The sequence below is a fragment of the Schistocerca cancellata genome, chromosome 10 (assembly GCF_023864275.1).
Source record: "Schistocerca cancellata isolate TAMUIC-IGC-003103 chromosome 10, iqSchCanc2.1, whole genome shotgun sequence".
Taxonomy (NCBI): domain Eukaryota; kingdom Metazoa; phylum Arthropoda; class Insecta; order Orthoptera; family Acrididae; genus Schistocerca; species Schistocerca cancellata.
In genome coordinates, this window is record NC_064635.1 from 85,960,860 (window position 1) to 86,062,989 (window position 102,130).

A 102,130-nucleotide genomic window follows, 5' to 3' on the forward strand; every position below is an offset into this window, starting at 1 on the left:
GCTGAACTCGTTGTCATTTTAGATCTGTAGCTCGCTTGTAACGAACTGAGGAGCACAGTCATGGAATGGGCCAGTATATGAAAATTAATGTAATAAAAATTAATAATAGATAAATTAAAATTCACTCGAATAATGTCAAGCTGCTGGGTATGTGATAGCATAATTAACAATACAACAGATGTGCCTCGTTAATTTTTCCCGGTAATTCTCCGACAGAATAGAATGAGTGAGCCATTGGAGACATAAGGAAGTCTTCAGTTTAGACTTGGAAATGATAGGAGTAGTGCTAAGATTTTTTAAATTTTAGGGTATCTTACTGAAAACGCGTGTAGCAGAATACTGCATACTTTTCTGTAAAAGAGTCTTAGAGGTGCGATGCAAATGCAGACTGTGAAACATCCCCTTAGAAAAAATTATAAATGACAGTGCTTGAAAACCTCTAGGTTATTTGATTTTCAAACAGCTGAGCATAACTGAACGTACTCAGACATTTCTCTCTTTACTTATTCTGATCAATAGTAAACTGACACACAATACTTTTTTTTTACCACAACGCAATCTTACTTTCAATAATCCCCTACAAAAGAATGGCTCTGACTAACAATAACCTATACCCTTCATGAATCACTTACGTCACAAAAATCTTCGTTACTCAAACTACTGCAATACAGCGAGTGCCTATACTGCCAGCTAAATAAAAGATTCTAACTACTGCAGGCACTAACTACTGATAGGCATAGTTAGCAAATGAAAGATTTTGATGGAGAACAAACAATGTACTTACCTTAACAGTGTTCAAAAGTCATAATATATATATCAGTTCTTGACACCCAGTCTTACAAATTTCATTTTTCTGACAGAGACAGACGTCCAGATCGTCCACTCTCAAAACTCTAGCATCTCTCTCCATACATCCACCACTGCTGGCGGCTCACCTCGAACTGCGCAACGTTATGCACTGTTCACACCCAACTGCCCAGCACTACAATAGCCAACCAGCCACAAACTACACACAGTACAGTCAGTAATTTTCATACAGAGCACTACGTGGCGTTACCAACATAAAAACCTAAACAGCCTACTTACAACTGGATTTCTGCCTACTATTAACTGAATCAAAACTGCTTATTCTTGGAAATAAGCTCGTATTGTTAACAACAAACACCATTAAAGAAAACATGTATTGTGAGGCCAATGTCGGAGTTCCCAGACTCCTGAACAAGGGTCGACATATTGAAAGGGTCCAGTAGCCACCTTTCATTAGTCCGGTAGCCCAATTTCACAAGTATTTGTCTTTCTTTTCCTTGTTTCTCTTTTCTCTTTACTCTCATAGTGGCGTGATTGAATGAATGTGGTTGTGTGTGACGTTGCTAGACGGTGGCGTAGTCTGCTGCAGAAAGTCTGCGATAGTCGTAGAGATTCAGCAGCACTGGTACAGAATAGCCAACTCTCGTAGTGGTCAAGTAGGCAAAGAGGTTTGCACTACTTGTGAGAAATCCACCTGCGTTAGGTTGGTGGCGGAAATGGCATCTTTGGGCTTTCCGGTCCACGCGGAGCGTGGAGGAGGCTGGAGAGGAAAAAGGGGGCAGTCTGCCGCCGGTACGGGAAGCGTCCACAGCTGTGCTCCAGTCGAAGAAGGGTGAGTTAGACTGACCGCGTGGCGCGTTGTTACTTGGCGAGGGGAGAGCTGTTAGCTTTTGGTCTCGCTTTTTAAAATCTGGAAGATTGCTTTGCCTTGTCGCAGCAAGGAATGCAAAACTTTGGCAGATTTTTCTTTTAGCAAATTTCTGTAGCAGACTTGGATCCGCCGGAAGAGCGCCACACAAAGGTGTCGATAAGAAGTGAGCACTCGCTTCTGTACGAATGTTTGTTTGCCTTCAGCTACGCCTGCATAAGCTTTCACCTTTCTAAATATTTAGAGCTTTGCCTTATCGTAAATTTTTCTTACTTTATGTGTCTTTCGTCCGTGGGAAGCCAACCACGTGGTAGAACTTTATAGTTGTTGGGCTACCGGCATCACTAACTGTCCGATAGCATGTTTGTTTTAGATAATGTTAACATGATTGTGTGATGTGATATTGTTGGAATTTGGCACTATACCTAGAAATTGTGTCTCCACAAACCATGTGTTATCAGGAATCGTGTACATGCCTCACATCCTTATCTTAGGAATAAATGATCTTATCTACAATTTTCTCTTGTGTTCCGAGATTAAGTTTTTGCACCTAAGCCACTCACCTCGTAGCTTTCCCGTTAGCACATCCAATGCGTTTCCTTATGCACAGGTCCAGTGATTAGTCTCCTCTTGTATTTTATAACAAATGCTTTAGATTAAGTCATATTTTCAGGTGTGTTGCTGGGAGCTGATCTTATGCAGTGTTCATGCATTTTCTATTTTACTTTAAATGTTTGATTGTCGTGAACAGTGCACAGGCAATACTATTAATTACATCGTATCCGCTGTGAGCGACCTCACAACGTATGCTTTTTTGTGAGTCTTTGGTCTGTGATCAAATTAATTTATTTTCCGACTCGACCAAACCTTCGATTAGTTTTATGGTTAGAGTCGGTGGCGACCCTAATCTTCTCAAGTTAACTTCACAAGCAATAAGCATTTACATTCCCAATAATAACGTAATAACCTGTAGTAACCGGTTAGTTACAATATTACTCCAACTGCCCGTTAGTGGGCCAAAAATGCCCTTTGTTCATGTCGTATGTGGTAATTAATTGAAAATAAGCACACTAAACTAATTTTCGAGTTGAGCTCTGAATTATTGCACATACTCTTCTAATGGTAAATACAGCAGAATTCAGTTTTTTTGAACATATTCGTGAATATGGGTTTTCAATAACAAGCTATCTGAATAGCTAGGAATTTACATTTATGAGACTAATCACATGGCCCATCTGTGTAATCAGTAGGGAAGTTTTAGTTGAATTGCGCTTTTGAGACTGTAAAAACTTTGTCTCAGTGTGATTTACCATCAATTTATTTTCTACAGGCTGTCATCGTAAGTCCTGAACTGCACTATTTGCCTATGTTGCACTCCACATTCTTGTTGTTCCATCAACAACATTAGAATCATCTATTATATGAGCGTTACCCAGAAAGTAATGAGCTGCATTTTTCTTCAACAATTCTTTATTGAACATAATGAGATTTACACACACAAAAGAATGATGTTCTATCTACACACCCCGTCTTCCCACGTAATCTCATCCTGTTCTATGGCCTTCCTCCAGCGCGAAACAAGTGACTGTGCCTTGTCGGTACCAATCCTTATCCTGTTGGCGGAGCCAGTGCTTCACTGTGTGAATCAACTCAGTCTTCCACGAATGCGTCTATCATCTCGAATGATATCAGTTCGCTGCAACATGTCAGGTATGACAGCCGTGGATGGTCTCCCCGACCGCTGCAAATCGTGGAGCTCCGGCGAACCGCCTTCTGATGACCTCACCCCCCGTGCCCAGCGACTGACTACGTCTGTCGACAGTTGATGCTCCATAGACTTTCCACAAGCGTTTGTGAATATTCCCTACAATTTCTTTCTCTGCGGTGGGAAGTTCAATGACGGCACATTGCTTGTAACGTACATCACCTACAGGCGCCATTTTGAAACGGTTCTGCAGCTACGCTATCTGTCGGAAGTCGGAAGTGAACTTGGTCTGCTCACTCAGAAACCTTCAAATAATACATACGTAACGTTTCGCATTCTTAGCAATGTTTTTGGCTGAGAAAAAAAAATAAATCTGGTGCATTACTTTCCGGGCAACACTCGTATTTGAAAGCATACACTGAGGTCACAAAAATCATGGGATGTCTCCTGATATCGTGTCGGATTTCCTTTTGCCCCGTGTAGCAGTGCAACAGCTCAACAAGTCGTTGGAAGTCCCCTGCGGAAATACTGAGCCAGGCCGTCCATAATAGCGAAGGTGTTGCCGGTGGAGCAGTTTGTACACGAACTGCATCCATTTCTGCAGATCTTGGTGGCCAGACCATTCCCTCGGATTACCCAGAATGTTCTGCAAACCAAATACGAACAGCTGTGTCCTGGTGACATGATGTCGTTGTTTGGGACCATGAAGTCCATGAAGAGCAGCAAGTGGTCACTAAGTAGCCGAACACAACCATTTCCAGTCAATGATTGATTCAGCTGGACTAGAGGACCCAGACAACCCACACCATTGTGGAGTCTTCTTGATAAGCTAGATCCATAGCTTCGTGGGGTCTGCGCCACAATCGAACCTACAATTAGCTCTTACCAGCTCAGATCAGGGCTCATCTGACCAGGTTTTCCAGCCGATACGGTTACGATCCCAGGAGAGGCGCTGCAGGCAGTGTCGTGCTGTTAAGCCGTCGGCACACGGACCGTGCATCCGAACGTTGAGAGTTGAGCGTGCCGAGTTTCTGACGTCATAGCGTGGAATAGCGCGTTCGGGAGTATTTCCGATCGTGCAGAGCAATATCGAGCATGTCAGATATTCTGAGCGTGCGTCTGAGCGTTGACCAATGAGATGGCACAACGCTATCTACGTCACACGCACGCCATCGCCCTTCAGCACAAAGTTGTGAGGCGCCATATTGGCATTCATTTCAAGCTTACACGTATATACGCCGTTTCTGAGCACCAGCAAACTGAGAATCACTGGAAAACCCTTTGTTAACTGTGTCATCCGTTGCAATAAAATAATGAGAAACATCATATTCGTGGCAAAAGAATTATTTTAACTTGCGTATTATGAGAGTATGCTATTTGAAGGCAGCAATACACTGAGGATGCACTCAAAACGCTTTGTTCTTAGTACAATTTGTTGTAATTAAATTTCAGTTAGTAACATAGTTACGATTAAAGCTTTCAGCAAGTGCTAAGATTGGTAAGATCCTAGGAATGGGAATTATTAGTGAATGTACGCAGATTTTTTTTCCTAACATTTGCGTTTTTATTAGGTTCTCTTACTTTATTATTATTAATTTAGACTCATATTAGTATATACGATAATTTTTGATGTTATGTAAATATAAGTTCACCTTTCTTTGGGTGTTCGATTGGCTTGATCCACAGGACACCTTGCGCTACTTGTGTAAAGCTATTTTCCTCCTTTTTCTTTTACGCTTCGTAATTCACGTGTTGCAAAGATTCTGTTACTGGGTAGGAACAGTGATCAAGTGAGACTAACCTTAGAGTTTTACTAAAATGTGGGGATGATGAAATAATGTTTATCTTATGTGAAGAAGTATTGCAAATTTGTATCGCACTGTTTGTAATGGAACTTTTATAAGCTTGTGTCCTTCTTTATTGGACATGGTACTTTCCTTTTCATGGACGATGGAGGAAATGTGCGTTTTAATAGAGCTAATGTGGGAATTTTACGCGGGCCCGTTTAGTAAACAGTGTGATTTACGAACTAGAAACTTACCGCAACTGCCGCCGGAGTGCGTTGCGATCGCGTGTACCACGTTGGGGCCCACGTACCTTATGCACAAGTCGCATAGTTTCTGAGCGTTCAGCAGCACGTTGAACTTAGCACGCTCAACGTTAACGTTCGACAGCACGGTCCATGAGCCGACGGCTTTAGCAAAGGCACTCACGTCGGTCGTCCGAGGGGCGTTTGAAAAGTCCGTGCAAAGTCCGAGACATGGCATCACCGACGCGTATCGAGGTCATGTTTAGTTAGTAGCATCTTTGGAAAGAACGCACACCAATTTTCAGCCATATTGGTCTATTTGTTTGTGTTTGACATTCGTGTGAAGCAAGGAAGTCTTGTGATTGTCAAAAAATGGACGTAAAAGAATTTCGTGTTGCGATTAAGCATTACTTTATGAAAGGCAAAACGCCACAGGAGGCTAAAGAGAAAATTGATAAACATTGCGGTGACTCTGAACCAGTTTATAAATGACTTCAAAATTTTCGGTGTGGCCATATGGGCAAAAGTGGTACTGAACGTTCTGGACGCTCTGTGGAGGTTACGACTCCAGAAATCATTGATAAAATCCATGATATGGTGATGGATGACAGAAGAGTTAAGGCGCATGAGATTGTTAGTGCTGTGAGCATCTCGAATGAATGGGTACATAATATTTTGCATAAACATTTGGACGTGAGGAAGCTATCCGCAAGATGGGTTCCGCGATTGCTCACGCTTGACCAAAAACGGAATCGTGTGAAGTGTTGCAAGGATGGTTTGCAGCTGTTCAGGAAAAATCCGCAGGACTTGAAGCATCGTTTCATGACTGTGGATGAAACATGGATACATTACTATACTCCTGACACCAAACAGCAATCTGAACAATGGGTTACCAAGGGAGAACTTGCACCAAAAAAGGCGAAGATCATTCCTTCGGCCTGAAAGGTTATGGCGACCGTCTTTTGGGATTCGCAAGGGATAATCTTCATCACTATCTGGAAAAGGGTAAAACTATTACGAGTGAATATTATTCGTCCTTATTGGACCGTTTGAAAACCCAGCTGCAAGAAAAACCCCGGCGATTGGACCGCAAAAAAGTCCTTTTGCATCACGACAATGCACCAGCACACACAATTAATGGAAATAGGATTCAAACTCTATTATTACTTGAAAACAGTCTTGGCTGCAATTTTAGTTTTTTTTATTTATCAACTACGCGTTTTACCTTATTTAGGCATCTTCAGGCTGATCTTAATCTGGTATTTCTTCGGACGATCCTTTAGACAGTGTAGCTTAAAGGCATCGTCGAGTACATCAGGCCAACATCGCCTTCGTTAACCTAAGTAAATACGTTCTAGATGGACATGAGTGACTCCAAGACCTGCATAACGCGTACACGTTCACAGGATTTATGCCACAGATGGAATGGAAGATTCCAACTCGTTTCACATCCCTCCTATTCTCCAGACATGGCTCCCTCGGACTACTATTTGTTCTCCAATTTGAAGAAACTGCTGGTGGGACAAAGATTTTATTCAAACAAGGAGGTGATTGCAGCAACTAATAGCTATTTTGCAAACTTGGACAATTCCTATTATTCGGAAGGGATGAACAAATTAGAACAACGTTGGACGAAATGTATAAGTCTAAAAGAAGACTATGTCGAAAAATAAAAAAAAGGTCTACCCCAAAACACGTAAGAAGTTTTTAGTTTTGCACGGGCTTTTCAAACGCCCCTCGTATGTCGCTACAACCCATTAACGCCAAATTTCGCTTCACTCCCCTAACGGATACGTTCGTCGTACGTCCCACATTGATTTCTGCTGTTACTTCAAGCGGTGATGCTTGTCTGACGACTCTACGCAAACGGCTCTGCCCGCGGTCGTGAAGTGAAGGCCACCGGTCACTGTCCATGGTGAGAAGTAATGCCAAAAATTAGGTATTCTTGGCACAATTTTCATGATTTTGAGTGCACCCCGCTTTCCGACAGCGCTCGGTAGACCCAGACGGTGAGCCATCCAAGGGCTAGACAACCCCGACAGAACTCAACTTCGGTGAGTTGACGGGAACCAGTGCCACCGCTACGGCGTCCATAATGAAAGTTTCAGTTTGAAAACGATGTAGAAAGAGACCCACTGCTTATAATGGCATCGAACTTGAATAGCATGTCGTTGGTGCTGATGGATACGTCATGGAAGAAAATACGTTTAACGAAATTTTTACCAGTGCATGGTGTTGTAATCGTCTAAACTTAAATGGGTTCCTCTACAAACGACAGGTGAATTGCTATACGACGGCTATGGTTTGAACTGCACGTTACACCATCCAGACTGTTCCATGTGCGTAACCGCACAAGTTTGGAGGTCAACAGTTATGGTACTGTTAGTTAGGGAAGCCCATCCACCACGGCACGGCCGTACCACATTGCATGGGAAAATTGGGTTTTTGTATGTACTGAGGCCAAAAGCCGCATAACAAGCAAAATTGTGATTTTCCGTCGCGAAAGTGGCGCAAGACATGTTCAATATGTAGTTCAAATGGCTCTGAGCAGTATGGGACTTAACATCTGAGGTCATCAGTCCCCTAGAACTTAGAACTACGTAAACCTAAATAACCTAAGAACACCACACACATCCATGCCTGAGGCAGGATTCGAACCTGCGACCGTAGACTGAAGCGCCTAGAACCGCTTGGCCACACCGGCTGGCCAATTTGTGTGAAACGTCCACTTCGAAAAATTTATGAATGATTGTGCTTAAACTGACACATAACATTTTTAGCGCAACGCAATCTGACTTTCAATAATCCCTACAAAAGAATGGACCTGACTAACATTAACCTATACGTTTCACAAATCACTTACCTCACAAAAATCTTCGTTACTCGAACTATTGCAATACAGCGAGCGCCACTACTGCCAGCTAAATAAAAGATTCAAACTACTGAAGGTACTAAATACTGATAGGAATAGTTAGCAAATGAAAGATTTTGATTGAGAACAAACAACGTATTTACCTTAATAGTGTTCAAAAGTCATAATATATATAGCAGTTCATGACATCCAGTCTTACAAATGTACTGTCTCTGATGGACACACGTGCAGATCGTCCGCTCTCAAAACTCCGCCATTTCTCTCCCCACATCCACCACTGCTGGCGGTTCACCTCCAACTGCGCAACGCTATGCGCTGGAAACAGCCAACTGCCCAACACTACAATAGCAAATTCCAAGAATGCCACTCAGCCACAGACTGCACACTACACAGCCAGTGATTTTCATACAGAGCGCTACGTGGCGGTGGCGTTACCAATTTAAAAACCTAAACAGCCTTTACATGTGGTCCAACGTTTTGTGCCACAAGCTGAAATCCAGAAGCAGCATGTTCCGCAATAGATGTGTGTCTCGGGTGTCACGTTCAGAGTGCGTTGCACACTGATTGCCTTCAATTCAGCAGTGATCGTAACTGGAGCACTGGACACAACATCTTTCAGATAATCTCACTGCGGGAAGTCACACGCATTGAAATAAGGCGATCTGGGCGGCCAGGCTGTAGGGAAATGACGGCAGGTAATTCCGGCATTTCCGAAATGTCTCTGCAGCGGCCGCTTCCCTGGCTGTGCCGTGTGCACAGGACCGCCAGATTGCACGAAAATGTTCCTACCTACACATCCACGCTTTTGAGCGGTTGGAATGACGTCGGTGCACAGAATACTCTCTCATAGTGTTTGCCAGAAACGGAACAGATGACAGGATCCGCAGAACCCATTCCCTCGAGTGAATACGGTCGTGCCATAAACAATACCGTCTACCGGTGCTGCACAGTCACCTTTGCAGAAGGACATGATGCTGGTCGATGTGGCTGCAGATTTTCCGTTGCCCATAGGGCCCTTGTCCACGACAAGAATATCCGCCGGCTGCCATTCCGGCAGATTCGCCGGGTTCGCAGTGACACGTCGTTTCTGATGAGGGTTTGTCCACGGGACGACACGATGGCCGGCCCAGCTGACGGCTGCACCTCCGGTTGCCCAATGCAAAGCCGGCAGCCGGACGGTGCAGCCGGGTTCTCAGTTGGACACGTTGGAACACGTCTGCGTGTCCACGAGCTGGCAACTCGCCGGCTGCCGGGAGTGTTTAGTCGCGCCTGGAGCCGTCATACGTGCTACCTCTTCAGTTTCAAGATGAATGCTGAACTGAATATTGATTGTGAAGTTTTGATTGAGCTGGTGGAGATGTGACGCTACAACGTAGTCCTTGCTATGAATTTTTTCGCTTACTTAACACATGAAACTGTTTGTTGTTGTTGTTGTGGTCTTCAGTCCTGAGACTGGTTTGATGCAACTCTCCATGCTGCTCTATCCTGTGCAAGCTTCTTCATCTCCCAGTACCTACTGCAACCTACATCCTTCTGAATCTGTTTAGTGTATTCATCTCTTGGTCTCCCTCTACGATTTTTACCCTCCACGCTGCCCTCCAATACTAAATTGGTGATCCATTGATGCCTCAGAACATGTCCTACCAGTCGATCCCTTCTTCTGGTCAAGTTGTGCCACAAACTTCTCTTCTCCCCAATTCTATTCAACACCTCCTCATTAGTTATATGATCTACCGATCGAATCTTCAGCATTCTTCTGTAGCACCACATTTCGAAAGCTTCTCTTCTTGTCCAAACTATTTATCGTCCATGTTTCACTTCCATACATGGCTACGCTCCATACAAATTCTTTCAGAAACGACTTCCTGACACTTAATCTGTACTCGATGTTAACAAATTTCTCTTCTTCAGAAACGCTTTCCTTGCCATTGCCAGTCCACATTTTATATCCTCTCCGACCATCATCAGTTATTTTGCTCCCCAAATAGCAAAACTCCTTTACTACTTTAAGTGTCTCGTTTCCTAATCTAATTCCATCCGCATCACCCGACTTAATTCGACTACATTCCATTATCCTCGTTTTGCTTTTGTTGATGTTCATCTTATATCCTCCTTTCAAGACACTGTCCATTCCGTTCAACTGCTCTTCCAAGTCCCTTGTTGTGTCTGACAGAATTACAATGTCATCGGCGAACCTCAAAGTTTTTATTTCTTTTCCATGGATTTTATACCTACTCCAAATTTTTCTTTTGTTTCCTTCACTGCTTGCTCAATATACAGATTGAATAAGATCGGAGAGAGGCTACAACCCTGTCTCACTCCCTTCCCAATCACTGCTTCCCTTTCGTGTCCCTCGACTCTTATAACTGCCATCTGGTTTCTGTACAAATTGTAAATAGCCTATCGCTCCCTGTATTTGACCCCTGCCCCCTTCAGAATTTGAAAGAGAGTATTCCAGTCAACATTGTCAAAAGCTTTCTCTAAGTCTACAAATGCTAGAAACGTAGATTTGCCTTTCCTTAATCTAGCTTCTAAGATAAGTCGTAGGGTCAGTATTGCCTCACGTGTTGCAATATTTCTACGGGATCCAAACTATTGTAAATACTATGTTTAAATTATGTAATATTTAACACTGGCAAGTCAGGGCATATTTAGTTAACGTTGAAGTCAGAGAGATTGTTTTGTCGCGCCTCTGGGCGCGGGAGCGCGCCAGCGGGCAGTAGTAGCAGTGACGCCGTGCTCGGAGTAAGACGAACAGTCGAGTGCTGCTAGTCCTAGCTGTGTTACATATAACGGCTAGTGTTTGGATCTAACTACGACGGGAAAGTAATGGTCGGCATATTGGAAGCATGGCCGGGCAAGTTATTATGGATCAATGGGCACAGTGCTGAAGAAACGAGGACGTAAATGTGAAGCGCACTGTGGGCCCAAGTCGCAACAGTAAAAGCCCGCTGCCACATTGTGTCGCTGCCGTGGACTTCCGTCGATCCACCGACAACGAGGGAAGTAAGATCTACGTAATTTTCGTAGGATAAAATTGTAGAAGGCTTGCCAGTGACTGTGCTTTTCTCTGAAGTTGAACAATTAATAACAAGCACCTTATAATCGAAGTGTTGCACTTACATTCCACCCGACAATAACACCAAATAGGTTCCTTCCAATCCTTACCTTATTGAACCGAGTGTGTCACGCCATTATGAAGAGAAAATATGTTAATTATCAAATTATTTGCATAGACGGTGAAGAGTAAATTTCAGACTGGTTATCGTAGTTAATTGTTGCACTTAATAAGCTTACGCCAACCGTAGTAACTTAATAATCGACTGAAGTAATAAATTTGATTATTAATATTTATTTCAGTGCATATTCAGCTGAAGTTAGTTGAGGAATATTTCATGAAACTATAAAGCTTATTCCACCGGACAATTCCCCAATTAATGAATTATTATCATTTAAAACGTAGTTAATCAGTTATTGGCAATATATTTCATAATCAGTAGATTAAACTGTGCAGGGACCGACGACCGTAGCAGTCTGGTCCCTTTAATCCCACAAACTAACCAACAACCAACAAACTGAGCAAAGTACCTAATTGTAAAGATAGAATGATAGTCCATTATTCAAAATCTCGATAGATAATTACCTGTGTTGTCAGCATTGCACTAAGCTGACAGATTATGAACAAAATAAGTGTAGTTACATTGTTATTACATTGTTTTATATGACTACTGAGCCTGACACAGCACTTACGTAAAAGTTCCCGTTCCACCTGCTGCGCTACAAACAGGTAAACTTTATTTTTGACAAAATTATTCACGTACTTAACAGTACTGTCGCTCAACAGCTGAGCTGGCGACCGATTTTTTAATTGCTTTTACAACTTAATCATTTCTTTCGGCAAAATTTCCACTGGCAAAATTTATTTCCAAATTATTTCCATTATTTCATTTACCGATCGTTATTGAATGAAATTACTCATTCAATAACGATCAAGTTATAACGTCTCCTGTTTCCCGCGGAATAATCATTATTTACTTCGGATTCGGATGCCTTATCCCGGGTCAAAATTCATAATTCACGATCATTGTCAACTTGTAATTTCGCAAATCCCGGGAAGCAAGGGGGTGTTATAGAGGAACGACCAGTCCTGTGGGATAACACAACCGAAGAATATAAGGATAGACGGCTAACTTTGGAAGCGTTGAAGGATGTGTGTACACAACTTAAAGAAGATTTTAAAACGCTTGACGCCGGCCAGGGTGGCCGAGCGGTTCTAGGCGCTACAGTCTGGAACCGCGCAACCGCTACGGTCGCAGGTTCGAATCCTGCCTCTGGCATGGATGTGTTTGATGTCCTTAGGTTAGTTGGGTTTAAGTAGTTCTAAGTTCTAGGGACTGATGACCTTAGAAGTTCCATAGTGCTCAGAGCCATTTGAACCATTTTTTAAACGCTTGGAGAAGGAAAGAAATGATACAGGTATGTAGTTTAACTTCATCTCAATTTTTTTTTTCGTTTTCATTACACACCACATTCCTTCTCTCTATACTATTGTTTGTTTCACATAAAATATGACTACATTATGCGATCTTATATTGGCGACGAATTTTCCCACTTTCAGAAACAAAGTAATAAGCGAACCGATTTCTGATAGTGTTCGCTGACGCGCCACCCAGTACTGCTTGTGTATGTGGCAGTTCTCACAGGGCAGAGTCCTCATCTATAGTCGTATCAGCACACAGAGTATTAAGACCCTCTTCTTTATGGATGAAATTTTGTAGAACAGTACAAGTCTTCACTATGTCAGTCGCAAAATCAGTGGAGACATTTAAAGGTCGGTGAAAAATGCTCCATTTATCGGCGATTATGCCAAAAGCACACTCTACAAATTGTCTTGCTTTGCTTAAGCGATAGTTAAAAATACGCTTAATGATATCAACATCTCGACCATCATAGGGACGAAGTAAATTATTATGCAATGCAAACGCTTCATCTGCAACGAAAACATAAGGCAGTTACCCCGGAATATTTTGGAATACCCTAGGAGGTGGTAGGTTCAGTTTGTTTGTCTGCAACTTTTTCCATAAAGACATTTCTTTCAGAACACTTGAGTCACAATCTTTACCTTAAGCACCGACATCCACATAAATAAAATTATGATTTGTATCCACTTCCGCCATCAGGACTAACGAATAATAGCCTTTTTAATTGAAAAATATTGATCCACTTTCTTGTGGTTTGATAGCTCTGATATGAAACTTCCTGGCAGATTAAAACTGTGTGCCCGACCGAGACTCGAACTCGGGACCTTTGCCTTTCGCGGGCAAGTGCTCTACCATCTGAGCTACAGAAGCACGACTCACGCCCGGTCTCACAGCTTTACTTCTGCCAGTATCTGGTCTCCTACCTTCCAAATTTTACAGAAGCTCCCCTGCGAACCTTGCAGAACTAGCACTCCTGAAAGAAAGGATACTGCGAGGACATGGCTTAGCCACAGCCTGGGGGAGGTTTCCAGAATGAGATTTTCACTCTGCAGCGAAGTGTGCGCTGATATGAAACTTCCTGGCAGATTAAAACTGTGTGCCCGACCGAGACTCGAACTCGGGACCTTTGCCTTTCGCTGGCAAGTGCTCTACCATCTGAGCTACCGAAGCACGACTCACGCCCCGCCTCACAGCTTTACTTCTGCCAGTATCTCGTCTCCTACCTTCCAAACTTTACAGAAGCTCTCCTGCAAACTCGAGTTCGAGTCTCGGTCGGGCACACAGTTTTAATCTGCCAGGAAGTTTCATATCAGCGCACACTTCGCTGCAGAGTGAAAATCTCATTCTGGAAACTCTGATATGTTTACCATCGATGGCCCCTACACAGTTTGGAAATTTAGCATTATTTTCAAACTGACGCGCTATATTCAGTCAGCCATTTTCCTCCGGAATGGGCGTATATCATACAAACCTCTCGTACAATTCTAGTAATTGTTTTTATTCCCAGTCTGAAACTGCAATGGAGATCGGTGAACGTATTTTCTGTTTGCAAGGTGCCTGAATGAGAAAAACGTATGGGTTTGACTCTATTCCAGCTTCCTTTTCTTTTCAGGAAATATGGTAGTAAGAAATGGGCAAACGTAAGAGATAACTGGATGAAATGCCACAGGAAATTAAACGAAGGAAGTAAGAGCGGTTCTGGAGCAAGCAAAAAGCGGAAATACGTATTTTATGAGCAGCTACGTTTTCTATAAAAATAGCAGACAGACGAGGAACTTTATCAGATATGCCGGAGAATAGTGACGCCGTAAACCCCGCTGACAATCAGTCTGAAAAACATTTTTACCAACTTAAAGAAAAGCCGCAGAAAAACAAAACAGCTGCAAATGAGTTGGACAGAAAAATGATGACTATCATTGACGCCTCTATTGAGCAGGGCCACAATAGAAGTACGTCTTTTTTTAGGGGGATTGCCCCAAGTGTAGATAAATTTAATGATGATGATATCGTAGACTTCCAGTACGAAGTAATGAAACTTATAAAGAGAATTAGGCAGAAACCACAATACAGAAACATGCATCAGCAATCTGCCCTAGATTCCTGGAACTATGTCTCACAGGAATACCAAACTTTTGGTGGTACATCATCGTACCATACACCAAGGCCAAATCAAGATAGCAACTATTCGGCATACACCTCTGCAAAACGCTATCAAGTATCAACTTGTATAAGGCCACCTAATGAAGACATGTCTTTGGAAACGTATGCAAGTCCTGCATCCACCGTATCCAACATTTCCGAGACATTTGATTTTTGAAACTAATTATAAATCGAACATCGTTTCTTTCATCTTAATGGAAATAAGAAAACCCTATTCACTGTCATTCTACTTTGTTTACCAAGAGCGTTTTTAAATTGTTTTTTAAATTTGATACAGCAAATTAATAGTTTCTAATAAGTAAATTTCAATTGTGTACTTACCTCAGTGTCACTGCAAGCATTTCAGTAGGAGATATGCAGTTTCGCACGTTGATGTTTTCATGTTGCAAATGAGTTTGTAAAATTGACAGTAATTTATCAAACGTTTTTGTCATCCTGTAAAAATTAAAGTGATTTGTGTCGTTTAGAAAAAATGGTTCAAATGCCTCTGAGCACTATGGGACTTAACATCTTAGGTCATCAGTCCCCTAGAACTTAGAACTACTTAAACCTAATTAACCTAAGGACATCACACACATCCATGCCCGAGGCACGATTCGAACCTGCGACCGTAGCTGTCCCGCGGGTCCGGACCGCAGCGCCTACAACCGCTCGGCCACCGCGGCCGGCTTGTGTCGTCCTGTCGTAGTTTTTCATGTAGCGTACTGAAGGCACCAAATTTCCGCTACTGGCCATTAAAATTGCTACATCACGAAGATGACGTGCAACAGACGCGAAATTTAACCGATAGGAAGAAGATGCTGTGATATCCAAATAATTAGCTTTTCACACCATTCGCAAAAGGTTGGCACCGCTGGTGACACCTACAACGTGCTGACTTGAGGAAAGTTTCCAACCGATTTGTCATACACAAACAGCAGTTGACCGGCGTTGCCTGGTGGAACGTTGTTCTGATGCCTCGTGTAAGAAGAAGCCACTTCTCGATCCCTGAGTCAACAGATGGTAACGTTTGCAAGACAACAACCATCTGCACGAACAGTTCGACGACGTTTGCAGTAGCATGGACTATCAGCTCGGAGACCATGGCTGCGGTTACCCCTGTCGCTGCATCACAGACAGGAGCGCCTGCGATGGTGTACTCGACGACGAACCTGGGTGCACGAATGGCAAAACGTAATTTTTTCCGATGAATCCAGGTTCTGTTTACAGCACCGTGATGGTCGCATATGTACAGGATGGGGCGTATGGGCAGGCGGTGGGCGTTGTGGAATAATAGGGTAATTTTTAGAGAAAGGCCATTTATTGGACCGAGCGGGGTGGCGCAGTGGTTAGACACTGGACTCGCATTCGGGAGGACGACGGTTCAATCCCGCGTCCGGCCATCCTGATTTAGGTTTTCCGTGATTTCCCTAAATCACTCCAGGCAAATGCCGGGATGGTTCCTCTGAAAGGGCACGGCCGACTTCCTTCCCAATCCTTCCCTAATCCGATGAGACCGATGACCACGCTGTCTGGTCTCCTTCCTCAAACCAACCAACCAACCAACCATTTATTGGCTAAAGCATGATGAAAAGGGGCTACATAGGCATAGGGAGGTGAGGGTGAGCCAGAGCTTATAATTTGGCGAACGTTGTTCGTGAAGCTACCGAAAGTTGTTGTCTGCCAAAACTAAGTCCACAGTGCCGCAGCACCGGGAGAAGCGGGAGATGTTCAATGCTACAGGGCGCGCATCCGACTCGCGGGTGAGCAAGAATACAAGAGGGCGAGCCCGGCGACGGGCGGCCGGGTATATTCGACGCACCACGCGGCTTCCTCCGCCCTGATTGGTCAGGACCGAGCAAACCGTGCGGGCGGCATGGAACTTTCCAGAGCGTTGCCTGCTAAGCGACGCCTGGGACGGCGTCACCTCGTAAGAACACGAGAGAGGCGCGTGATCAAGGTGGCCTTCCTCGGTGCTGACTTCCTGTTACTAGACCGTGGGACGAAAGAATTTACAGGCAGCTAACACTGCCGACCGTGGCTTGGCCGCAATAGAAAAATGAAGTTACGGTTTGGGCGCTCATATAATAAAGTAAAATCCCTTATTGTCTGGCTCATCCTTTACACTCCTCGCCCTTCCGTGGGAGCGGAGAACGTATGTGAATTCGCTCAATGCATTTAAATGTAAACAAATTTAGCTTGCAAAACAAAGTAAACATTGCTTGATTAAGAATGGCCCTCACGGAAGACGGCAGGGGTCGTAACCTACGGGAGGATATAGAGACTCTAAAGACCTCCTAGGGGTCGCAAAGGAACAATATTGTGTGTACACAAGAATCATCATGATACATCAAAACATCATAAAACTTCAAAACATCATAAAACATCAAAACATCATAAAATATCAAAATAAAATTAGAACAAAACATGAAAGTGTGTGTTAGGTAAACATGTCAAGTGTTCTTGTTGCTAAGTTGAAGTAAAAATGTCTTTTTTTTCTTTTGTCAGAATAAGTTGATAATATAAGTTGATACTGCGGGGGCGACTGGCACGAGGCGGCGTGGTGTGTTGTCCTCAGCGGGCAGCGCGCAGGCTGCCGGCGGGAAGGGGGCGTGGCCGTGGCAAGGTCCGTGCACTGCAACTCAGCGCAGGGAAGGGGGGTATGAGGGGAGGTCCACATGTTTCAAAACACAGTTGAAAAGGGAGTTATCACTAAGGGAACACTTCACTACACTACACTAGTTTTTCCACATTAGTTGATATCTCAGTTTCACTCTTGAAACTAAGGGAGGGCACATGCCTGATGTTGTGACTTGGCAACACAGCCAAGCCACTATGACCGGTAGCCGAAAGGCACACGTTTAAGCTCACGCAGGGTGGCGTGAGGTCTGGAACAGTTAAAGGAGTTGAGTCTAGTAAAAATAATACGTAGCTGCTGGAATACTTAACTTTAATCCACAATTGGTGAACATCGGTCTGACGGTACATGCATCACAAGATAAATAGCAAATGATAATGGCGCCTTGCTAGGTCGTAGCAAATGACGTAGCTGAAGGCTATGCTAACTATCGTCTCGGCAAATGAGAGCGTAATTTGTCAGTGAACCATCTCTAGCAAAGTCGGCTGTGCAACTGGGGCGAGTGCTAGGAAGTGTCTCTAGACCTGCCGTGTGGCGGCGCTCGGTCTGCAGTCACCGACAGTGGCGACACGCGGGTCCGTCGTATACTAGCGGACCGCGGCCGATTTAAAGGCTAACACCTAGCAAGTGTGGTGTGTGGCGGTGGTACCACACCTGATAGGTCCTTCTCATTTTTGTTGAGTTTAGTTTGCGCTGTTTGCCATTCATTTAAGTGTGCCGACAGGCGAACGTAAGAAATTTGCCCTTTTTCATGTTTTAGCAAGTCCTCAGTTGACGATAGGAGGTGATCATTTGATTTATTAGATCAAGCAGGGAATCTCGAATAAGCTCCCAGGTATAAAAAACGTAATTAGATGAGTGCGAATATTAAGTGAGTAAGCTGTAGTGGCACAAAGGGTTGTTAGCGCCGGGATAATATCACAATAAGAACGGTTGTGACAAGATAAGGTTAGTGTGTAACGTGTTGGTGGCATTAATAAGGCGGGCGGGCGTGCGGCAGCTGACTGCAAGGCTACGCTGCGCCAGGCCAGCCACGGCAGCTGACTGCAGGGCCGAACCCCGCGCCACGTCAGAAAGGCGCGCGGCAGATAATTTCCAAGGCCAGCGCGGCGTCGGAGCTGCAAGCGGCAGCTGAGAAGCGAAGCAGACGCGGCTACGACTGTCAAATGTCGCACGCAGGTCGCACGCGCGCTGCGCAGGAAGCGCAACGCAACGCTGCACAAAAACTTCTGGATTGGAGTAGAGATTTATGGGATCCAGAATGAGCATTGACGAATATACAGGGTGTTTCAAAAATGACCGGTATATTTGAAACGGCAATAAAAACTAAACGAGCAGCGATAGAAATACACCGTTTGTTGCAATATGCTTGGGACAACAGTACATTTTCAGGCGGACAAACTTTCGAAATTACAGTAGTTACAATTTTCAACAACAGATGGCGCTGCAAGTGATGTGAACGATATAGAAGACAACGCAGTCTGTGGATGCGCCATTCTGTACGTCGTCTTTCTGCTGTAAGCGTGTGCTGTTCACAACGTGCAAGTGTGCCGTGGACAACATGGTTTATTCCTTAGAACAGAGGATTTTTCTGGTGTTGGAATTCCACCGCCTAGAACACAGTGTTGTTGCAACAAGACGAAGTTTTCAACGGAGGTTTAATGTAACCAAAGGACCGAAAAGCGATACAATAAAGGATCTGTTTGAAAAATTTCAACGGACTGGGAACGTGACGGATGAACGTGCTGGAAAGGTAGGGCGACCGCGTACGGCAACCACAGAGGGCAACGCGCAGCTAGTGCAGCAGGTGATCCGACAGCGGCCTCGGGTTTCAGTTCGCCGTGTTGCAGCTGCGGTCCAAATGACGCCAACGTCCACGTATCGTCTCATGCGCCAGAGTTTACACCTCTATCCGTACAAAATTCAAACGCGGCAACCCCTCAGCGCCGCTACCATTGCTGCACGAGAGACATTCGCTAACGATATAGTGCACAGGATTGATGACGGCGATATGCATGTGGGCAGCATTTGGTTTACTGACGAAGCTTATTTTTACCTGGACGGCTTCGTCAAGAAACAGAACTGGCGCATATGGGGAACCGAAAAGCCCCATGTTGCAGTCCCATCGTTCCTGTATCCTCAAAAAGTACTGGTCTGGGCCGCCATTTCTTCCAAAGGAATCATTGGCCCATTTTTCAGATCCGAAACGATTACTGCATCACGCTATCTGGACATTCTTCGTGAATTTGTGGTGGTACAAACTGCCTTAGACGACACTGCGAACACCTCGTGGTTTATGCAAGATGGTGCCCGGCCACATCGCACGGCCGACGTCTTTAATTTCCTGAATGAATATTTCGATGATCGTGTGATTGCTTTGGGCTATCCGAAACATACAGGAGGCGGCGTGGATTGGCCTCCCTATTCGCCAGACATGAACCCCTGTGACTTCTTTCTGTGGGGACACTTGAAAGACCAGGTATACCGCCAGAATCCAGAAACAATTGAACAGCTGAAGCAGTACATCTCATCTGCATGTGTAGCCATTCCGCCAGACACGTTGTCAAAGGTTTCGGGTAATTTCATTCAGAGACTATGCCATATTATTGCTACGCATGGTGGATATGTGGATATGTGGAAAATATCGTACTATAGAGTTTCCCAGACCGCAGCGCCATCTGTTGTTGAAAATTGTAACTACTGTAATTTCGAAAGTTTGTCTGCCTGAAAATGTACTGTTGTCCGAAGCATATTGCAACAAACGGTGTATTTCTATCGCTGCTCGTTTAGTTTTTATTGCCGTTTCAAATATACCGGTCATTTTTGAAACACCCTGTAAGTGTCACAAAAGGATATACATTACTGAATAAAAGAAAATAGAACTGGGACAACGCGTGACGTAAAGCTAAATGAGTTGTTACAATGGGTTCTGCTTAAAATTACATTATGCCACAGTAAATTGGTTCATAAGTGACAGATACGTCACAATCCCATAACAAAGTTCCTATGCAATCCATTTTAGCTCAAACATAATTTTTACATAAACATGAAAATATAAAAATGAAGTACACAAATATCATATTAAATTTACTGCATGTTCCATATCACTAAGCAAAGAAAGTTAGCCTCTTTGGGCTGACCCTCTACGTGTAATAACATTCACATTATGAGAAGTTTCTCATGCATCAATATATTTGCTGAACATATGAAGTGAAATTGACAAAGAAAAGTGACACCAGTTTGGTGCAGGTGCGGCGTAGATTGTGTCGTTGGATGTCAACGCTGTTGTTAACGAGACGAGAGAAACAAAACTCGACGAGAATCTAGAGATTTCCACAGTGAACACAGAAAGCGTAAGGAATTGGATTAGAAAAGACTAAGTTGAGCGTAATTTCTGAAGGACTTTCCCTTTATGAAGATATAGTGCATGGCGCATCGTTGACACGACGTTGTCGCCTACTTAACCGTGTATACGACAGTTCTGCGATTCCAAGATAGCTGCTACATACTTCTTCGTCAAACTCGACTTCTCTGACATAAAAAAATCATTACTGTGCGACAAAATTCGCCGTCTTTATCCTCTCAACATTCTGCGACCATGCTCGCCGTCTCTATAACTCCATGGTGCTGGCCTCATTGGGCCCAGCTGGTTGCTTAAAACACCCGTCTATCATTGGTTATCTCGCAGTGTCTTGGGACACGTCATACAGTTAAATGCTACTACTTCAATAGTCGGTATTCCATCGGAAAATACAACGGAAAAACAGTGTCAAAGAAGGCTCAAGGTTTTGAACAGAGATTTCCGCTTACTGGCGGTTTAGCTGCAGCCTAGATGCGGTTCGTGTCTGATGGTGCCTGATCAGCTGTCGTCAGAGAGAACACTGTTCTCATGAACTCTTCTTCGACATCGAAGATCGAAGTCTGGGCTGAATAGTTCTGTGTCTGTAACTCTTCAGGCTTTCCCGACGATCTAATGACATTTTGGGTTGTCGGGTGTTCTGCCGGATATCAGCGTCGTACTTGCACGATATTTCGGTCACGTAGCTCGAGACCTTCATCAGGTGCGACCTGAGACTGCTCCTCGAGTGGACCTGGTCCAGTATTTATGCCTATGGCCTTCCCCCTCCACCAACGGCTGCAGGCGCTTCCTCTGTGGTCCGCGCCCTTTCCCTGCGACCTGCTGGAGCGTTGCTGCTCCGTTTTCCGTCCGCTGCGGTTCTAGGTGTTCCCTCTGCGGGTACCCCAGACCGTAGATGAAACCCCCAGGAGCGGGTTTGGTGGGCGCGGACCGCAGAGGGAACACCTAGAACCGCAGCGGACGGAAAACGGAGCAGCAACGCTCCAGCAGGTCGCAGGGAATGGGCGCGGACCACAGAGGAAGCGCCTGCAGCCGTTGGTGGAGGGGGAAGGCCATAGGCATAAATACTGGACCAGGTCCACTCGAGGAGCAGTCTCAGGTCACACCTGATGAAGGTCACGAGCTACGTGATCGAAATATCGTGCAAGTACGACGCTGATATCCGGCAGAACACCCGACAACCCAAGATGTCAGTTCTGTGTCTGTTGAAAGATGACAGATGAAAGTGGGTAGGATGAACTATGTCGCGAAACGGAAAAGTGAATAAACGACACAGACAGCTAAGGGGTCCGCGCGGGTGCCAACCGCGTCACGTAAGGTACGTGCCCTCGCGGGTGTGGTTCTCTTGTTCATCTAACAGACTAAGTATATAGCGCCCGCATCTCGTGGTCGTGCGGTAGCGTTCTCGCTTCCCACGCCCGGGTTCCCGGGTTCGATTCCCGGCGGGGTCAGGGATTTTCTCTGCCTCGTGATGGCTGGGTGTTGTGTGCTGTCCTTAGGTTAGTTAGGTTTAAGTAGTTCTAAGTTCTAGGGGACTGATGACCATAGATGTTAAGTCCCATAGTGCTCAGAGCCATTTGAACCATAAGTATATAGCCAAAACTTGCTCGTGCTGGGGGTGTGATTCACTCTGTTTATGTTATCTATCACGGGGGTAGGCATGTGGTATGTCCCTCCAAATAAACATTCAAACACAAATGAAAATAAAGCATGGTTACATCCTAAATTACCCTTCCAAAACAATTTATTACCTAAGACATCATTATTATTAAACAAATAATTGGCAGTACTCGGGAACCTATCCTAGAATACTTGAAAACCATACAAAATGATTATCGTCGTCAATCTAGTAACACAGTGACACATGGAAACACTAGGCTGATACAAATACTAAATTACTGGTGCTGGCAAACTCTAGCTGAAACTGTCTAAACATTTGATAATAGCATAAATAAGACATGGACAAAATGAACAATAGTAAAAATAATTCATAGACATAAGTAATTAGACATAATCAATTGGACATAAGTAATTGGCAACTCGTCATAGTGATATAAGCGGTGGCAAAACCGCAACAAAAGCAAAAGTTTAAAATATTATTTCCTTCAAACAAAACTTCCTTATCCTCCAGTTACATTTCGTAGCAAAATGAATGTATGTATCCCTTTGTATTCCTTTATGCCCTCGTTTGTATTTCCATACCAACTAATAGTCTTTGGTACTTCTACCTACAAGAAAACTGTCTTTAAGTAATGGCAATGTTGTGTGTAATGCTGTGGAATAGTGTAATGTCACGTTAATACTTCCTTTTACAAGATTTTGATGAAAAATGATTTTATGTCTCCTTCAGTGAACAGACTAATAATTATTAAACGTGTGATAAACCGTTTCCTGTGTTGGTTTGTATTTGCAAATATTGATGATCATCCGTCACCCAACCAATCGTTCCGGTGTGTATTTGTTGTTCCTTTTGTTCATTCTCTCACCTACCTGCTTCCATATAATCATTATTGGCGGCTCGACGAAGCTAGTTGCATCTCGAAGACGTCGATATGACTTACCTGTCGGTGCTTTTGTTTATAATAAAATTAGAGTTCAATTGTCATATAAAAGGTGTGTAGGGAGCAAAGTAAGTTCCTTACTATTGAAAATGTGCATAGTTATTCAAAGGGTTCGTTATATAATGGTTAAGTATTCCTGTGTTGAGATTCAGTGCAGCTTGAGGTGCTAAGGTGCGACACGCGACAGCACAGCTGACAGTACGGCTGCGTCCGGTTTCACTGGCTCGGCGGCATAACTGGCGTTCACGCTGGGTCCGTCCTCTTGCTACGCATGGAGTTCAGTCTCTCGGTACTGTCACAAAACTTCCTTCCAGAGTTATCTTATGTTGTTCACGACAGTTATGCATGGAGGACGTTCTTTTCTAAGGGACTCTAATAACTTCAATCGCTAGAGGTCACAAAACTATCGGTTTCCAATTATTTTACTTAAACACTCTGTTCTTCTAAAATTTAGGTAACTGCAGGTGTCAGGCTTCTAGGTAAACTGTATTTTGCGATGGCATTCCAAACCCAACTCCTTGGCTAACGCGTTTCCCACACAGCGGTCGTTTACAGGACAAAAAATGGTTCACATGGCTCTGAGCACTATGGGACTCAACTGCTGTGGTCATAAGTCCCCTAAAACTTAGAACTACTTAAACCTAACTAACCTAAGGACATCACACACATCCATGCCCGAGGCAGGATTCGAACCTGCGACCGTAGCGGTCGTGCGGTTCCAGACTGCAGCGCCTTTAACCGCTCGGCCACTTCGGCCGGCGATTACAGGACAGATATAGCGGCCATATACACTCCTGGAAATTGAAATAAGAACACCGTGAATTCATTGTCCCAGGAAGGGGAAACTTTATTGACACATTCCTGGGGTCAGATACATCACATGATCACACTGACAGAACCACAGGCACATAGACACAGGCAACAGAGCATGCACAATGTCGGCACTAGTACAGTGTATATCCACCTTTCGCAGCAATGCAGGCTGCTATTCTCCCATGGAGACGATCGTAGAGATGCTGGATGTAGTCCTGTGGAACGGCTTGCCATGCCATTTCCACCTGGCGCCTCAGTTGGACCAGCGTTCGTGCTGGACGTGCAGACCGCGTGAGACGACGCTTCATCCAGGCCCAAACATTCTCAATGGGGGACAGATCCGGAGATCTTGCTGGCCAGGGTAGTTGACTTACACCTTCTAGAGCACGTTGGGTGGCACGGGATACATGCGGACGTGCATTGTCCTGTTGGAACAGCAAGTTCCCTTGCCGGTCTAGGAATGGTAGAACGATGGGTTCGATGACGGTTTGGATGTACCGTGCACTATTCAGTGTCCCCTCGACGATCACCAGTGGTGTACGGCCGGTGTAGGAGATCGCTCCCCACACCATGATGCCGGGTGTTGGCCCTGTGTGCCTCGGTCGTATGCAGTCCTGATTGTGGCGCTCACCTGCACGGCGCCAAACACGCATACGACCATCATTGGCACCAAGGCAGAAGCGACTCTCATCGCTGAAGACGACACGTCTCCATTCGTCCCTCCATTCACGCCTGTCGCGACACCACTGGAGGCGGGCTGCACGATGTTGGGGCGTGAGCGGAAGACGGCCTAACGGTGTGCGGGACCGTAGCCCAGCTTCATGGAGACGGTTGCGAATGGTCCTCGCCGATACCCCAGGAGCAACAGTGTCCCTAATTTGCTGGGAAGTGGCGGTGCGGTCCCCTATGGCACTGCGTAGGATCCTACGGTCTTGGCGTGCATCCGTGCGTCGCTGCGGTCCGGTCCCAGGTCGACAGGCACGTGCACCTTCCGCCGACCACTGGCGACAACATCGATGTACTGTGGAGACCTCACGCCCCACGTGTTGAGCAATTCGGCGGTACGTCCACCCGGCCTCCCGCATGCCCACTATACGCCCTCGCTCAAAGTCCGTCAGCTGCACATACGGTTCACGTCCACGCTGTCGCGGCATGCTACCAGTGTTAAAGACTGCGATAGAGCTCCGTATGCCACGGCAAACTGGCTGACACTGACGGCGGCGGTGCACAAATGCTGCGCAGCTAGCGCCATTCGACGGCCAACACCGCGGTTCCTGGTGTGTCCGCTGTGCCGTGTGTGTGATCATTGCTTGTACAGCCCTCTCGCAGTGTCCGGAGCAAGTATGGTGGGTCTGACACACCGGTGTCAATATGTTCTTTTTTCCATTTCCAGGAGTGTAGATCCGTTTATTAACCGTGTTGGTGATACAACATAGCCGGAGATCGATCTGAAATTCCAACGTTTACTAATCCTGATGGTTTAGACAATGCGTATCAGGAAAAGTTCTCTCTCACGATTTTTGTTCCATACTGAAAATTCAAATAGACAATACACATAGATTCCCGTCTTTAGATAAGACTAATAAAATCTGTAGGGCAATATTAAGCTGGTGATTTTATTTCTATAACCATCCCTTTAGGTTTGCTGTTTAAACTGCAACGTACGAATGTACGAATGCGTAGCGTGACTGAGGCACGTGGCCTGCAGGGCGATGGTAAGGTGGTGAAGAGGAGCGAGGGGAGAGGTGCAGATACTGCACGCACCAATGACAGTGGCGGTGGGGTGGGGAAGGGGGAACTGCAATGGCCGCTCTCTCTCTGCAGGCTGTAGGATGGGGAGGGAAGGAAAGGGAAGAGAAGGGGACCGCATCGCCAGCTGACAGAGAGAGGCGGGGCTCGGCGCACGTGAACAGCTGTAGACAACAGTGGCGGTAGTTACTAGAGATGGGCAAAACTGTTCTTTTCAGAGATTGGATCAGAACTGTTCACTCCCTGAAATGAATTAGCTCTTTTTCATGACTCACCACTCATTTACAATATAAAATAAATGGAAGGCACATTGCCCTTTAAACTTGGTTTATTCCAGTACTATACCTGTATTTTGATCTTATTTGATCCTTTTTTGAAGTAACACAGATAATGAGTAAGAATTTTGTATTGTTTATTGAAATTTCCACGATATGACAAAGTTTTTGATTATTGATTTATTTTGCACTATCGTGGTTTTTTGGGTGATCGGAAAATGTTGTAACTTGAGATTTACATTAACAATATATTTGGCTATAACGTATTAAAATTTCATTAACCTCATACAAATACATCGCAAGCCATATATTTTTAAAGTGAACGTTTCCTTTCGAAGACGCCTAAAATCGCAAAATCCGTACCAGAATAAGAAAAAAAATATAAATTTGACTGTAAAACGAAAGTGCTGCATATAGCGTTACGCAGAATAAAACAAGGAAAATATTGGTGTATCACATTTTGCGATACGTTTATCGGTTCGCTCGTAATTAAAGCGTAAATTCGAGTGTCTATAATAAAAATCCTATAGTAAGAGGAGTCATCAGGAACCTAATCTAATCAGTTTAAACAAATAAAAATAAAATAAAAACAATTGATGTATACATAACATAATAATGTAATATACATAGCGGCATTACTACGAAGAACAATATCCAGTGGGGACGAACTCCGATGCAGAGGCGCTGAGTCGAGCAGGTCGAGCCGCGAGCTGTATTACTGCGTGAGCTGAGACCGCAGAGACCACAGTGACACCTGAGTCGCTTTGCTCGACGCTCTGGCTAGAGTCGAGACGGTGGGGCGAGCGTTGAGCGGGCGAGTTCCGAGGGAGGGGGTAGCGGTGAACTCACCCGCTCCGAGACAAATAGTTCGTTCCCTTGCGAGCGGGTTTTTGCAAGTAGTTCCTATGTTATCCGCTAGGTGGCTCTCTGTCCTGTTGCTCGCATCAACTGCCCAGAGGGCAGGACGTGCGACTGAAACGATCGCCGACAGAGTGCGATGCGAATGGCGCGGCAGACGACGCACAGAGACGCCACGGCATATGTCAAACACAAAATCCAATGGGGCACTGCGCAATGCAGGCAGCCAAGGTAGAAGCAGGGCAGAGGCCGGCGCCGGCTGTGTTGTGTGGCGTGCACTGTGCTGTGACCAGCAGAGGCGCTGCTGATATGCTCCGTCTCTCTCTCTCTCTCTCTCTCTCTCTCTCTCTCTCTCTGCCGTGGGAAACGTTTGGAGCTACCGTTCTTTTTTTCTGAATCACTGATTGTTCACTCCTTTGAAAGATTGAACTCTATGACTTAGTTCAAGAGCGGATCCCCCATCTCTAGTAGTTACGCGACTCCTTCCGTGGCATTTGATAAACAGAAATAAGTGGTACCAAAAAACTTATCTTGTTGTCTGTTCAACATCGCATCATGAAAACAATAAAACAGCACTTGAGGAAGACTCCTTTTACTTTAGAGTAACATACTGGTTGTTTAACTTGGACGTATTTATTCATGTTATTATCGTTGTGTGATCATTTAGCAAAACATACATGTAATAGGGCGTATTTCAGGTAGACGGCAGCATGTAGTCATTGATCTACTGGTAGTCACGAAGGCGTATTACTATCATGTTTTTATGGTCAAGCTTTAATACCTGTGTTCGTGCACTATCCACTAAATTAACATATACAAGAGTAACTGATTCATTCTCTACGTGTTCGTTTGACAAGGACAACTTTCCCCTTAATTCCATGATTAAAGAATGTTTGTGTTTTTAATTCTCGACTGCTACGATAACATTACTGGAGACGTTAAATGACAAGACAAAATGATCACATAACTTCAATCACTTCCATTAACATGTGACGTCGTAAATTCTATTACCAGTTACCAGTGGTTGCCAATTCTTATGTCTACTTATAACTAACATGCACAACTTAATTAAAGGTATAGTAACGACGGTGTTTTCCGTCAATTCATTCTCTTGCTGCATGCAGGACTTTTCCAACTCCTCACGTACCATCTCAGATCTACTTTCTGGAACGCAAATCATAGGGGTTTGACCTTAGAGCATATCTACGTTGCTCTCTAGCCGGTTGTATTACCTTCTTTCTTGCTTTTTTGGGTGGAACTACTGGCGCAAAAGGCCCGGTTTCACTGTTAGGTGGGGGTGGCTCGGGTCCTTTACACAGTTTCAATCTGTCAAAATGAACGATCACTGTGCATTCCGCTAACTGAATTTCCGCATTTACTGGTGAAGTAAGCCGGATGACACGGTACGGTCCTTCATAAGTAGGTGTAAACTTTTTGGTTCTCCCCTTTTTTACTACTGATTTGCTCAACATAACTAGGTCTCCTACCTTGTACTCGGTCATTTTTGCTTTTTGATTACTTCTCTTTAACTGTTGGGCGGTGGCTCGGGCATTGTTCCCTCTTACCTTTTTCCAAATGGCTTTTAGACGTCGAGCTAGACCTTTCACATCTTTGGATTTAATTCCAGGGGGCAGTTTGTCAATTTCAAAAGGCGAATTCATAGGGCGGCCATATACTGCTTCATAAGGTGAGTACCCTGTAGCTTGATGGACACGGCTGTTATATGCTGACGTAGCGTATTGAACATACTTGTCCCAGTCACAGTGATGTTTATTAACATAGTAAGACAGCATGCGCATAACGGTGCGGTGGACTCGCTCCAGGCGACCGTTCGCTTTTGGGTGGAACGGCGTCGTTCGCCACTTTTTAATTCGCTATAACCGACAAACTTCGGTAAACACTGCAAACATGAAATTCGTACCTTGGTCTGTGAGTACAGCTTCTGGGCTTCCGTACAGTAACACCAAATGGGTGACAAAAGCACGCGCTACTGTTTCAGCGGACATGTCTGGTATAGGAATGAGAATCAAGAACCTAGAGAAATGATCTATAAGGGACAGAATATGCCGATTATTTTGGGGGCTCACAGGGAAAGGACCGACAATATCTGCCGCTACTACTGCCCAGGGATAAGTGGCTTCTGGTACCTGCTGTAAAGGCACTTTCGTTCGAGGTGGTAATGACTTCCTAACGCAAGGTAGACAATTTTGTATATACTTTTGCACGTCTTTCCGTCTTCCTGCCCAGAAATAACGGGCGGCTATTCTGCAATTTGTGGCGCGAAGGCCGTTATGACATGCCTGCAGGCTATCGCGACACTGTGCGATAATTTTGGAACGTAATTCTTTCGCGATTACTGCCTGTTTACCCAAGTGGGTCTTTCGATATAAAATTCCATCTTCAACGGAAAATTCAGGCAAAGCCACATATTTCTGACATTCGACGTCTCTTTGCTGTGCCTCCCTTAATTCTCCAATAGAAACGTCATTAGCTACGATCACTCTGACTTTTCGGCTTAATGCGTCGGCGTTCTGATGTAACTTGCCCGGCTTGTGTTTCACCTCGTACTCAAATTCGCTCAGTTTCAAAGCCCAACGAGTTAGCCTACTACTGGGGTCTTTGAAGCTCAACATCCACTGTAACGCGGCGTGATCAGTGATGACAGTGAATTTTCTCCCATACAAATAGCATCGGAAATAAGTTACACCAAACGTGAGTGCTAGAAGTTCCTTCTCAGTTGTGCTGTAATTCGACTCTGCTTTATTAAGCTGTCGAGACGCACAACCAATTGGTCGTTCTTCGCCATCTATCTATTGTGACAGGATGGCTCCTACAGCATAATCTGAGGCGTCCACTGACAGTATGAATGGTTTTTCAAAATCCGGGTACGCTAGTACAGGGGCTCTAGTTAAAACATGTTGAATTTGTTGCATAGCTTTATCACATTCTTTGGTCCAAATAAAACTAACTCCTTTCTTCAATAAATTAGTCAGGGGCTTAGCAAGGGTAGCATGATTATTCACAAAACGTCTGTAGTAGTTTGCAAGGCTTAAAAATGACTGTAGTTCTTTGACATTTGTCGGTGTTGGAAATTCCTTTACTGCGGTGGTCAAACGGGGGTCCGGTTTGACACCTTCTCCAGTTATTATATGACCTAAATATTGTACTTGTGACTGGGCGAAAGCACACTTTTCTAATTTTACACTCAAATGAGCTCCTTTTAACCTTTGCAAAACATCTCTCAGTCTTTCTGCAAGTTCTTTTATCGGTTTAGAAAAAATAATAATGTCATCTAAATACACCAAGCATGTTGTAGGTTTCAACCCACGCAGCAGCAAGACTGCAAATCTTTGAAAAGTGGCGGGGGCGTTTCTCAATCCAAATGGCATCCTTTCAAATTCATACAATCCTGTAGGTACAACAAAAGCAGTTTTATGGCGGTCCTGGGGTGCAACAGGGATTTGATGGTACCCAGAAAGCAGATCAAGGGTGGTAAAATACTTACAGTTGCCCAATCGGTCCAATGTTTCATCAATGCGCGGTAACGGATATGTGTCTGGTGTCGTTACCCGATTTACTGCCCGCATATCGACACATAGGCGATAGGCTTTCTCCCCATTTACTGATTTCTTTGGCACAACGACCACGGGAGACGCCCACGCACTCGAGGAGGGTTGTATGATTCCTGCAGCTAATTGCTGCTGAATCGTATCTTCAACTACAGACTGCAAATGATATGGTATACGGTAAGGTTTTTGTGCGATTGGCCGAGCTTCTCCGGTCGGAATTTCGTGCTGAACCAAATCCGTAGCCGGTAGAAACTGCCTCTCTTCAAACAACCACGAAAATTCCTCTAATACTGGCTGCAACATGCTTTTCTCCTCACTATGGAGAGAAGTCTTCCGAAGTAAGAGTGATTTCAGGTGTGCCGCAGGGGAGTGTCATACGACCGTTGCTATTCACAATATACATAAATGACCTGGTGGATGACATCGGAAGTTCACTGAGGCTTTTTGCAGATGATGCTGTGGAATATCGAGAGGTTGTAACAATGGAAAATTGTACTGAAATGCAGGAGGATCTGCAGCGAATTGACGCATGGTGCAGGGAATGGCAATTGAATCTCAATGTAGACAAGTGTAATGTGCTGAGAATTCACAGAAAGATAGATCCTTTATCATTTAGCTACAAAATAGAAGGTCAGCAACTGGAAGCAGTTAATACCATAAATTATCTGGGAGTACGCATTAGGAGTGATTTAAAATGGAATGATCATATAATGTTGATCGTCGGTAAAGCAGTTGCCAGACTGAGATTCATTGGAAGAATCCTAAGGAAATGCAATCCGAAAACAAAGGAAGTAGGTTACAGTACGCTTGTTCGCCCACTGCTTGAATACTGCTCAGAAGTGTGGGATCCGTACCAGATAGGGTTGATAGGAGAGATAGAGAAGATCCAACGGAGAGCAGCGCGCTTCGTTACAGGATCATTTAGTAATCGCGAAAGCGTTACGGAGATGATAGATAAACTCCAGTGGAAGACTCTGCAGGAGAGACGCTCAGTAGCTCGGTACGGGCTTTTATTAAAGTTTCGAGAACATACCTTCACCGAAGAGTCAAGCAGTATGTTGCTCCCTCCTACGTATATCTCGCGAAGAGACCATGAGGATAAAATCGGAGAGATTAGAGCCCACACAGAGGCATACCGACAATCCTTCTTTCCACGAACAATACGAGACTGGAATAGAAGGGAGAACCGATAGAGGTACTCAAGGTACCCTCCGCCACATACCGTCAGGTGGCTTGCGGAGTATGGATGTAGATGTAGATGTGGAAGTCATTCCCTAGTATGATGTCAAATTCACCCTTCTTTAGCCTTACTACTTCCATCCTCTGACTGTATTTACCCTCGTCTATTTGCAGATTCACTACACACGAACCTGCAGAGACAATTACTTCCTCTCCAAGGCCACTGATATGGTACCGGGGTGGCTGTAACGCCCTTCGATCATTTTTTTCCACAAACAGTACACTAACTTGAGCACCAGTATCAACTAGAATTCTAACTAATTTGTTCCCGAGTACTCCATCTAGACTAACGTGTTCCACCTCTTTACATTTTTCGGTCCTAACCGGGTGTATTATTTTTGTCGGGGGCGCGGGTGGGTGGCGGAACCTGCCCCTCAAGCGTTTCCCTGATTCGACCCCGCGTTGCGGCGGTGGCCACGCATCTGATTAGAGAATGGTGACTTTGTGGGGCAAACATTATTAGCACGACGCGCTGTCTGGCAAGTAGTGCAATACGGCGCGCCACAGCGCATTGCCGTATGGTTGGGCTTCCCACAACGCTGACAGAATACTGCTTTTGCTGGGACCGGTACTGGGTCCGATGGGCGCGGTGCGGCAGCGCAAAAACGCAATACCTCTTCGCGTAACATTGCCAAACGAACAGAGAAGTGGGGGAGGCTGCTATGACTTCTCCTCCGATGCGGGGGTCAATACCGCAAACAAATGCATCAATTGCACACGCTTCCGCTTCTGAGCGCAAAATTCTGTTTTCACTGGCATTTTCGCCTAGCTTATAGGTACGACAAGATACTGCTCGTATGCGATCTGCAAAGGCATCAAAATCCTCATTAGGCTTCTGCCTAAGGGTTGATAATTGATCTCTGTAATATGCGGTACCTCTGGTATCGGAATAACGCGTAGTCAATCCGCGGGCCAATACCTCAAATTCGTTTGTGTCACGCAATTCGTCCACCGTTTCTATAAAAATTCGGGCTTCCCCTGTCAACTTCAGTCTGGCTACATTGACCAATAGATCGTCCGACCAGGCACAGGTGCGACCCACATCACGAATATTTTGTAAGAACATAGCCACATTTTCGTGGGACTTCCCAGAAAACGTGGGGATGAAATCAGCCGCAGGAAAATTGCTTACAGTCGCCATGTTAGCAGAAATTGTGACGTTTGTATTAGAGGCAGAATTAGTGTTAGTTGCGTCTGTTTGAGCATTTGTTACAGGGGTGGAGCTAGCCACAGGTATGGACGTTCGCGCACTAGCTTCCAGAGTCTGTTTCAATACGCGGTTTTGCTCAAGTAGCTCCTGATTTTGTGCGAATAACTGGCGCATTTGTGCATTTATGGCCTTGAGCGGGTTTTTCGAGGCGGGTGCCCCTGCGGGAGTATCCCGTGTGGTGTCACCGCCAGACACCACACTTGCTAGGTGGTAGCCTTTAAATCGGCCGCGGTCCGCTAGTATACATCGGACCCGCGTGTCGCCACTGTCAGTGATTGCAGACCGAGCGCCGCCACACGGCAGGTCTAGAGAGACGTCCTAGCACTCGCCCTAGTTGTACAGCCGACGTTGCGAGCAATGGTTCTCTGACAAATTACGCTCTCATTTGCCGAGACGATAGTTAGCATAGCCTTCAGCTACGTCAATTGCTACGACCTAGCAAGGCGCCATTTATCCTTTGCTATGTATCTTGTGAAGCTATGTACTATTTTTGGCTACTATAATTCCTTGTCATTTTCCAGACCTCACGCCAGCCTGCGTGAGCTAAGCGCGTGCATTTCGGCCTCCTTCAGCAACACGGTGTTGGCTCTTCTGCCAACACAACATCCCGTTCCGTCGCTCGTGTTCCCATCGGCACGTTTACGAATTTATGGGACGCTAGTGACCAAAAAAAAGTAATACTTGTTACAAGAAAAGGACGGCCACAAATATTCCTAATCCAGCGGCGGAAAATCGTCGAAGCTATAGTTGAAAGCAACGCGGCGACTTGCATGGCGATGGAGGCGGTGCGACGCAGTGGTGGCGGCGACGGCGTGGTGCAGTGGCGGCGGCGGGCGGTGGTGGGCGGGCGGCGGCGGCGGCGTCCGGACCCTCGGGCGGCGGCAAATGTGTTGGCGGCGGACGGCGCTGGCTCGGCCGGTCGGCGATGGCGGCAGCCCCTGGCGCGGCGGTGGGCGGCGCGGCGGCGGATGACGGCGGCCCGGCCGGTCGCGCAGCGCAGCGCAGGGCCCTCGAACTCAGGCGGCGGGCAGCGCGGCGGCGTCCGGCTCACGTGGCTGACTAGCGTGGGCTGCCTCGCTGCAGCGCGCGCCCCAAAGACCTTGTAAAAAAGAACTAGACTCACTGATGGCGCTGCAGTCGCGGGATAATTTGAACCTTCGGCTGGACGCCATTATAGTGGTTGTAGTCTGATGTGTTGTGTAGTACTGTTGTTTATGAAGACCCTGATTCAACGTTGTATATTTGTTGGGACGTACAAACAGTATTTGTTACTCGTAATTCTACTGTCTGTACGTTCCAATCAAAAGAAGTACAATGGTGAAGAGTCGTGCAGCGATTAATTGTACAAATAAATTCGAGAAAGGAACGAATATTACATTTCACAGGTAAGTGAATATTTTAAGTTGTTTTGTATGTCAGTGCACTTGCTTAATAAATGTTTTTGTAATACGGTATTAGTATAATGTCTGTGCATCTATTTGCAGGTTTCCTTTCTCAAAACCACAGCTGTTACAAAAATGGTTACACGCTGTCAGGAGGCAACATTTCCGACCGACAGAATACCATTCTATATGTTCTGATCATTTTGAAGGAAGTTGGCTGATCTGTAGTGTTTTCATGGTCTAGGTTAGGTTGAAACTTGATAATTTGGTCGTGAGTTGCCAAAGCACTATGCCATATATAACGCACTTCTCGTCATAAAATCTAAAGCAGAAAATATCTATTAATATAGTGGGCAAATCTTCGAGTATTTTGATGCATTTTGCGTACATCTATCGTAAATGAACTACGAAAAATGCTAGGGGTCCAGTACGTAACTTCTAGCTACGGCAGATTCCATGTAGTACGTAAGATAAATTCATTAACAGTGACTAGTTGCTGTTTGTTCATAAATTAAAAAGTGTATTGTAGTGACGTATTTAAATGAGGCATTATGTTTGTGACCTAACTCAAGGGAAGGCATTTTATAACCAAAAGCGATGTATAAATATTCGAACTCCGCGCGTCAGTTCACCACTCTAATGGCCGCCGGCCAGCTATTCAATTTGTCCGCTCTTCACAGTCGACCACTCGTGCGGTTGTGGAGGCCTGGCGCGCCCTGTGCGTGTTTAGTGGAGCAGCCACGACCCACGTGGATCAACCGTGGCGGACGGTTGGCGCATTCCATGCGCGAAGTGTACGGCGTCTTGCCGGGAAAAATTTAGTGTAGCGACAAAGTCACTACGGGAACGCATCCACACTTCTGACACCAATTGTACAGGATGGGGGCGTATGGGCAGGCGGTGGGCGTTGTGGAATAATAGGGTAATTTTTAGAGAAAGGCCATTTATTGGCTAAAGCATGATGAAAAGGGGCTACATAGGCCTAGGGAGGTGAGGGTGAGCCAGAGCTTACGATTAGGCGAACATTGTTCGCGAAGCTACTGAAAGTTGTTGTCTGCCAAAACTAAGTCCACAGTGCCGCAGCACCGGGAGAAGCGGGAGATGTTCAATGCTACAGGGCGCGCATCCGACTCGCGGGTGAGCAAGAATACAAGAGGGCGAGCCCGGCGAAGGGCGGCCGGGTATATTCGACGCACCACGTGGCTTCCTCCGCCCTGATTGGTCAGGACCGAGCAAACCGTGCGGGCGGCATGGAGCTTTCCAGAGCGTTGCCTGCTAAGCGACGCCTGGGACGGCGTTACCTCGTAAGCACACGAGAGAGGCGCGTGATCAAGGTGCCCTTCCTCGGTGCTGACGTCCTGTTACTAGACCGTGGGACGAAAGAATTTACAGGCAGCTAACACTGCCGGCCGTGGCTTGGCCGCAATAGAAAAATGAAGTTACGGTTTGGGTGCTCATATAATAAAGTAAAATCCCTTATTGTCTGGCTCATCCTTTACACATAAATGTTTGGCGACATCGCAGTGAACGCACATTGGAAGCGTGTATTCGTCATCGCCATCCTGGCCTATCACCCGGCGTGATGGTATGGTGTGCCATTGGTTACATTTCTCGGTCACCTCTTGTTCGCATTGACGGCACTTTGAACAGTGGACGTTACATTTCAGATGTGTTAAGACCCGTGGTTTTACCCTTCATTCGATCCCTCCGAAACCCTACATTTCAGGAGGATAATGCACGACCGCATGTTGCAGTACCTGTACGGGCCTTACTGGATACAGAAAATGCTCGAGTGCTGCCCTGGCCAGCTCATTCTCCAGATCTCTCACCAACTGAAAACGTCTGGTCATTGGTGAGCGAGCAACTGGCTCGTCACAATACGCCAGTCACCACTCTTGATGAACTGTGGTATCGTGTTGAAGCTGCATGGGCAGCTGTACCTGTACACGCCATCCAAGCTCTGCTCTGACTCAATGCCCAGGCGTATCAAGGCCGTCATTACGGCCAGAGGTGGTTGTTCTGGGTACTGATTTCTCAGGATCTATGCACCCAAATTGCGTGAAAATGTAATCACATGTCAGATCTCGTATAGTAGATTTGTCCAATGAATACCCGTTTGTCAACTGCATTTCTTCTTGGTGTAGCAATTTTAATGGCCAGTGGTGTAAATCGATCTTGAAGCACAGGATGCACCCAATACTTCTTTTTGTAAAAATAATATATTGCAACGGGAGTGCAGAGGTCGCTGTTGTCCATCCTACTGCTCCGTTGCACACAACTCGACTGCAGTATTTCCGGCGCCGTGTCCGTGGACATTGGCGTCCGCTTTCCTACCGGCCGGCAGAAACGCCGGTCCGCCGAATATTCTTGTCGTGGACAAGTGGCCATATTCTGCAGTTCTGCGTACTGAAATGTCCTCGGAGATGGAAATGGCTTCATCCGCTCAGGAAATGTTCCAAGACCATTCATTGTCCACTTCTATGCGAACAGGAAAGTCCAGAGCGAAAGTTCCTCTTGCTGGCAATTCAGCAGGAGGCAACTAATGACCATTGATGACCTTGTATGGATGGCAGTGCAGGATGTTTCGTACGATGTTATACACCATGCTCGCAGGCATGACCAACAATCAGAAAATTCTCACTGTCCTGCATGTTTGCACACTACCGCCCGAGTCTTTTCTGCAGTGCTGTGGCCACATCTTCATCAGACATCGAATCAAGTGCTTTCCACCCTCTGTCACGTTGCACTACCAAAAAAACCTGTCTTTTCATCTACATCTACATCTACATCTACATCTACATTTATACTCCGCAAGCCACCCAACGGTGTGTGGCGGAGGGCACTTTACATGCCACTGTCATTACCTCCCTTTCCTGTTCCAGTCGCGTATGGTTCGCGGGAAGAACGACTGTCTGAAAGCCTCTGTGCGCGCTCTGATCTCTCTAATTTTACATTCGTGATCTCCTCGGGAGGTATAAGTAGGGGGAAGCAATACATTCGATACCTCATCCAGAAACGCACCCTCTCGAAACCTGGCGAGCAAGCTACACCGCGAAGCAGAGCGCCTCTCTTGCAGAGTCCGCCACTTGAGTTTGTTAAACATCTCCGTAACGCTATCACGGTTACCAAATAACACTGTGACGAAACGCGCCGCTCTTCTTTGAATCTTCTCTATCTCCTCCGTCAACCCGATCTGGTACGGATCCCACACTGATGAGCAATACTCAAGTATAGGTCGAACGAGTGTTTTGTAAGCCACCTCCTTTGTTGATGGACTACATTTTCTAAGGACTCTCCCAATGAATCTCAACCTGGTACCCGCCTTGCCAACAATTAATTTTATATGATCATTCCACTTCAAATCGTTCCGCACGCATACTCCCAGATATTTTACAGAAGTAACTGCTACCAGTGTTTGTTCCGCTATCATATAATCATACAATAAAGGATCCTTCTTTCTATGTATTCGCAATACATTACATTTGTCTATGTTAAGGGTCAGTTGCCACTCCCTGCACCAAGTGCCTATCCGCTGCAGATCTTCCTGCATTTCGCTACAATTTTCTAATGCTGCAACTTCTCTGTATACTACAGCATCATCCGCGAAAAGCCGCATGGAACTTCCGACACTATCTACTAGGTCATTTATATATATTGTGAAAAGCAATGGTCCCATAACACTCCCCTGTGGCACACCAGAGGTTACTTTAACGTCTGTAGACGTCTCTCCGTTGATAACAACATGCTGTGTTCTGTTTGCTAAAAACTCTTCAATCCAGCCACACAGCTGGTCTGATATTCCGTAGGCTCTTACTTTGTTTATCAGGCGACAGTGCGGAACTGTATCGAACGCCTTCCAGAAGTCAAGAAAAATAGCATCTACCTGGGAGCCTGTATCTAATATTTTCTGGGTCTCATGAACAAATAAAGCGAGTTGGGTCTCACACGATCGCTGTTTCCGGAATCCATGTTGATTCCTACATAGTAGATTCTGAGTTTCCAAAAACGACATGATATTCGAGCAAAAAACATGTTCTAAAATTCTACAACAGATCGACGTCAGAGATATAGGTCTATAGTTTTGCGCATCTGCTCGACGACCCTTCTTGAAGACTGGGACTACCTGTGCTCTTTTCCAATCATTTGGAACCTTCCGTTCCTCTAGAGACTTGCGGTACACGGCTGTTAGAAGGGGGGCAAGTTCTTCGAGTTTTGTAATCATTTTCTCCAGACCTTTAGCAAATGCCGCACCAAAGCCTTTTTTCTCACCCTTGAGTGTCCGGAACATCTACAGGGCTACTGCCGCACAGTCAGCATTCTTGCGAAAGAGCTTTACCGGCAGCTCGCTGTCCTTCACGGACAAACTCATGTTGGGCGTTTCGAAAGCAAATTGAGGAACAGCCGTGCTTATACTGACGCCTAAAGCGCCATCTGTTAGTCAAATTTTCACTGAATTATTGACCCAGCCACCCACGGCCAGGTGGTGGGGGGGCACGCTGCAGGTATAAAGGGACTGGCATCCGCAAAGTCTCAGTAACCTACCTGGGAGCATCACATCCGTGATGTGAAAGAGAGAGCAATTGGACGCCTTCGCACCCTGTATCCGCTGCTAAACCCAGAGGCGTCATTGCCACCGCAACACGGCATTACGCTTTACCTAACATTGGTTCGCCCACTGTTAGAGTATGCGGCTGTGGTCTGATGGAAAGCCACAGATGATCACATTGTGACTGTGCAGCAGATACAGAACTGCGCCCTCAAGACTGCTACGCATCTTCTGAGGCGCTTCTCGACATGCCAACTCCACGAGGACACTGGGATCCTGCCTCTCCGAGACAGGTTCCGCGCCATTGCCAAGAAGTTCTACGACAAAGCGGGACACTCCCACAACCGGCTCATCCGAGGACCAGGCGAACAAACTCATCACAGGCCAACCATGAATTGGCTTGATTTGCTGAGGGATTAAGTTTTACTAATCCCCCATCAGAGTGTGTCTTTCTATTTTGCATTTTACACCAGCAAGGACCAATCAACAGGAGTGGTAATATATTCTTCTCTCTTTTACAGGAACCGCAGGAATGAAAAATTTTTTGTCCAAACTGCTCCACCTCAAGCCAAGTATAGGCTCGTCTTTTCAGCGTCAGCATCAAAGTCTCAGCACCCTGTTAGAGTATGTGGCCGTGGTGTGGGGGAAAGCTGCAGATGCTCACATTGTGACTCTGCAGCGGATACAGAAGCGCGCCATGAAGACTGCTATGCGTCTTCTGAGGCACTACTCGACGCGCCAAATCCATGAGGACACCGGGATCCTGCCTCTCCGAGACAGGTTTCGCGCCATTGCCAAGAAGTTCTTTGACAAAGCAGGCCACTCCCACAACCGGATCATCCGACGACTGGGCCTCACCATAGGCCAACCACGCATTGGCCTGACCTGCTGAGGGATTAAGTTTTACTTATCCCCCATCAGAGTGTGTTTACCTCTTTTACAGGCTCCACAAGCAAGGATAAATCAACAAGAATGGTAATATCTAGTCTCTCCCCCCTAGGAACCGCAGGAACGACAATTTTGTCTAAACTGCACCATCTCGAGCCAAGGACAGGCTCGTCTTTTCAGTGTCAGCGTCAAAGTCTCGGCACTCCGCCAGAAGATGATGAGTATGTAACGCGGCGAAACGTCGCACTTTGAAGAGACCACCCCCCTGCTGGAAGCCCAAGAACTATTCACCAGCTTATAAGCTAGGAAAGTATAGATTATAACAATGCTGTCATATAAATGCAACAATCTGTCAATTGCCTGAACAATGACTTTTGAAGCTCGTATCGCTGGGAGGGGTGCAGGAAGAGAGTGAGGCTGTGGGAGGTACCGACAGGGGTGTGGAACCGTACTGACTTCAGTGCCGTGACCAGCTGCACCAGGTTTCCCTACTCAGGATCCGTGGCGCGAACAGCACAAGTGAGGTAGTCCCACAGATTCTAGAGTGAGATTAAATCTGGGGAGCTTGGCGGCCTTGGCAGTATGATAAACTCATCCTGGTGCTGTTCAGGCCACACATACATACTGCGAGCTGTCTGACACGTTGCATTGTCCTGCTGGTAGAAGCCATTGTGCCGAGGAAAAACACACTGCGTGTAGAGCTCCCTGAGCTTAGATGCATATTTGTGCCGATCCATTGTGACTTACAAAATGAAGAGATCAACTACACTCCTGGAAATGGAAAAAAGAACACATTGACACCGGTGTGTCAGACCCACCATACTTGCTCCGGACACTGCGAGAGGGCTGTACAAGCAATGATCACACGCACGGCACAGCGGACACACCAGGAACCGCGGTGTTGGCCGTCGAATGGCGCTAGCTGCGCAGCATTTGTGCACCGCCGCCGTCAGTGTCAGCCAGTTTGCCGTGGCATACGGAGCTCCATCGCAGTCTTTAACACTGGTAGCATGCCGCGACAGCGTGGACGTGAACCGTACGTGCAGTTGACGGACTTTGAGCGAGGGCGTATAGTGGGCATGCGGGAGGCCGGGTGGACGTACCGCCGAATTGCTCAACACGTGGGGCGTGAGGTCTCCACAGTACATCGATGTTGTCGCCAGTGGTCGGCGGAAGGTGCACGTGCCCGTCGACCTGGGACCGGACCGCAGCGACGCACGGATCCTACGCAGTGCCGTAGGGGACCGCACCGCCACTTCCCAGCAAATTAGGGACACTGTTGCTCCTGGGGTATCGGCGAGGACCATTCGCAACCGTCTCCATGAAGCTGGGCTACGGTCCCGCACACCGTTAGGCCGTCTTCCGCTCACGCCCCAACATCGTGCAGCCCGCCTCCAGTGGTGTCGCGACAGGCGTGAATGGAGGGACGAATGGAGACGTGTCGTCTTCAGCGATGAGAGTCGCTTCTGCCTCGGTGCCAATGATGGTCGTATGCGCGTTTGGCGCCGTGCAGATGAGCGCCACTATCAGGACTGCATACGACCGAGGCACACAGGGCCAACACCCGGCATCATGGTGTGGGGAGCGATCTCCTACACTGGCCGTACACCACTGGTGATCGTCGAGGGGACACTGAATAGTGCACGGTACATCCAAACCGTCATCGAACCCATCGTTCTACCATTCCTAGACCGGCAAGGGAACTTGCTGTTCCAACAGGACAATGCACGTCCACATGTATCCCGTGCCACCCAACGTGCTCTAGAAGGTGTAAGTCAACTACCTTGTCAGCAAGATCTCCGGATCTGTCCCCCATTGAGAATGTTTGGGCCTGGATGAAGCGTCGTCTCACGCGGTCTGCACGTCCAGCACGAACGCTGGTCCAACTGAGGCGCCAGGTGGAAATGGCATGGCAAGCCGTTCCACAGGACTACATCCAGCATCTCTACGATCGTCTCCATGGGAGAATAGCAGACTGCATTGCTGCGAAAGGTGGATACACACTGTAGTAGTGCCGACATTGTGCATGCTCTGTTGCCTGTGTCTATGTGCCTGTGGTTCTGTCAGTGTGATCATGTGATGTATCTGACCCCAGGAATGTGTCAATAAAGTTTCCCCTTCCTGGGACAATGAATTCACGGTGTTCTTATTTCAATTTCCAGGAGTGTATTTCCTGAAATGGTGGACCTTCCAACGATTGTCGCATTGTGTTTACTTTCCGACGTTTCGCGCCATACACACCAACGACCATGGAGCATGGAACATGATTCATCTGAAAAGGCCATCTGTCGCGATGCTGTCGACGTCCAGTTGCGGTATCTGCGTGAAAATTCCAGCCTTCGTCGTCGATAAACAGCAGTCAACGTGGGTGGATGAACAAGGCGCTTCCTGTGGAGGCCCACATGCAGCGACGTTTGCTGAACGGTTGTAGAGGGCGCACTCTTAGCAGCCCCTTGTTTCATCTTGGTGGTCACGTGGTCAACAGTCGCACATCCATTCGTCCGTACACATCTCTGCAGCTGTTGTTCACACCTGTCATCTTTGGCCTGTGGCATACCACCGTTGCCTCGGCGCCGGTTTCGGGTAGCGCCATTTTGTCATGCACGGTATACTGTAACCATGCCAGCACATGAACATTTTACAAACTTACCCGTTTTGGAAAAGCTTCCACTCCTCGTCTGCAAGCTGATGACCACGCCCTTTTGACATCACATAAATCACTTCGTTTTTGCATCATGGTAATGACTTCTCTGTTTTCCCCATCCCCCCGACACGCTTCGTATACCCTCCTCCACTGCTCGTGCTGCAACTGCCCACCATGAGTAGGTACTGCTCTTTGACGTTAAACACAGACGTTATTTGTATTAATGTGAGTGGATTATATGTGTGCCGGACTGAGACTCGGCACACAGTTTTAATCTGCCAGGAACTTTCATATCAGCGCACACTCCACTGCAGAGTGAAAATCTCATTCTGGCAACATCCCCCAGGCTGTGGCTAAGCCATGTCTCCGCAATATCAGTCCAGAGCTTCTGTAAAGTTTGGAAGGTGGAAGACGAGGTACTGGCAGAAGTGAAGCTGTGAGGATGGGGAGTGAGTCGTGCTTGGGTAGCTCAGATGGTAGAGCACTTGCCAGCGAAAGGCAAAGGTCCCGAGTTCGAGGCTCAGTCCAGCACACAGTTTTAATCTGCCAGGAAGTTTAATATCAGTGCACACTCCGCAGCAGAGTGAAAATCTCATTGTGGAGTGGATTATGTATTTACATTGCTTAAATCCTGTCTAAAGAATTATTAATAATTACTATTAAAAACAGTCTTGATCACGATTTATTTAACAAGGTGACCGGTTTCGACCACTACTGTGGTCATCTTCAGACCTACAAGTTGTATACAAAGCTCTAATTAGAGGGCTACATACATTAAAGGAAATACATAAAGTTATAAAGCTATAAAACGTTGAATTACCATTGAGTAGGAACCTCTTTCTGTTGGAGAAACCAGTGCACGTCTTACTATATATAATGCAGGCTTCACCCACTTCTGACTGCATGATGCCATTATTAACCAATGAGTTATAAGTCGAATTACAATTTGAAATTTCTTAGTTAAAAGAACATTGTCAAGAATTAGAAATAAATGTTCTTTTAACTAAGAAATTTTAAATTGTAATTCGACTTATATCTCACAGTAGTGGTCGAAACCGGTCACCTTGTTAAATAAATCGTGATCAAGACTGTTTTTAATAGTAATTATTTATAAGACAATGATCACTGCTGTTCCCGTAATGCATTCAAAAGTAATTCCTGTCTAAAGACATTACTTGTCAATTGTAAAAAGAGTTGCAGTTGACATAAAGCTTGTTTGGTTCATTTACGTAATAAAATGAAGACGTGCAAATTCGACGGGCCGCGTTGTAATGGTACTTGATTAAAATATTTTGCCCTTGCTTACATGTCACTAGCAAGTAGTATACCCATTCCTAACACAGCTAAAGCCATGATATTCCCTTTAGCGAATTTATTTAGAATTAAAATAATTCACTTAGTTTCTCGCGACATAAGTAAATTCAGTCTGATGGTAATACTGAGCTGTGCTGTGGCTCGCATTGGTGCTGTTTGTAGATTTCCGCCCTCTGTTGGAGGCCAGACCGTATCGTTTAGTTGGCATGGTTGCAGTTGTTTCTCTTCTTTGACTGGTACCACTCTGTTTCGCAAGTGTCGCCTGTCCGCTAGTGGCAGCAGCGGCGGTTATCGATATGTAGTAACTGTTGCCCTACCTTTGGGGTGATGTCGTTGTTTTTCTGGGTGGAGTCGGTTGGGGACTGAGGAGGTGCCAGGTTCGCACAGTGCGGGAACACGCTAGAGATGGGGGATCCACTCTTGAACTAATTCATACAGTTGAATCTTTCAAAGGAGTGAACAATGAGTGTTTCAGAAAAAAAGAACGATAGCTCCAAACGTTTCCCACGGCAGAGAGAGAGAGAGAGAGAGAGAGAGAGAGACGGAGCATATCAGCAGCGCCTCTGCTGGTCAGAGCACAGTGCACGCCACACAACACAGCCAGCGCCTGCCTCTGCCCTGCTTCTACCTTGGCTGCCTGCATTGTGCAGTGCCCCATTGGATTTTGTGTTTCACATATGCCGTGCCGTCTCTGTGCATCGTCTGCCGCGTGGAGTGTCTGGCGCACCTTAACTTCGCATCGCACTCTGTCGGCCATCGTTTCAGTCGCACATCCTGCCCTCTGGGCAGTTGATGCGAGCAACAGGACAGAGAGCCACCTAGCGGATAACATAGGAACTACTTGCAACAACCTGCTCGCAAGGGAACGGACGATTTGTCTCGGAGCGGGTGAGTTCACCGCTCCCCCCACCCTCGGAACTCGTCTGCTCAACGCTCACCCCACCGTCTAGCCAGAGCGTCGAGCAAAGCGACTCAGGTGTCACTCTGGTCTCTGCGGTCTTAGCTCACGCAGTAATACAGCTCGCGGCTCGACCTGCTCGACTCAGCGCCTCTGCATCGGAGTTCGTCCCTACTGGATATTGTTCTTCGTAGTAATACCGCTATGTATATTACATTATTATGTTATGTATACATCAATTGTTTTTATTTTATTTTTATTTGTTTAAACTGATCAGATTAGGTTCCTGATGACTCCTCTTACTATAGGATTTTTATTATGGACACTCGAATTTACGCTTTAATTACGAGCGAACCGATAAACGTATCGCAAAATGTGATACACCAATATTTTCCTTGTTTTATTCTGCGTAAGGCTATATGCAGCACTTTCGTTTTACAGTCAAATTTATATTTTTTTTTCTTATTCTGGTACGGATTTTGCGATTTTAGGCGTCTTCAGAAGGAAACGTTCACTTTAAAAATATATGGCTTGCGATGTATTTGTATGAGGTTAATGAAATTTTAATACATTATAGCCAAATATATTGTTAATGTAAATCTCAAGTTACAACATTTTCTGATCACCCAAAAAACCACGATAGTGCAAAATAAATCAATAATCAAAAACTTTGTCATGTTGTGGAAATTTCAATAAACAATACAAAATTCTTACTCATTTTCTGTGTTACTTCAAAATAGGATCAAATAAGATCAAAATACAGGTATAGTACTGGAATAAACCAAGTTTAAAGGGCAATGTGCCTTCCATTTATTTTCTATTGTAAATGAGTGGTGAGTCATGAAAAAGAGCTAATTCATTTCAGGGAGTGAACAGTTCTGATCCAATCTCTGAAAAGAACGGTTTTGCCCATCTCTAGAACATGCCGGGACCGCTGGCGGCGTGCATGGACTGCCGGATGGAAGGGCTGTGGTCACGAGGGTGCACGGCCTCGTCGTAAACCAGATCCCGCAGGCTTTAAGATGAGTGCACTTGAATTCAAGTAGAGAAAACCACCATTGTGATATTTCGTGATTTTCCAGTGACGGGTCATGTTGCTGCTCGTAGTGTCGCGAAGAGCAGCGAGTGGAGTGCTTGGGGAAGGCGCATGTGATTAGCTTTGCTTGACTTCTTATCACTATTTACTGTGGTCAGTTTGTTACAATTTGTTAAGTCCAACCAGCGGTATTTTTCCTGCCTGGTGGCTGCTAAAGCCCCAGTTGCCTGCCCTGGTGGTTGGTGTATGTAATGGCAGTGTACGTTTCCTCGCCTTGCTGCTGCTGTGTAGTTTTGACAGCTTTCTTGATTGTAGGCCGGTTGGTGATTTTTCTACTCTGGTGGTAGTGATTCCTTTCTCGTTCTGGGCGCTCTAAGCACAGTATTCTGGGGCTGCAGTGCAGACTGACGGTTCTGGCTTTCGCATATTGTTGCATCGTCGGATTTGGTTTGTCGGATGTCAGGTAGCTTCACCGAGTTATGATTTGTAATTCGTTGAACTGCCAGTAGTCTGTTACCATCTTGTGAAATGAATGCAACTCCTGGCTGCCTATCTCATCACTCGCGAAAGTGTTTGTTGCCGGACCTTTTCGGAGGTCGATTCATGGAGCACCATCTGTGACTAGTCCTGTTATGACTATATTATTTATTATAATACCTTGTAATGCCTACATTAAAGGTTATGTAAGCCTAGTTAATAGTTCTTGTCGCCTTCTGGAATAAGTCTAACAGTGTAAGGGCTGTCGTACAAGGTTTACCATCATTTTATTTCACCCATTTGGTGATCAGTTGCTTGTTCTTTTTTTTTCTTTTACATTAACCTTTGCTATTGTATTTGCTGTATTACGGCAGGATTCTAATTTTTTTGTGTAATTGCCGTTCCTGACGTGTAAGGCCTTCAGCCGTAATTGTGGTAATTTGCCTTAAAACTCTAATTTGGTATTGGTATTTTTAGGAGTAAGCCTTAAAACCTTATTTATTACCATGTCTGGCGTCTGATGCCTTCTGTTTGGTTTATGGCTACTTACCTGTAATCTTTTAATATTTGTAAGTTGTAAATTGCAGTGAGTTCTTAAACATTCTTAATTTATTGCCATTCTTGGCTTATAAGGTCTTCAACCGTGATCACAGTGGCTTGTTTTTGAAACATTATCTGTTGTATCTGTATTTTATGGTGATTTGCTAAATTGTAACGTACTGAAAACACTATTATTTTACACAGTTGTTCATTCCTTCATTAATAACGTGTGGTTTTTCATTTATTGTTGAGTTTGGAATTACTGGTTTAAAATATATGTGTATAACTGTAAAAGGCAACCAATAGTAACTGACTATGGCCCTGTCCACAATCGTAACCGGATCCTGACTTCCCCTGACTACCAGGTCTGAAATACCGAATTTCATTTTTATTGGAAATGAGTGTTGAACAGACAGACGTCAAATATCGTGTGACCTCCATTCTGGTGCTAAAATCTAAAATTGCATTTATCCAAAGATAAATAAATTGTTTCAAGTTCAGTGATCGTAACTATTTCCATAATTTCTACCTCCGGGACTGCATATCGTGTTTAGAACGCAGAATTATTTTCAGAAGGAAAACTACTCAAGATGAGTTTGCACTGTTTCCTAGTTCATTTTAAATACTGTGTTTTAGTGGGAAATTTAGTTGTCAAAACGATAGTAATATGTGAGAAGAGAAGTCAAATGTCATATGCTGTTTCAAGAGAGAACGACCCCCCTAAATTTGCACTAAATGCTGTGGAATAATTATGATAGCCTTAACAAAATCCAAACAGGTATAAACTGAGTTAACGTCTATATGGGTGCTCAGTTCAAGTAAGACCAGTTCTAAGTGTAAATTCTATTAGTTTTTGACTCTATAGACTGGCGCTACGAAAGCCACTCAAGGTTGTAGCTAGCTCAAGAAGTTTAGCAGGTGCGACTAACTGCTCGTAATAAGAGCCATTGAAAGTACATGACTTTAATAAAAGAGTAAAAGTGCACAGGGTCGTTATAACTTACATATATTTTATTATATTTTTTGTTGTTGTTTTTAGTTAGCTTCACATAATGCTCAACATTTCCGATTATGCACATCTTGCAGGCTAGTTACATAACAATATCACACAAAAAGATAGTTTTATTGTTGGACACCAGATATTGTCTATGAAAGCAAACCAATAACTTACTTAGGGCTTTTATATACTGAGGCGATTGTGGTTGAGATTGACCAGTTTGTCTCCGAAGGATGTGTCTTAAAAGTTTTGAAGATAGAAGAACAGGTAATCCAATACTAGAAGATTGTAATTAACAATTACGAGACAGCCCACAGGGTAGTTTCACGGTATGAGTGAGAAGCTGGCAATTCGTGAAGAAAATGGAAAATGTATTTGGAGATGAAGAGATAGAAAGTGACACTTGCTGAATGTGTTCAGTGGGAGTGAAAGTGTAGGAAGCGTGGGAAGAAGTATTAAGCTAGTGCAAATATGGACACTGAGCAGCTGTCTGACCAACAAAAACATAAGACACTGAAAGATTCAGTCTTTAATATACAAGAGGAGATGTGTGAAAAATAAGGCGTTTTGGTGTAGTGGTTGATGTAGTAATAAGGAATTGAATAGCAGAGTTTTTGATAGAGGTGGGGGGGTCACTGTACTAGTATTTGTAAGTGTGGCAGTAAAGGTAGCGTTCTTTCATAATTGGACAAGGAGTGCATTTAAGTGAAAGAATATTTGTCATTTTGTAGTCGCATTGCTTTTATGTAGTTCCTAACGAATATTTACTCTGTCTTCTGGTCACCTACAGTTTTTTAAATACACAGTGACCGATTTTGTCCAGCCAGTAAGCTCTGAACACTCCAGCGATTGAACGCCAAACCACAGATTATTGGGTCTGAAGTTCTCAGAGGGGTTACGAAATTTTAGTATGTTGGTAGCTATTACCCCATGCAGTTTCTTAATGAAATGATGGTAGGGACACTAAAATATAATGTATGATATGTGGTGAGAGCCAAACAACATTAGGATTATTTGCATGCCTAGTGAGGTCTCTGACTGATGTTCGAGTGAAGGTGTTACTCAAGGAAGGATAAGGGATGGGGAATAGCAGGCACATTACAACCAGCTGTACTGCATTTTTCATAGCGTTAAACTAGTCATAAGCGGAAAGTTATTTATTTATTTCTTAGTTGATCCATCACCAGCTGCGAGGTCAACTTGAAAAATAAAATGTAGGTGAAGATATACATGACGCAGAAGCACTAAATTATTGCATTTCAAAGGAACATGTGTTCATCACCAGAAATATCCTCACATAAGCACTTTTATTGCATGGAATACAATTGAAGTCTCCCACCCACGCAAAGTCATCGTAGTTATGTCAATGGTTGCAGAAAAACAGATTAAGAAACACAAAGCAAAAAAAGAAATTGTGGTCACTTGATTGGTAACCATATCTAAAATGTAACCCATCGACACAGGACCTTCGCCCTTTTTACTGACTTTTATGTTTTTTTATGTACATAACTGCAATGATTTTGCATGGATGGTGATTTCTGGATGAATTACGTTCAAATGTTCAAAAGTGTGTGAAATCTTACAGGACGTAACTGCTAAGGGCATCAGTCCCTAAGCTTGCACACTACTTAACCTAAATTGTCCTAAGGATGAACACACACACCCATGCCCGGGGGAGGACTCGAATCTCCGCTGGGACCAACCGCACAGTCCATGACTGCAGCGCGTTAGGCCGCTCGGCTAATCCCGCGCGGCATGCATTCCGTGCAATGAAGTTTCCTGTGTGTAGATATTATTGATGATGGAGGCATGTTCCATCAGAACACGTTAAATTAGTGCTTCTGCATCGTGTGTGGATGAGCATACAATTCATTTTTCAAACGGAGTTTGTTTTGATCATCAGAATGCTGTAATATTGCTAAGTGCTGTTGGGATTAGTACGATTTTGCTTCTTTCTCACCAGAGAATCAATTCATCCAGGCACTTACAGAGGGGACACCTGCATCTGATAATCATTTAGTATGGCTAACTGAAACAAGGGTCAGTGAGGTCTTCCCCATCAAAATCATGTTCGCTACCGTCCATAAAATCCATATCATCATTTTCCTCTACGACAACCATCATAAGAGCAAAGGTTTCATCGCCGTTGGCCAAGTCCTCAGGTGTACTCTGCCACCTGTCCTGCAATCTACGATCAGCTCCCCTGCGCAGGAGGTACACGGCAGCTGCCTCTCTCCTGTTTATGACCGCCAGATGAAGTGGCGTCCGCTCCCAGTCGTCCCTCGCGTCGACAACGGCACCGTACCGGATCAGCCACCGGACGCTCCGGTCGGCGCCTTCCCTCGCCGCCAGGTGCAGAGGGGTCCTCCCCCAGTTGTCGCTGACTCTGAGGCTAGCCCCTGCAGCCAGCAGGCGACTGCCGCACTCCACGTGCCCGTTCTTGGCCGCCAGGTGGAGGGGAGTCCTGTGCCAGTTGTCGCGGGCGCTGGGGTCGGCGTCCATCTCGAGGAGGCACTTAACCGTCGTCTCGCGGCCCTCCTTGGCCGCCAGGTGCAGGGCCGTCCTGCCCCAGTTGTCTGCGGCGCCAGAGTTCGCCCCCAGGACGAGGAGCCACATGACAGCGATCTCGCGCCCTTCCTTCGCAGCCAGGTGCAGAGGAGTCCTCTCCCAGCTGTCAGTGGCCCGGACGTCTGCTCCTGCCCTGAGCAGGAACCCGAGAGCGCGCTCGTGACCCTCCCTGGCTGCCAGGTGCAGTGGCGTCCTGCCCCTGTTGTCGCGGGGACTGGGGTCAGCACCAGCCCTCAGTAGCTGCGCGACGGCCTCCTCGTGGCCTCTCCCCGCAGCCTTGTGGAGAGCAGTCTGCCCGTACTCGTCTCGGTGGTTCACGTCCACCATCGCATCCAGCAATTCCTGCAGGTCTATCACGTCCCCGCTCTCTGCTGCTTTGTGCAACCACGAACCCATGCTGTTGCTCTGAGCTCTGACACTCGACCCTGAAGAACACAGAAAAATATTGGCATTGTAGTTATCTGTAATCATTCCCCTGAGCTCTAGAGGAATCGTCTTTGATTGGTAATAAAAACGTCCTTAGCCTCGTGTTCTAACGCCGGTCGGAGTGGCCGAGCGGTTCTAGGCGCTACAGTCTGGAACCGCGCGACCGCTATTGTAGCAGGTTCGAATCCTGCCTCGGGCATGGATGTGTGTGATGTCCTTAGGTTAGTTAGGGTTAAGTAGTTCTGTTCTAGGGGACTGATGACCACAGCAGTTAAATCCCATAGTGCTCAGAGCCATTTGAACCATTTCAACCCCAGAAACACGTAAATTTGGTGATTTGGTGGCCAAAGACTTATGTCATAAGAAGCATCTTACCAACAGCCCTGTCAAACGGGACAGAGGGGCGGCCAGGGTGGCCGAGAAGTTCTAGGCGCTACAGACTGGAACCGCGCGACCGCTACGGTCGCAGGTTCGAATCCTGCCTCGGGCATGGATGTGTGTGATGTCCTTAGGTTAGTTAGGTTTAAGTAGTTCTAAGTTCTAGGGGACTGATGACCTCAGAAGTTAAGTCCCATAGTGCTCAGAGCCATTTGAGCCATTTTTTTTGGGACAGAGGTTCGGGGTTCTGTCTTGCCTTTGGAGAGGGGAACTGCTCCTACAGGTGGAAGAATCAGCGATGTTCAACGAAATGATGATACAGTCGAAACAACTGCAGTTAAGACACACATGTGTATCCACAGGGCATCGGGCAGTAACTGAAAAAGTGTCATGATGATCTCTCCATTGACAAAAGATTCCAGAATAGTCCCTCATTCAGATGTCATGTCAGCGGGAGGTTGACCATAAAAAGAAGACTGAATAACTAACCAAAAGATATCGTTCAGAAATTTGAAAGTGGTAGGGAAGATAGAAAATGTGAAAAGGTAAATGAATAGACTCAGCCTAGATATAGTGGAGTTCAGTGAAGTGAAATAGAAAGAAGACAAGGATATCTGGCCAAATGAATGTAGCATAAAATCAACAGCAGCAGGAAATGATATAACAGGAGTAGGATTCGTTATGAATAGGAAGGCAGGGCAGAGAGTGTGTTACCGCAAACAGTTCTGGAATAAGGTTGGTTCAAATGGCTCTGAGCACTATGGGAGTTAACATCTGAGGTCATCATACCCCTAGAACTTAGAACTACTTAAACCTAACTAACCTGAGGTTACCACACACATCCATACCCGAAGCAGGATTCGAACCTGCGACAGTAGCGGTCGCGCGGTTCCAGACTGAAGCGCCTAGAACCGCTCGGCCACAACGGCCGGCCATAGGATTGTTCTCATCAGAATCGACAGCGAACTAACACTGACAACGATACTTCAGCTATACATGCTGACGTCACAAGTAAAAAATGAAGAGATACAGAAAGTATATGAGGACACTGAACAGGTAATTCAGTTCGTAAAGGTAGATGAAAATCTAATATTCATGGCGGACTGGAATGCTGTTGTAGGGGAAGGAGTAGAAGAAAGGATTATGTGAGATCAGTTGATCAGTGAAAGAAGGAAGTACAAAAATGTTTAGGAAATTTCAGGAATACAGAAATATAAGTCACTCAGGACTGAAATAAACAGGAAGTGCAGAGAAGGAAAGGCGAAATGACTGCAGGAAAAATGTGACGAAATCGAAAAAGATGTGATAGTCAGAAGGGCTGACTCAACATACGGAAAAGTCAAGACAACCTTCGGGTGAAATTGAAAGCAAGGGTGGTATGAGTGTAATGGGAATTCCAATGTTAAATGAGAGAAGAAAGTGCATAGGTGGAAATAGTACATTGGCGGCTTCTCTGAGGAGGAAGCCTTGTCTGATGATAGAAGAAAAGACAGGAATCGATGCAGAAGAGAGGGGGTGATCGTGTATTAGAATCATAATTTAAAAGAGTTTTGGAAGAAATGATAATTAAATGGACACCCTAGCTGCAAACAGGCGTTGATGTGCTTCATTGGGGACATGTTGAAAATGTGTGCCCCGACCGGGATCTCCTGCTTACATGGGAGACGCTCTATCCATCTGAGCCACCGTGGGCACAGAGGATATTGCGTCTGCAGGGACTTATCCCTTGCACGCTCCCCGTGAGATCCACATTCCCAACATGTCCACACCACTACATTCGTAGTGCGCCTAATAGATGTTGGCCCATCACACTCATTGCTCATGGCAGATTAATCTACCAAGTCCCGTACGAGTTCGGGCATAGCGTGTGCGTTCCACAAGAAGGTCAATGGCCGGGAAGCCACATTTTAACTATATATGACGGTAGTATCTGTTCCCGAAAGAACAGTTACCATGGATGACCATGCAGCTTTACTAGAAATGAAATGATAATTAAATGGACACCCTAACTGCAAACAGGCGTTGATGTACTTCATTGGGGACATGTTGAAAATGTGCATGCAAGGGATAAGTCCCTGCAGACGCACTATCCTCTGTGTCCACGGTGGCTCAGACGGATAGAGCATCTGCCATGGATGCAGGAGATCCCGGGTTCGAGTCCCAGTCAGGGCACACATTTTCAACATGTCCCCAATGAAGTACATCAACGCCTGTTTGCAGCTAGGGCGTCCATTTAAATATCATTTCATTTCTAGCAAAGCTGCATGGTCATCCACGGTAACTGTTCTTTCGGAAACAGATACTACCGTCATATATAGTTAAAATATGGCTTCCCGGCCATTGACCTTCTTGTGCGAACGCACACGCTATGCCCGAACTCGTACGGGACTTGGTAGATTAATCTGCCACGAGTAATGAGTATGATGGGCAAACATCTGCTAGGCGCGCTACGAATGTAGTGGTGTGGACATGTTGGGAATATGGATCTCACGGGGAGCATGCAAGGGATAAGTCCCTGCAGAGGCACTATCCTCGGTGCCCACGGTGGCTCAGATACACTCCTGGAAATGGAAAAAAGAACACATTGACACCGGTGTGTCAGACCCACCATACTTGCTCCGGACACTGCGAGAGGGCTGTACAAGCAATGATCACACGCACGGCACAGCGGACACACCAGGAACCGCGGTGTTGGCCGTCGAATGGCGCTAGCTGCGCAGCATTTGTGCACCGCCGCCGTCAGTGTCAGCCAGTTTGCCGTGGCATACGGAGCTCCATCGCAGTCTTTAACACTGGTAGCATGCCGCGACAGCGTGGACGTGAACCGTATGTGCAGTTGACGGACTTTGAGCGAGGGCGTATAGTGGGCATGCGGGAGGCCGGGTGGACGTACCGCCGAATTGCTCAACACGTGGGGCGTGAGGTCTCCACAGTACATCGATGTTGTCGCCAGTGGTCGGCGGAAGGTGCACGTGCCCGTCGACCTGGGACCGGACCGCAGCGACGCACGGATCCTACGCAGTGCCGTAGGGGACCGCACCGCCACTTCCCAGCAAATTAGGGACACTGTTGCTCCTGGGGTATCGGCGAGGACCATTCGCAACCGTCTCCATGAAGCTGGGCTACGGTCCCGCACACCGTTAGGCCGTCTTCCGCTCACGCCCCAACATCGTACAGCCCGCCTCCAGTGGTGTCGCGACAGGCGTGAATGGAGGGACGAATGGAGACGTGTCGTCTTCAGCGATGAGAGTCGCTTCTGCCTCGGTGCCAATGATGGTCGTATGCGTGTTTGGCGCCGTGCAGGTGAGCGCCACAATCAGGACTGCATACGACCGAGGCACACAGGGCCAACACCCGGCATCATGGTGTGGGGAGCGATCTCCTACACTGGCCGTACACCACTGGTGATCGTCGAGGGGACACTGAATAGTGCACGGTACATCCAAACCGTCATCGAACCCATCGTTCTACCATTCCTAGACCGGCAAGGGAACTTGCTGTTCCAACAGGACAATGCACGTCCGCATGTATCCCGTGCCACCCAACGTGCTCTAGAAGGTGTAAGTCAGCTACCTTGTCAGCAAGATCTCCGGATCTGTCCCCCATTGAGAATGTTTGGGCCTGGATGAAGCGTCGTCTCACGCGGTCTGCACGTCCAGCATGAACGCTGGTCCAACTGAGGCGCCAGGTGGAAATGGCATGGCAAGCCGTTCCACAGGACTACATCCAGCATCTCTACGATCGTCTCCATGGGAGAATAGCAGCCTGCATTGCTGCGAAAGGTGGATATACACTGTAGTAGTACCGACATTGTGCATGCTCTGTTGCCTGTGTCTATGTGCCTGTGGTTCTGTCAGTGTGATCATGTGATGTATCTGACCCCAGGAATGTGTCAATAAAGTTTCCCCTTCCTGGGACAATGAATTCACGGTGTTCTTATTTCAATTTCCAGGATTGTAGATAGAGCGTCTGCCATGTAAGCATTGAATTATCATTTCATTTCTAGCAAAGCTGCATGGTCATCCACGGTAACTGTTCTTTCGGGAACAGATACTACCGTCATATATATTTTTGGAAGACTTAAGATCGAACAAGGCAGTAAGGATAGATAACATTCCATCAGAATTCCTAAAATCCTTTAGTGAAAGTGGCAACAAGACGATTATTCAGATTGGTGCGTAGAAGGTATGAGACTGGCGATATACCATAAGACTTTCAGAAAAACTTGATCTACACAATTCCTAAGATTGCAAGAGCCGACAAATGTGAGAGCTACAGAACAATCAGCTTTACAGCTCATGCACTGAAGCTGCTGACAAGAATAATATACAGAAGAATTGAACAGAATATAAAGGATGTGTTAAATGACTATCAGTTTGGTTTTAGGAAATGTGAAGACACCAGAGAGGCAGTTATGACGTTGAGAATGGTAATGGAAGCAGGACTGAAGAAAATTCAAGATACGCTCATAGGATTTATCGAACTGGAAAAAGCCTTCGACAGTCACATGGTGCAAGATGTTCGAAATTCTTAGAAAAATATGGGTAGGATACAGGGAAAGGTGGGTTACTATATAATATGTACAAGAGCCAAGTGGTATATTTTCTTTCGCCCCTACTGTTCAGTCTGTACATCGAAGAAGCAATGATGGAAATAAAAGAAAGATGTAAGAATTGACTTAAAAATCAAGATGAAAGGATATGAACGATGAGATTGCTGTCCTCGGTGGAACGTGAGAAGAATTACAATGTATGCTTAAGGGAATGAACAGCCTAATGAGTGCAGAATATGGATGGACAGTAAATCGAAGAAAGGCGAAAGTAATGAGAAGTAGCAGAATGAGAACAGCGAGAAATGTAACATCGGGATTGGTGAACACGAAGTAGATGAAGTAAATGAATTCTGATACCTAGGAAGCAAATTAACCCATGACGGATGGAGCAAGTCTATTAGTATCAAACATAGGCCTTAATTTGAGGAAGAAATTTCTGAGAGTGTAGTTTGAAGCACAAGAATGTGTGGTAGTGAAACATGGACTTTGGGAAAACTGGAAAAGAAGAGAATCAAAGCGTTTGAGATGTAGTGCTACACAAGAATGTTGAGAATTAGCTGACCTGATAAGGTAAGAAATGAGGAGGTTCTTCAGGAAATTGGCAGGGAAAGGAATGTATGGAAAACACTGAGAAGAAGACGGGGCAGGATGCAAGGACACCTGTTAAGACATCAGGGAATAACTTCCAGATTACTGGGGGGAGCTGTAGAGGGTAAAAACTGTAGAGGAAGACAGGGACTGGAATACATACAGCAAATAACTAAGGACATATGTTGCAAGCGCTACTCTAGGTGAAGAGGCTGTCGCAGGAGAGAAATTCGTGACGGACCACATCAGACCAGTCAGAAGACGGATGAAAAAAAAAAGGATATGTGTAGAGAGAGTTTTACAAAGAGAACTGCAGAAAGTAAAGGATGGAGGATTGGTATTTAGTGTACAATCGACAATGAGCACATCTGAGACAGAGAACAAACTCCGATCAAGGAAGGATGGAGAAGGAAATGGGATGTGTCCCTATAAAGAAACCATCCCAGCATTTGTCTTAAGTGACCTAGGGAAATCACGCAAAAGCAGGATGCAGATCTGAACAGTCATCCTCCCGAGTGCGAGGCCAATGTTGTAGAGAATAATAGCTGTAGGGGAAGATGGAGATTGGACTACACCAAACAAATAATTGAGGATTTAGAGTGCAAGTGCTGCTCTAAGATGAAGAGGGTGGCACAAAGAAGAATTCGTGATATGTGGCACTGAAACAGTCAAAATACTGGTGACTACAAAGAGAAGCTGTCTTCTGTTATAACGTCAAGGTACATCAAAGTGAGTCGACAACTGAGTACATAGTGAGACAGGGTTGAAGCGTATCCACTAAACTTAATCAAATTTGTCGTTGAGCAAGAGGATGATATCATTGGGAATAACACAACTGGCATTCTGGAGGTCAGGACATGTAATATTATTTTAGTTTCCTAGATAGGTTGCAGAATATAAAGAGGAATATGCTGACGGAATTGGTAAAGTTCAGTGGCAAGAAGAACAGGACTTCTGGTCAGATCTGTACATCAACGAAAAATCAAATAGGGATAATCCAGGAGTAGGTCTCATAACGAATAACAAATCTGGAGTGTGGATGAACTAGGACGAACAGCACACTGTCGTGTAATCAAGCCTAAAACATAATGTTAAATCTTCAACAGCAGTAAATAAAGCAGAAACTATTTAAAATTTGATCTCTATAGCTGTCATTCTCATTTGTCGGACTCATTGGAAATTTTAGCTCACGTGAGCAGATAAAAATAACATGACGTGGTAGTTGTATTATTATTGCGATCAGTAATCTGGAAAATTAAGTATGCAGAATATATGATGAAGAAACTGTTTTTATTTGATTGATAGAGAAATTTCACACTTTATTGTCCTGGAAAGAGAACGCCTTCTTCATGCAAGTAAAACCTATGGATATTATTATACCCCTGAGAAGAGACAACGACGCCAAAACAAAAGAATCAGCTAAGAACAAATTTAATAGTAAGTACTGGGTGCATGTCTTTTCAACGTCATTCGAAAGTGATAAATATCCGTGATGAGGGTAAGTCATTGTATAAATGCTCCTATTATTAGAAAAGGCGAGTTATGATACTGTACACATTACCGTAGCTAAGAGAGATACAAAAATAATGCCCACCACAGTAGTATAAGTTTATATGCTTGATGAAGAAACTGAATGAGTATGTGGCTAGTTAAAAGTAATTATTCAGATACTTAAGGAAGATGAAAATTTAGTTTGGATTAGAGAATGGAGTTCATAGTAGGGAAAGGAAAAGTACTAAAAATTGTAGGGGGACATATGTTGCTGCAGAGGAATGAAAGGGGAAGCAATCTATCAGAACTTAACGTAATTGCTAACATTAGGTTTAAGTATCGTCAGATAAGTGAAAGGAATACACCAGAATACGATGCGTAGCTTTGGTGTTGAAATGATGAAGGCAGAAGAGCATCAAATAGAAAAAAAGACGAGGTCTAGTAGAAATTATTGGATAACACAAAGATATTGAACTTATTTGACAAAAGAAGGAAGTATAAATACCCTGCAAATGAAGCAAGAAAATGGAAATACAGATGTCTACAAACTGAAATTGACTGAAAGTGCTTAATGGCGAACCAGGAATGGCTAGAGAAGAAACGCAAATTTATAGAAACAACCACAACTGTGGGACAAAGATGTTACTCATAGGAAAATCAAACAGGCTTTTGAAGAAAAGAGAAATATCGTTATGAATATCAGGATTTCTGATGGCAAGCCAGTACTAAGCAAAGGGAAGGCTGAAAGTGGAACGAATGTAGAGAAGGGCTATGCAAAGGAATCGAACATAAAGCTGATATTACAGAAAGGAAAATGGGAATAGATGAGCATGAGATTGTAGAAATGATACTGCGAGGAGAAACTGGCGGAGCAGTTAAAGATGTAAGGCACCTAAAGTTGACGAAGCGGAACTTACGAAACTAATGCACTTGGTGTTCAAAATATATGTGTGTTGGCGTACGCTGTCGCCAGCACACCATGCAGGTTACGAGAGTATCGATAGAGGCCAATGGCAAGACTCGCTGGAAACGCACCGCCAACGCCCTCTCAGCCACCGCTATTTAGGATCGCCGTAGCGCACCGGAGGGCCAGTTTAGCCTGTCTGTTTAGCCAGTTAGTTCGAGCCTATACGCCGTGAAGTTCCAGCGTGTTACCGAGGCGGAGCTGCAGACTTCGCCTCCAGCACAGAGACAAGCAGCACACGGCAACCTAATAGTGAACATAGCGGACTTTTACTTCAACAGCATTGAGGCTACGTGGACTATACAGAAGAGTGCTTGCACCTCAACACACGGAAACTTACAGTTAAGTAGCTCTTTGTTTGTGAATAATGAACCCAGTTATTAATTGTCTGCAATTTGTGTTATAGAACGAGGATAATGGCCACCAACTAACATTCTCCCCTTGCTTCCTGTGGTACAGCTCTACAGAGACAACAAGACGAGATAAAAGTGGGAAAAGAGAATACAGCAATATGCGACAGGGGAAATTCCCCCAGACTTCTACATGAATGTAATAATTCCAATTCCAAGGAAGGTAGGGGCTAAATGGTATGAATGATACCAAAGTACACTTGCTAAATACTGACATGAATAATTTACAGAAGAACAGAGAAACTGTTATAGCCGACATCGGGGAACATCAGTTTTGTTCGAGAGAAATGCAGAAGCCTGCAATGACCCTATAACTCATAAGACAGTCTGAAGAAAGGCAAACCTAGGTTTATTGCATTGTTAGATACAATGAAAGTTGTTGACAGTACTGACTGGAATACACACTGTTTGAAATTCTGAAGATGGCAGGGATAAAATATAGGGAGTGGAAGGATATCTACAATTTGTACACAAAACAGACTGCAAGTGTAGGAGTCGAAGGATATGAAAGGGAATCTGTGGTCGAGAAGGGAGTGAGACAGGATTATAGCCTGGCTTGCATATTATTCAGTCTGTGTGTAAGCAAGTAATAAAGGAATCCAGGGAGAACTTTAGGAAACGACTTAAACATCAGGTAAAGAAGCAAGAACATTAGTTTACCAATGGTGTTGTTATTCTATTATCAGAGGTGGCAAAAGACTTGCAAGAGCAATTGAACAGAAAGAAAAGAACTAGCTATCTCGCAAGAAGTGGTTACCATTAATAGTTTTAGACGAGAAATGGTCACAGAACTGCACCTCAGAAACCACCTGAACGAATTACTAAATGATCAGACACATTTAAGAAATAGGAGATTTTTAGATAATTTCCATCCAATATTATATGCTAGCTGGTAAAGGCATCCCTGTCCCTCCCCTCTTGCCCTCTCACTAACCCGTTAGCAGAGTCACTTTCATACCATATATCTATCTTATGTTAAACAACATACTGTTGTTGCTGTTCATGGGTCTTGAAAATTTGTGTAAGTCATAGAGCACAACTTGTCTTAAGCTGATACATAGCGAAATATACTGAAATACAGTCTTGTAAGATGTAAGAATATGTATACACATAATCTTATATAGACTTGCACAGTTGAGCTATTTCAGAAAATCTTTCATTTATTGAAGACACAGAGTGCGTGACACGTCATATTACAATAGGGTGCATATAATGCATATATTATTCAACTGCCTTAAACTTTAATATGAAAACGAGGGAGCATCACGTGAAGTCTTACACAGTTTTTACACTTACAATACCTGTATTTTAACATGAACGAAGTATTTAGTAAATCTCCACGAATACTGCGTAACCAGTTTTATCAAAGCTAACCAATTAGCCTTTCTAGCCAAATATTCTAAGAGTCATGGAACTGCATGGATACATCAACATCAGGACTTACATTTTCGTAACATATTTCACAGTATTAGATGTTTATAGAAGTAATGATGGGTAATAAGTGGCAAGTACTCCAGAACATACATTTTTCTTGATTCATTGCAATTTATTCTTTAAGTTGTTCTGTTGGTTCGGACTGTAAATGAGCAATGTTGTGAATGTGATTTGTGCATATGTGATGTTAATATGTTACAGCGTATTCAATTATAAAGTGATATTTCAGATCAGATACATCAAGTTATTGATACCATGTTTTTATGACCATCCAAGACACTCTGTCTTTTGGGTAGATAACTTACATACTACGGTGGCACACCACAATAAACAAGTTTCCCATTCCATTCTTAATCAGATGATTGTATTGCTGGATTTTTCAACGTTCTCAGAAATTCTGTAAATGTGTTTTCTCCCCAAATATCTTAGTTCTCATGTTTAGAGTGTACACAAAAAGCGATTTGGTGTGGCCCATGGTAAATTTGTTAACAATGATAACAGTATGTGTAATTTATGCCCTTTAACGATTGTACATAGCCTTGAGCTCATTTGATGTAGACATGTTATTACATTTGAAAGACCTAAAAAATGGATGGGTCGTCATACCACAAATAGAATTATATAAACCAATCACAGCACACGACACCAAATACTTGACAAAATTCGCATCGCTTTCCATGGTCACGACCGCCCACCTAAAAGAACACCGCCTCTCGTTTTTACGAGTACTCACCATTTCAACACGGTTGTCACCACATGTTACTATCCCAAAGCGTGGAAGACTTTCAGAATTATAGTTTTCCCTTTCCTCAAGCCGCACAAACTCCACACTGACATTTCCTCTTACAGTTCCATCAGCCTCACTGAGTTTTTGCTTGCCGGAGTGACCGAGTGGTTCTAGGCGCTACAGTCTGGAACCGTGCCACCGCTTCGGTCGCAGGTTCGAATCCTGCCTTGGTCGCAGGTTCGAATCCTGCCTTGGGCATGGATGTGTGTGATGTCCTTAGGTTAGTTAGGTTTAAGTAGTTCTAAGTTCTAGGGGACTGCTGACTTCAGAAGTTAACTCCCATAGTGCTGACAGCCATTTGAACTAAGTTTTTAGCAATGTGTTTTAATTCATCCTCTCCTGACGCATCCATTAACACCTGCAGCAACAACACTTTCCTCCTGTTCGCCAGTGTGGCTACCCACGATGACCAACTCCTGTACTTCACTCATCTCCTATCCCACCAGATCAGAAAAGAAAGAACTAAAAAAAAAGAAAACCCACTGTATTTTTGGGTCCCTCGACTTGGAGAAATCCTGACCATGTACGGTACTCCAGATTCCAGTCTTTTTCAGACTCTACAATTATGCACTTCACATTAACTAAACCCACCTTACTGCATACGTCCCACTTTCGCGTCCCAGCACAGTTTCCCTACCCCATCTTTTATTTTTTCTTTTGGCTCTGATGTTACCTGCACGATGCAATCAGGACGTTAACGACAATCTGGGTTTAGTTAGCTTGTTTGTCAGCCTTTATAGTACAGATGAGTTATAGCAGGTTAGTAATTTTCATGTATTTGGTAGGACTGATATGCTGAAATAGAATTACCTTTAGTCAGTTCCTTTATTCTTCTAACAGACTGATTTCCTTACTGAGATGTCAGACCAAAAGCTCTTAACAGAACGTCAGGCGCATTCAGCTGCCACTAGACGTGTACTTCCCCTGTCATTCGGTCTGCTAACTTCTGGCCACTTGGCCTAAATCATCAGCACTTTGAAATAATTCACCATCAGTCAAGGTCACTCTCCCTGCAATACACGAGAGAAGTACCAACCAGTAAGCTGTTCTTCATACTGAAATTCCTGTGACTGTTGAGGAGCGACTCTGCACTCTGGCTGCTTGGATTACTTACAGAATTTCTACTCTCTTTTAATCTCTACATCTCTCAGCTTTTATTCCGTTCTGCATTGATTCAGGGAGCACACAGCCCTTTGCAATATCTGTCTGCAGTACGATCTTGGAAGCTTTCCTCGACATTTGATCGTCTTAATGTACTAACTTCCACTAGAAACTCCTCCATTACGTGTTTCTGAAGGTTACCACTGGTGCCTGTGACCTTGATCCTAGTCGCCAAACCGTCAGGAATAGTACTCACAGGCGTGTTTGATCAGCTGATGAAATGCAAACAGCCTTCAGTTGCCTCGGGACTCATTATCACGTCCTCAATAAAATTCTTCTGGGTTTGAGGCCACATTGTGATCTGTAAAATTCCGAAGTTTCATGAGGAAGGCGCCTTCAACAGTGGCCGAAACGTCGGTATTTTACAGATGACAATGTGGCCTCAAACCCAGAAGAATTTTATTGACTGTGACAACGGCCGCGGAAGCCTAAGTTTACATTATCACATCCTGTTTGTCGAATGTCTGCTCCGTGCGCCTGAATATGTATTGTGATTTTTAAACAATGCATTAAAGAAACGCTAACTATAATTGCTTGATAGGTTCCCGGGAATTACGCCGGACAATATCGTAAAAACTGAGATGTCGGGACCAGCAAACTACACCTACTTTCTCCAAGTTTACCCATTATGTGGACTCTGCGGCGGCCAGCAGAATTAAACGACGAGCAACCAGGGCACTGGTGAGAGAAACAATCCGTTATACTAGACGAGTATTAGACCACGTCTCCAGAAGCCTGCTCTCACTTCATCTGAAGATCTCGTCGTGTCTGTCAGCGGATTCCTGGGAGTGGGTGGACGGCTCTACTTGGGCGCTTTCGGACTGGGCGCGGCACCAAATCACAACGCCATACACTCCGGTCATTGCACGAAGAGAAATTTAGCAGACGGACTGTGGCTAATCTCACAGATAAACCACTGAGTGACGCTGCAATGTCAGTGATAGGAAAGGGACTTAATTTTGCGCCTACTCCCAAGACCTTGCCCATCAAGGAGTTCATCCGTGCCGCTGAGCAAGGTGTTTTAAAACTCCCGAATGATGCTGCTGAAGAAATAAGTCAAGAGGCTTGCAGATCAATAACCAGGATACCTGCACCCAAGCATAACATCACCTTTGAAGAAAGAGGAGCGCTCCGTTCTTTAAAAGAAGAAAATGATATAGTAATTTTACCAGCTGACAAGTGTAACGCCACTGTTCTTCTGCCTGCTACATCTTATTTTGGCAAGATGATGGACTTACTACAAGATACAGCGTATCGTCGTCTCCAGAAAGATCCGGCGGAAGACATCCGCTCTCCTCAAATCCAGCCAACTTCCTGACCATCTGAAGAAGAGTTTAAGAGAACGAGCACCACCAGTTCCGCCACGATTTTATGGCCTGCCAAAGATACATAAGGAGAATGTTCCGCTTCGTCCTATCGTCAGTAATATAGGTGCCTCAACATACCACCTAGCTAAACATCTGGCTTCTCTTCTGAGTCCGATGAAACTCAGAAGATTTTATACCGTGACTGAAGAACCTGCGCCTTGAATCTACCGACTTACTAGGGAGTTTCGATGTGATCTCTTTCTTCACACAGGTGCCTCTGATGGTCTCATTACAACTCATAGGAGCTAAGCTGGAAGAGGTCATCTTACACCTTTTAAAACACGTACTTACCTCGACTTAGGTTTTATTTAACGACCAGTATTTTTAGCAGACTGACGGTGTTGCTATGGGTAGCCCTATGTCTCCCATAGTAGATAATTTTTTATGGAAGATTTCGAGGACAAAGCTCTTCAGACGGCGGTTTTGAAACCCAAATGTTTTTGCACATATGTAGATGATACGTTTGTGGTATGGCCGCATGGGACATCAATGCTTCCTTCTTTTCTGGAACATCTGAACTCCCGCCCTCCAAGCATCTGTTTCACCATGCAGGTAGAGAAAGATGGTGAGCTCCCGTTTCTGGATGTTTTGGTTCGTAGCAAAGGAGACGGCTCCTTGGGTCACAGTGTATTCCGGAAGCCTACGCACACAGACTTGTATTTCCAAGCTACGAGCTGTCATCATCCCTCACAGCGCAGCGATGTATTAGGGACGCTAGTGCATAGGGCCAGAACCATCTCAGATCAGGACAGCTTATCGGCAGAGCTTAGCCATCTCCGCTCTGTGTTTGCCCAGAAAGGGTGTTCCGAGAAGCAGATCCGGAATGCATTTCGACCAGCACACTCCAGACCTCAAGAACAGCCTGAAGAAGCAGACAACACCACGGGGTTGGTTTTTCTACCGCAAGTCGGTGGCGTGTCTTTTAAGATGGGCAGAATTTTCAAGAAATATCGGATTAAATGTGTTTTCCGGCCTTTAGCACGAGTGCAATCAATGCTGGGCTCTGTTAAAGACAACCTCGGCCTGAGGAGACCAGGAATATATAACATCCCGTGCCACTGTGGGAAGTCACATATAGGCCAGACGTGTCGTACGGTTAAAGTCAGATGCGACAAACATAAACGTCACACGAGGTTGGGTCAGCCAGAGAAATCTGCGGTTGCTGAACACTGCCTTGACACGGGACACGGTGAAGAAACCAAGATCCTCTCGTATGCTTCCGCATACTGGGACTCCATCATCAAAGAGGTGGTCGAAATACGTATAAGCAGTGATCCAATAAACAGAGACACGGTGTTTCACCTGAGCAGAGCCTGGGAGCCAGCTTCGGTGGCACTAAGGAATCGTCAGTCGCAGATTAGCAGCTGCACCGAGTCAACGCAGATGCTTAAATCGCGCGCGAACGGGGTCCGTCGCTCCCGGCCGCATTTTCCCGCGCCGCGGCGCGCTTCCGCAGACCGCGACCCGTTTCTCCAGCAGAGGGACGCCGTCCACGATTGGTCTTCGATGACGTTATGCCCCGATGGCGCCTGTGCTGTTCTGGAAAGCCAACATATAAATTAGCGAGCTTCTCAGCGACGCGATCTGCCTCACCGCCGTGTTCAGTAAGGTCTTCGAGGCCATCCTCTCTCACCGTATTCACCGCCACCTTAACCAGCACCACCTCCTTCCCCTTACCCAATGTGGCTTCCGGTCTTCCTTCTCCGCTGACGACCAGCTCCTTAACCTTACCAATCTTCTTTCCCTCCAACTTAACTCCCGTCGCTCTGCTGTCTTTGTTTCCCGTGTCTGGCATCCCGGGCTCCTCTTCAAACTCCAGACCTATGCTCTCCCCATCAACTTCGTCCGTCTCGTTGCTTCCTTCCACTCCCATCGTCCCTCCTATGTGACTATCCACAATTCCAACTCCCGTACTTTCTATCCCTCTGCCGGCGTGCCCCAAGGTTCTGTCCTTTCCCCCCTCCTCTATCTCCTGTACACTGCTGCTGTTCATCTTCTCCAATTTGCTGATGACACCGCCTTCCTAGCCCTTTATCCTACCCTTCAACGGTCCCAACGTACACTCCAAACCCACCTTGACCAATTCACCGCTTGGTGCAACCAGTGGTTCCTCCGTATCAATCCTTCCAAGACACAGGCGATCATCATAGGCCGCACCACCCGCTCCTTCTGCCTCCATGATTTCTGCTTCACCATTTATGGCCATCCTATCCACCTACCCTCAAATACCTTGGCCTGACACTCAACCGCCTTCGCACCTGGACCATGTCCTTACCATCCAAAACAAAGCTCACAACCGCCTCAACCTCCTGAAACTTCTGTCCGGCCAGACATGGGGTCTGCATCCTTCCACCATCCTTCACACCTACAAATCCTTGATCCGCCCAATCCTCTGTTATGCCAGCGTAGCTTGGATTTCCGCCCCTCTATAAAGCCTTCCAAATCCTCGAACGCCAAGCACTCCACCTCGCCTTCCGCATCTGCCTTCCTTCCCCCACGTGCATCCTCTACGACCTCATCCCCTTCCCCCACCTTCTCCTTTTCCTTGAAGACATCCGCACACTATATATTGTCCGCCGCCTTGATCCCCCTCACCCCCTGGTGTCTCCCTTCCTCGCCATCCCCAACCAGTGGCCGCGCCTTTACCGTTGTGTCCCACCCTCTCTCCATCTCTGCACCCTCCATCTCCTTTCCCAATGCAACTTCCACCATCTACCTCTCCCAGATGATGAGCTTTGTCCTGACATCTACCCTTCCAACCAACCCCATCTTCCTGCCTCCTCCTCAGGGCTCCCACTCCTCCCCCTCTCTCCTCCTGAGCGGCTTCCCCCTCCTACTCCCCCTCCCTCTCTTGTGCCCCCTTTCAGTGTCTCTGCACTCCCTCCTGCCCTGTCTTCCCTCTTCATCTCCCACCCCACATGTCTCCTGCCTCTCCGTGTACCAGCTGACACCCCTACTCTCTTCATCCCGCCGCTTCCCCTGCTGCCCCTTGCTCTCCCCTCCTTTTCCATCCTCTCTGACCTTTCCCTCAGCAGGTCCCACCTGGCAGTTTTATTCTTCGTCGTGTGTGCTACAAGTTGGTTTTACGTGTGTTGTTCTGGAGTGTTTTTGATACTGTAGCGGACTTTGAACCTGTGCATGTCCATTCAGTGTCTTCTCTGTGTTTTAAGAATCGCCAACTGTGTTTTTTAAATTTCTGGTGACTTTTTCAACTGTCCCCCATGAACGTCTCCCTGCCAGTGCCAGGCTATTTTTACCTCCATTTTCTCCCTTTACTCTGTTTTATGTTCCCCTTTTTTATCGCCTTATGTATGTAACATTTTATTCTTATTTTAGTTGCCATGTCACTCAGCTGAAGAGCGGCGGATTGTGCCACTGACAGCCCTCCGTTGCCCATGTGGGGCAGGGGAATGAAATCACAATAAAGAAAAAAAAAGCGACGCGACAATAGCACCTGAAGATGGCGGGCAGTTGTTCGCTGAAATATTGTGCGGTTTTTACAATATTATCCAGCGGAATTCCCAGGAACCTATCAAGCAGATGCAGTGCCGGGAAAGCCTCAAACAGCACACTAACTGTAATTGTTCATATACTTTTACTTCCGTGATTCTTCCAAAACGATTTGTTTCATTAAATCATTAATTTGTATATTAGCTATAAATCAGTTTATTTTTGATTTGCAACGACTCTCTTATGTTTTCTGCGCCCAAACGTATATGCAAGTAAATTGCACCTACCTCGTGGCGTATGAGGATGATGTGTGACCCTTCAGTCTCTGGTTCTGCTGTGTCCAATGTGGCAATGTCTCCTTCTTAAATATTACGAAATCCACTATTATGATAGCGACTGGTAAATGAACGATGATCACTGTAATTTGGCAGTTTCTGAAAATGAAATGTATGTGGTGTAGTTTATGACAAATGTTAAGTTAGGCTTGTTATGAAATTCGCAGAAACACAATAAATTCGATTGTATACAATTATAGGACAAAATTCTTAAGTTTTATTTACCTAGGAAACTATAAATGAAGATGCAACAAGATTTTCAGAAGTGTTCAGAAGCTACATTTTGTAATCATTTACGGATTTACACCTAACATTGACGATAATCGAATTTAACAAGCATGTGTTTGTGTGCGCGAGGAAAGAAAACTTGTGCTAACTGCCGTGACTTATTCATTGCTTGATATGCTGTGTATGTATTGTTGTTATTTTGAAAGCGTAGTTTTAATGATCCAGACATGTGGAGTAACGACATTTCGGATAGAGCAAAAGATCATCAACATAAAGGATGAACGATGGCGAGACAATACGAAGTGTTGAACATACTGAGCTAGCATACATCAGTGTACACGTTAGGTAACTGCGGAGCCAATCGATCATTGACATTTCGAAGAGAACCTTCTGAGAATCGCAGTCATTTTGCGCGCGTTCTACAGATAAACGTCTTGATAAGCGAGCTGAGTGCTAGTAGCTACGACAATACACGATAAGCTATCAAGTTTTACGAAACATTTTCGAGTGTGTGACATTTTTATGCTTCCGCATGCAGTACCTACGTGAGTAAACATGCAGAAAGGATGGTAATCTAATAACTGAGATAAGATAATACAGAGTTTGTTCACATATACGCGACCTGCACGAAGAACTTTGGACTAACACACGCCAGGGTGTCGAGGAGCGGTACAAAGGGTTTTGTGGAACTAGTAAACTCAGAATGTAAAACGAATGAAAAACTTGGGATAAAATAAAATACAAAACATCCTTCTCTTCGTTCGATGTAACCATAGATCAAGTCCTAAACGAATGATTGGTATGTTAACTTTCACTATTTTGCGGATATTACTTCCAATTGTGGCAGTAGACGTGTCTTGTTCTGCTGTACACTGACGCTCTATATCGTCCCATGTCTTAACAAGCTGTTCGACTGGCGATTGTAAGAGGTCCATCATTAAGGAATTTGTTGCTAGCGCACTCGAGCAGATGTAATTTCGATGGATTGCTCACGCGCTGCCTGCGATGTGTAAGCTGTAAGAGATTCTCAGACCAAAGAGCAGTGTTGACTGCAGTAGGAACTGTGTAGCTGTAGGAGTAAGTTGTTGCTAGCGAGCAGTCGTGTGTATGGAGTTGGCTGGGTCGGCCGTGGTGGAGCGATGGCAGAGCCTGGGCGTTGTAGTATAAGGTAAAAGCAGCCTCGCGCGTATGTAGTATTGTTATATCAAGTCCCATGTAAATGTTTTTAAAAAAATCTCTTAATAATAATCTGTCTCATAAAAAGTAACTTTTGACAATCATTCATTTTAATTTAAAGAATTTACTAATTTCTCCAATCCTTGGTCATCCCGATTATTGGAAAAGAAAAATCAGTTGTTTCCTTTATACATGACAAATCTATCTGCCAGCACTGCAATGAGCTGCGCCAGGAAAATTTCTTATAGGAGCAGATATATACGCGTTATCCGGCGACCTAATTGAGGTAAGATTTTTCAATTTATTCGTAATGAATTTTCAGGGCCATGTCGCAGCACTGCTGACGTCCAACGTTTACCAGTTTAAATTCATAGTCAATTATTGAAGGGTTATTTAAGTGAGTCGCAATTTAATTGAAAGGTTAGTCACATTGTATTATTGGTAGGTTACGGAATTTATCTGTGGGAGGTTACGCTGAATGCTATACAGAATTATATTTTTTACTGTTGGGAGGTTACACTAAATGTGAATATTATTTATATTACACTCCTGGAAATTGAAATAAGAACACCGTGAATTCATTGTCCCAGGAAGGGGAAACTTTATTGACACATTCCTGGGGTCAGATACATCACATGATCCCACTGACAGAACGACAGGCACATAGATACAGGCAACAGAGCATGCACAATGTCGGCACTACTACAGTGTATATCCACCTTTTGCAGCAATGCAGGCTGCTATTCTCCCATGGAGACGATCGTAGAGATGCTGGATGTAGTCCTGTGGAACGGCTTGCCATGCCATTTCCACCTGGCGCCTCAGTTGGACCAGCGTTCGTGCTGGACGTGCAGACCGCGTGAGACGACGCTTCATCCAGTCCCAAACATGCTCAATGGGGGACAGATCCGGAGATCTTGCTGGCCAGAGTAGTTGACTTACACCTTCTAGAGCACGTTGGGTGGCACGGGATACATGCGGACGTGCATTGTCCTGTTGGAACAGCAAGTTCCCTTGCCGGTCTAGGAATGGTAGAACGATGGGTTCGATGACGGTTTGGATGTACCGTGCACTATTCAGTGTCCCCTCGACGATCACCAGTGGTGTACGGCCAGTGTAGGAGATCGCTCCCCACACCATGATGCCGGGTGTTGGCCCTGTGTGCCTCGGTCGTATGCAGTCCTGATTGTGGCGCTCACCTGCACGGCGCCAAACACGCATACGACCATCATTGGCACCAAGGCAGAAGCGACTCTCATCGCTGAAGACGACACGTCTCCATTCGTCCCTCCATTCACGCCTGTCGCGACACCACTGGAGGCGGGCTGCACGATGTTGGGGCGTGAGCGGAAGACGGCCTAACGGTGTGCGGGACCGTAGCCCAGCTTCATGGAGACGGTTGCGAATGGTCTTCGCCGATACCCCAGGAGCAACAGTGTCCCTAATTTGCTGGGAAGTGGCGGTGCGGTCCCCTACGGCACTGCGTAGGATCCTACGGTCTTGGCGTGCATCCGTGCGTCGCTGCGGTCCGGTCCCAGGTCGACGGTCACGTGCACCTTCCGCCGACCACTGGCGACAACATCGATGTACTGTGGAGACCTCATGCCCCACGTGTTGAGCAATTCGGCGGTACGTCCACCCGGCCTCCCGCATGCCCACTATACGCCCTCGCTCAAAGTCCGTCAACTGCACATACGGTTCACGTCCACGCTGTCGCGGCATGCTACCAGTGTTAAAGACTGCGATGGAGCTCCGTATGCCACGGCAAACTGGCTGACATTGACGGCGGCGGTGCACAAATGCTGCGGAGCTAGCGCCATTCGACCGCGAACACCGCGTTTCCTGGTGTGTCCGCTGTGCCGTGCGTGTGATCACTGCTTGTACAGCCCTCTCGCAGTGTCCGGAGCAAGTATGGTGGGTCTGACACACTGGTGTCAAGGTGTTCTTTTTTCCATTTCCAGGAGTGTATTTTACTGTGGGGAGGTTACACGATAGTGGGAGTTCGCACAACGTTCGTTCAGTCTGATTGTTTCTTTCGCGACATGTGTCGTTATTTTAATTCTTTCGAAATGATATATTTTACAAGTCATCTGAACTGGATAAATGTATTGTCAGAAAGAGACGTTTGGCAGATCCAGAGCAACAGTTAAGTAATTTGTCTGAAATGTAATTAGATACAGATGACAACCACATACACTGAGGCTACAAAAGTCATGGGACACCTCATAATGTCGTGTCGGACTACCTTTTGCCCGGCGTAGTGCACCAACTCAACGTGGCATGGACTCAAAAACTCGTTGGAGGTCCCCTGCAGAAACATGGAGCTGTGATACCTCTATAGCCGTCCGTAATTGCGACAGTGTTGCCGGTGCAGGCTGTTGTGTGCGAACTGACCTCTCCATTACGTCTCATAAATGTTCGATGGGATTCATGTCGGGTGATCTGGGTGACCAAATCATTCTTTGCAATTGTCCAGAATGTGCTTCAAACCAATCGCGAACTACTGTGGCCAGGTCACATGGCACATCGTCAACCGTATCAATTCCGTCGTTGTTTGGGAACATGACAGCTATGAATGGCTGAAAATGGTCTCCAGCTAGGCGGACATAACTGATCCCAGTCAACGAATGGTTCAATTGGACCAGAGGACGCAGTCCATTCCATGTAAACACAGCCCACATTATTATGGTGCCACACCTATCCCTTTCAACTTAGATCCATGGCTTCGTGGGGTCTGCGTCATACTCTATGCCTACCATCAGTTCTTACCAACTGAAATCGGGGCTCACCTAACCAGGGCACGATTTCCAGTCGTCTATGGTCCAACCGACACGGTCACGAGTCAAAAATGTTTCAAATGGCTCTGAGCACTATGGGACTTAGCATCTGAGGTCATCAGTCACCTAGACTTAGAACTACTGAAACCTAAATAACCCAAGGATAAGACACACATCCATGCCTGAGGCAGGATTCGAATCTGCGTCCGTCGCAGAAGCGCGGTTCCGGACTGAAGCGCCTCCAACCGCTCGGCCACAGCGGCCGGCCGTCACGAGTCCAGGAGACGCGTTGTCTGCGATGTCGTGCTGTTAGCAAAGGAACTCGTGTCGGTCGTCTGGTGCCATAGCTCATTAACGCCAAACCTCGCCGCACTGTCGTACGTACCATATTGATTTCCACGGTTTTTCTCGCAGTGCTGCTTGTCTGTTAGCACCGACAACTCTGCTCTTCGTCGTCAAGTGAAGGCCGTCGACCACTGCTTTGTCCGTGGTTAGAGGTAATGTCTGAAATTTTAAATTCTTGGATATCCGAATACTGAAGTCAATAAGGATTTCCGAAAGGAATGTCCCATGCGTCTAGCTCCAACTACCCTTCTCCGTTCAAGTCTGTTAATTCCCGTCGTGCGGCCAATACCACGTCGAAAAAGTTTTCATGCTAATCACGCGAGTCCAAGTGGCAGCTCTGCCAACGTACTGCCGTTTTATGCCTTTTGTACCCTATTCTACCACCATGTCTTCATAGCCACATCGCTATTCTATGGTTTTTGTCACCGCAGTGTAGTTAGTTTAAACCTCTGTTTTTCGCCATTGTTGGAAGGACTCAAAAGTGCGGCTGAGTAATGACAAATACTTAAAAATGGGGTCCACTTGGTGATGAGATGAAGAATGTCCAGCATCAGAGTGTGTGATATATCGAGGAAAACTATGACTGGATGAGGAATCTTTCCGGTGCTACTGGACTTCAACCTGTTGACGAGAAGAAACTGGCAGGCAACCACGCATTAAAACATAAGTACCAAGAATCAGATTTATGCAACTTCTGGATTTCAAGAATGAAATTTTCACTCTGCAGCGGAGTGTGCGCTGATATGGGATACTTGATTGTAAGGCGCACCCAGGAGCGGATATAGACTGAGATCACAATTTAGTGGTGATGAAAAGTAAGCTGAGTTTAAGCGACTAGTCACAAAGAATCAAAGAGCAAAGAAGTGGGATACAGAAGCGCTTAGGAATGACGAAATTCTCTTGAAGTTCCCTAAGGCTATAAATACTGCTATAAGAAATAGCTCAGTAGGCAATACAATTGAAGAACAATGGACACTTCTAAAAAGGGCAATCACAGATATTGGAAAGATACATAGGTACAAAGAAGGTAACTGCGAAGAAACCATGGGCAACAGGAGAAATACTTCAGTTGATAGATGAAAGAAGAAGTACAGAAGTGTTTAGGGAAATTCAGGAACACAGAAATACAAGTCGCTTACGAATGAAGTAAATAGGAGGTGCAGGGAAGCTAAGGCGAAATGGAAGCATGAAAAATGTGAAGAAATCGAAAAAGAAATGATCGTCGGAAGGACAGCCTTCAGTATTGTTAAAAACAAGGACGGTAAGACTAAGAGTGCAACGGTAATTCCATTGTCACATAAGAGGAGGGAGTGGATAGGTGGAAAGAATACATTGGAGACGTCTATGAGGGGGAAGCCTTATCTGGCGACGTGATAAAAGAAGAAACAGGAGTCGATATAGAAGAGACAGGGAATCCAGTATTAAAACCAGAATTTAAAAGAACTTCGGAAGACTTAAGATCGGATAAGGCTGTACGGATAGATAACATTCCATCAAATTTCTAAAATCATTTGGTGGAAGTGGTAACAAAACACCTATTCATGTTGGCGTGTAGATTTTATGACTTTTGAAAAAAATGTTATTCACACAATGCTGAAGATTGCAACAGCTGAAAAATGGGAGAATTACCGCACAATCAGCTTAACAGCTGATGCATACATGTTGGCGACAAGAAGAATATGTAGAAGAATGAAAAAGAAAACTGAGAATGTGTTAGATGACGATCATTTTGGCTTTAGAAAATGTAAAGGCAATTGTGACGTTGCGGCTGATAATGGAAGCAAGACTACAGAAAAATGAAGAGACGTTCATAGGATCCGTCGACCCGGGAAAAGTGTTCGACAGTGTCAAATGGTGCAAGATGTTCGAAATCTGAGGCCAACTGGGTTCAGCTATAGGGAGAGACGGGTAATATACAATATGTACAAGGGTCAAGAGGGAATAATAATAAGAGAGGAAGATCAATAAGGAATTTCTCGGATTAAAAAGGCTGTAAGATAGCGGTGTGGACTTTCGCCACTACTGTTGAATCTATACATCGAAGAAGCAATGATGGAAATCGAAGAAAGTTTCAAGAATGGGATTAAAATTCAAGGAGAAACGATCTGAATGAGAAGACTCGCTGATGACATTGTTATCCTCAGTGAAAGTGAAGAAGAATTACAAGATCTGCTGAATGGAATGGGCAGTCCAGTGAGTACACAATATGGATTGAGAGTAAATCGAAGAAGGACGAAAGTAATGAGAACTAACAGAAATTAGAACAGCGAGAAACATAACAATAGGATTGATGGTCACCAAGCAGATGAAGTTCAGGAATTCTGCTAACTAGCAGTAAAATAACACATGACGGATGGAGCAAGGAGGACATCGAAAGCAGACTAGCACTAGCAAAAAGGGGATTCCTGGGCAAGGAAAGAAGAAATTTTTGAGAATGTACGTTTGCAGCACAGCGCTGTATGGTAGTAAAACATGAACTGTGGGAAAACCTGGACAGAAAAGAATCGAAACATTGTAGATGTGGTGCTACAGACGAATGTTGAAAATTAGGTGGACTGATAAGGTGAGGAATGATGAGGTTCTGCGCAGAATTGGAGAGCAAAGGTATATGTGGACAGCACTGTCAGTGAGAAGGGACAGCATGGTACGACAGCTGTTACGACATCAGGGAATGACTTCCAAGGTCCCAGAGGGAGCTGCAGGGGGTAAAAATCTCTAGAGGAAGACAGAGATTGGAATAATTCCAGCAAATAATTGAGGTCGTAGGCTGCAAGTGCTACTCTGAGATGAAGAGGTTGGCACAGGAGAGGAATTCGTGGCGGGCTGCATGAAACGATTTAGAAAACTGATGACTCAAAAAAAAATGGACAATTTAGGGACGCTGGTTGTCTCTCTATAAACGGAAAAGTAGCAGTCGACTCAGTTTCAACTTGAAGCAGAAAACGGTGGACAGCATATTGTACATGTTTTGCGCCAGTCACATGGAAACTAACAATCCGATTTGATTTTCACTGATGCTTTTTATGCGGTTATTAGCCTCAGGACAATTGAAAACCGTTGTGATTGACGCTTTTTATGCGGTTTTTCGCCCCAGGACAATTTAAAACCGATTTTTCCAATCCGATGTGATATGACGTTGCCGTGGTGGATTGGCTTACGTAACTAAGAGTATCACACCTGTACACCCACTGAGTGGTACAGTTTGTTTAACGTCAAGCGTACACCTTCCTTAGGCACTGTTGTATGATTCATTTGTCAGTTGTCGTCGACCACTATTAAATTGTGATACTTACAGCGCCATTTTTTGCTGCATTTTGTAACTATTTCTTTTTCTTCTGCCATACGTTTTCCCCCTTCTCCGATAATATTTCGTTGCAATTTAACGTCATTTCTTTTTCTTCTGCCATACGTTTTCCTCCTTCTCCGATAATATTTCGTTGCAATTTAACGTCATTCTGACCAGTGATGTTATTTCTACAGCGGTTTGAAAGTTTAATTATAATCATCCTGTATTTTGCGCATTGTTACAGGCGAAGCTGTACTGGCTATTTCTCTTTCCTGGGAAAACTGTGACGGATGAGTCTGACCTCTCTACGTTGCAGTTGTCGTTCTTACCACAACTGACTACAGATTCCGAGAATTCCATCTTCTACATCTACATCTACATCTACGTGATTACTCTGCAATTCAAATTTATGTGCTTGGCAGAGTGTTCATGGAAACACCTTCAAGCTTTTTTCTACAGTCCCAATGTGGAGCAGTGTGCAGAAAAAACGAGCTCTTAAATTATTTCGTCCGAGCTCTGGTTTCTCTGATTTCATCGCGATCATCGTTTTTCCTGTGTCGGAGGGCGTCAACAAAGCAATTACGCAGTTGGAGAAGAAAGCTGGCGACTGAAATTGCACGAGAACATCCTGCCGCAACGAAAAGTGCCTTTGTTTTAACAGTTGTCGCCCCGAATCACGTAAAATGTCCGTTGTACTCTGTCCCCTGTCTCGCAACACTAGAAAACGAGTTGCCGTTCTTTGAATATTTCGATGTCCGCCGCCAGTCTCATCTGATGCGGATCCCACCCAGACCGCATAGCAACACTCCGCTCTTTAGTAGATTTGCTGCATTCTTCAAGTGTTTTACCAATAAATCTGAGCCTTTTGTTTGTTTTCCGTAGAACACTATTTATTTATTAGAAAGATGCATCAGAATAGCTGCTGATAATAATTAATCTTTGTTAATGACAAACCGTTTCAGCATTTATTGTCATTCGAAAGTCTAGAATGATATGAGGAATATACACTCCTGGAAATTGAAATACGAACACCGTGAATTCATTGTCCCAGTAAGGGGAAACTTTATTGACACATTCCTGGGGTCAGATACATCACATGATCACACTGACAGAACCACAGGCACATAGACACAGGCAACAGAGCATGCACAATGTCGGCACTAGTACAGTGTATATACACCTTTCGCAGCAATGCAGGCTGCTATTCTCCCATGGAGACGATCGTAGAGATGCTGGATGTAGTCCTGTGGAACGGCTTGCCATGCCATTTGCACCTGGCGCCTCAGTTGGACCAGCGTTCATGCTAGACGTGCAGACCGCGTGAGACGACGCTTCATCCAGTCCCAAACATGCTCAATGGGGGACAGATCCGGAGATCTTGCTGGCCAGGGTAGTTGACTTACACGTTCTAGAGGACGTTGGGTGGCACGGGATACATGCGGACGTGCATTGTCCTGTTGGAACAGCAAGTTCCCTTGCCGATCTAGGAATGGTAGAACGATGGGTTCGATGACGGTTTGGATGTACCGCGCACTATTCAGTGTCCCCTCGACGATCACCAGTGGTGTACGGCCAGTGTAGGAGATCGCTCCCCACACCATGATGCCGGGTGTTGGCCCTGTGTGCCTCGGTCGTATGCAGTCCTGATTGTGGCGCTCACCTGCACGGCGCCAAACACGCATACGACCATCATTGGCACCAAGGCAGAAGCGACTCTCATCGCTGAAGACGACACGTCTCCATTCGTCCCTCCATTCACGCCTGTCGCGACACCACTGGAGGCGGGCTGCACGATGTTGGGGCGTGAGCGGAAGACGGCCTAACGGTGTGCGAGACCGTAGCCCAGCTTCATGGAGACGGTTGCGAATGGTCTTCGCCGATACCCCAGGAGCAACAGTGTCCCTAATTTGCTGGGAAGTGGCGGTGCGGTCTCCTACGGCACTGCGTAGGATCCTACGGTCTTGGCGTGCATCCGTGCGTCGCTGCGGTCCGGTCCCAGGTCGACGGGCACGTGCACCTTCCGCCGACCACTGGCGACAACATCGATGTACTGTGGAGACCTCACGCCCCACGTGTTGAGCAATTCGGCGGTACGTCCACCCGGCCTCCCGCATGCCCACTATACGCCCTCGCTCAAAGTCCGTCAATTGCACATACGGTTCACGTCCACGCTGTCGCGGCATGCTACCAGTGTTAAAGACTGCGATGGAGCTCCGTATGCCACGGCAAACTGGCTGACACTGACGGCGGCGGTGCACAAATGCTGCGCAGCTAGCGCCATTCGACGGCCAACACCGCGGTTCCTGGTGTGTCCGCTGTGCCATGCGTGTGATCATTGCTTGTACAGCCCTCTCGCAGTGTCCGGAGCAAGTATGGTGGGTCTGACACACCGGTGTCAATGTGTTCTTTTTTCCATTTCCAGGAGTGTATTACGTCTCTAGTGATCTGTCTTACAACTGTTGCGCGATGTGGTCGCGCGTTTTGAGGCGCAATGTCACGGGTGGCGCGTCTCCTCCCGTCGGAGGTTTGAGTCCTCCGTCGGACATGAGTGTGTGTGTTGTTCTTAGCATAAGTTAGTTTAAGTAGTGTGTAAGTCTAGGGACCGATGACCCCGGCAGTTTGGTCCCTTAGGAATGCACACACAGTTGAACAGTGATAACTGTCAGCATTTTGATTAGACGGTAACTGACGTAAATATAGTGAAAATAATACGGTAATTATGGTCTGACAGTAGCTTGACAGTTTTACGACGTCACATCAGTCTATATGGTACCTGACATTGGCAATAAACACCAAAACAGTCTGTTTTGAATCGCGGTCTAAGGCGCTGCGGTCATGGGCTGTGGCCGGCCGAAGTGGCCGAGCGGTTCTAGGCGCTACAGTCTTGAACCGCGCACCGCTACGGACGCAGGTTCGAATCCTGCCTCGGGCATGGATGTGTGTGATGTCCTTAGGTTAGTTCGGTTTAAGTAGTTCTAAGTTCTAGGGGACTGATGACCTAAGATGTTAAGTCCCATAGTGCTCAGAGCCATTTGACAATGGACTACAAATATAGAAGTAACGATCGGTAAATAAACCGATAATAATCAGGATGCCAACATGCAAAACAAAAAAGCTATGAACTTATGCACCAACCTAGTATTTACAATTTTTATTCAGAGAGCATGATATACTATATGTTTTATTCAGAAAGCATGATATACTAGATCATGGTTTTTGAATAAAACATGTAAATACTAGGTTGATGCATAAGTTCATAGCTTTTTTGTTTTGCATGTTGGTATCCCGTTCATTGAGGGTTTATTTATCGATCGTTACTTCTATATTTGTAGTTTATTGTTGCTATTTGAGTGTACGTATTACCATTTTGTTATTTGGAGATAGTGAGTGGAACTGTGGACGCTAGAAGATGGATTGGCAAGTGGACAAATCGTAACATTTACGACATACTCTATAATTGTCGGTATTTCTATCGGTATTCTGTTGTTATGAAGCGTGTGTAGACCAAGAGAAAGCAGAGTATTTTCAATTTGTGCTGTGATCTGGTGGTTTTTTTTTTTTTGACACTTCATTTACAAAGCTAGCAGCTATTAGTGAAATATATCAGTTTTCCTTCAAATCAATAATTTTCTTAATTATTCTGATTACGTTCAAGTAATGAAATATTACACCTGAAGCTGGTCAGTTTGATACCAGATTTCTGCATTTCCCACTCTTTGCTTACCTACGAAAATTCGGACCAAAACATTCCCTCAGATCACTAATTAACTTTTTCTTAATTACTTAAGATGGACCCTAATCGTTTTCAGGCAATTAAATCCATTTTTTTTCAAAACTATACCTCACGCCAGTCAATTTCATACCCCATTTGACTATTTCTCACACTTCGTTAGGATACGAAAATTCGGACAAAAAATCGTTGTGTAACTTCTATTGAGTATTTTTCACTCTAGTCAAACATTTGACTGAAAGGGTTGTCATGGCACATTCATTGCGTTCACCAAGTCACAACCAGACTCCACATTCCAACCTTATCTAGACCCCGGACTTCGCTACACACCAGGCACCACAACACCATTTTAAATGACATTGCTCGTGATCTTACTTACCTGTGAGAGGAAAATTAGCATATCAGTTCCCTTGTAAATAAGTGTTATGAATTGTTTTCTGAAATGTTCCACATCTTCTACTGCATATGATCTAGTTTAAAGCGATATGGTACTAACTTTCATTTTAAATCAAGTAACTCCTAGTTCCCGTCATTACAGACACGCCAGTCTGCAATGGCAAAGCAGCAGTCGGATGCTTCTTTTGCATCGGTAGCTTCAACTGAAGGTAACTTATTATTTGCACATGTGTTCGTAAATTACCTCTGTAATCATTTTAGGAGCTACTTTTAGCATATACGATCTTCAAGTTTATATTTTAGGAGCTACATTTAGCATTTACGATCTTAAAGTTTGTACCAGGTGTAGAACTATGAAACCGGAATTTCCCAACAGACGGTGCTAGTCGTCAGTGTAAGGCGGGTGAAACAGCGTCTGCAGTAGAGATGGGCAAACTGAAACACGGAACTGTTTCGAAACAAATAAAACAGTACAATGTAATGTTTTGATACGCTGTTTCGAAGCAGTGAAGCAGTTTCTGTTTTGTAATCTAATAAACCTACACATTTTATCATCTTGAATGTCTACTGTATAAGTATGTCCATATAAACGCAGATGAGGTGCGAGAGCGCTAATCATATCGCAGAAAGTATGAAACTATCTCTTAGGCGTCTTGGCAGTTTCGTATTGCCTGCAGCAAATGTGTTACTTTCGTGTCGTGTGACTTTCATACTTTTCAATTGGCTGAGGACAGCCATAGCTGAAGACAGAAGAACCACCACGTACGGAACTGGAGATGGGAGCAAACTGCAGAAACAACGGATTTGCTACTGGGATTCCCGCATTCCGTTAGTATGGGTAATATACCCATCCTGCTAATTTCCATGCACACAAAGGGAATCATTGTGGATAATAGGCACAGTGACTATAGACTCACAAATAACGCCAAATAATTCGAATAAATAACAAAATATAACAGAAACAATTTTGTCTTTCAACGTGTTTCGAACCGTTACTATAAATTCACCATGCTTCCCAGCCCTTCCCGTATACCATTACACTATAAGTGATATGTCAAGCAGATTGCTTGCAATTACACCTACATCAAATTTATGTATATGTCTAATAACTGTCACTCTACGCCTTTTTATATTCAAAATGTTGTAAGCTTACTTGCGTTTCTTAATAAGATTACTGTACATGAACAGAGAAGGGTATGTTATGAAAAAGTGTGATTTAACTGAATGATTTTCACATATTTATTATTTTGAATGTGAATAGTATGCGTTGTTTTATTGTTTGGTTAGTGTTTATAAAGCATATGTTACGCCATTTCGGAATAGGACAGTCAGCTAGAAACGAAGCTTTATTTTCCGATAACTTAAGCTTCATGCTAATGCTTGTCAAAAAGATTTCGACACTCTTGAAAGTGTTTCATGAAGTGGTATGTTGAGTTTCAGTACCTGTGCCGAGCCCGAATCTCGCCCGACACAGAGCGGAATGGAACATCACTGTTTCGATACAATTAGTCCGTTCCAAGCACAGGTGGACTGAGACAGCCTCATTTTGAAACAACGATACAGTTTCTGTGTCTGGCTCGAGATCGAATCTGGTCCGGCTATCCGAGACAGGGGCGGAATGAAATACCACTGCTTCGAAACAGTGTACCACAGCCGTTCCGAAACACTGAAACAGTTCCACGTATCGATACACTGTATCGAAACATAGAAACAGTGGCCAAGTCTAGTCTGCAGTACCATACGCTTCCTGTAGCGGATGACGACGAATGTCAGCACACAGGAATCCAAGTTCCATCTGTTTCAAACACTTAAACATACCCAGTTTTGTGCCTACGAACTACGGTTTGCGGACAGCATGGATTTCTGTCATCATTTGAAGAAAACTGTTGCACAATCACGTCGAATGCTTGTCGAAGCCTTTGGCCAACATGCTCTTGGGAAAACACAATGTTTCGAGTGGCTTAAAACATTCAAAAGTAGTGATTTTGACGTGAGAAACGACGAGCGCAGGAAACCACCGAAAAAGTTCGAAGACAACGAATTGCAGGCCTTATTGGATGAAGATGATACTCAAACTCTAGAGGAACTCGCGGAACAATTGAATGTAACGCAGGAAGCCGTTTCTCTTCGGTTGAAAGCTGTGGCAAAGGTGCAGAAAGTGGGAAAATGAGTTCCGCAATAACTGAATGACTGGCAGCAAAGCAAAGCGAATGACAACTTGTGAAATTCTGCTCGCCGGATACAAAAGAAAGTCGTTTCTCCATCGAAGAGTGACAGCTCATGAAAAATGGATATATTTTGGGAATCCTAAGCGTGGGAAATCGTGGGTGAACCCAGGAAAACCATCAACATCCACTGCAAGACCAAATCGCTTTGGAAAGAAGACAGTGCTCTGTGTTTGGTGGGATCAGAAAGGTGTCATCCATTATGAGCTGCTAAAAGTTGGTGAAACTGTTAACATTGATCACTAAAAACAGCAAATGATCGATTTACATCGAGCATTATGTGAGAAACGACCGGAATATGGAAAAAGTCAACACAAAGTTGTATTGCTCCATGATAACGCCGCATGACACACAGCTAAACGGGTCTGGGAAACGGTCGAGGCATTCTGTTTGGAAATACTAGGGCATGTGGCTTATTCTCCAGACTTGGTTCCGTCCGATTATCTTCTATTTGCATCACTGGGACTTGTTCTTGCTCAACAACGCTTCAGTTCGTATGAAAATGTACGAAAATGGCTCGCTGACTGGTTCGATTCAAAAGAAGAACTGTTTTCTTTTTTTCTTTTTGTGGATGTTGATGGTTTGCCTGGATTCACCCATGATTTACCACGCTTAGCCTGTGGGAGAGGTGGGAGAAATGTATAAATAGGAATGGAGATTATTTTGAATAAAATATTGCCGGCCGGAGTGGATGAGCGGTTGTAGGTACTTCAGTCTGGAAACGCGCGACCGCTACGGTCGCAGGTTCGAATCCTGCCTCGGGCATGGATGTGTGTGATGTCCTTAGGTTAGTTAGGTTTAAGTAGTTTTAAGTTCCAGGGGACTGATGACCTCATAAGTTAAGTCCCATAGTGCTCAGAGCCATTTGAACCAATAAAATATTGTTTATGAGTTTCAAACAGCAGACGTGTAACTATGCAATCAAATTCCGGTTTCATACTTCTACACCTGGCACACACACACACACACACACACACACACACACACACACACACACACACACGTACGTCAAAAAATTTCCTCTCTATCAAAACATTCTTCTGTAAGTTGTTCTGAACACGATTTGAAATATTTCTATGGCCAGACATTAATTCGTTTCTATTTTTTTTGTACGATATTATTTATCTATGTTACTCCTCAGCGAAACTAAACCACTGATTGTACATAATCGTTTTTCGTCATCAGAGCTACTAGCTGCGTAATTTACTATTGTAACTACTTCAGAGGATTTGGCTCAACTGTGAAATACGGAAAGGTCTTGATCGCAAAGTTCTTTACTAAGCATTACGCTTTTCAGAATTTCATCATGTGACTGTTACTGTGGAATGCAGTGTACAAAGAAATTAACGATACCAAATACTGGGGTCGTTCCGAAAGTAATGCCTCCTATTTTTTGTTCAGTACGTACTGTAAAAAGTTCGGCACTACGGCACTGTGGTGGATAATCCTCTGACAGAAGTGAATGCAGGGCTAAACAACCATTGCTCCCAGAGCTTGCACACGTCCTATATGCTCCACCAGTACTCTCTACACTGTATTCTTGTAAGTGTGTGCTTCACGAGCGAGTTGACGGGTGCTCGTTGCTACGTGGTCGGCCACACTATGCAACACCATCTCCTCAGAGTCTGGTGTTGAGACATGTCTCCGGCGGGAACCTTGGCCGGCTCTCTGCGGCGTGAACGTCCCTCGTATGTTGGTATCCGCAGAGGTAAACTTCTACCAGTTAGGATGACGTCTGTTTGGAAAGCGTTCCCTGTACATTCGTGCTGCTTTACAGGCACTACATCCTCTGGCAGCATACATTAAATGCATGTCTACCAACTCTCGTGAAGGGTAACGTTCCATATTTGACCACACATCATGCACTGTACACAGTAACACTCCTCACCATGGACACATCACAAGCTGTCTGATGCTATGGGCAACTGACACCAGGGATAGCGAGGTGCGTGTGGCATAGGTCAATGCGCCGGAGCGATACATGCGCTGTACGTGCTTGAGATAGTTGTGGACGGTATGTTTGTTTTGTGGTTATCGGTGCACGCTCTTTATCCCCCACAACCTGTTCTAGCGTCCAATAGTCGCCCGAGGTCTATGCGAGAGTGTGGCAGAATTGCATGCGCCGTTGCAATACATCCATTGACAAGAAACTCCGTCAGTGCGAGGTCGCAAAAGGCCAATGATGCTTACGGCATTCGGCGGCCCACATACTCTCTACCACGCGACCACAACATTGGCTGCTAACGGCAAGAGGCGTGACTGGAGGTATCCAGTGGTGAGCGCAGCATGAGGCTAAGGAGCATAGTATCCGGAACAACAGTTGCCGAAGTTGACATTTCGTCAGAAAGGAATGTAGGGAATTTCGCAGAATGAGAAAAAAGTGGCAGATGAAATACACTCCTGGAAATTGAAATAAGAACACCGTGAATTCATTGTCCCAGGAAGGGGAAACTTTATTGACACATTCCTGGGGTCAGATATATCACATGATCACACTGACAGAACCACAGGCACATAGACACAGGCAACAGAGCATCACAATGTCGGCACTAGTACAGTGTATATCCACCTTTCGCAGCAATGCAGGCTGCTATTCTCCCATGGAGACGATCGTAGAGATGCTGGATGTAGTCCTATGGAACGGCTTGCCATGCCATTTCCACCTGGCGCCTCAGTTGGACCAGCGTTCGTGCTGGACGTGCAGACCGCGTGAGACGACGCTTCATCCAGTCCCAAACATGCTCAATGGGGGACAGATCCGGAGATCTTGCTGGCCAGGGTAGTTGACTTACACCTTCTAGAGCACGTTGGGTGGCACGGGATACATGCGGACGTGCATTGTCCTGTTGGAACAGCAAGTTCCCTTGCTGGTCTAGGAATGGTAGAACGATGGGTTCGATGACGGTTTGGATGTACCGTGCACTATTCAGTGTCCCCTCGACGATCACCAGTGGTGTACGGCCAGTGTAGGAGATCGCTCCCCACACCATGATGCCGGGTGTTGGCCCTGTGTGCCTCGGTCGTATGCAGTCCTGATTGTGGCGCTCACCTGCACGGCGCCAAACACGCATACGACCATCATTGGCACCAAGGCAGAAGCGACTCTCATCGCTGAAGACGACACGTCTCCATTCGTCCCTCCATTCACGCCTGTCGCGACACCACTGGAGGCGGGCTGCACGATGTTGGGGCGTGAGCGGAAGACGGCCTAACGCTGTGCGGGACCGTAGCCCAGCTTCATGGAGACGGTTGCGAATGGTCCTCGCCGATACCCCAGGAGCAACAGTGTCCCTAATTTGCTGGGAAGTGGCGGTGCGGTCTCCTACGGCACTGCGTAGGATCCTACGGTCTTGGCGTGCATCCGTGCGTCGCTGCGGTCCGGTCCCAGGTCGACGGGCACGTGCACCTTCCGCCGACCACTGGCGACAACATCGATGTACTGTGGAGACCTCACGCCCCACGTGTTGAGCAATTCGGCGGTACGTCCACCCGGCCTCCGGCATGCCCACTATACGCCCTCGCTCAAAGTCCGTCAACTGCACATACGGTTCACGTCCACGCTGTCGCGGCATGCTACCAGTGTTAAAGACTGCGATGGAGCTCCGTATGCCACGGAAACTGGCTGACACTGACGGCGGCGGTGCACAAATGCTGCGCAGCTAGCGCCATTCGACGGCCAACACCGCGGTTCCTGGTGTGTCCGCTGTGCCGTGCGTGTGATCATTGCTTGTACAGCCCTCTCGCAGTGTCCGGAGCAAGTATGGTGGGTCTGACACACCGGTGTCAATGTGTTCTTTTTTCCATTTCCAGGAGTGTAGTAGCGTTTCTGCAAGATGAGTCAGTGGAATACGCTTGACTGTGCGGACACTGTACACGAGGAGTACGACGATAACGATACATTGTTAACAAGTGGAAGTTATACTGAAACAGGTTTTTAGTCAATTATTTCATGTTGCCTGTCGGAAGGGAGCCACAAATCCCGTCTCCAGTGAAATGCAGTAAAGCACAATCGTTGTCCAAGGAGTGTCTACTAAACATAATAAGAAGATCATCAACAGCGTGGTAAACAATATAATATGAATGTATTTCGGAGAGTCCGCAACAATATGACCGTGTAGTACGTAAGAAAAACTACGGATATTCATCTGAGGACAAGGCGCACTTGTTACAAAAATGGTGTTTGCGCGTTTCAGGGATGCTGGGTACAATTTACAGAATGTGCGTTACTGTGACCTGCTGCGTTATGCACATCAAACTGCTCGCGACGTAGATTACAGTGATTTCAAGGGAAGCAGAGTGTGGTTGCTTAACTTGAGTGCTTCGGAATTGGAAGACGTTAAAATAATGAAATTTCAAACAAAGCATCAACTTGACGCGATGCACACCCGCCTGGGGAATCCACCCGATAATTTGTAGATGAGATAAGCAAACTTATCTGGATATGAAGACGAAATGCATATGAAAGGAAGTCTGAAGATCAGAGATAACGAGAGAGCCGTATCAATGCCGACGAAGATCAAAGCCTTAACGCATTCGTATACAGTTACGCCGACTGTTAATTTAGATGGTACATTGGCTTTAAAGCTATTTATTGTGAATTTGGAAATGCTCTGTCCCTACGATTCCTTCTCTTGTGCGTGATCTAGCAAGGACAGTAGGGAATATTCTTCTGCCAGCAATCAAGAGCGGCAATGAAGAGCTTCAACTATTGTATGAGCAATGGTTTTGGCCAATAGCTGGGCAAAATAACTTGCTTCTGCCTGGTTTTTGGTCTTCATATAAAAATCATAGATCTTTATAAATTCTTCAAATGGCTCTGAGCACTATGGGACTTAACTGCTGAGGTCATCAGTCCCGTAGAACTTAGAACTAATTAAACCTAACTAACCTAAGGACATCACACACATCCATGCCCGAGGCAGGATTCGACCCAGCGATCGTAGCGGTCGCGCGGTTCCAGACTGTTGCGCCTAGAACTGCTCGGCTACTCCGGCCGGCAGACCTTTATAGCAAAGTATCTCTTCTGAAGAGTGTATCACGTTGCAGTTCATAATACCCGGAACCACTGGAAAAATTGAGCCTCTGGATGTTTGTTTTTCCCGTACATACAAAACATATTAGTGCACCATCTGCAGCTACCCCTTAAAAGATACCAGTTTCACTTTAAGCTCCACGAATTAGGTTGCATGCCATCATATTCCATCAGCTCACACCATCCCGTCGCACCAGTATGATTCTATTTCTTTATGAGTGAATACCTAGCTCAACGTACTGCATTGTTTGTTACTGTCAAGGATTTCGCCTCCGGTGTTGACTTTACGAACCAGTGGACGCACCGTTTTTCGTTCGGAGTTCACGGTGTACGTTAATGGCTTGTTTTCAACATGTCTTGAATGTCAATGACGTCCATTTTGTCAAGTGTAATACATACGTCCCGTAGAACGTTGGTCTCTGCACCTCTCAGTCACTCATTTTCTGTTGCCCTCCTGATGCACGTGGTGAATAATTAGTAGCTAATATTTTTCTGGCCGTAGCTGCTAACACAACAGTTTCAGATGAGCCTTATTACGGATTGTACTTGCAACTTCGCACTCAAGGGGTTCCTTGTGAGACTGGCGGTCAACGCTTTGAACAGCTACTATGAGCTACGCTGTTGATATGCGGTGTAAACTATGCATGTCCATGATACAGTAAATATGCATTTCTAACCATTGTATCTGGTTGTGGACCAACTATCACCTGTTTCAATTTGACCCAAAAGGTTTGGGACTCACTGTATAGACGAAACATGAACTCTCATAGGGCATGTGTGAGGCAGGAAATAGGCTGACACCTCTTGGAAGGTAACATCCCAGCATTCAGCTTAAGGGGGTAGGACGTCAAACGGGCCGACTTGGAGCAGGAAAGGGACCACAGGACATTTTAATTTGTACTGTCTATATTTTAACAAATAAAGTCATAGAACTTTGTCAGCATGACCAGGAAGGATTCAGGATTCACACTCATAGCAGTGGAAATTCAAAAATTTAATAACATAATTTTTTTTACATGTGAAATTTCGTCATTTTTTCACTTACTATTGGCTGCATTTGTTGCTATAGGTACTCTTTTCTTCATAGAGATTCTTCGATGAATTTTGCACAGAATACAAACCATACTTAGAGGCGTATGGAACTCTAGAGTTTTCCAAATCTATTCAAGACTGTGGTAAAAATTGAGTTTTTCCTTAACAAGAAGTTTAAAATGTAACAGTTCTTTCATTTTTTCGTAAATTAAATAAATTCTTGAGTTGCATACACCTGTAAGTATGGTTTGTATGCTGTGCAAAATACATCGAAGAATCTCTCTTATTTATGAAGTGTACCTACAGCAACAAATGCAGCCAGTAGTAAGTGAAAACGTGATGAAATTTCAGATGTAAAAAAAAAATTATTTTACTATGTTTTTGGACTTCCATTCTATGAGTGTGAATCCTTAATCCATCCTGGTCATCCTGACAAAGCTTTATGAATTTATTTGCAAAAATATAGAGAGTGCCAATTAAAATGTCCTGTGGTGCCTCTCCTGCTCCAAGTCGGCCCGTTTGACGTCCTACACCACTTAAGTGACTAAGGAAATCCACAGCAAAGCTACTTTAGTATCGTAGAATTCGAATCGAGCCCATCATGTTAAAAGTCTCGCGCCTGAGGTACGAATGTAACCACAGAACCTCGCTTTTTCTCGGCTCTTCTCAAACAAAGCAGCAGCCACTTGATGCTCGCAAACATAAAACGTGAAACATACCTTCTTTCCGACTGAATTAACAGCACGACCTGCAGAGGCACACAGAGAGTCCGCAGCACTTGGCAACTGCTGGTCGCAGAGTAATGTTTCCCGCCAATTCCTATCCCGACGCTGATATGGGCTTTACGTAATCTACCAACGCTACCAATTGAGTAAACACGTTCAGAAGGCGCGGCGTTACGAGTAAGGCGGGCGGATATCATTTGATGCAAGTTGCAGTCCCCTGTCTGTTGGCACATTCCACCGTATTGCTTCCTTCCTGTTGTTGTTGTTGTTGTTGTTGTTGTTGTTGCGGTCTTCAATCCAGAGACTGGTTTGATGCAGCTCTCCATGTTACTCTATCCTGTGCAAGCTTCTTCATCTCCCACTACCTACTGAAGCCTACATCCTTCTGAATCTGCTTAGTGTACTCATCTCTTGATCTCCCTCTACGATTTTTACCCTCCACGCTGCCCTCCAGTACTAAATTGGTGATCCCTTGATGCCTCAGAACATGTCCTACTAACCGATCCCTTCGTCTAGTCAAGTTGTGCCACAAACTCGTCTTCTCCCCTATTCTATTCAATACCACCTCATTAGTTATGTTATCTACCCATCTAATCTTCAGCATTCTTCTGTAGCACCACATTTCGAAAGCTTCTATTCTCTTTTTGTCTAAACTATTTATCGTCCATGTTTCACTTCCATACATGGCTACAATCCATACAAATACTTTCAGAAACGACTTCCTGACACTTAAATCAATACTCGATGTTAACAAATTTATCTTGTTCAGAAACGCTTTCCTTGCCATTGCCAGTCTACAATTTATCTCCTCTCTACTTCGACCATTTTAAGTTATTTTGCTCCACAAATAGCAAAACTCCTTTACTACTTTAAGTGTCTCATTTCCTAATCTAATTCCCTCAGCATCACCCGACTTAATTCCACTACATTCCATTATCCTCGTTTTGCTTTTGTTGATGTTCATCTTATACCCTCCTTTCAAGACACTGTCCATTTCGTTCAACTGCTCTTCCAAGTCCTTTGCTGTGTCTGACAGAATTACAATGTCATCGGCGAACCTCAAAGTTTTTATTTCTTCTCCCTGGATTTTAATACCTACTCCGAACTTTTCTTTTGTTTCCTTTACTGCTTTCTCAATATACAGATTGAATAGCATCGGGGAGAGGCTACAACCCTGTCTCACTGCCTTCCCAACCACTGCTTCCCTTTCATGTCCCTCGACTCTTATAACTGCCATCTGATTTCTGTACAAATTGTAAATAGCCTTTCGCTCCCTGTATTTTACCCCTGCCACATTCAGAATTTGAAAGAGAATATTCCAGCCAACATTGTCAAAAGCTTTCTCTAAGTCTACAAATGCTAGAAACGTAGGTTTGCCTTTCCTTAATCTTTCTTCTAAGATAAGTCGTAGGGTCAGTATTGCATCTAGTGTTCCAACATTTCTATGGAATCCAAACTGATCTTCCCCGAGGTCGGCTTCTACCAGTTTTTCCGTTCGTCTGTAAAGAATTCGCGTTAGTATTTTGCAGATGTGACTTAAGAAACTGATAGTTCGGTAATTTTCACATCTGTCAACACCTGCTTTCTTTGGGATTGGGATTATTATATTCTTCTTGAAGTCTGAGGGTATTTCGCCTGTCTCATACATCTTGCTCACCAGATGGTAGAGTTTTGTCAGGACTGGCTCTTCCAAGGCTATCAGTAGTTCTAATGGAATGTTGTCTACTCCCGGGGCCTTGTTTCGACTTGGGTCTTTCAGTGCTCTGTCAAACTCTTCACGCAGTATCGTATCTCCCATTTCATCTTTATCTACCTCCTCTTCCATTTCCATAATATTGTCCTCAACAACATCGCCCCTGTATAGACCCTCTATATACTCCTTCCACCTTTCTGCTTTCCCTTCTTTGCTTAGAACTGGGTTTCCGTCTGAGCTCTTGATATTCATGCCAGTTTTCTTTCTCCTTTCCTTCCTACAAACAGTTATTAGGGGTATCTGGAGAAAATGTGGAGACTTACTCCTCTGTAGACCATCCACAGTTTTGTGCTTTTCATTTGTAATTGTGAAGTCGATCTACCAAGAAGTGGCAGGAGAATCGGTTAACATGAAAAGAACTCTCTAATATACAGGGGGAAGCCACGACGGCCGAACCACTGATTTACTTCAGACTCTGGATACTTTTAATAGTCCAGTAGGACAAAACAATAGGTGAGTAGTAAGGGGTACTACTTAGGCGATTTCGAGAAAATCGCAAGAGAAATTTTATGCGTCGGAGAAGTGCCGGTACGTTGCGTTCTTGAGCACGAGATGGTTGCTGGTGGCGGTCAAGTGGTCAGTGTCCAGGCTCCGTAAACGGTGGATCGCTGGTGGATTTCCGCTCAGGTTCCTTTTTAATTTTTCATACGTATTACATTTGAAACGTAGTACAATGAAGAGACACGTGTATCTTCACGAACTTTTATCGAGTTTCCTATGTTATTTGGTTGTTTGCTAATTTTTATTTTCACGACAAATATCGTATTTGTAGCTAAACACAAGTAAACAACCAAACGCATAAAATTTTCCTGAAAATGTATGCCTTTCGTGATTTCCGAAATCCCTTATACCTGCAATCGGGTAAGGTACCGAGAACTTATTATATAATTTGGTGGGGGGTGGGGGGGCCGGGGGCAAATGAAAGGGAAGGAAGTATATATGTGTATGTGTGTGTGTGTGTGTTCATCATCTCCTCCTGCACCACTGAACCGATTGCAACCAAACTTCTTGGTACACATACCCCTTACTGTCAGACAACAATCGCTGTCGGGGTAAGAAGCACCAACTTATCATAGTTCAGAGATATGATACCATAAACAATGAGATGCGTGAAAATTGCTGTTTCATACATGACGTTCAAATCTGTTACTTCTGTGCTACTAATTCTATTCGCAATGAATTTAGCAGACAGTATTCACCTATGCCGCGAAATGCACCTACGAAATTATATCATGGAACCACACATAGCTCAGCGGATATGTCATAAACACTGAGATGCATGAAAAACTGCGGTACTGTGCATGACGTTTAAAATTTATTACTTCTTTGTTACCAATTCTGTTCTCAACACATTTTTCACACACTATCCACAAATGCCGCTGAATTTAAGTACAAAACTGTATCATTGTGTAACACATAGATAAAGAGATATGACGTCATAAACACTGAGATTGGTGAAAAACTAACGGATCGTGAATGAAGTTTCAATACATGTATTCTTTATTGCTAAGACACTGTTGTTTATAGACACACGAACCTGCTGTACTTACGGTTATGTCTTCATACGAATATTTCATAATTTCAAAGGCGTTCTTACGAATATATGAATATGAAACGTTTTTGATGGCTCTAGAAAGACAGTTCATTTTTGTTCCATTTCGAATAGAAAACTGGCAGAATGAATACCTGCACTGTGCCGGGATTGTCAACTAGTTTTCTGTCAGAAACGATCACGGAATTTGCATTTAGTCCGCTTATTTTGCTGTGAGGTGCAATGACGTCAATAACCAAATCTAAAGGCCACAAGTTTTAATTCGTACGTATGGAGAATGTGAATAAACGCTTGTTCTAACCAACAGAGCAGAAATTATAAGTGAGGAGCAGAAAAAATGGTTCAAAGGGCTCTGAGCACTATGGGACTTAACATCTGTGGTCATCAGTCCCCTAGAACTTAGAACTACTTAAACCTAACTAACCTAAGGACCTGAAACTTCCTGGCAGATTAACAGCGCACACTCCGCTGCAGAGTGAAAATCTCATTCTGGTAACCTAAGGACATCACACACATCCATGCCCGAGGCAGGATTCGAACCTGCGACCATAGTAGTTACGCTGTTCTGGACTGAGCGCCTGAACCGCTAGACCACCGCGGCCGGCCAAGTGAGGAGCAGGAATACATATGAAAGAAGCATGCAATTGCAAATTTTTAGCTGTCAACCAATTTAGGGATTTATGTTTGTCCATTATTTTTGTCGAGTTGTCTGTATTAATTTTTATCTTTATAACTGGTAAGGCAATGAGCGTAATTTATGATCTTTAAGTAGCGTATGTTATCTACGAGTGTACACCACATTACTTAATAAACATTATCTCAAGAAGTTTAGAGAGTTTAATAAAGGTACAAGAACAAAATCTCCTGTATACACATACACACACATCAGCAATTTGCTCCATATCAAAACATTCTTCTGTAAAGAGTTTTTAAAGGCACATTTGTAGGATGGGCGTTGATATATTGCAAAAACGTAGATATAATTTGAGGTTATAAATAAAGAATTACTTAGGATATTAATTACTACCGATTGTGGCGTGAAAGCGCTGAAACATTAGAAAAATTACGCAGTTCAGTTGTCTTGCCAGGAAGACACCATTTTTGTTCTTGTAGCTGTCCAGATGGGACGCAAATCTGCCAACGCTGCTGATAATTATTTGGCACACCGTCATTATCACTATTTTATTGAGACGCAATATCACTAGGCGTATTTATAGTTACACACAGCAACAGAATTAACATAAGTGTCTATGTAATTTAATGTAGTGTACTATTTTGTGAATAGAGTGATGTTATTTAGTCTTGTGTTTCATTTATGTTGGAAGCTTTTGTTCCAATTAAATGGCATATTGGTATGGCTAAAGATGCAGTGTTACAAATTGTACAAACGGTCCAGCACGAGCCAATGCTTTGGAATTATTCATCTATGAAGTCCGATAACGAAATATCTTCAGAAGAGTCACTCAGGGTCAATCTTAGCAATGAACGAATCATATGGAAAAAGCCATTGTCAAGCGCCATTAGAAATTTATACTCTGATGGCATACTATTATCGTTATCTATTCGGAACGGACAAGTCTATAAATTAAAAGCTCTGAGCACAATTTGAAATATTTTTAGGGACAAAAATTCATTCGTTTTGGTACGATATTATTTATCTATATTAGTCCTTAGCGAAACTAAACTACTGATTGCACATAATCACTTCCGACATGAGAGCTGCTAGCTGCGTAATTTACTATTGTAACTACTTCAAAGGATTTGGCACAACTTTGAAATATGGAGAGGTCTTGATCGCAAAGTTCTTTACTAAACATTATGCGTTTCAGAATTTCAACATGAGACTGGAACTGTGAAATGCTGTGTATAAAGAAATTAACGATAACAAATATGAGGGTCGTTCCGAATGTAATGTTTCCATCTTTTTGCGGTGACTTTGGTAGTCCGCGTCGGATGTCGTTGGTGTAGAGCTAATGCTTGAGTCTTCCTCTTGTATTTTCAGGGGATTCGTTGTTCTGCGGAAGTTGGCGCTAGCAGAGGAGTATTCCAAAGTGGAGTCTGATAAACAGCGATGTGTGATTGAATTCCACACTTCTGAAGAAATTGCGCTTATTGAAATCCATCGACGCTTGCTAAAGGCGTACAGCGACAATACAACAGACGTAACCAATGTGAAGCGATGGGTACGGCATCTTCAAGGTGGTGAAAAGGGTATTCATGACAAATGAAGTGGGTTGCGACGTTATTTAGTTATTATTTGTTTTTACAATTGATATAAGTAATGTCTTTGGAGATATATGGGGAGGGCGGCAGACCGAACAGCTGCTATTGCAACGTTCACCTAGAACACTACCATTTCTCGTTAATGTTTGCGGAAGTTATCACTTTACCTCATTTATTCTTGATACCAGCAGCTCCGGAATCTTATTCTGCAGCCTTCCTCTTACTACATTAATAAATTTCTTATGGCCGTGTTGCTTCGACAAGGCATCGTCTTCGTGACTGAAAACATTTGTAGAAGGATTCTTAATGGAAGTAGGTTTCCTCCCTCCTACTAAATAAAACCCCAATCCAGACTTGTAGTAAACACTGTACTGAATACTTTTCTATCAAGTTTACATTTTTCTCCTTCACACAAAAGACGGAGCGTCTCCATAAAACATCCTACCATGGAGGCGTCCGAAACAAGAGAAGTGATTAATAAAAGAAAAGTGTTAACAAATGAACACTAACAAAATTGAAATTACAAGCTAATATTGATTCTATACCATTTGTGATATAATATTGTTAGGTTTACCTTCCTATAAATCACGAGAAAGAGAGAGACAAGCAGTTAAAAAATGAAAGTCTTTCAGGTGTCCCAGTTTAGGTACACTACAGCTGCCTCCCCCCTCCCCCACCCTACTGTAGACTGGCTTGTCCAGACTTTACTGGACGACAGAATACAGTAGTGGTGCATTTCTCTGGCTGTTTAAGGTTTGTTTATTTGCTGTTCAGAGTAGATGTAAGTTAGAATTTCTGTATTAGGTCCTTGGCCTGGAGGGGTCAATACCCTTTATTATTTTACTAGGCCTAATAAGCTTTTACTTATATATTAGTACTCCTACTTTTGTCAGCTTTTTTTATTTTTTTTACCTGTGATTTAACAATAATTTTACAAAATTCTTTTATGCAATAACATTATTTACAATATTTAGCATACATCTTTTCTTTTTCCTCTTCCCTGCGCCCTCCTTAGCTCATCTGATATTTTCTTACGTATGCCCCTACAGTGGACGTACTGATTGTTTAAGTCCAGTCTCCACTGTGGCCGAGCGGTTCTAGGCGCTTCAGTCCGGAACCGCGCTGCTGCTACGGTTACAGGTTCGAATCCTGCGTCGGGCATGGATGTGTGTGATGTCCTTAGGTTAGTTTGGTTTAAGTAGTTCTAAGTCTAGGAGCCTGATGACCTCAGATGTTAAGTCCCATAGTGCTTAGAGCCATTTGAACCATTTCGGTCTCCACTCTGCATTGTTAGCGCGTAAGCGTCGCGCAGTACTGGAGCCAGCGGGTGCATGGTCACGGCATCGTAATGTCTCTTATTCCTGCCGGAGCCGTAACGAAGGAGCCATATACGTTCCTGTCTACTAAATCATAGACTATGACAAACCCTACATCCCTGCAGAGTCCAAAGAAGTCACTTCGTACAATCGACATTATGACGAATGTCATACTTTTTCCCTTTCGTCACTTTCTTCCTGTAGCCATATCCTGCACTGTTGCTCTGCTACAGGAAGTTTATCCTTGTTTTCTCCTTGCCGTAGGCACACGCTGTATTCGTGGTAGTAAGCCACCCTTATCACTTTACGCACTTCACACGGTTCAGGTACGTCATGCATCACTATCGTCTAATTGTCTTTACATAATATTCGTAAAATATTACATAGAATTGCAAGGTTATATACACGAACCATAGGTTTCATATTAGAAGTTAACTTCATATTCCTTGACATTATTCAACTGACACGTGTCAGTTTTGTTTTAGCTCCAAAGAAACTCGTCTAGGCACGCGTAGTCAGAGATACGTAAACAGCCAGAATACGGCGCTGCGGTCAGCAACGTCTGTATAAGACAAGTGTCTGGCGCAGTTGTTAGATCGGTTACTGTTGGTACAATGGCACATTATAATGATTTAAGTGAGTCTGAACGTGGTGTTATAGTCGGCGCACGAACGGTGTGACACAGCATCTCCGAGGTAGCGAAAAAGTGAAAATTTTCCCTTAAGACCATTTCACGAGTGTAGCGTGATTATCAGCGATCCGGTAAATATCAAATCTTCGACATGACTGCGGCCGGAAAAAGATACTGCAAGAACGGGACCAACGACGACTGAAGAGAATCGTTCAGTTTGACAGAAGTGCAACTCTTCCGCAAATTGCTGCAGATTTCAATGCTGGGTCATCAACAAGTGTCAGCGTGCGAACTATTCAACTAAACATCATCGATATGGGCTTTCGGAAACGAAGGTCCATCCGTGTACCTTTGATGATTGCACGACACGAAGATTTACGCCTTACTTGGGCCTGTCAACTCCGACATTGGACCGTTGTTGACTGGAAACATGTTGCCTCGTCAGACGAGTCTCGTTTCAAAGTATATCGAGCGGATGGACGTTTACCGGTATGGAGACAACCTCATGAGTCCATGGACGCGCATGCCAGCAGGGGACTGTTCAAGCTGCTGAAGGCTCTGTAATGGTGTGGTGCGTGTGCAGTTGGAGTGATATGGGACCCCTGATACGTCTAGATACGACTCTGACATGTGATACGTACGTAAGCATCCTGTGTGATCACCTGCAACCATTCATGTCCATTGAGCATACCGACTGACTTGGGAAATTCCAGCGGGACAATACGACACCCAAATCTCCAGAATTGCAGAATTGCTTCAGAGTGCCTCCAGGAACACTGTTCCGAGTTTAAACACTTCCGCTGGTACCAAACTCTCCAGACATGAACATTATTGAGCATATCTGGGATGCCTTGCAACATGCTGCTCAGAAGAGATCTCCAGTTCCCCCCCCCCTCCCCCTTGTGCTCTTATCAATTTATATATACAGGGTGGTCCAAAAGTCCGGAAACACCCTGATAAAATCCAAATGGAGTAGCAAACAAGGAAACAGAGTCCCTACACGCGAGGAACGGGAAGGGGGAAACTTTGTAGGATATGCCACCAACATGGCGGCCATCTTGAAAGCCGCCATCTTGGATTCAACTCCAAAATTTCAAATGGGAATGTGCTCACGTGACATACCAAACAGATAGAGAATTTCACCAGAAAAACAATGCCGTTGTTATTTTAAACATAGCTTTATTCATTCCCGGGTTATAGCCAATTACTTGCGGCAGCAGTGGGACGCTCGGCAGCGTGAGTATTACGTACTGAGAAGTCATAAAATGGAGTCTGAAACGGAGCAAAGTGACTATCCCATGCCTGATATGTTACATGTGTTTAACTGTTAGGTATCATTCACTCACGCCAACGTTTTAATCAACGGTTATCTGAGGTTATTGGATGAAGAAGTGTTTCCCTTGTTGTTAACGGAGGACGGAACATTTCAAGAATTCTTCCATCATGTTGAGCCCCACCACATTATGGGCACAATGTGTGAGCATTTCTGGATGTGCAGTTCCCTCAAAAGTGGATTGGTCATAGGGAGTGGCTTCCACATTCACCAGATTTGACTCCGTTGGATTTTTCTCTTTGGGGTCATGTCAAAGCAATGGTCTAGACTGTGAAAATACGGGATTTGCATCATCTAAAGCAGCGCATTGTTGATGCGTGTGGTCAAATTCAGCCAGATGTGTTGGTCAAAATTCATCAGGACTGGGTTCGAAAGATAGCATTAACAAGCCAACGTAATGGACAACATATCGAGCCATTCCTATGACTGTTGATGATCTCTCGGGACTGTGTAACTTCGGCCTAATGTCTCTTCGGCACATAACACACATGCTGCAGAGCGTCCCACCGCTGCCACATGTAACTGGCTATAACCCGAGAATGAATAACGCTATGTCTAAAAGAACAACGGCATTGTTTTTCTGGTGAAATTCTCTATATGTTTGATATGTCACATGACCATATTCCCATTTGAAATTTTGGAGTTGAATCCAAGATGGTGGCTTTCAAGATGGCCGCCATGTTGCTGACATAGCCTATAAAGTTTCCCCCTTCCCGTTCCTCGAGTCTAGGGACTCTGCTTCCTTGTTTGCTACTCCATTTGAATTTTATGAGGGTGTTTCCGGACTTTTGGGCCACCCTGTATATATATATATATATATATATATATATATATATATATATATATATATATATATATATATATATATATCCACTTCTGTTTAATATAGTCCTGGATAAAGTCATTAAGGAATGGGAAAAAGAATTAAAAAATCAATCCTACTGGAAACCAATCCATCTTGGTAGAACCAAAGACAACGTGGAGATATCTTGTTTAGCATTCGCGGACGACTTGGCCATACTTGCAGATGATGAAGAAATCGCCACCAAACAAATAGAGATCCTTAAGGAATGCGCGGATAAAGTAGGTTTACAAATTTCGTTTCAAAAGACAGAATTTTTCTGTACAAAATTACATATACACAGTTTGAACACAAAATATGGAAAAATAAATAGAGTAAAACATTTTAAATACCTAGGTGAAATTTTGGAGCCAACCGGAGGAGAGAAAGTTGCACAGAAGATCAGACAACAGAAAATGAAGAGAGCATATGGTATGACACATGAAATATACAATAAAAAATGCATCTCCTCGAACACAAAAATCAGACACTACTGCGCAGTAATTAAGCCAGCAGCACTATATGCTAGTGAAACGCTCACACTCCACACAAAATGTGATTTAGAAAAAATACTAAAAGAAGAACGCAAAATTATGAGAAAGATTTTAGGTCCAAAATTAACAGAAGAAGGATATCGGATACAATCAAGAAGAACCACAGAAACTATATCAAACCTGGCAGCAGACATAAGAAGGCGAAGATTAAAATTTTATGGACATGTCACTAGACTTCCCCCCACACGACTCACCAACAGAATTCTCACTTACATAGAAAAAGTCAAATCAACAACACCATGGATTAGCCAAGTAAAATTAGATTTACAAAAAGCAAATATTGAACTTAAAGATGTCAAAGACAGAAAAACTTTTAGAAATAAGGTGGAAAAGTGGATTGTATTGTCGGAGAAGGAAGCACTAAAGAGACCAGGAACAAAATGGACAGAAGAAAGAAAAAGAAAACATGGAGAACGGATGAAAGAAGTATGGAAGAAACGACGTCAGAAAGCTTTGCGTGATCCTTCTGGGTCCATTCGCGATAAGTAAGTAAGTAAGTATATATATATAACCCTGGATAGCTCATGCCAGTAGGAACCAAAATTACCAATGTTGTGTAGGACGCAACATACAATTTTTAAACAGCGAAAACTTGGCGCCACGCGCTCCGAATGGCCGTGGGACTGCCGTGTTGCCGTTAGTCGGTTGATGGGCAGCGCTATGGTTGCCGGTTCACACATGCAAACGTCCCTCGCCTCGCTACTGCCCAAACGTGATACGCACACGTGTCAAATAGGTCTTACTGTTTGTCTCCGCCTCACATCACAGGCATTCACACGTTAGCTTTCCTTCGGAGCACACATACAACACCTGCGATTTAGTCATGCAGTGTGACGGCACGGTATTCGTTTGAAGAACAACGAGATATGGTTTTTGTTTCTGGACTAGCCGACGGTAAGGCGCATGAAGCTCGACGATTGTATGAGGAACGGCACCCAGCAAGACGCCACCCACAGCTGCAAACGTTTACCGGGGACTCGGCGAAACAGCCCCGTTAGTTGGATGTCGTGGTGATGCTGGAATACCTCGAACACGACGGCGTGCTGAATCTGAAGGCACTGTTCTCGAGCGCTTCGAGGAAGCAGCTACGACAAGTATTCGAGCGACTGGACACGACATGATGGTCACTCATCGGTTAGTCTGGGAGGTTTTGACGGATGACGCCCAGCATCCATTTGTTTTCCAACCTGTCCAAGACCTAAATCCTGTGGCGGTCTACGAACATAGGATACGGTATTGCCGGTGGTTTCTGCGACGTATTCCGTGAGATCCCGTCTTCCCCGCGATTGTGCTGTTTTCCGAAGAGTGCACCTACCATCGGGGTGGTCTTTACAACACTCGAAACGTTCATTACCGGGCGAGGGGAAAGCCTCACGTCACGTAGTTCCACGAACATCACGAACTATTTTCGCTCAACGTTTGGGCAGGCATTGTGAGTGGCCATCTGATTGGGACGGTCCGTCTACGTCGACTTACGGGTGCAAATTACCTTCACTTGTTGCAAGAAACTCTGCCTGCCCTGCTGGAAGTTGTTCCCCTGGACATACGGCTGCGCAGCAACATGGGGCGCCCGCACATAACAGTCGTATTGTGAGCGTATATTGAAATGAACTCTTCGACGCCGGGTAATTGACAGAGGTGCTCGTAAGACATGGTCCGCGCGATCACCAGACCTCACACTTCCGGACTTTTTCCTTTGGGGATTCTTCAAGTTTCTAGTTCACCCACCCGGACCCGAACCAACTAGAAACAAGAGGAATTAATGGATCGAATTGAACATGCTGTCAAATAGTAAAGGTCGTATTGGGACGCCATGCATACTCATCTCATTCGCCATTTAGCGTGTATTGTGTTGAATATGTATCAAGTTATAGGACCTATCGGCACTTTGTTCCTGACGCGTCTCGCACTTACTTTGGTCCAGAAGCGCGTCTATTCTGCAACACACTTTCAAAAGCTTGCCTCCATCCGTTAAAAGTTTATCTGCACATAAAGTACAGTTTGAGAGAAGCCGAAGCGTCTTGTCGGTGGTCAGCTTTCGCTTTATTGATGAACTGGCAGACAAACCCGTCGTTGGCCAGGTGTTTATCTACAGCTGAGAGTCTAAGTCCGCAGCACGCAGTGTCTGGTCTCCTACTACATCTACATCTATACTGATAATTCGCAGCAGAGGGTACCTCGTACCACTACTAGACATTTCGTGTTCCACTGGCAAATAGAGCGAGGGAAAAACGACTGTCTGTAGGCCTCCGTATGAGCCCTAATTTCTCGTATCTCATCTTCGTGGTCCTTACGCGCCACGTATGTTGGCGACAAAGGAATCGTTCGGCAGTCAGCTTGAAATGCCGGTTCTCCAAATTTTATCAGCAGTGTTTCTCGGAAAGAACGTCGCCTTCCCTCTAGGGATACCCATTTGAGTGTCCAAAGCATGTCGGTAACACTTGTGTGATTTTCGAACCGACCGGTAACAAATCTAGCATCCCGTCTCTGAATTGCTTCATTGTCTTCCTTCAATCCAACCTGGCACGGATCCCAAACACTCGAGCAGTACTCAAGAACAGGTCGCACCAGCGTCCTATATGCGGTCTCCTTTCCTAAAATTCCCCCAATAAACCGAAGTCGACCATTTGCCTTCAGTACCGCGGTTCTCACATGTTCGTACCATCTCACATCGCTTTGCAACGTTACACCCAGAAATTTAAACGACTTGACTTTGTCAAGCAGCACACTAATTATATTTTATCTGAACATTTCAAGTTTGTTCTTCCTACTCATCCGCATTGGCTTACATTTTTCCCCATTTTCGGCTGGCGTTCCTATCGCATTGCCCTCGGGCACCCCTGATGATACCCTTGTCTCTGATGAACACTCGCCGTTGAGAACAACTTATTGGGTTTTATTGTTTAACAAGACTTCGAACATATTTACGACGTGATCCCTCTTGAACTGTTTCGATGTGCCGTACAGTGATACAATATTGTAGGTACACACATCAAAAAAGGTTTTGCATCATCCCAGCTCCCAGAAATCCAGAAGACAGACGTTGACTGTGGATACTGTATCACAGACACAGTCCGTTTGACTGTTCAGAGATGTCACTAAACCCACCAAAAGATGTAGACAACCATGCATGAGCAGCGCATATTAGACGGAGGGGGTCCGATAGTCGGT

At 44.9% G+C, this 102,130-nt stretch overlaps 1 protein-coding gene across 2 annotated transcripts; it reads right to left on the minus strand.

The window, feature by feature from the left end:
• Positions 1–47,889: 47,889 nt before the first annotated feature.
• On the minus strand, positions 47,890–88,823 carry LOC126106420 (26S proteasome non-ATPase regulatory subunit 10-like). 2 transcript variants are annotated; one of them, XM_049912695.1, is made up of 3 exons: positions 88,751–88,823; positions 67,757–67,903; positions 47,890–50,886 (listed from the first exon to the last, which is right to left on the minus strand). In XM_049912695.1, exon 3 carries the CDS (start codon positions 50,855–50,857, stop codon positions 49,919–49,921), a length of 939 nt encoding a protein of 312 aa, XP_049768652.1. In that variant the 5' UTR covers positions 50,858–50,886; positions 67,757–67,903; positions 88,751–88,823; the 3' UTR covers positions 47,890–49,918. The 2 variants fall into 2 exon arrangements, with proteins under 2 accessions (XP_049768652.1, XP_049768653.1); XM_049912696.1 differs by lacking the exon at positions 67,757–67,903.
• Positions 88,824–102,130: the final 13,307 nt, after the last annotated feature.

Excerpts from the sequence above, each read along its gene's own strand:
- LOC126106420 (XM_049912696.1), bottom strand. The coding sequence starts at position 50,857 with ATGGGTTCGTGGTTGCACAAAGCAGCAGAGAGCGGGGACGTGATAGAC.